The sequence below is a fragment of the Nicotiana tabacum genome, chromosome 17, assembly GCF_000715075.1.
Source record: "Nicotiana tabacum cultivar K326 chromosome 17, ASM71507v2, whole genome shotgun sequence".
NCBI classification, from domain to species: domain Eukaryota; kingdom Viridiplantae; phylum Streptophyta; class Magnoliopsida; order Solanales; family Solanaceae; genus Nicotiana; species Nicotiana tabacum.
In genome coordinates this window covers 100,276,464-100,420,642 of record NC_134096.1, presented here as the reverse complement: position 1 = coordinate 100,420,642, position 144,179 = coordinate 100,276,464, and the positions used below count along the sequence as shown (strand labels likewise).

At 38.3% G+C, this 144,179-nt stretch overlaps 6 protein-coding genes across 7 annotated transcripts; 4 read left to right on the top strand and 2 right to left on the bottom strand.

The window, feature by feature from the left end:
• The first annotated feature begins 3,341 nt into the window (after positions 1 to 3,341).
• On the top strand, positions 3,342 to 5,720 carry LOC107772484 (F-box/kelch-repeat protein At5g15710). The gene has a single exon (XM_016591988.2). The coding sequence runs from the start codon at positions 3,915 to 3,917 to the stop codon at positions 5,229 to 5,231; it is 1,317 nt and encodes a 438-aa protein (XP_016447474.1). The 5' UTR covers positions 3,342 to 3,914; the 3' UTR covers positions 5,232 to 5,720.
• Positions 5,721 to 9,844: 4,124 nt separating this feature from the next.
• LOC107772486 (uncharacterized) lies at positions 9,845 to 11,648 on the top strand. Its single transcript, XM_016591989.2, has 5 exons — positions 9,845 to 9,992; positions 10,076 to 10,140; positions 10,569 to 10,692; positions 11,029 to 11,096; positions 11,506 to 11,648. Exons 1-5 carry the CDS (start codon positions 9,851 to 9,853, stop codon positions 11,629 to 11,631), a joined length of 525 nt encoding a protein of 174 aa, XP_016447475.2. The 5' UTR covers positions 9,845 to 9,850; the 3' UTR covers positions 11,632 to 11,648.
• A 28,138-nt stretch (positions 11,649 to 39,786) lies between these two features.
• LOC107772483 (calcium/calmodulin-regulated receptor-like kinase 2) lies at positions 39,787 to 44,839 on the top strand. The gene is made up of 8 exons (NM_001325136.1): positions 39,787 to 39,933; positions 41,034 to 41,421; positions 41,793 to 41,946; positions 42,843 to 42,969; positions 43,678 to 43,760; positions 43,844 to 43,915; positions 44,072 to 44,275; positions 44,376 to 44,839. Exons 2-8 carry the CDS (start codon positions 41,096 to 41,098, stop codon positions 44,676 to 44,678), a joined length of 1,269 nt encoding a protein of 422 aa, NP_001312065.1. The 5' UTR covers positions 39,787 to 39,933; positions 41,034 to 41,095; the 3' UTR covers positions 44,679 to 44,839.
• Positions 44,840 to 60,664: 15,825 nt separating this feature from the next.
• LOC107772482 (uncharacterized) lies at positions 60,665 to 64,124 on the top strand. The gene is made up of 4 exons (XM_016591986.2): positions 60,665 to 62,264; positions 62,355 to 62,462; positions 63,054 to 63,128; positions 63,476 to 64,124. The coding sequence occupies exons 1-4, from the start codon at positions 62,131 to 62,133 to the stop codon at positions 63,705 to 63,707; spliced, it is 549 nt and encodes a 182-aa protein (XP_016447472.1). The 5' UTR covers positions 60,665 to 62,130; the 3' UTR covers positions 63,708 to 64,124.
• A 1,235-nt stretch (positions 64,125 to 65,359) lies between these two features.
• LOC107802006 (auxin transport protein BIG) lies at positions 65,360 to 86,041 on the bottom strand. Of its 2 annotated transcripts, none has more exons than XM_075234741.1 (14): positions 85,598 to 86,041; positions 85,407 to 85,513; positions 85,139 to 85,304; positions 78,965 to 85,044; positions 76,645 to 77,262; positions 76,363 to 76,543; positions 75,725 to 75,959; positions 71,073 to 75,626; positions 70,764 to 70,986; positions 69,802 to 70,209; positions 69,461 to 69,604; positions 68,162 to 69,187; positions 66,809 to 67,315; positions 65,360 to 66,605 (listed from the first exon to the last, which is right to left on the bottom strand). In XM_075234741.1, the coding sequence occupies exons 1-14, from the start codon at positions 85,836 to 85,838 to the stop codon at positions 65,784 to 65,786; spliced, it is 15,312 nt and encodes a 5,103-aa protein (XP_075090842.1). In that variant the 5' UTR covers positions 85,839 to 86,041; the 3' UTR covers positions 65,360 to 65,783. The 2 variants fall into 2 exon arrangements, with proteins under 2 accessions (XP_075090842.1, XP_075090843.1); XM_075234742.1 differs by having other exon boundaries at positions 69,802 to 70,206.
• A 35,794-nt stretch (positions 86,042 to 121,835) lies between these two features.
• Positions 121,836 to 123,764, bottom strand: LOC107802007 (uncharacterized). Its single transcript, XM_016625442.2, has 2 exons — positions 123,210 to 123,764; positions 121,836 to 123,107 (listed from the first exon to the last, which is right to left on the bottom strand). Exons 1-2 carry the CDS (start codon positions 123,397 to 123,399, stop codon positions 122,086 to 122,088), a joined length of 1,212 nt encoding a protein of 403 aa, XP_016480928.1. The 5' UTR covers positions 123,400 to 123,764; the 3' UTR covers positions 121,836 to 122,085.
• Positions 123,765 to 144,179: the final 20,415 nt, after the last annotated feature.

The following is a 144,179-nucleotide window of genomic DNA, read 5'->3' as shown; positions in this document are numbered from 1 at the left end:
TGAAAGGATAAGTATAAACACTTAGGTACCCTTTCACGTGGGTAGTGATTGCTTTCTCCGGTGCCGGTATCACAACCTCTTTACCCAATTGCAATCTTTCTTCACCAGATCAAGAAGGCTTTTGGATATCGAGCATATATATCTCGATACCGGCTCGCATCGACCAGCAACCGATGAGGGTTTCTCGACCTTAAAGTCGGAATTAATAACACACACCCCGGTAATAAGTTCTTCGAGGCGTTGCTCCACCACTGGTTTCTCGCCGGCCGGTCGAGATGAGGAAGTAGCCTCTTTCTGCGGAATGTTTTTAGATGTTTTGGCCATTTAGTTTTTGTGAACAAAGAAGAATAAAGATTGAAGTATTTGGTGTTTTAGGAAGAACAAGCAAAGAAATTTGAAAACCTGAAAATAGGGAGCTTTGAGAAGGCAAAGAACTATGAAGATTGGAATGAAAAAGATTTGAAAGTAAAAGTTTGAAATGATGAAGAAAGGGGCTATTTATTGGTTTCACAACAACGGTTCAAAACTAGTAGCGGCTGACCATCGACTGCCGCGCATTTAATGCCTTGATAACTGGACCGACGAAATGTTTGTCGCATACGTCACGATCGGGCTCTTCACTAATGTCATTGCCCATCTAGTTGGAGTTCGAAAATTCATATCGTTTCTCGCTATCTTCTTTCCGAGAAACGAGGGGACTATCTGTATACGGTCAAAATCGGGTTTGCCCTTCGAGATTGGAACATGATGGACCAAGGTTCGTCATTGTAATATCGAGCCATGATGCGAAGTTTGGTTGTCGAGCTCTAGCCCCAGAAACCAATCTAGATCGAGATTGGTCAAGATCAAGCTCGAGACATTGAGGTCAAACAAATAGAGATCAGCCAAGATCGAGCTCGAGACATCGAGGTCGAACAAATAGAGATCGGCCAAGATCGAGCTCAAGCCCCAGAAACCAATCATGATCGAGATCGGCCAAGATCAAGATCGAGCCAAGAAATAAAAAAGTCGTTACAGCCGCAATTAGGGGGATAATCTCGGCAGAAATCACGGCTTGAATCAAGAAAAAACTAATTAATTAATTTATCATGGGATGCCCATTATATATTTTTAATTATATCCAAAATGGGATTCCCCCACTATATTAAGAGTTGTTATGATTTGTAGAAGGAGGAGATTCATTTTTGAGATATAGAGAAAAGAGAGCAAATACTATCCTTTTTGGCTTTTGATATTTAGTCATATTGTTTCTTCTACCAATCATTCTTCACTCAATTTGAATGTGATAAAACTTGAAGGCTTAGGCTAACTAGCTCGTTCGGTTTGCATTCATTTCTTTTATAACTAATTTCGATATTCATTTACTTATTCTTTCCCAATTTGTATCAATTTATATTACGTATCCTTAGAACTACGTATAAATTCAACTTTATCCGTTTTTCGGATAAACCGTATTTTTACTACATATGTGAAGACGTAACACATTCAAACAAAATAAGGTTTAACATGGACAAAAACATATAAGCGTTTGTTTGAGGTTTTTCAAAACTTGAGTTTGCAAGCATAATTTTGAGTTCTTTAAGAAAAAATGTTTGTTTTAGCTTCTTTTTCTTCTTCTTTTTTTGTTGTAGAAGTTAAATTTTCGGAAGATTTCCTAAATCAATTCCTTGAATATTACAAAACCCAGAAAATAATAACAATAAAAAACTAGTAACTTTTTCCTAAAAGAACAAGTGAAGGAAATATTTTTTTTTTCGAAAACTCAAAAACTAAACCTCAAATAAATGCCGCTCAAAATATGAAATACTACTAATAATGTACCCAATTTTGATAGTTGACCAGTGAATGCCCAGCTAGCGTTTCTGTGGTGTGTCATCCACCAATAATAGGACAATTGGTCCCTTAATTTTGAATTGGAAGGCACGCAACAAATTAAATCCAGCTCTTTTACTAACGACAAACATAACGGTCTCTCCTAATTTTGCCATTCTTTAAACAGAGTCTTTTTCGTTGATAATTCAAAATTGTTCAATCATTGCAGCAATTAAATTAATTAAAAATATTGGAATTGCTATTAAATTGTATTTTATTTTACTTCAGGCACCCGATCACAAGTTTGCTTTGTTAGAAGAAGGCAAGAAGCTAACCATTTGGATTCTTTGCATGTGAAACCTGAAATTGTTTTGTCTCGTATTGCTTTTTTTATTAGTTAAAGGTTAAGTGTTTGAGAAAATGGTCTAGGGGGAGAAAAATGTTAAGATTTCGGTTTTTCAAAGGGATTTTTTTTCACTTGAATTTGGTTTCACCTTTATTACCACCCTAAATAAAAAACATATTTGAATTTATCACATATATTAAAATGGGTTCGTTGATATGTTAAAATTTCTTTTGGGATTATGACTTTTCCCAATAACATGCTTCCCCGATGGAGAATTTCACTTGAAAACACACGTATATTGTTTTATCGAAATAAAGATAAAATGCATATATATATATATATATATATAAAAGGCGAAGCCGTTCTATCCCTTGACTTGAGCATCCAAACGTTTAGCCACATAACAAAGTGAAACCCTTTGTGAATTAAAAACTTAAAGAAATTTTATTTCAAAAATTTATGTGAAAATATGCACGAGGTCCTCCTTTAGGACATGAGTTGGTTTTGGTTTAAACTTAAGATTTACCGTAAAAAATATATCTCAATATTGAATTTAGGATTCTAGTATAGTGGATGTGAGGTAATGCTTTAACAACTAGTTTATAATTGTAAAGATATATATTATGTATTTATTTGGTTGGTGAAAATATCCGATTCGAAAAGTAAACTCGAAAGCCACTCTAAAATCTCTCTTTCTTTAACATTTGTAACCATGTAAGAAAGAAATTATTTGCTTCGGGGAGTTTCTTTGGAAATAATTACTGTTGAAGAAGTATTTTAAAAAACTAAAATGTACTAATGATTTTCCTGAAAGTTACTGCCCATCCATTTTACATTTTTTTTGCTGAATATGCCATCTTAGTATGTGTTTGGACATAAAAATTGTAATTTTTGGAAAACAATAGTATTTGGAGTTAAATTGGAAAACGGTATTTAGAATTAGAAATTATGTTTGGACATGCATTTCACTTGAAAAATTATGTTTGATTTTTGAAAAAATTCTAAAAACTTGTAAAATTTGATGATTTGATGGACAAATACCTTTATGAATTTTTTTTTTGAAAAAAAAGAATTTTTCTATGGACAAAAGGAGCCCTAGTATTATACAATCCCTTGAGACAGAACTAAATAAAGAATATACTTTTGCGAGTATATGTTTTTCCCCCATAAAATTTACAGTTCAGTATTTCTATATCTGAAAATTTATAGTACCTACTCAAGAGTTCACTACTAGAGACAAAATCACAAAATCCCCCAAACGCAATTGCGAAGCAGACAAGGAGGGAGAGAAGACTAGCAACAGGGTTTGCTTTTCACGGCTTGAATCGCCATTGAGGTAACACTTTTTTCCAACTCTTATCATTTTTATCCTCAAATCCATACTCTCTCAGCAAGAGTCGATCTTTTGTTTTGTTTTCTGCATCCTGGATTGTCCGAATCGGATCTGGTGAAACCCAATTGATAAAAAGATTCGATCCGTAGCTCGATGTACCCTGTTGGAAGTGTATCCATCAACCAGAATTGCGCACTTCTATGGGGAATCTTACAATATAAATGCACGCCAAACTGGACAAGAATTTAAGTTTAGGGTTGAGAATTTTCGAATTTTGCCTTGATTGAAGTCAATTTGGGTTTGGAAAGTGGGAACATCCAGTGTGGTCAGGTGAATGCTGCTCAATTAAAATCGGGTTATCTGGGGTTTAATTGGACCACGTTCATAGGCTTCAGCTAGGTGGGATATCTCGGATTTGATGCAATGGTTGAAATAGCGGAATCTTCGGAATCTGGGTCTGGGTTATTGAATTCAACAGTGGTAAAAATTGGATCTTTGCCTGAAGAGGACAGTATTCACAGGCAAGTTAGCAGCTTTGGAAGTAGTGGTTCCAGGAATACAAGCCCATTAGGGCGTATAGGTTCAAGAAACACAAGTCCTTCAAGGCAGAAAGTGGTTAAGACGAAACCAAGGGGATTGGATGAAGAGACTGTTACCACATTTGCTAAAGCTGTTCAACCGGATGTTCAGATGGAAGATAGTATCTGGGCGATGCTTCCGGAGGATTTGCTGAATGAAATCTTAGCTAGAGTTCCACCATTCATGATATTTCGACTCCGATCTGTTTGTAAAAGGTGGAATTCGATTTTGCAAGATCATAGCTTTTTGAAGTTTCACTCGCAAGTGCCCTCCCATGGACCTTGCCTTCTCACATTTTGGAAGAACTCACAGACCCCTCAGTGTTCGGTATTCAGCTTGCCACTGAAACAGTGGTTTAGAATACCGTTCACCTTCTTACCACAGTGGGCATTTTGGCTAGTTGGTTCTTCGGGCGGTCTCGTTTGTTTCTCAGGATTAGATGGGTTGACGTTCAAAACTTTAGTTTGTAATCCCCTTACACAGACTTGGAGGACATTGCCTAGCATGCATTATAATCAACAGAGGCAGTTGATTATGGTTGTTGATAGAAAGGATAGGTCATTTAAAGTTATTGCCACTAGTGATATTTATGGCGACAAGTCTTTGCCAACGGAGGTGTATAATTCAAAGATCGACAAATGGTCGCTTCACCAGACAATGCCTGCTGTAAATCTTTGCTCCTCCAAGATGGCATTTTGTGATTCAAGGCTCTATTTGGAAACTCTCTCCCCACTTGGTTTGATGATGTATCGGCTGGATACAGGACAGTGGGAACACATCCCTGCTAAGTTTCCACGCTCATTGTTGGATGGGTACCTAGTTGCTGGCACTCACAAACGTCTATTTCTGGTTGGAAGGATAGGCCTTTATAGTACTCTTCAAAGTATGAGGATATGGGAACTAGATCACTCAAAAGTCGTCTGGGTTGAGATAAGCAGGATGCCCCCCAGGTACTTTCGTGCACTTTTAAGACTATCTGCAGAAAGGTTTGAATGCTTTGGACAGGATAACCTAATATGCTTCACATCCTGGAACCAAGGCAAAGGCCTTCTTTATGATGTCGATAAGAAGGTGTGGTCTTGGATTGCTGGGTGTGCTCTTCAATCATATAACAGCCAAGTCTGCTTCTACGAGCCAAGGTTTGATGCTTCAATATACTAAAGTAGTGTTTAACTTAAATATCCAAATTACTTCTTAGGGGGACATGAGCTATCTGGATGATTTAGCAATCTTGTTTCCTTCAATTCCCTTCTGCCTGCTGTTCACCATTGAAATTTCCTTAAGCTAGATTCTCAAGCTTAGATTTACCCACCTTAATCTATCTGGTTAAAAGTTTCGAACTCGTATGCAAATTCCGCTAGTTAACTGAAGTGAGTAATTGGATGAGGTTTCCGCGTGAACATTAATGGCTACAGTGGTATTCAAGGAGGAGGAAGAGGTTAAAATGTTTCCTTGCTTGGACGAGGGATCATGATGGCCTGAGCATTGGGCATCTTCTTGAGATGACCATGCAGATGCACAATTCGGAAGTACAGATGTAAGATAAAGTTTTGTTCCAGCTTATGTACATTGTTTTTCTCTTTGTAATTAATTAGCACATACATGTTGCTTTTCTTAACTGAAGTAACAAAAAAGTGTCTCTTCATCTTACATCTGTGCTCTTTATTATCTCACACTATCAATAGTAAGTCCGTTTGTTACACATTTATGGCGATCAAGCTGTACGGTAGTTAAGGAAAAAGGGGCACTTTCTTAAAGGACTAACTATTGCAGAGAAGGTAGACATTACGTGGTTAATAATTGTTCAAGCACTTTCTTTTGTTTAGAATGGTGCTTATAACGGTTGCTACTGTTTTAATTATGTTACATTTTTTATAGTATTTTGAAGTTGTGACCTTTTTTGTGTTGTTATCTGCATCAGACTACTCAGTATGGTTAACTCACTTATGGTTGTCTTTCTTGCTCTGTTCTTTCCGTGGTTGATGCTTTGTGTTTCCTCATATCCATCCTTAGCTTCAACTTGCATTGCTCAGATGCTTACTGTTAGATATATATGAAATATTTTTGGACCCTCTCAGACATCGGTTTGTGCGTATATTATCCTTATCAATCCCCAATTAAGCTGTCACGTTTCACTTTTTCCTGGGTCAATACTTATTGAGATTGGACGATGGATAAACTCTACCCTTTTAAAATTGAATTTGGAGATTCAGAAACTATCTTAAACGACTTTAAGTGATAAAATCTATATTAAAAAAAGGTAAAAAGTAAAAGAACTTATTCAAATTAGCATGGTTGAATATTAGGTTGCAAAATTTTACATTTTCTCAGGCAGGACTCATTTAATTACATAATCTACTATAAATATCAGAAATAATGTTTTCTGTCCTCATCTGTCGAATTAGATGGTTATTTTCACCCCCACATTGATGAATTTGCTTCACTTCTTTTAGTCATATGTTATATGCTTCCTATTTCCTGCTCAATTGAACATTCTTGCACAAACCATGTTGTTGATCACTTGATATACTGGCTTGGAGCATCTCTTTCAAATAGCTTCGTATCTGTACAGCCCGCTTCCTCTCCTTCCCTTGTTTTTCCTTTCAAGGTTGCATTTGTAGTACTTGGGTAATTAGGCCAAGTATGAACTAAGAGTGAAAAATGATAAACTCTAAGAAATGCGTAATTTTGTCTTGGGGGGGGGGGGGGGTGTAGGGAGGGGGTCACTATACCACCAACAGAAGCAGAGTTAGTATTAGCATCAGTAGTGATCTCATACTAAAGTTGAGGGAGGAGATTTCCAGATCACAAAAATGGGTTGTTCAATGAATTTGGAAATTTTAAGAAGAAAGACTTCACTAATAAGCAACCCAATGGAAATCAGGCTTTTGATGGGCGGGTTTGTTTGTTCCTGAATAATATCCTTATTTCTGGTAGATGATATGTTTTCCTTCCTTAATATATCCTAGCAATTTGCTTGGTAGTTTTCAACCATATGCACTTGAAAAGTAAGTCTAGATCTAAGGACTTGAAGCTATACCACTTTGGCTTTAGGATACGTTCCAAGCACATGGTAAATTTACTACTCTGTTTGACCAATATCATAAAGGATTCTGGTGCATGGATTTTCTTCTTCTTTTAGACAACTTTTACAGGAATCTTCTTCAAAAAAAAAAAAAAAGAATCCTTAAAACCGTCCAAACGCAAAGCCTAACGACTAAACACCATTTTAGTTCATATCAAGTTCTGAAGAAATTGATCCGACATGAACATTGATATCCACTTGGAAGAAAATAAGTTGCACCGTGCACGCATCATATGGTTGTATTTTTCATTTTTTTTTGTATTGATTACGTATCTCTTTAGAGGAAGGTCAAAGTATAACACCTTGACACCTCAAAGTACATCGTTATTGAACATTATAAATTTGTAATCATATCAACATTGTAGTTGCCCAACGCTTAAAATAGGTTCGGTACAATCTTATGTTACCACTCTCTGTTAAAGATATTTATGTTTGTTGGAATCTATTCTGCTCGTCATGGTGGAAAACTGACACATGGTTAAGGTGAAAAAGGGAGACAAGGGCATTGGTACTCGTAGCCCCTTACTCATCCTACACGTGTCTAATCCCTTTTCTTTGGGATTTAACTATCTCCTAATCGGCCTAATTTCGTATCACGAGCAAATACAATTCCTTCTTATGTATTTTGTCATTTCTTGATGTTGTAATATGCCTATGAAGTGTTTTTCCGATGCATTTCGTCGAAACAAAACGTCTTGGTTTCCGTTAAGACCCTGCATTTTGCCAATATGCAGTAAAAGTGAGGTTAAGTGAAACCAGGGGGAAAGAAGACCAAGAAACCGAGTTGGAGCAGGAACAACACAGTTTTCAAGGAATAACCACAAGTATCTATAAGTTGGAGGGCATACCCCTCGTATCATAAAGCTCCTTTCAGTTTCTTCTTTTTGTAATTCCATGCAAAGACCACGGGTTACTGCTAAAAATAATTATTTCAAATTATTTATTATTTTATAAATTCAAGATAAAATTAATTATTTTTTTCTTTTTTTTACCCTTAGTAATAAATATTCTTGAAGATGGAAATAACATATTAATAAAATAAATATTCAATGAAGAGAGATTTTTTTCTTAAAACATAAATAAGAGTAAAATAGTCTAATCCCTTTCCTAATTAATATTTCTTAAGGGACGTGTAAAAGAGAAACACAACAGATAATTTAAAACAGAGGGAGTAAAAAAATATGCCCCCTTTCTTTTTCTTTCTACTCGCTCCATCTCATTTTATGTGATACACTACTCGATACAGAGTTAGAACGAAAGAATTTTTTTTAAGTTTATAGTCTAAATAAGTCATAAAATTTTGTATGATTATAAATCATCGCATTAAGAATACAATGAGAAGTTTAAAATTAAATTTTTTAAAAATATTACTCCTAAAGGATATGAAAAGTGCATCATATAAGTGGGATAGAGGAGTATGCTTTACATCTATTTTGGACAAAAATGAAAAAACTACGTACCCATCCAAAGCATGCCTATTACAGTAGTTTATAGTTCCACACACACTTTTAACTTTACTAAAGCTGGTAATCGAATCTTTGACTCAGGTCTGAGTACATTTGCTGGTAACTCCAACTCCGTTAATTATATACTGATCTGAATGCAGCATTGCAGGTGGAGTGTTTAATTCGTTTTGCTTTGTTTGAATATGGACGCGTAACAGCTCATCATCTTTTATAAATTACTGACAAATTTTGATTAAAAGTAAAAAAGTTTTGACTTGTTCAAAGTTTAGCACGCAGTAATATACAACTGCATATCTGTGCCTAGAAAATCCCACCACGTTTGCTATAGTTCTCAAATATCTACTGCCATTGCACTCGATTAATGTGTCTTTCGCAATTAGTGTATGTACATGAAAATTGAAAAATATATAGGACTCCTGGTTTTCGATAGTATAGTTAAAACCTCTACGATGAGAGAGGATTCTATAGTTGTCAGCAAAAAGAAAGATTCTAATTATAATGAATCCTCTAATTAAATACTTTAGTTGTACATATTAACCTGCATATAGAAGGGAATTAATGTAGAGTATTCATACAAATGACCTCTCATAATTCGGGATTATGACATAGTTGATTAATTGACAGATCAATCAAATCCTCAAACTAGCTAATGCTAGTACTTGTACACAACACAAGACTATATTGATTTCACTTTAAACTTTGTTTCAATCAATTCATAGTCGATTATATACCACTTAGATGATTGAATCAAGTTAGCATCCTTTTTATAACTCCTTTATGTCAAAGGTAAATAACGATTAAAACCAAGACAGATCGAACGTGAAATCTGCCTTTGGCATTCATGTCAGAGACAAATATGTCTAATTGAGATTACCGCACGACAGTCAAATATGTTCAATTTTTTCCACTTTTTTTTGGTACGATTAATCCTTGGGATGAACATGCATTTAATTCAAGCAACCTTAATTTGTGAAGGTATACTGCAAGAAGTCAGTACTGCAAAATTGAAAAATGTCTTTTGAGAGGAGAAAAATAAGATTCCTACAATTTTTTTCATTTAAAACAATTTATGAATTGAGATTTCCGAAGTACTGTAAGATATTACGGTTCATATTAGAATAAGACAGGTGTCGGGACCTCAGCTTTGACTCAAGTTTGATTTTTGAACTCTATAAAAACCGATTCTCCTATATATATTACTGCCTCTCTTTTTTCATGAGGAAATACAAATGTTTCATGCTTTTAACAAAAGAAGAATTTTCTCCTCAGGAATGGCTTCAGTTTTTAGTTTCGTTGTGCTGGTAATACTCCATGTTATGATCATTGCTTTTTTAGTTCTACGACAGTCCTCTTCAGGACATGCTCAGTTACGTAAGTACACTATATATGTATATATTTTGACATTTTTACAGTATTTAATACTAACTGGCCATTTTCCCCCCTTTCTGAATTAGGAGAAAGAAGCAATTTTGTCACCATTTTGTACCCTACAGAGACAGAAGCAGTTCTTCTAAAAGACGTAAGTTTGATTTTTGAAGCTTTCCCCTTTGATTTGACAACGGAAGTATATTTTTTATGTAAGAATATATCATTTTTCAGTGTTTGATTAGTTATCTGCGAGCTAGGAACACATTTTCCATTGAAATGAAGCATTAAAATGAATTCAACTAACATTTGCGCAGATTATTGTTAATTTTTCTTACTTAAAAATTTCATCAAAACTCTCTTCAATATTATTATTATTAATGTTTAATGTTTAATATATACAAATTTTTCACAAAATATTTTCCACTCGTCAACCAGATAATAGAAAATATTTTCCATGGAAAATGATTCTCATTGTGCCAAATACCGTCAATTCTGGATTCTTGATTTTTACTACAATTAATAGTTGGAGTATTTTTTGTACGCTAGCTCATGAGCATCTCTATTGACAAATCTGAACAGGATTCTCCAGACTATATTATCATTACTTCAGCTGCTGGGGGAAGAAAAATGCTAATGGATCAATTTTCAAGTAAGGTAGTGAAGGAAAAGCATATGTCTGACAGAAGAGCTTCAATTGTTTTAGGTACACAACAAGTATATAGCAAGTCATTTTCTAGCCTTTAATTAGGATTTAGTAACTTATATCTACTAACACTGTTACAAAAATTTTACACATTAATTAAATCATGCTATAGAAAGTTATTAATTACCTTGTTTTTCATATTACTAGTTCCACTTGTTATGAATAGTTATCTATAATTACCTTTAAATAATCTTGATTGTGTAAGAAATTTAACATTATCGATTTTAGTTAGGTAATATTGATGTTGGGCAAGGAAATATTTGTATTTTTTGGATTTTCCTCGTTTAATTATTTATTTAATGTTATGGTTATGTTTCGATATATATATGTATATAGGAGATGCTACAAGTGAATCAAAGAAAGCTCCTCCTCAAGTGCAACTACAACATCACATGAGTGCTCAGGTTTTCTTCTCTCTTTTTCACAAACTTCCAAAGGAACAAATTAACAGACACACATCTCAAAAAATTCTATGGTTTTTGCTTAGAAATTAAGTGATACTATATTTTGAAAGAAATTTAAGTGATTATAGAAATGAACAAAATCAGTCTAGTTAGCGTACGTCCCGACCTAAGACAATACTAGATGTCAACTTTTTAGTAAGAGTTTAAATTTTGTGCACTCTTACAATATCAGCTTAAGTTAATCACTTTGAAAACCTGAAAGATAGAGTAAATAACATGTTATAACATATGTTAAACTATACTGATCGTTGATGTAAAATGTTTTATGTTGCCTATGTATAGATATACTCCTATAACTTATATCCCTTTTTTTTATTACTTGCGTTTTGATATACTGAATTTATGATAGGTGGATGGATCAAAGGAGTTTCGTGATGCTGAAAATGAAGTAGCAAAACTTATGAGCAAAGACTACAGCGGAAGAAGTGGACCTCGCCGAAAGCCGCCGATTAATAATCACGAGCCTACAGACTAATTAAATTAAAACATCAGTAAAATCTGACTATACCGTGCTATTTTTATCAGTTAATTAGTAGCCGTATTCACATTTGGGCCTCACAATTTTGAACCATACAAGTGAAGGCCCAAATATATTATACATAAAGAATAGATGATCTGATAGAGCAGTGTATCTTGTAGAATCATGTTTGTTATTGTACATTTGTTTTATTTCTTTCTTTATGTATTGTCAATGTAAGTGTGTGTATACGGTCGAAATCAAGATCGTCTACGACATGGTAGGTCAAGTTCGGAATATGGCAATAAAGGACGGAAGATTGGCCCTAAGTTCCACCGGGCTAGAACCTGGGGTTGGAACGCGCGCCTTCGAGAATATCGAGGCCGTGATCCCGGAATCGATCCTAGCCCCGAACGAGCTCGAAGAAATATTGTTACCATAATAGAAGACCGAGATATCCGTGACCGGTTGGATATTACGGCGGGAATCTCGGCACGCATCAATGAGGAACTGGTAATCGGCAAATCAAGAGATTTTTTTATCTTTTATAGAATTGTACCTAAAGTAGGATTCCTCTCTATATAAAGGGGGTCTGATAATTCATTTAGCGCATTGTAACACGCATTCCAAAGTAATATATTATTATTTTTCTCTTTAAGCTCTTATTTTTCTGTATCGTGATACCGATCAAAGTGCATCTCACTCGAGGGTGGCTAACCTTCCGAGATTGAAACTATCCAATTCGTGTGGTTTGAATTTACTTTATCATTGCTTATTTTAATTGCAACTTAATTTATCACTTTATATCAACTAATTTGCAGATCCTTAAAACCGCTTACAAATTCAATTGTTATCCGATTTTGAGGATAAATAGTTTGGCGACTACCGTGGGGCTAATGATAATAGTGGTTATTTGATACAATTTTTCATAACACACACTTCTCTTTACACTTGTTCTTTGAAGTGTCTCTAATTTCAGGTTAAAGCTTAAAATATCAAACTCTCAATCAGCGCCCCTGCATGTTGACAATGAGTCCGGCCATCATGGTGAAAATAACAACATAGTGCCCAGTGACGAGGTACTGCCCATTAATCCAATCGGAATTCCGGTCGCGGACCCGATTGACGCTAATTCACATGTGGCTATCAACATAAATCTGTCTACCGATCCCGAGAATAACGTCTGTGGTGGAGCCCGATCGGCAACTCAAAATACACAAAATATTGGAGGAGATGGGATCAATTTACGGATGATCTTTGAAATGTTACAGGCTCAACATGCGGCGATAACTCAGTTACAAAACCAAAATCGCGCACCGAGAAGAATTGAACCCGGTCCATCCCGGGAAGTCACCCGCAGGGACGAACCGGTCGCAGAGAGGTCGAATGAAACAAATCGGGGACTAACCCCTAGATCATAAAGATACTCGAGGAACTGACAAAATGTGTAGAATCAAGGGAGAAGAAAATCGAAGCTAATGACAAAAAGGTAGAAACCTACAATTCTAGGGTCGACCAAATCCCAGGAGCACCGCCGATATTGAAAGGCCTCGATTCCAAGAAGTTCGTGCAAAAATCTTTTCCTCCGAGCGCGGCTCCAAAGTCAATCCCTAAGAAGTTTTGCATGCCCGAGATTCCTAAGTACAACGGAACGACCGACCCAAACGAGCATGTTAGCTCCTACACATGTGCCATCAAAGGGAATGACTTGGAGGATGATGAGATCGAGTCTGTCTTGTTGAAAATATTCGGAGAGACCTTGTCAAAAGGAGCTATGATATGGTATCACTACTTACCTCATAATTCTATAGACTCATTTGCTATGCTTGCAGACTCTTTCGTGAAAGCACACGCTGAGGTTATCCAGGTCGAGACCAGGAAGTCCAGCCTTTTTAAAGTAAAACAAAAGGACAATGAAATGCTCAGAGAGTTCGTGTCTCGAGTTCAAATAGAACGGATGGACCTGTCACCGCTCGCTGATGATTGGGCCGTTCAGGCTTTCACCCAATGACTCAACATTCGGAGCTCGTTGGCTTCACATCAGTTAAAACAAAACTTGGTGGAATATCCGGCTGTCACTTGGGCCGATGTCCATAACCGGTATCAATCGAAAATCAGGGTCGAAGATGATGAGCTTGGGGTCCCTTCCGGGTCTGTGTATCCCGTCAGAACCATCGACAGAGTCAAGAGAGACATTGATCGTGAACTGAGATCAAACAGGGATCGGTATGAGCCGTATAATAAGGACTAAAGAAGCAGTGGGTCCGGACAGAACTCTATGAGAAACGAAAGGAGAAGTGATTGAGGTCAGAGCAACCGGGGACTCATTAGCAAAAACAGCTTCGACAGGCCCGTCAGGCCTAAAGAAGCGCCAAGATTATCGGAGTACAACTTTAACGCCGATGCCACCGATATCGTATCTGCCATTGGATGCATCAAAGATACCAAGTGGCCTAGACCTTTACAGTCCGATCCAGCCCAAAGGGATCCCAACCTAATGTGCAAATATCACGACACTCATGGCCACATAACAAAAGACTGACGACAATTAAGGGAAGAGGTGGCTCGACTGTTCAACAACGGGCATCTCCGAGAATTCCTGAGTGATCGGGCTAAGAACTACTTCGAGAACAGGGATTCTGAAAAGCAGACCGGACAGGAAGAGCCTCATCACGTCATTAACATGATCATTGGTGGAGTCGACATTCCCCAGGGCCCGATGCTGAAGCACACCAAAGTATCCATCACATGGGAAAAACGGACTTGGGATTACGTGCTGGAAGGAACCTTGTCTTTCAATGACGAAGACGCTAAAGGAATCGTGCAACCCCCCAACAACGCACTGGTAATATTGGTACTCGTAAATAAATCTTGAATTAAGTGTGTGTTAACTGATCCAGGGTAGTGGAACAACTCGGCCTACAAGATCAGATCGTACATGCGGTCTGAATCCTGAACGGGTTCAACATGGCATGCTAGACCACTACAGGGGAGATAACATTACCAGTGAACGTTGCTGAAACCGTACAGGAATCCAAGTGCTATGTAGTCGAAGAGGATATGATATACAACGCTCTATTCGGGAGACCATGGATTCACAACATGAGGGCAATACCCTCGACACGACACCAGATGCTGAAATTCCCAACACCCGGAGGAGGCAAAACGGTTTATGGGGAACAACCAGCCGCCAAAGAGATGTTCATGGTCGACGAGGTGATCCCGGCATCCACACTCTCAACATCGAAGGATCTGAATCGAACAGTTTGTGTGATGGACTTCACGGGTAGCTGGGATGATCATCTTCCACCTATTGAGTTTGCATATAATAATAGTTATCATTCCACCATTCAGATGGCTCCATACGAAGCTCTTTATGGACCAAAGTGTAGGTCTCTTATATGATGGTTCGAGATTGGGGAAACTAAGTTAGTAGGACCAGAGTTGCTACAACAGGCTGTTGAGAAGATTAAGCTTATAAGGGAAAGGCTATTAGCAGCACAGAGTCATCAGAAGTCCTATACAGATAATCAATGATGAGACTTGGAGTTTCAGGTAGATGACTAGGTATTCCTAAAGGTGTCACCGATGAAAGGCGTTATGAGATTCGGTAAGAAAGGAAAGCTTAGCCCTCGGTACATTAGACCTTATAAGATTATACGCAGAGTAGGCCAAGTAGCATATGAGTTAAACTTGCCTTCCAAATTGGAGTCTGTACATCCAGTATTTCATGTGTCTATGCTCCGTAGGTGTATTGGAGATCCCTCTAAAGTCATTCCAGTTGACGATGTTCCAGGTTACAGAGCAACTATCGTATTGGGAAGCTCCCATTTGCTATACTAGATAGACAAGTTTGGAGATTAAGAACTAAGGATGTAGCTTCACTTAAAGTACTTTGGATTAACAATAATGTGGAGGAGATGACTTGGGAAGCTGAAGAAGAAATGAAGACTAGGTATCCTCACTTGTTTCCACTTCCTGAGAAGTATCAGACTGAGACATCACAGCCTTTAGGTACGTATATGTTACTTGATTCTTATGTTAGATATTGTTATTGGTCGTGTGAGGCCATTGGTGTTATTGATGATTGTGGCCCTGTGTGGATTTGTATTGTTGGGTTTGCTGTGTGACAAGTTGGTAGTAGTACCATTACATAGGAGACTCTACCAAAATTTCTATCGATTTTTGGGAGTTTAACATTCGAGGACGAATGTTTCTATAGGGGGATGATTGTTACAGCCTGTGCGTCCCAAGGTGACGTAATGAATATGAGACTTATTAATCATGATTTAAATGTATTTAAAGTCATAATATGGCTAAATATGATGTTTGGATAGAAAATATGAAGTTTGAAAAAAATCGGATTAAAGTTGCGGAAACACCGACTAAGGATTTGCCATGTAATAGAGCTTTTTGAGAAGTATATTTCGTGTATGATATGAGGTATTTTTGGGATATTATATACCAAATTTAAGGTCTTGGAATTTAGTTTCCAACGCACTTAAAAGTTCATTCATATGACACCCGGATAAAAAGTTATAAGCGTTGGAAAAAGGGCCAATCATAGGGTGCCAAGTAGCACCTTTTTGACTTTTAAAACAATGGGATATTTACATCCCATCTCGTCTCTTTCTCCATTTTTCCAGAGAGCTCGCCCAAATAACACCCCTAACTTTACTCTTAAGCTCTCTATAAGAGCTTCAAATAATATTATCATCCCGGGCACGGAATCAAGAAGTAATAACATTAAAACGATCCTTACGACGTAAGTATCGCTATATCGCCTCTTTTTTTTTTTGTAGTTTGAGTTTTGGAAGGCACTTCATAGTTAAGAAAATGTGTACTTTCTGTATTTAAGTGTTTAAATATCAAGGAATGTTGATAAATTTATTTCCTAATAGTTAGAACTCACGGGAGGGTGATCGAAAACCGTGAGTTCGAGTTATTTGACTTGTAGTAGACTGTTTTGTGGGTTGTTTCGTGTTGCCTTTGGGCTGTATATTTTTCTACTGTTTAATGGAGTTTTAGAGGACAAATGGTATGGAGAAACACTAAATAATGATGGAATGGTGGGTTGGTCGTTCGTCGTTATATTTTTTTAAGTTGTTTAACACTACTTTGGTTGTCGTTTTATGTATAAAGTGATTAGGGTGTGTGGGTTATTTTGTGGTATATTGTGATGGAGATAAGGTTGGAAAATGATGCTTACATTTTGTTATTATTGTGTTTTTGTTATTGTTGGTATATGGTGTTGGAGGAGGGCCTAGTTACAGGGGAGATGCTGCCCAAATTTACGTAAACGAGCTACTAGTTTAAGTTGAGGACTTAGCCTTTACTCAGCACTGATTTTGAATCTCCTAATGGTGTGGTAGATTTAATTGAGCTGTTTGAAGAATTTCTTGGAAGGTATTAAGGATTCAACGGAGTTAAGGTATGTTAAGGCTATCCCTTCTTTCCTTTTGGCATGATCCAAATGATACAAACGAAACGAGCAAAATACGCAACTTTCATAAATGACTCTATTCATAGAAATACTATGAGTGTCTATATTATTGATTACCCATGTGAATTGTTATTATATCCTCTATTCATGGGTCTCAGAAAAATACGTATTTGATAAAGTTTGTCCGAAAGGCATATTGATTTTATGATATTCGAGAAATCTTATTAACGTATTTCTTATATATTTCATGCATTTATACATGTACATTGACCCATGACCAGAAAGCGTTATATACGTGTATATTATATGTATATGGGATATAGAAAAAGGTTATGGCGTTATATACGCACCACCACCTCATCAACTGGTATACATTGATGATTTTGCCCACAGTGGCCGAGATGATATGATGGGATGCCCTCAGAGGCTTGATGATGTTATGAACGCATATACCTATGAATGGTATGACATTTATACGCACATGCATGACATTATAAATTTTCATGATTCACAGAGCTATTCAAAATTTCAGGTTGAGTTCTTTACTCCATGTTTCATTCATATCTTTTATATACTACTGCCATGCCTTACATACTCGGTACATTATTTGTACTGATGTCCCTTTTGCCTAGGGACGCTGCGTTTCATGCCCGCAGGTCCCAATAGACAGGTTGAGAGTTCTCCTAGTAGGCTATCAGCTCAATAGAAGGTGTTTGTGCACTCTACTTGCTCCGGAGTTGCCTATTTGGTCAGTATGATTTGAATATATATTGTTTGGTATGACGAGGCTCTGTCCCGACCTTTATGATATTTATGTACTCTTAGAGGCTTGTAGACAGATGTCATGTATACGGATACTGGTATGGCCTTATAGGCCAGTACGTCATATGTATAAGTCAGTATATCAAGTTGGGTCACCCTATATTGAGTATTTCCTCATATTTTATTCTACTTATCTCACGACAACCTCTCCGGCTCAATTACCTGTGATAATATGATACAAAATATACGTTACGTTGGTACTCGATTGAGTAAGGTACCAGGTGCCCACCGCGGCCCATCGGTTTGGGTCGTGACAAAGACCATCAATGACTATGTCCCAGAGTTCTCTGCCGCCTCTCCAACTCGCTAGAAACACACCCAAATCGGCACGAGTTCACTCGCTCGAGTCCGCTGGTCCCCTCTCATCTCACCACGTCATTGTCGTGCCCCATTTTTTTTTCTTCTCGCGAAAAGCGGGCTTCGACGTTGTGACAACTCCTTTTTAGAATGGGAGATAGAGTGTTAAAGGAGAAGAGTCGTCACCTAACGATTTTTTAAGGTGCATTAGGGCACCTATTCTGCAAATAACTCTGTTTGACTAGTCAACGCCACCAAAGATCGGGTAAGGGCTCATGTTACCTCAAAGAGAAGATGTTAGGCACTCCTCGAGATCCACAACTGTGGGTCCCGGCCGAATTTAAGATTATGCTTAAGCTAGGTGATCAAATAAACAAAGGGAGTTTAGAAGTCACAGAACTTTATTACAACATGATTAATACAGATCTTAGTGCGAACATGGGGATACAATTATTTAGATCTAATAATAACATATAAAGAACAGGGGGGGTCCTAAGTTTTTTAGCCTAAAGGATCACCCCGTGTAACATAAATAATACTTCGTAACTCCCTCAAGATGGGGTATTACTCATAATATTCAGCGGGCACAAACAATCATCTCCTGCTACCCGATTACTATGTTAAAGCTGTTACCTAAAGCGCACTAATTCAATTATAAGTCGTATCTGATGCGTGCACTACCGGTTCCATACCTATGGTCCAGGATTTATTGGACCTCTATTTTGGATAGTTCTAGACCTCACTTAGGCTGCTCAGAAATGTTAAAACTAAGCGACATACAAAAACACATTGGACTTCAAATATGGCAATTTAAGGCTCAAGTTTGCCTCCACCCTTAAACAACAAATGCACGCGAAACAGGTTTTTCATGTTAGGCAATTCAGAATTAAGGATCTTAAATCTCTATAAGCATGATTTCTAGGTGACAGGCATCAAGGCACGCAAGCAGATTCAGGAACCAACGAGATTCATAGACAGGATTGCATAGGTCATTACACACTGGTTATTGAGAAGGCAAATTCCTCAATTACTAGCCCTATAATTGTTGCGCCTAGGTGAGTTATGGGATAGAGGGAGTGAAAATTCAGAATTACTCATACACTTGATAATGGCCTAAGTGAGTGATGAACAGTGTTTAAAGGGCGTCATTACCAGTTATTAAGGCGAGCAGTGGCATCCTATAGGCAGGATTTCTAACGATTAACAATTGAGGAGTCTGATTTTATTGTTAGACCTTATAGGCAGATTCTCTAGGTGAAATATGCAATACCATAACAAATGATATGATTAGAGTCCTATAGGAATGATCTCTAGTAATGCGAATTAACAGGAAATTCAACAATATTTCCTACGGGAAGGTTCTCTAATCAACTTATAGCTACAAAGATATTGAGACACTTAAGTTCAGGCTTTACTAATAAACAAGTAGTGCAAGTGTGTGTGTTTCCCTAATGGCATGCTTTCTACAGTGTACATAGAGAATGAATAACATAAGGCAAAGCATCATTCAATCCTATAGACATGTTTTCTACCCATCAAACGTTAATATTAGAATCTACCCCATCCCTTTTTACTAACACCTCAATCGTTTACACGAAAATTATTATTACAGACCCAAATTAATAATAAAGTAGTAATATTACATGGCAATAGACAGGCCTATAGCAGGCCCAAATAGAATAACTAAATACCTAGCCTTACTGGTCCTTCAAAACTTCTGGCATAGCAGACTTAGACCTTCAACAAAGAACCACACGAATAGGGGAGTTCAGACCCCTTTCAATGAGCCATAACACCAAATATTGCATCACTTGGAGCAACCAACATAGATTACAGTACATGATAGGGAAGTAGAGCATTAGGGATAGTTTGGAGGTTAGGAGGAGTGACTAGGGCCAAGTCCCTAGTGCGTCAGAGTTCACAAGGGCCTCAATTAGACCCTGAGCAGTACTCACACTAGGGAGGCCAACAGAGAACCTAGGTAGCCTTGGCTTTCAGCCGGCTAAGAATAGGAATTCAGAATACCAAAGCAACAAGTAAAGAGAATGGACAGAAATTCCCAGAGTGATCACACAACATAACTGGTCAGGTAGACCAGCAAAATTAAGCAAAGTTCAGTAGCAAAGCATCACATAGACAAACATCATAGGAAAAGGAAAACAAGTTTGCAAACATACCTAGATTGCACTAGTTGACATTTAATGGCCTAAATTAAGTCAAGTCAAACCTAAGGTCATATCAATACTTGAAGATAATGGAGGTATACATATATTGATTATCACAGAAAGGAGAAAGTAGCAAGTGAACCAAGGCATACTGAAAAAGCATGTTCACCTAGGAGCAAGGTCCTAGTCAGTTGAAATAGAATGTTTGCCTTTAGAAAATCAGGGTAGCAAGACACAAGTTTAAAATAGATTTTTGGGCAGTATTACAAAAAGTACACCATCATACACAAGGTGCAGAACTAGTCTTAGAAGATAGGGCATTATCTAAATACAATAGGCAAAAACAATATACAACCACAATATTGAAGTTCAAAATTAACATGTAAAGATGTTACAAGGTACAGAACTAGTCTTAGGAGATAGGGAATTGCAGAGTGAAAATCATAGTGAGTCATGACATGAACAATACACTACTCTCATGCGTCAATTAACACAGAATGACATCAAGTTGAACACCATCATAGTTGAACCAAAATTCAGATACATGTGCAGAAAGAAGGGAAGAAAGTAAACATTATGAGGGTTTAAACACTAACCAGTAGCAGAATCAAAAGAGTGCAAAGTGTAATAGCAAAAACCCAAAATTCCCGATGTTTCAGAGTTCGCAAGAGCCTCAAAAATGAGCTCTGGGCAGTGCTTGCACCAGAGGAGGCTATTCAATAATTTTATAGTGTTTTAGGGTAACAATGAGTGAGTGAGAGAGTAGTGAAAAATAGTAGCCAAAATTAGGGTTCAGAAAATCTCTCCCCTAAGGCGTTTCATGAGAGGGGTTTATATAGTGTAGAAATCAACCAAGTAAACATGGAAAATAAATTATTCAAATACAAATAAGGAAAGATATAGTAGAATCAATTAGAATCGGTTTTTAGGGCGTAAAACAAAGGGGTTCAGTAAATCAACAAGGAATAACAATTATCACACAAATAATACTAAAAATAAAGGAATACATAAGATGAAACAGAGAATAAGGAAAATATCATACCAAAAATCATTTATAGTCAGATTTTGGGCAAAATAAATTAGAAAATAGGGAAACATGGCAGATTAAACAGAAATAAGGAAAAGAATAGTCAAACACGGAAAAGAAAAAGTATCAGTCATGAATCAGTAAGGAACAATGAAAAAATTCAAACTCTAGTTCGAAAGGAAGCATAGATAGTCGAAGATCTCGGTGAATCAGACCATATAGAGTGCATATAGATGAAATATCGTCGAAATCTCATAGATTGAAGGCGGCGGAATCCCGTTTAGGAACTGGTACTTGCCAAAATTGGGGCAAGTACCATATAACATCATAATCTTATAGACAATAACGAGGTAACACATAAAAGGTAAGTAAATCACAGAGGGAGTCCATGATTTACTCGGATGTGGAGAAGATGAGGGAGGCGGCTAGGGTTTCTGAAAGAGGGAGATGGGAGATGCGAGGATATAGAGGCGGCGGGCAAAAGGTGAATGGGGGTTAGGGTTAGAAGTTAGGTTAGTTAAAGGGAGGGTTTAATTGTGGGCTGTTGATCTTGAGAGATCAACAACCAGGATTAAAGAAAAGCTGGGGCGGGTCGTGTAAAGCGGGTACCGACCGGGTTGGGGTTAGTAGGTTATTTGTGTTGGGACTGGGTAAATGGGCTAGGGTCTGGGGTAATTGGGCTGAGGTCTGGGTAGTTGTAGGTCCGAAAATTGGCCTGTTTTGGGCCAACTATTAAATACACAATAATTATTTTAAAAATAATTTATAAAATAACTAATAGATAATAAAATGCTACTTGTGCAATAAAATGACTAAAAATATTAACTTAATATTATAAAAATATAAAAATAATACTTTGGCATAAATAACGTAATAAACGCAATTATTTGAAGAATATAGGTCATTATTGTAAAATTAGATAAATAGCTTTAAAATGCTAATGCAATTTTAAAAAATAGAATAGAAATGTTTGGAACATGTATTATGGATGCAAATAATATTTTTGGATAATTAAGTCATCACAAAATAATTTAAAGGATAATTACTAGATATTTATATAATAAAAATATAAGAAAATTAATTTGAAGCTCTAAAAATTATAGAAAATTATGGGAAAATACTTGTATAGGTTTTTAAACTAAATAATGATGCAAATATGCTATTTTGATATTACATATGTATTTTTAAAAATATGAGGGGAAAATTGGGTATCAACTGTCATCAAAATAACAAACTTCTGACATTTGATTCTCACTCCCTCACGCATGTTTTCTATCTCTTGAACGAATTTGGATAAATGGTAGCCGTAGGATCTGAGAAGTGAAAGATCCTAGGCTTTTATTTGTCTGATTTTGTTTAAAAAGATGGGGAAAATCGATTTTAGGGGGGAGTTCTAGAGATTTCTTGACTTGGTAAAGAAGGTTCGGGAAGGAGTATATATTGGGATAAATGGAGGATTTTCGGAAAAAAATTCAGAGAGAGAAACTTGAAAAATAGCTAGGGTTTTGGTGTTCGTCGAGCTTACTCTCTTTTCTAATTTTCGGATTCTAGTTATTTCAAAAAAAAGATGTTCATGTTTGAGCGCAATTAGTATTTACGTTTCCAGAAACAAAAATTCCAAAAAAGATTTTCCATTTTTCAGTTCTTGGCTTTTCGATTTGTATTCAGAAATTACCAAGTTTGAATTTTGCTCGTGTTTGATTTTTGGTGCGAATTGGTTGACTCGATTCCTATTTCGAGCTCTCTTGGAGTTTCGATAAGGTGCTTGGTTTAGTTTGAAGTTTGCAGTGCCGATTCGAAGTGTCGGTTGAGGTCGAAGTTCGCGGTTCTCGGACGAATTTTGCTATTTCTTATTCAGTCGGATTTTAGGTTCAAGTTTTGTATCGGTCGAATTTCAAACCCGCTCATTGAAGTCCATTTCTATTATTATTCTCTATGTTAAATTTTTGTGGTGAATGAGTTTGAAGTGCGTAGATCTCTAATATGTGTCATCTTGTTTGTGTGCTTATTTTCTTGTTACGTTAAGTAGGTGAATGATTATTTGAAGGCTTTCATTAACTTTTCTGGGACATTGAATATGAAAATTAAGTCATGTATTTGTTTAGAAATTTTTCACTATTATTGGGCTTTATAAATATAGTTGCTAAGTTTCTTTTGAAAAACTATCTCCTTTCATATTTTGGTTGAGTCAATATCTAACTTGTTGGACTAATATCGGCATAGTACTTCCATCAATTAATTTCCAAGAATTGAAAGTGCATTTTCAGGGTTTTCACTTCATTTTAATTAGTAATCTGGTTTGAAATCTCCATGTTTCATTGATTAAAAATAATGTTCACGACTCGTGTTATTTATGATAAAGGCTTTTAACTTTGAATAGTTCTTGTTTGATTTGGAGAGTAAAGTTATTCATGAGGATAACACACTAATTGGTTTGAGAATTTTACTTCGTGTCAGTAGAGTAGGCATGCCCTCGCTTTGAAAGATAGCTTTCGTGTATCTTCGTCCTTGGAAAATTTAAAGAAAGAGAATGGGGTTTGGTTAGGTTCTAAGCTCTTACAATACTCTTTGAATCCAGCACACCTTATTTTCATTTTTCTTTGCGTTGTTTAGTTGTCATAATTTTCTTTCCTTTTATGCGTTTCATGTGTTGACCACTATCTTTGTGTAAATAGATGACTTGAGTGAATTATTTTAACTGATTGTTCTTATGCCGCGGGAGCTAGGTAAAAGATTTAGCCCATTAGTAATTAAGTATTTCTCGCATGCTTTAGGGATCGGGCTTGGTCAAATGCATGAAATGAAAAGTTAAAAGAACATGGCCATGAAGCGAACAATCTTTTTTTATTTATTTTAGTTCTCTTTTACTTATCTTATTTTAGTACATTGTTCGATAGTAGCATATTTTGGCCGACCACACTTGGTTAGGCAAATATTAGGCAACTTATTTATTTTTCTTTTCGAGACTAGAGGTTTTTCCCTTAGTTATTATGATCTTTTCGAGGAAGCATTAGTATAGGCTAGTTTAAGACTTTTATTTCCTTTCTTTTCCTTTTTAGGTAGGGGACAACCTTGAACCTCTTTGTGTTTGTTTTCTTTGTATGTTTTACCTCAATTAGAATATTATTAAAATTCAATTTGATCAAGTATGCAACCGTACTAGTTACGGGACTTGAGGAGTGCCTAACACCTTCTCCCCGAGTCAAATGAACCCCCTTACTTGGATTTCTGGTGAAGACTATGTTTTAGATTCAAAAATGTTTTAAGGAAAAATTGTTATTAAACGGTGACTTGGTACACCGAGATTCATGTCAAGCAGGGGCGGATTTAGGGGGGCGAAAAGGGGTTCACCGAACCCCCTTCGTCGAAACATTACATTGTATATACAAGGCAAAATCTGTTTTTACCTCTGTATATTAAGTTTTGAACCCTCTTAACATAACTCAAAAGTGTAGCTTAGTGGTCAAGGGGGTTCAAAATCTTTGAAAGGTCATAGGTTCAATTTTTACTAGTTACAATCTTTTTTTTTTAACCCCTTTCGCGGAGATCCTGCCTCCGCCACTGATGTCAAGTGGCGACTATGAGAAAATCTCTTATAAACAATCTTTTGTCACTTTCAAATTGAAACCCATTTTGAGCTTTAAAATCTTTTATCTATTTTAAAAGAGGGTTAAGTTTAAAAACGGGGTATGACAGTACTAACCGAACACTTGCCCGATCGAAAGGTAGACCTGGGAAAGGGGTTAAGCCCCGAGGCTAGGAAATAACTCATTCAATTTCTTATAGCTAACGAAGGTTGTTTCGCTTGGTCCCACCTTGATACGACAGGGATCACAAGCTAAGCCTGGACCCGAAGTTCCACCCGGTCAAGAAGAAGAGGAAACCCAGTCCGAGGTCAAACATGCTTTCATCAAGGACGAGGTATCTAAACTCCTTAAAATAGGGTCCATTCGAGAGGTTAAATACCCGGATTGATTAGAAAACGTAGTGGTAGTCCCTAAAAAAGGGAATAAATTAAGAATGTGTGTAGACTATAAGGATTTGAATAAGGCATGTACCAAGGACTCCTTCCCTTTGCCCAACATCGATCGCATGATTGATGCCACGACCGGCCACAAGATCCTCAATTTTCTCAATGCCTGCTCCGGGTACAACCAAATATGGATGAACCCGGGCGATCAGGAAAAAACTTCCTTCATCACTAAGTGCAGAACATACTGCTATAACATGATGCCATTCGGATTAAACAATGTCGGTGCCACTTACCAACACCTAGTAAATCGGATGTTCGAGGAACAAATAGAAAAATCAAATGGAGGTTTACATTGAAGATATGTTGGTTAAGTCCCTGCGAGCAGAGGACCATTTAAAACATTTGCAGGATACCTTCAACATACTGAAGAAATACAATATGAAGCTGAACCTGGAGAAGTGTGCGTTCAGAGTTGGATCAGGTAAATTCCTCGGATTCTTGGTATCCAACCGGGGAATCGAGATCAACCCCGACAAGATCAAAGTCATCGAAGATATCATGGTTGTGGACAACATGAAGGTCATGCAAATATTAATCGGACGCATAGCCGCCCTGGGGCAATTCATCTCGAGGTCTTCCGATAAGAGCCACCAATTCTTCTCACTATTGAAGAAGAATAACTTCACATGGACCCCGGAGTGCCAACGGGCCTTGGAGGAACTCAAGCGGTATCTATCGATCCCGCCTCTACTTCACACGCCGAAGACAGACGAACAACTATACCTATACTTGGCTATATCAGAGATAGCGGTAAGTGGAGTCCTAGTCTGGGAAGTGCAACGTACGAAATTTCCTATTTACTATGTTAGCAGGACTCTAGGTGAGGCCGAAACTAGGTACCCTCAACTAGAAAAATTGGCACTCGCTTTGCTAAGCGCCTCTAGGAAGCTGAAACCATATTTTCAATGCCATCCTATATGTGTCGTGACTACTTACCCATTGCGAAATATAATGCATAAACCTGAGCTCTCGGGACGATTGACCAAATGGGTCGTAGAAATTAGCGGGTACGATATTGAATATCGACCCTGGACCGCAATTAAATCTCAAGTTTTGGCAGACTTCGTGGCCGACTTTACGCCGACCCTAATATCCGAGTTCGAAAGAGAGTTGTTGATGAACTCGAGGACTTCTTCGGGGATCTGGACCCTCTTTACGGATGGTGCCTCGAACGCAAAAGGGTCCGGACTTGGTATCGTATTGAAGCTACCAACATGCAATATAGTTAGACAATCTATTAGGACTGTAAAATTGACTAACAACGAGGCTGAATATGAGGCCATGATTGCAGGTCTCGAACTAGCCAAAAGCTTGGGGGCGGAGGTAATCGAAGCTAAGTGTGACTCCCTCCTTGTGGTGAAGCAAGTTAATGGGACGTTCGAGGTCAGAGAGAACAAATGCAAAGGTACCTGGATAAGTTGCAGGTAACATTACATCGATTCAAGGAGTGGACTCTACAACACGTACCTCGGGATCAAAATAGTGAGGTCGATGCCCTTGCTAACCTAGGTTCAGCGGTCAAGGACGACGAGTTCAACTCGAGGGCGGTAGTACAACTCATGCGATCGGTAGTGGAAGAAGTCCACGCCGAGTTAAACTTAATGATCTTAACTTGTGACTAGAGAAACAAATATATAGAATATTTGAAGACCGGAAAGCTGCCCTCAGATCCAAAAGAATCAAGGGTCGTACGTACGAAAGCATACTGGTTTAGCTTGTTCGAAGATGGAACCATGTTTAGAAGAACATTTGATGGCCCACTCGTGATATGTCTAAGACCAGGAGATACCGAGTACGTTCTGAGGGAAATTCACGAAGGTACCTGTGGAAATCACTCAGGCGCCGAATCATTGGTTCGAAAGGTAATCAGAGCCGGCTACTACTGGATCGACATGGAAAAGGACGCGAAGGAGTTCGTACAAAAATGTGATGAATGTCAGAGACATGCTCCAATGATTCATCAACCCGGGGACCTGCTGCATTCGGTTTTGTCACCATGGTCGTTCATGAAGTGGGGAATGAACATTATTGGCCCCCTTCCATGGGCACCCGGTAAGGCTCAATTTATATTATTTATGACTGACTATTTTTCTAAGTGGGTCGGTGCCTAGGCATACGAGAAGGTCAGGAAAAAGAAAGTCATCGATTTCATCTGGGACCACATCATATGCCGGTTCGGAATGCCGGCCGAGATCGTCTGCGACAACGGGAAATAATTCATCGGCAGCAAAGTAAGTAAGTTTCTCGAAGACCATAAGATCAAAAGGATCCTATCAACACCATACCACCCTAGTGGGAACGGACAAGCATAATCGACCAACAAAACCATACTCCAAAACCTTAAAAAGATGTTAACTGACGCCAAAGGGAAATGGAAGGAAATCCTGCCCGAAGTCCTATGGGCATACCGTATGACATCGAAGTCCAGTACCGGGGCAACCCCGTTCTCGCTGGTTTACGGCGCCAAAGTTATAATACCGGTCGAAGTCGGAGAACCAAGTCTCAGGTTCCGATATGCAACCAAGGAATCAAACGACGAGGCCATGAACATGAAGCTAAAGCTATTAGATAAAAGGCGCGAAGCTGCCCTTGTCCGATTAGCCACCCAAAACCAGCGGATCGAGAGGTATTATAATCGAAGGGCCAACCTTCGACACTTTAATGTCGGGGACCTAGTGTTAAGGAAGGTCATATTAAGCACCCGGAACCCAAACAAAGGGAAGCTGGGGCCGAACTGGGAAGGGCCATATCAAATTATCGAGATCACCGGAAAGGGATCATACAAACTCGGAGCAATGAACGGTGAACGACTACCGAACAATTAGAACATAACTCACTTGAAGCGATACTACTGCTGAGGTACGACCCCATTCATTCCTTTTAATTATTTGCATTTCGAACTAACACTTGCAGGAAACTATCAAAGAACGATACAATTTTTAGGCCTGAAAGCACGAGTTGCACTCTTTTTTTCTTGAACCGGTTTTGTCCCAAATGGGTTTTCCGGCAAGGTTTTTAACGAGGCAACAATAAATCGTGCTAACTTAGAATCGAAGACCGATAATGAACCGGTATCTAAGATCACGACAATAGTATTAGAGGCCTCTCTACGATTGGCCCCGAACACCGGGGGGCATTACCCTCGGATAATGACTTTAGCAAGGAAAGAAACTTTGCGATTGAATGGTCTCGGCTTGATCGATAGGATTTACTTTAAGGGCCAAACAGTCAAATGAACCGTGCCCACATAGACTGCTCGAGCCTTGACATAAAGTTTGTATGCATGTGTAATCGTATATATTATGCACAGAAATAAAAAGAAGTCTCTACCATGCGGATAAACATCTTGTCCCTTAAATTATTTTTTTTCTGAATTTCCTACATTCGATCCCCTAAAGGTATCGAGCCCAAGGGCCACCTTTATCCGGGTTTAAACGATCACTCCCACTCGGGGACTGTCGTCCAGAATCAAACTCGGACGGCCCAGGCTATCAGAGCCAGGGGGCACAAGACCTATTAGGCAGCGCCCGAACCTTAAAGGCTACGGTCATCCCCATTCGGGGACTGTTATCTTAGGCAAGTCCGAATAACTCGAGGTGACAAGCCCACTGGAAAACACCCGAACTAAAAGGCTACGACCATTTTAAAATAGCTCGGAGACATCCGAGACCCGTAACAAAAAATAAGGCCTTGAAAAATTTCTTAACCGGTTCTAAAGGATACCCTCGGCAAACTATAATCTAAAACATTATAAGTACTTTAGGGAAAATTTCTGGTCATACCAAACCCCCACGATAACTTAAACAAAATAATGTCGAAGGCAAGGCCTATTCAAACCTCCGAATATGACCTAACTATTTCATGCTAAGGCATTTCGATCTTTGCAAACATAAACAATAAAACAAAGGAAAACAAAACTCAAAAATTGTCAAAGGGAAAAGGAAGCCTTGTATTATATATACATATAGTCATTATAAAGGCCAAACGACATTGACAAAAAGTACAAAAGTACAAAAATATAAAAAATAAAAAAAAATTACAAGGCACTAAAATGGCCTGGTCTTCACCGGAGCCCGCCTCGTTGCTAGGGTCTTCGGAGTCTACCCCACCCTCAGATCCGCTCGAACCCTCAAAGCCTTCTTCATCCTCGGGATAAGCCAACTTCTTGGCCTCGACTTCTAGCCCCTTAGCACTCTCGATTTCAGCCGACTAGTCAAAACCCCGAACATGAATCTCCTCGAGGGCCTCCCTTTCGGGATTGCGGATTCACATGCTCGACGATATCCTTCGTTCTATCCTGGGCCACCTCGGCATCGTCCTTATAACTGGACACCATCTCGTCGGCGTCGCCTTTAACCACCAAGACCACTGACTTGGTCGTCTCAAGCTCCTTGGCAAGATTTTCTCGATCAGAGACGACCGCACTTAGCTGAGACTAGAGCTCATCAACCTTTTTGGCCTGCACCTCGGCCCTTTCCTTTGTCGCTCGAAGCTGGGTCTTAGCCTAAGTCAGCTGAGCCCGAGCAGTCTCCTTTTCTGAGGCCAGACGGTCCATTCTGCCTCTCCATTCGTCGGTCTCGGCCTTGACAACATCCATCTTAGGTCGAAGTTGTTCGATCCGATCGATTTTATGTTGGACCTGCGGATTTTGACCATTAGTCACCGAGTCTAGCTCATCATCACTAACCTCAAATATTTTTACCTGCTCGACCAGATCGCTATGATCCTTCCGAGCCACCTCCAGCTCAGCTCAGAGGCTCTTAGCCTCCCCTTACGCCACTCGCCGTGAAGTTTGTAAGTATCTCTCTTCTCAGTGAGCCCTCAGACCTCGGCCTAAAGATGGTTCAGTTCATCCCGATATCAGAGAAAAGTCTCATAATGAAGCACCGAGGCCTACACACACAAAGAAAAATGTTATGATAAATTAATCTAAGTAAAAACTAAAAGTCATCAAGAGGTATCTAAAGTTACCTGGTTTAGCGCATGTTGTGCTTCGTTAAATAGGCATGGCGCGTCAACCTCATTCATCTTGGCTTGGTCTTCCTCGGTCACAAGACACCGAAGGTAACTGGCCACCCCTATGGGTGAAGAGAGGACCCGGGCATCCTTTGGATTGGAGATGACGATCAATCGCTTCCGTTCAGGATCCACACTCGGAGCCGGGAACTGGTTGATCAGTTTCGGCTTGAGAAAAGCCTGCTTGTTTCCGAAGATGGACTTTTCTTCGGCACCTCCAAGTCACCCAATCCGGTGACATCCTCTGTGACGGTAGAATTCACGCCATCAAAAAAGCTGCTGAAGGGGTCGTCCACTCCGTGGGCCCCCTCATTGGGATGTTCCTTCACCGTCTGAGCCTCGTTATATATGGAATCGGTGAACGAGGGCGACTCAGTGATGTCTCTCACACCATGTGCTTCCTTTGGGGCATTGCCCATGGCTCGGGAAACATCGGCCACGGCCTCCTCGTTGGCTTCCTTAACTTGAGGCAAATCGGCCTCTCCTCTCTACCGTTCGGAGGCCCCTTGCCCCTCGAGTTGCGATGACACGCAGGCCATCAGATCGAAGGCTTCTCCTTCTTCTTAGGATTTGTCCCTCGATCGATAGAGCGATAGAGTGAATTCGAAGATGATGTTGGAGAGCTTGTGCTTTCTTTGGATTTGCGCACCAACCTTCTCCTTGGTGTTTTCTTCTCCGAGCTTGAAGAACTCGGAGCCCTCTTTCTTTTCTTCTCATCACCCTGTCTCGGAGCAGAGGACTCGGCGGGGAGGTTCTCACCACCTGATAGAGGCCTCAGTGTGACATCCTTGAATAAACCTGCAAAAGGAAATGAAACAGGTGAGAACTTAATGACACGAGAGGAACCCAAATATTACTTACTCAGGAAAGGAATCTCACCATGAGAACGGGCCTCCCACCGGCCCTTCGAAAGTTCGTGCCATGATCGCTCGGAATATGGCCTTTGTAACACGAAGCCCTCGACCCACTCCTTGAGTCGAGGGACTGCATTCGGGACCCGTGCGGCACCTGCACCACCACAATGCACCGATAAGAAGGAAGGAAAAAAAACATAAAATAAGATTGTGAAAACAAAATTTTACGTACGTGATATATTCCACTTCTCGGGAACGTCATGTGACCGGATGTGATCAAGTTTGAGGTCCTCACTCGGACGAAACGGCCTAGCCAGCCTCGATCCTGATCTTCATCGATACTCGAGAACGGGGTTTTACTGGCCCGACGCACGAGCTTGATCAATCCCTCCCGAAAGATTCAAAGATTGTATAGGCGCATAAGGTGGTCGACAGTGAACGGGCATCCATCGATCTTGCTCACGAAGAACCGAAGAAGGACCACGATCCTCCAGAATGAGGGTTGAATTTGACCGAGGCATACCTCGTATCTTTTGCAGAAGTCGATGATGACCGGATCCAATGGGCCCAGTGTAAAGAGATTAGTGTAAACACTGAAGTATCCCTCGACGTGGGTGGTGATGTCTTCATCGGGGCTCGGAAACCACCACGTGCTTGTCAACCCAATTGCAATCCTTTTTAACCGTAGGAAGGACTTCTTCGGTGATCGAGCATATGTATCTCGAGACCTCCTCACATCGGCCTTGTACGGGGGAAGGTTTTTCAACCTTGAAATCGGCGGTTACCGAGCATCCTCCAGGGACGAACATTTTCAATAGGGGTTTCGGTACTGGTTCCTCGATAGCAGTATGCGAAACGGTCTCCTCGATAGCCGGCCGCGAGGTAGAAGATGTTTCTTTTTAGGGAACCGTTTTTGAAGTTTTCGCCATTTCTTTGAAAATGGAGGAAAAAGAGGAAGTTAAAGGAGTACACTTGATGGTTTGAGATGGAAATGAACAAGGGTTCTTGCAAAGGATCTCAAATAACCAAAGTATAACTCCTAGAAGGTATTGAAATTTCGAAGGTACGAGGTAGAAGGTTTGAATGTAAAGTTTGAATGAACAAAGGAAGAGGATTTTATAGTATTTCATTGGAGGTTCACATCCAGTTTTGGCCGACCGGCGGTTGACATGCATTTAATGCCATTAAGACTTGACTGACGAGAGGTTTCGTTTGTTTTGTCGTTTCTGTCGCGGGGTATCGAAGTAAGAACAGAAAGCTCATGTCGTTTCTCGTCGTCTACTCTCCGAAAAACGAGGGGACTATCTATATACGGTCGAAATCAAGATCGCCTGCGACATGGTAGATCAGGTTCGGAACATGGCAATAAAGGGCTGAAGATCGACCCCAAGTTCCACCGGGCTAGAACCCATGGTTGGAATGCCCGCCTTCGAGAATATCGAGGTCGTGATCCCGGAATCGATCCTAACCCCGAACGAGCTCGAAAAAATATTGTTAGCATAACAGAAGACCAAAATATCCGTGACCGGTCGGATATTAAGGCGAGAATCTCGGCACGTATCAATGAGGAACTAGCAATCGGCAAATCAAGAGATTTTTTACCTTTTATAGAATTGTACTTAAAGTATGACTCCTTTACTATATAAAGGGGGTTTGATAATTTATTTAACACATTGTAACACACATTCCAAAGCAAAATATTATTATTTTTCTCTTTAAGCAGAGTTCTTCTGTATCGTGATACCGATCAAAGTGCATCTGGCTCGAGGGTGGCTAACCTTCCAAGATTGAAACTGTCCAATTCGTGTGGTTTGAATTTACTTTATCATTGTTTATTTCAATTGCAACTTAATTTATCACTTTGTATCAAGTTAATCCGCGTATCCTTAAAACCACTTACAAATTCAATTGTTATCCGATTTTGAGGGTAAACAGTGTGATAATAGAGTAATTCGGTTTCTGTTAAACTTACGTCCTAAACTCAATATCAAATTCTGTTTAACTTGTATACTGTAACTGTAAATTAGTCACGCGATGGCATTTTCAATGGCATATATGCTTATGTAAATTATAAAAGATATATAAGCAACTCAATAATACGACGTTGAAAAGGGATCTTACCAACAACTAAAATGGGTTCTTTAATATATCAATTATTACTCCTTTATCGCTACAAATCTCTTTTTTAACTTTCTAATCTCTACTTGGTCCTTAATTTTCTTTGATTCATAAAAATATATACAGCTGCTATGTTGCAAGGCACCAGCTCAGGAATGCAAGCAGATCCAATAGCCCAAGAAATGCATCAAGGATTGCTTGGTTCACTTAAACCTACAAACGCAATATAAACTTTGTTTAGCTTTCTCAAGGCAAGTCATTTTTTATGAATATACAGACACATTATGTTTAATTTGGTGTGATGAAAGTCACTTTTGAAAACGTTATTTTAGAATAAGGAATTTTCTGGTGGTTATTAGAAAAAGTTTTATATCAACTACACGAGGAAAATGACTTTCCTAACTTATGGGCGAAAGTTATTGTTTTTATAACTATATCTTAACTTTTAATTTCATGCATGTATTTGCTCCGCCTAACATTTAAATACTGTTATTAATCTTTAATATTCATAAATTTATCATGATAACACTCTTCGATTTGCCACTATTATAATTAATCTATAATATTTTTTCAGAAAATATCATCTACGTACTCAACAACAAAATATTAAAACATATTTTTCACTAAAATATTTTTCAAAATATTTTCCATGACAAATGATGTCAAAAAGTAGTAAGTGAGAATTGATCCTGGCTCCTTTAAGTGAATAACTGAACATTCAATCAAGTGCATCATTTAGTCTCTTTGTAGCATGGGTGCGAGCATTAGACATGTTAAATAGGTCGACCCGACCCGGGCCCGTTAACTCTTGGCTCGTGGGTCCTTAACCGGGCTGGTCCGATTCACTTTCTTATAGGGACCGGTCCGAATTTGACCCATTAATCAAAATATATTGACCCAACCCGGACCCGTAACCCCTTAAGCCCGCACCCTAAGGTTGTGAGCTGGTCCGGGCCGGTTGACCTGTGGGTCAGCTACCGGTTCGGGTCCGGTCCGGTTCAGTGGGTCAAAATATTATAACCCGACCCAGGGCCCTTAAATTAATGGGTTGGTCCGGTTAGGGTTTAGTGGGTCATGGGCCTGTTAAAGGGTCAATTATAATGGGTTATGTGGGCCGGTCGTGGGTCGACCGACTCATTTGACAGGTCTAGCCAGTATATAATATTAGATCAATTTTAAAAATTATATACATATAATATCTAGTTTGATGTAGAGACCATGAGTTCACGAGTTCCATAAATTAGGCTTAAATCTGCCCGTGACTGCGGGTAAGCTCGTTATAATCTTCAATACATCGTCCGTTGGGGGTCCAATCTTGCGAGTGATGGAATAGAACCAATGGGTCCTAATTCGAATATTACTAGTACCTTTCTTGCTCCTAATTGGCATAACCTCTGCTCATAAAAAATAAAACCCAAATTAACGCAAAATCATAAGTACTAACACAAATGTTTGTAGATGATTCTGCATACACTTTTTTCTTTGGCAAAAAATAAAGAATAATATGAGAAGGGCTTGCCTGAATCAGACATCTTTTTCTTTGATCACAACTTTGTTAATCCCGCCAATATTGCTGTATTTGTAAATAATAATTCTGCAAAATATAAGTTATCGTAATGAAACAGTAATTAATTCGAGCCCACTGAATTCACAGTGTTTCCTTAAGGAATTTAATCACCCCCAAGTACCCAAGGTTATGGATTATTTCCTCCCGGGATAGAACGAATAACACACTGGTGTAGCGGTAGAACAAAGGAATAGAAATTCAGAAAATCGTATGGAAATGATGAGAGGAAGGAGTGCAATGTATAGCCAAAGTTGAGCGTTTTCAGTTTTGTTGATGGAGCATGCACTAGCTTGTTTGTGGAGCAAGCACTTGGCCATGGTGGGAAGAGTATTAGGCGGCTGCTATTGCAGCTGGTGGGCAATTTCCAAATCCAAATCCAAATCCAGTAGCCGAAGCCGAGCCGAGCAACGACGACGACGGCGCGAGGCTTGCTTTATTCTTAACTCTTTAAGAGTTACAAGAAGAGCAATTATATATATACCCATCAAAAATCTTTTCCTCTTCCAATATGGGACAATGTCTCATTGTCAAGAGGGGGAAACTTAAAATTTTACTCAAAAATTTTATTTTCCCTCCATTTCCCATTCACCCTCATTTTAAGACTTTTTCATCTTAAATAACAAAAACCTCAACAAACTTTTCAATTATTTTAATACTTTAATTATAAAAAGTTGTATTTTTAGTACTACTTTCTATCTAGTTTCAAGTTATGTAATTTTTTTAAGAAAAAGATTGACAAATCAAATACATAAGAATGAAGACTTAAAATGAATAATGTAGTGTTAGTGCAGCCTGTGTGGGTAAATTTAATCTTATTATGCTCTCGCATCACCCTCTCCCATGGCCGGAAAAGAAACCTAACTGTAGGTCGCCTTTGCTTTAAGCGACCTAGTTAGAAAATTAAAACCCCCACTCGAACTTATTGTGCCTGTCTAATTTAACATAATTCAATAGTATAAAGTAGGACAAGCGTATGTTGCTCTAGTGGTAAGCACCCTCCACTTTCAACCAAAATGTTGTGAGTTTGAGTCACCCCAAGAGCAAGATGGGGAGTTCTTGGAGGAAGGAAACCGAGTTTCTATTGGAAACAACCTCTCTACGAAGGATGCCACCAAAATCAGATCACGATTGTCGTCCTAAATACAACAAATCCTAATTTGGTTATCCTAAATACTACTTTACTAACTTCTAATTTGTATAACCTCTACTCATTAAAGAAACCCAAATTAAAGCAAAATCATTCTAACACGTGTTTTAAAAGATTCTACGTACACTTTTCTTTTTGGGGGCAAAAAATAAATTAGAATAATGTGAGACGGGCTTGCCTGAAACTGTTGAGCGAGTGTATCAGTGAGAAGTACTTACACAAAGGATTGAGGAGAGTAACGTTTGCTGGAGTCATAAAATTTAGGCTCAAGATAGTTGTTGATATAGTCATAGCTGCCTAAGGAGACGAAAAATAGCGACCTTGACAAGTAAATCATCAAGCTGCTTAGAAAATTCTCGTTCCACCGTTTGCTGGAATAAATCAATTTGCTCAGATAGATGCAGTCACTTTCCCTGCCAACACAAATTAAAAGCTAGCCCATGGTTAATATAATGGCTATAATTCAAATTAGCATTGCCAGTAAGACCCAAAAGTACTTCGCCAAGTCTTTAATTCTATATTGACTGTCAGTCACTATTAGAAGTCAATTTACAGGTAATCGATAATTAAAAGTCTAAAGTTTTATGCATTGACAATGTATACCATTAGGTTAAATTGACTTGCAATAACAGTTAACTAGATACTATAATAAGTATATGATATGATAACATAAAAATAGAGCAATAACATGCTATAGCATATTAAACTGCACTAATAATTTAATTTTTACACTTTCAAATGTATATAATTTAAATCAAACTTCTATATACAAAACCTAAATGAACAAGCAACTGGAAGCTAGGATAAGTTATTGCAATATCTTACAATATCTCTTCCTTTTTCAGCTAAAATGACGCACGATCCAAGGATTGAGCAGATAATGTGCTGGAAGAAAGATTAAGGAGAATTATATATGATCAGATTAAAAGGTGAAAAGGGTGCATCGCATTACCGATAGTAACAGGTATTCTACAGACTGTTAGTAACTTCATCCTATTTTTGACCAAGCTATACGAATTACACGTCTGCTACAGATAAATTGAGACTCAAATGCTTGAGGCAAAGAATAGTAACGTATAGAGGGTGCTTGAACGACACTCTGTAGTTCAACCAATTCTCAAATTAACACAATGTAGTTCTTTTTCTAATAAACTTTATTCCAATGCAGTTGACATCCTTTTGATTTTTTTTGTTTGTTGGTATTTTATGTTTTTTTTACTGGTGGATACAATTATTTCTTTCTCAAATAGACACAAGCAACAGCTAATTTAATTCCCTCAACTTGTTGTAGCCTGTAGGAGTATTAATGTAATATGGGATGATCGATATAGAGAGTAAGCCAATACGCACGTGATCGCTAGCTACCACTAGCAGTATTTATGGAATTTATTTATTTTTGGAGACCAGTTCATGGCACACAAAATCATCTGACCAAACCAACCAAAGGAATATTTTTATATTTTACTTCAGTTTGCAACCTGGTCAGGACCCTTTCTAGGTCACTTCAAACCTAACCAACATTCATCTGCTTTGGGAAGTGGTCTTTATGGACCCACATTGCGCCCAAGTGAAGTAAAACAATTAAAAATATGATATGGATTCTGGTAGTCTAGCAACCCGTATTTTAGTCATATTTTGCACTTTAATCACTGTATTTTACTAGGAGTTGAGCTTAAATAATGGTGATTTGTGCTTATTACATGTTTTATACCTTGCAGGAAATAATTCCGAGCTATTAAGATAGTTTGGAGCTAATTTGAACATGTTGGAGCTTTGAAGTCTAAGTAAAAGCTCAAGAAATTAAGTCAGGATCACGTTCGGAGGCCGAGGACCAAGTATGGATGTCAAAAAATGAGAAAACAAAAATTACTTTGAGAAAATTGCACTACCGCATCGCGCCATGCGTAGCGGGGCGCTAGTGCAAAATTCCTGCAGAGTGTAAAAAGCAACTCTCTGAACTTCTCCACCGCGTGGGGCGGCGCGCCATACGCCGCGCATGTGTAATTTTTACAGAGTATTTCTCCTACTTCGGCTTGGAAAGGATAGTTTCGTCTGGGCCCGTTCCTACATGATATAAATAATCCAAAAACATGATTTTTAGAGAACTTTTGACCTTTTAAGCTTTGGGAGAGCATTGGAGGCTACAAGACACAGGATTTCATCATCTTTCCATCAATTCAATACGGGAGTTTGGATTGTAACGTTAAATTGATGTTTTCTCACTCTTTAATTATATTTGTGATGAATTACTCTATAATTATGGAGTAGTTTACTTTAGAGTTTGACATGATTTGGTTGTTGTTTATGGATTTGAATATTGTTTAATTGCTTGAGTTCATTGGAGGAGCTTTAATAGAGTTGTGATTTTATTCTTTATAGTGTTTAATCGAAAGAGGAGCATCTTATAGAATATCATTGCAGTGTATGCCTTAGTTTATTTTGGCGATTCTTTGAAGTAATCGAGAGAGCTTTTTGAGTTACCGTTTAAATTAGGATTGAGAAATATTCGCAAAAAGTTTCTCTTAGATCATTCCTACCAATAGATTCTTGCAAGTTTCACCGCACTTCACATTAGTTTATTTGAAAGATTTAGATTTAATCGAGAAAGGAGTCTGAATCGAAAGTATAAGCTAATCACCTATTGAATTCGTGAGAATCGATTAAACCTCAAGAGTGAAATATAATAGTATCATATTTAGGATAGCAATCTTGCACATATCATGTCAAAACCCTTATTGTTCGTCTTGATAATAACTCATTGCTTTACTCTCTAGTTTTCTGTGATCAATTATTTCTTGCTTTAATTTTAGTAGTTAATTTTAGTTCATAATTACCCCAACTAAAGTGTTAATCATCTTGAATAGCGTTAAACCAGAAATTACTTAAACATTATTTAAATCAAATTCATGTGAAAACGATAATTAAACTATACTATCTTTGGCTAGCGAGCATCAATTTCGTGTTGTGTTTTGCGCTCGTCAATCAACAGCTTTATGAAAATTCAAACGATATGTTGTAGTAGTACTTAGGTATCCACCATATAGGTTTGACAAAATTTCTTATTTAAGAATATTATTTTGGCCAAAAGTTTATAATGTATAGGAGTAGATGTTTTTTTATTTACCAAAATATACGAGCTAACAATTCATTAAACTATTTTAACTTTGAGTAAAATCCATTCATAACTTTGAAGGATAAACTTTTATGTCATACTCTCATAAATTTTGTATTGTAGTAATTTTTTTTTCAAGTGACTTTATTTTCAGTGTAGTAAATATTTTACGAGAAATCACTTAACTTTTTAAGAGAAGATGATCTCCTGAAACTATTAAAATACTCAATTGCATCACATTAGTGACATTTTTGAAAAAAGAATCTATATTTAAACTTTAATATGATTACATTTATTAAAAAAAAAAAAGGAGATGACCAAAATGGCATCCGGGGTAGGAATAGAGAATTGAAAAATCAACTAAAGACAAACAAGGAAAACCACGCAAATCCAAAGGCGGACTCGTCCAAGTTTTGTCAAACCCCTTACACACGCCCTTTAATGTGTCCTTAGCCACCCAAATCTAGTAATCCATGTTTTTGTACTACTACTAAACCCATTACTAACGTCTGTTCCTTTATAAAGTAAACCGCGTGCATTTGCTTTGGTCTATTATTCTCTGCACCAAAAGCAGCCAATCCAAATTGACACACACCCTTTACAGTTTCTTTGTCATAATTCAGTATTTCCTCATGTCCCGTCTCCAACAACCATCAAACTTGTTGGTTTTGTTGGAATCCCAGTTTCCTCCTTTGACACCTGCTATGTCAGCTCATTAGGTATGCTTTTCTTGATCTTCATTTTCTTTCTTTGTTTTGCTTATTCAGTTACTACATGTATTCTGTTCTTGTGAATTGATGGGGTTTAGGGGAAAAAGATCCTTACTTTCGTATGTTTGCTAGATGCGCGAACTGGGGTTTTAAAGTACTTTGATTTTGTTATGGCACCAGTAGAGGGAGTAGAATGAAAAGAATCGCGTGATCTAGTCTTTTACCGTTATTTTTGGACTGCACGCTCTCTTGAAAACTGAATTTATTGGTTTCTGTCTCATAAAAGAAAGCAAAGAAGACAGTACTGAAATTGTCTCCTATCGAGATAAGAATGAAGGATCATTGTAATTTGTTAGGCTAAGTAGCAGTTCTGAGTCTTTGTTAGCACATTGTCCACATGGAAACTTGAAGGTGCATTTTGGCCCCCGTGTTGGAGCTACAAGGTTTTGTTAAATAGGCTAATGTGATTTTCTATAGCCAAACTAGGGGACTCATTGTGGTCTTACACTGTTAGATGACATCAAATAAATTAGAATTTGACCACCGAGCAATGTATCTGATGCGAAGCCAAATGGGGAATAGGAGACGGATAATTCTTCAGGGGCTGTGGTTTATCTTACCTGATTCTTTTTGTCCTTATTTATTTTCATAGATATGTGTTTTTATTTTAATCTACTTCATAATCCTAAGTGAATGGATTTGCTGAAATTTCCATCCTTTTAGGGGTTTTACCCAAAGCAAAGAGTAGGAAATAGAAGCAACCACAATTCTTGGATCACAGCTAAAAGGGATAGGTGTGTGGAGCAATTTGTCTTCAGCTGATGCTCCCATACGCTTACCCAGTTCAATTGACAATGTGTAATTTTCTTCCTACTGTCAATGTGAACAATATATCAGTGGGGAGGGTACTCTCCTGCTGATGCTCGGTGCTCTCTACTTGCCAAATTTAATTGACAACGCGTAATCTTTCTTCCTTCAGCTAGTATGAATAATATTATATGTTCTGCTAAGTTTAATATTTTTCTTCCTTACTTCAATCTTAATTTGGAGATTGATTGGAGAAGGTGCATTATTCACTTCCGAATGGATACTTACATTTGTTATGACAGCTAATCTCCATCCCAGTCTCGCAACATGGTCAAGTTTCTTGCTTTTGGGAAAAGATTGAAGAATGGTTCATAAAGCTGATTTAGTTATTATTGGCATCTGTGTCGGTGTGGCTTTTGGAATTCTCATTGCATCACTTGTGTTTTTTGGAATTCGGTGGTACAAAAGACGTGCTCGTCTTCAGCGCCAAGCAAATGAGCGATGTATAGCAGCTCTTCCAATACGGACAAATGGACTCAATACAAGCGTTGATTTTAGTGCATCTCTGTCGAGTTCTGTTGCTATTAATACATCAGGATTTCCGGCCACAAATTCACAGCCCAGTTGGTGGAGTCACCCTAGTAAAGTTCACTTTGCTTCAGCATCTGGAATACCAAGATACTCTTACAAGTATGTAATCTACAGCTCTAAAGTTTAACATCTGTAGTGGGGAAATTACCTTGTATGTTCAACAGCTTTTCATGTTATTGTATTCTGAATAGTAACTAACGGAAACTCATCAATCATGGTTCCTCTTCTCAATGTCTATTGATTAGCTACTTGCCTTTTTTTTCCACTAATGAACCTATTGGTTTTCAAACATGATATTAATGTGTTAGGAAATCAGGATGTTGAAGAATATCTTGAATCTGTAATTGGATTTTATTTTTACTTCGCACTGTGAAAATAAACTTATTATTGGTTACATTTGTCTCTATGAATTGCCCATTAAATTCTTAACAACTGCCAACTGCTTGAGCTGGTCTTTTGTGGGACTCCAGGGACATTCAGAAAGCTACCCAAAACTTTACAACCATACTGGGTCAGGGGTCTTTCGGCCCAGTATACAAAGCTACAATGCCTGCTGGTGGAGTGGTTGCTGTGAAAGTTCTTGCTACGGACTCAAAACAAGGAGAAAAGGAGTTCTTTACAGAGGTGTGGATTGCTTGTTAACTTTTTGCCACGAATATACCACTACTGTGGCTTCCATGTTAAAAGTTCCCTTTTATTTTTGAGATTTATTTCCTGCCTTTAACATGCAAATGTTGTTCACATATATCATGAATTTTGTTCGAGGTATACAATATTTCACATTAGATGCATAAGGGTACTGAAAAGTGGTTACTCCACTAATTATGTTAGAACTTTGGGTTGGATACCTAGATTCTCTTACATGCATTGAGCTAGCTAACCGTTTGTAAATCTATTCCTCACGCGTGAATTCAATCGTTTAATTCATGTGTAGACCCTTAAATTGGATTGTATGTACGGGAGGGTATTTTAAAAATGCAATGCCTCACATCAGGTGTTGAAGGACATTCAAGACGGTTATAAAGATTCTGGGTTAATCTACTCATTACCGAACCTACCCATTATCTTAATGTTTTTGATTAGACACTCAATGTAGGTTCGCAAGTGTTGATGAACTATATCAAATTTGTACATTGGTCCTGAAAAATAGGTTTATCTATCTTATTCTATTATCTTGGCCCCTCTAAGAATTTAGTTCTGCATCTGCCACCTTATTTTGGGATAAAAAGTGGTATCTCAATTGAACCTTTTATCTCGTAAGGCAAAGATGATGTGAACTCACTTTAATGTAATGGATTTACTTGGGACATCTTTAGGGGAAGTTCCTATTTACAATAGGTAAGAAAAAGGCCCAAAAAAAAATACCATATAGTTTCTGAAAGTCTTTTAGAGTTTCTTCTAAGCATATTGATTTCCAACTCTCAGATAGTACAATAATGCATCTTTACACTCCTCTATTTGTATTTTTCAAGAATGTGATTGTTCTGGATCAAGTTCTGATTAGATTGGTGTTTGTGCAGGTAACACTTCTAGGTAGGCTTCATCATCGGAATTTGGTAAATTTGGTTGGCTATTGTGTGGATAAAGGACATCGCATGTTAATCTATGAATTCATGAGTAATGGAAGTTTGGCAAACCTTTTATACAGTAAGTGTATTGCTCCTTTTTGTTGATAATATTACTTTTATTGGAGATAACTATTGATCAGAAACTTCTAGATATTTTAATCTTCCTAGTTTCCCGCAGATGTTTATTGTCATACAAGATTGTTTTCCAGGCAGCTAAATTTAGAGGTGTAATTATCATTTAGTGAATAAGAGATATTTTTATTACTGGATAAATCTAAAGGATTCACTTATACTGAACCAAGAAGGTGTTTGCAAAGGTGTGATTTTGATATATAAATCAAGTAAGCAAAAGAAATATAAGAGAACATTGAACCTCGTCAACGAATTCTCATTGCCTTAAAAAATATCCTATTTCTTTCTCTCCCTTCATATTAACCGTAATAAGGGGCAGGCTTTAGAGTTTTTTTTTTTTTTTTTTTCTAGTTCTCATATTACTTAACCTCCAACTTGCCGTCATCTCTGCCGCTACTATCGACAGTTATATCCATCCATGTATATGTTATACAAACTCAAACTTTTTTGCAACTGAACTGCCAATTCCCGTTGAATCATCACTTAAAAGGAAAGGAATCTGGAGTGGATGGTCAGTAAATAGAAAAGAATCTGAATGTTAATTGTCTCTACATTCAATGGAGCTTCTTGTTGTCCTTCTGTGTGGTTTCTCTATTTTTAACCTTTTGTCGACTAAGAAGAGGTGATGAAATTTCTTCATTCTGCACATGTTCAGGTGAGGAACACACCTTGAGTTGGGAAGATCGGTTGCAAATAGCCCTTGATGTTTCACATGGCGTTGAGTATCTTCATGACGGGGTAAGCTTACTAACCAATTTGCTTGTATTTTCCATGGTTACAAAACTAGTTACTTATTCTTTGTTCACATTTCTTCCCAACAGGCGGTTCCCCCAGTGATACATCGTGATTTGAAGTCTGCCAATATATTGCTAGATCATTCTATGAGAGCTAAGGTCAGTGGATCACGTGTTTATATCATGCTAATAGCGAATTAGTTGACAAGTGCAGACATAATTTTGCTGCTATTGATGTCACTAATAAGTTACTTCCTCTGCATATAGGCTGATGTCATTGTCTTTTCGAATATTTACCTCTCACTTTATAACTAGGTTGCTGATTTTGGGCTGTCAAAAGAAGAGGTATATGATGGCCGCAACTCAGGCCTTAAAGGTACATATGGCTACATCGATCCAGTGTATATATCCACAAGCAAGTTTACGACAAGGAGTGACATCTATAGCTTTGGCGTTATCCTTTTTGAACTGATCACCGCTATTCATCCACATCAGAACTTAATGGAATACGTAAATCTTGTAAGTTTCCATATCATCCCAACACAGACACTTACCTTTTATGTTTTCGGATGCAAATTTTACATTCTTATATTTGTTCTTGACTTCTTTATCTACCAAGGCGGCTATGAGCTCAGATGGGGTTGACGAGATCCTTGACAAGAAGCTTGTTGGGACATGCAGTCTAGAGCAAGTAAGGAGTCTTGCTGCAATTGCTCACAAATGCATACACAGGACTCCTAGAAAGCGTCCTTCCATGGGTGAAATTTCGCATGCAATACTGAGAATAAGACAGAGGCGCCTTGTCAAAGAAGATACCATGTCCTTTACAGGATACGACAGTTCAAGAATGGCAAGTAGGATAGAAAATCAGCAGGTTGAATTAAGAAACATGGCCAGCATAAATGAGAGAGAAGCAGAATGAGCACTTTGTCTTTCGTTCCTTGTTTCAACGCTTGAGCTTATTTTTGCAGCTTAAAAGATATAGGAAAGTCATCATGCAGAGTATTGAATCAACAAATTGGCATGGAATTGTGTTTTTGGATATGATTTAAGTTATATACACTAACAATGTAAAGCTTTTTTATACCATTAACTTAATTTTGGATATGATTTAAGTTATATACACTAACAATGTAAAGCTTTTTTATACCATTAACTTAATTTAACAAATCGTAACATGTTTCTTTCTTTCCACATCATTAGTTCATGCTTATTATGATACTAGTTTCTCCGCACGTGTATGTTAAGTTATGTAATACATGATTTTGTAAAATAAAAATAGTATTATTAAACTAAGCTTTGAATAAATAATTATACATAAAAAAAGATAAAGTAAAAATTTCTATGAATGATCAATATTGATCGTCCTGTGATTACTTCTTTGTCGGGGTTTATCCGTTGGATATATAGGTACTAATATTAATAATTATTACTCTATGTCCCTTCAAACATTAGCAATTTTATTTATTGATCATGCCATTTTATCTATACATACATGCCAAGATATGTTTTTACCCCAAGATGGAAATATGTTGAATGGAAATTTGTTGCATTCTATACAAGGAAATTAAACATAGCAAAATCATGACAAACACGTACACAAAAAATCAGGTAAATCGAACAAAGTTATTAGTTATCGATTAATATTGTACTTTTGTCACAATTCGTATACTCATCACATAATAAACTTAAAGGAAATAAATGAAAATTAATTGTAATATTATATGTTACTACTTGATAAAGATGTACATAGTGATAGATCATTCAGATAATGTTATTTATACCTAAAAAATAAAAAGATAACCGACACACATGTACATATAATTATATACATGTGTGTTTACATGCATGTGCATCTATATATATTCATATATATTATATTGGGCAGCCATGTGCACAAGGTAATCCGCGTTCACGCAGGGTCCGGGGAAGGATCGCATCCCAAGAGGTGTAATGTGGACAACCTACTTTTATGCTAGCATTATGACTTATAATACTCTTTATGTAGTTTCCGAAAATATAAATTTTATTTTCAAAAACTTGAAGAATTTATGTCCAAATTCACAGTCAAAATTAAGTACTTTGACTCTCATACTTCAAACTATACTAATCTTTTTGTAACGGAGGGAGTAATAAATTTTACAAAACTCACGATAAATGGAGTTTTATACAGTAAAAACCTGATTTAATTGTTATTTTCTCATCATTTTGATTCTGATGTCATCTTTTTGGCTATACAATGTCAAGACCACAAGTATCTTATATTGGAAGTGACGAAGGAATTTCCACAAGTATCAAACAGGAAAATGCAGTTGTACGTGCAACAAGGCCATATGGAAATTTTTCTCCAACCCTTGACATACTTGAATGCATTTTATATAATTTTTCCTTTGTGCCTCTTTATATATCTTTAATTTTGTTTGCATCTGCCCTGACTTTAATTTGATACTATTTGCTTTGACCATCTTTACAATTTCACACCCGGGCACTCCATCATCAAATCAGAGGCTTTAAATATCACTATTCTCTATATTTATATAAATTTGCTTCCGAGAAAAGTGCACTGTGCAGCCTTTGCCATTTTAAAATGTCATTTCCGCTTGGTGTAGTATTTGCATAACATTAGCAACAAAATCACCACTCTAGTCAGGCATTCATATTATTGACAAAAAATACCACATGCATAGTTTTATTCTTTTCTTTTTCATTTAAAAAAATTGAAAATTTGTTGTATTACCTCAAAAAGAAATTGGTAGTGTCTTACTCATTATCCAAGTCACAGGATCCACTTCTAACTTTGAGTGGAGACCCTTGTTACTCTTTCAATTTCAAAGAGAGACACTCATTTTAACGAAACGGTGTCAACATGCCCAACTGTGAATTTTCCATTTCAAAGAAATTTGGTGCTATATTTCTTTGTATAAATAAAGAAGTAGAGATGGAAGAATCACTATATGTCGTATACAGAATTTCGGTATATCGTGCTCCTGCGATTTCAAAATCAAAAATGCTATACTTTTGAAGAAAATATTTTTCCAAACTTCTGTCTAAGTCACATTGGAAACGGAAGATTTGATTTCGGAAGCAATTATCTATTGCAAAGTCAAACAATTTATGGGGAAGAAAAAATCAACTTAAGATGAAAATATGCAACCTTTCATCTTAAGACACAACTCTTCACTAAAATATTTTATTTATCTATATTTAAAACGTTAATTTTTTATCTATTTAAAAGGGCATTTAAGTCTTTTAACTTTTTTGTTTTGAGTTTTCCACTTTTATAATAATATAGATTTAAAAGGGCATTTAAGTGTTTTAACTTTTTTGTTTTGGGCTTTTCACTTTTATAATAATGCCAGTCTCTATGTACGTGCTTTGCACGTAAATTTTCAGTCAATTATTTACATAGAAGAGCAAAAAATTAAACTTAAGGAAAATTATATACGAGAAATAATTTTATTTGAAGATATAGTCTTTTTTTTAAGAAGTTTGAAGTATCTTCGGTCCATTATTTGCTTTTTAAAATAAATTTTATTTTATATTATATTTTTTAATTTTTAAACAAATTTTTTGAACCAAAAGAAGCAATTTTTGAAGATATGGCCATAAGTCATTTAAACAATTCACCTCAATTTATACGATAAAAATTGAGTAATTACATATACTTATTATAACCTCTAGAGTTTTCATAGAACAATTTAAATACAATAAGATTAAGATAAACTCAATCGTAATAAATAATATCACATTATCAACAAAACTCAAAGACATTAGAAGACAAAAGAAAAAAAAATAATACTCCATGTATAAAAGCCTATCAATATTTTTGCATCGATTCAAAAGAATAAAAAATTAAACACAAAACTTACACTTCATAGAGAAATTAAAAAGCTATACTTTTGTGATATATATATATATATATATATAGAGAGAGAGAGAGAGTCAAATAGTCATGTAAGTTTAAAGTTATACACAATTAATCGAACTTATAATTCAACAAATGTTCTATGTGTTAAATAGCAAACTCTAGGTTCCATGTGAGTGCTTTGCGCTTATATTTCCAATCAATTATTATAAAACGTATTTTAAAAAGATAAATTTTCAATTGCATGTATTCACCAAGTATATAGATAAAAAATAATTAAATATTTCTTGAACCTTCCAAGATGAATGATTAAATTAGATAATTGTTGTACTTGTTCTAGATAAAAAAAATAATTAAATATTTTCTAAGAGGAATGTCCTACCTATAATAGGAAAAGGTGCAGAGGCGCGAGCATGATGTATCTGATAGGCTACCTTGAATCTACGGTGAGAAAGAGAACTGAATTAGAATCACAGGGCAGATGCAGTGGTCATTAACTCTATTTTTTCACGTTATTTTCTTCTAAAATAAGCTACATGTTATCCTACAATAAGCTACATGCTAATCACTACAGATTCCAAAGAAAAAAAGAGGGAAAAAAAAACAAAAAAAAAGAATCTAGGGAGAAAACCTTAGTGTGGTGTAAATCTTAAATATTAGACATAGGCCTACGAAAGATACCAAAAATAGGAGAATCGAACTGATAAATTTATACTTCATTTCAGAGAAGTCTTGTAGTTTAATTCGAAAAGGAATTCCTATCATTGGTTAATTTACAATTAGATCCTTAAATTATATAAATATTTAAGGGCATAAAAGTCGATCAATATTTCGAGGATATTTTAGTCGTTCAAGATTCTGCATAAATTATTCGTGTTTTTATAATAATATAGATAGATAGATAGATAGATATAGATTGTAAGCTTCATTACTGGCATCATTTTGCACTTCCACTAGGATGTACATTGTCGCAGACGAGTTAGCCATCATCATCGCAAGGGGAAGAAATCCTCTGTAATCAGGAAATTAGTTCAGTTTCCTGTTTCTGAATGAACAACCAAAGGATTTTTTTTGGTACCATAGATGTTTGGCTATAAATAAGGAGTATGTTCAGCATTTGCAAATAATGGTTTGGTCATAGATCCTCTCGCAGATATGCAGGGTAAGATTGCGTACAATAGATTCTTGTGGTCCGGCCCTTCCCGGATCCCGCGCATAACGCGAGCTTAGTGCACCGGGCTGCCCTTTTGGTCATCATTATTTGCAAATATTGAACTTCTGTATTTTGAAATACCGGTGAAATAGTGATTAAAAACTTGAGTATTTCAAGTAAGATAATGTTTTTCTGATAGAACTTCAGCCTCTTTTTTCAAGTAAAATTTATGTCCAAAATCTCAACTTTTAAATATCTTTTTTCAACTTAACTTCAAATACTATTTGTTTCAACAGTAACCAAAAGGGAAGGATTCAGTAAAAGTTCAATCTTACAGTTGAAGTTTTGTTACTAGACTGCCACTCAATTATCAATACTTCGCGATCCCTCCATTCTAATTTATGAGGCGATTTTGGGTATATGATCCTCTATAGCCCCTCAAAATTTTAATAGCTCATACTTTTTCTCAGTGACACAAAATGTCCCTCCGGCCCAAACATATTACATCTAACAGCCCGAAATGTCTATTTTGTATATATTTTGTATAGTGACAGCCTATTTTGTATATATTTTGTATAGTGACAGTGTATTTAGTATATTTTTTGCATAGTGACAGTCTATTTTGTATATATTTTGTATAGTGACAGTCTATTTAGTATATATTTTGTATAATGACAGTTTATTTTATATATATTTTGTATATTGACAGTCTATTGTATATAAATTGTATAGTAACACTCTATTTTTTATATAATTTTTGTATAGTGAAAGTCTATTTTGTATAGTGACAATCTATTGTATATAAATTATATAGTGACAGTATATTGTATATAAATTGTATAGTGACAGTCTATTTTGTATATATTTTGTATAGTGAGAGTCTATTTTATATATATTTTGTATAATGACAGTCTATTTTGTATACATTTTGTATAGTGACAGTCTATTGTATATAAATTGTTTACTGGCAGTCTATCTAGTATATATTTCAATGTTATGCATAGTTATCTGTGAAAGAACAATCATAAAATTTCTAAAATTCAAAAAGTGTATCATGTAAAATTATTGTATAAAAAGTGTATCATTTATGTATACTTAATATATAATGTATAAGAAGTACATATTCAGTGAGTTTACATTAAGTATACACTTATTATATAATATACTTAGTCAGTATACACTGAATTATACAGTGTCACCATCCATTCTGATTGTTGTTGTGAAGAAGGAGAAACAATGTGAATTAAACAGAAGAATTGAGTTGTGAAGATTATAGAATTTGTGAAAAAATATATAAATTGAACCAGGGGAATTTTGTAAGGCAAGATGAAATTTTGTATAAAATGAGAATGGAAGTGATGGAATAAAGAAAGTTTTGGAGTTTTGGCCTGAAAAGAAGTGTCGAGAGTTTGTATTATTGATTTTTATTACATTTTTTTGGGTGAATGATTTATTTCCAAGAAAGAAGACAAAATTGACAAAATATAATAGATGTCATTGTTAATGTGTTGTTTATTAACCATTTTCAACAAGACAAGATTGACATAATATAATAGATTAATAAATACTGGAATAGATTCTGGATCAGAATCCTTTTCAAAAAAAAAAAAAAAAAAAAGAGAAAAGATGGTAAGATTGTTTCTATGACAGTTGACTTGATAAATTTAATTTGAAGTAGTTAAATTTATCGTATCTCTATTTTCATCGAGACATAGTTAGTAGTTACCATTCTGGAAACATAACCGAGTATTATAAGGATTTATAGACAAATAAAAAGTATTATGAGAACTTAACCTCTTGTAAATAGTAAAAACGGGAAAAAAGAATGCCGGTTAACATAATTTATTTATTTTTGGCTACATGTTGTAATGTGCAATTGTGGGCTAGCGGTTGTTTATAGTTTTTGCCGAGCGGCTAACTTTGTCAATCTCTCGGAAATTTTTGATTGAATTCAAAATTTTTAAAATTTGTGGTTTAAAACAAGGCACCAATATTTAAAATGGTTAGTTTAATTTTAAATTATTTTTAGATAAGTATAATTCTTTTCTTGATAGGCAAAAAAAAATGTTATGTCACATCAATTGGGACGGAAGGCGCAGTTATTTTACCTTAGCACATCATCACCAAAATAATATTTCAAAAAGAAAAAACAAATTTGGCGCAATTTATGGAGTGTCTCCATAGGCACAAATGAGCAACAAGAAAAATCTAAAGCAGCCACTTAACTGCAGTAGTTTCAATCTTTGCCTAGGGCATCAACTAAGAGCCTGTTTGGGTTAGCTTTGTCTATACATACATATAAATATACGGATCGCCGTCTCTGTGTATTTGTTCCTTCTCGTCGTTCTTGTATGCAGCTGTTACTTTTTCCAAAACGAAAATTGTATTAGTATAAAATTATAGATGTTTGGACTGAATTTTGTTGTGTGGTTTTGGTATAAGAGCGGCTGACACGGTGGAAAATGGTAAGGATTGTGAAGAGTCAACATGAAGTGGACGATTATGAGTTTTCTTCCCGAAACGGTATGTGTATAACTTATACGATACATATGGACATGTATGCATTTGCTCTTGTAATACTGGTTGCAGTGAAAGTAGAAGGGAAGAAGGCAGCAAATGCTGTTCGTTCCAAGCACTCTGATGCTGAGCAACGACGAAGGAGCAAGATTAACGAGAGGCAAGTTTTCTTTTTTTCCTTTTTTGTCTATAAAGAAAAATTTATTTTTATTTTTCTATAAAGGATGTCCTTTTAGCTTCGGTTCCCCCTTCCCCGAATACAGTCGAATAAATTGTTTTGTGAAGTCACTGAAGTATTGTAAGAGGGGAAGTATTTTCATTTTTGCATATGGTAGGGTGGGTGGTTAGCTATTTGTTTCTCAGGCAACTGTTAATTTTATTTCTGCGAGCATTGAGTTATCCTGTTATACCTGAGAAGAACATTTGTCAGGGATTTATGCATTCGTTCTCTGTATGTCATCGAGGACTATATGTTCTCTTCGGGGCAATGCAAGAAATGTTTTTTATTAGCTTACCATTGCTCTCTATATAGCCTCCAGCCGATAATTAAAAATAATTATATAGAAAGCGTGCAGCCATGGTACTTGTAAATGGAATCACTAGGTAGCCATATATAGTAATATAGAAAGTTTGCGTACTTGTAAATGAAATCACTGGGTAGCCGTATATATCTCTGCCCAAGCGAATTAATTTGAATATTTAAGCCATTTGTTGGTTGGCTTCCAATCCAGTAAATATGAGAATTAGCCGCGCTTCAATAAACTTTTAAGCTTCTTTAGACAGCCGTCAATGATTACTGCATGGTAGTATGTGTGAAATATGGACATTGGGCCTAACTCAACCCCAAAAGCTAGCTCATGAGGGGAGCCAGTTTCAAGTGTTAATTCGGTTGTTCAAAATGTCAACTCATGGGTGAGTTGTTTGTCTTCATTCTAATAGGTCCTTACGAAGAATTAATGTTACCATTTTGGTGTCATAGTCTAATGATACTGCTTTACATCTAAAATTTTGATGATAGACCTCAATTATCTCCAAGAGTCTCCTTAAAGTCGATGATTGACTTAACATCAGTTTCACCATTTGAATTGCGTAGATATCCTTGAGTGACTTCCAGATCAGTTTGGCTAATAAATGGCTTTATGAATCAAGTTCCATGGTAATCGATAATGTTGCATTTATTTATGCCTGTAAGCTAAGAAGTGGCTAGGTAAGGGAAACAAAATAAAAAACAGTCAAGCAAATAAAAAGTTTTTCCTTCTTTACTATGAAACCTTTTGGTTATTCTTGCTGAAATGAAGCATTTTTTGTCATTTGTTGGGTGAACAATTTAAGCTTTTGCTTCTAGCCGTCAAGGATAAAAGTATTTTCACATATGCTCTTTCTGTTCTAAGAGGACTCTAGGTTCTCTTATGGAGCTTCTTCAATATTGTCAGTGTCAAAGGCTGAGTTATGCTCAATTCTTTTCAGATTTCAGATTTTGAGAGATCTCATACCAGAAAGTGATCAGAAGAGTGACAAAGCTTCATTCTTGTTGGAGGTGTGACATTTCACTTGCTTGCCTATACTGCTGTTTCTTCAATCTCTTACATTAGGTGATCACAAGGCCCAGCTTCAAGGTTTGGTACGAAATACAGGTTATACAGTATATCCAGTTTTTACAAGAGAAACTACAGATGTATGAAGGAACATACCAGGGATGGAGTGAAGAATCCTCAACGTTTATGCCATGGGTAAGATCTGTGTGATGCTTAATTCACTTACATTTCTATTAATGTGGAGAGCTTGTTGGTTTCAGTGGTTTGCTACTTTGCATACAACTCTCGTCTTTTACTCTTCTCTCATTTACTCAGTTCATTTGTTGGCACATTCCTTTACAGAATTAGTTACATTTCCTTCTGGTTTATATCTGAGCATTAGTACGACATTCTCTCCGTTTCAGTTATTCTGAAATTTGTTTGTTGTTCACGGTTTGTCATTATGACCTACCAGAGTCAAGTCTTGGCACATTCTTGACTCCAAGACATGTTGAAGCCAGAGAAACTTAAGGTGGATTTTCCTTAATAGGATACTGTAGCTGCTCTCTGTATGATGCCCTTCTATGTTGCTAAGATTTTGTGAAGTTGTTCTTGCTTGGTCTGATAGAAATTCTGTTTCGACCGAAAAAAGTTGTAGTTTGAATTTCTTACGGAGCTGGACCTTCTGGAACTAACAGGACTTGCCAAGTGAATGAATAGAGTATAAACTTGCTTAATATGTCATATGGTTTTCAGCCAGTAGGTTACTCATGGGCTGCAGGAATCCTGATATGTCCTAATGTTTGTCACCTGATGCATCAAAATTCAGGTTTTGTTACGTATCTGGTCAATAATAACAAGCATATAAATGTCATGGGTTGCTTTCTATCATCGACCCATGACCCCTTGGACGCGCCCCGTGGCGTCCCGGCAAGCCTCCCAACGCCTAGCGCCACGGTCGGCCCCGTGGTCTCGGCAGCGCCAAGTGACAAGCGAGCATGCGCCTCTGTCGCCCCACCGATAATCAATGCCAGCGCCCAGCGGCTGGCCAATGCCATCAGTGCCGCGCGCACCGACAATGCCGCGCGCACAAATCATCCTGTTGCCATCAGCGCCACACACCCAGACAGTGCCCCGCGCGCAGACCCAATGCCAAGCACCAGCGCCCAGCCGCTGGCAGATCCAAATAGTGTCGCGCGCGCCCACAGCAATGCGCGCGCAGACCCTGCTGCTCAAGACAAAGTTGCTGCCATCGGACTTGCTTCCATAGAAGACTAAGTCATTTTCATTGTAATTATAGAGTAGTTTTACTTCATTCATTTTCAGTGTGCTTCTACAGCTTTCTTAGGTCAACTCATGTAACTTTGATTTATTTTTTTTAAGCATTATTAAGGGGGACCAAAGCATTCAAACATTCAAACATTCAAGCATTCAAATAATTCTCTGTACTGGTGTCTCTCCCCCCGACACCGCATTGTATCTTGTAATAGCTTTCATCATCATCATCAATACAATCATCAGCTTTCATCATCAGTTGCTCATTTTTCGCTGCTCAATTGCTCACGACATTGGTTTTCCCGTACGGCACTGACAATCTAGTCTAGCGTACGGCGAGGACCTCAGTTGGCGCATAACAACCGCACTGACATCGGTTGCTTAGCCTTATGTCGTCCTTCCAAGGAACTTCAGGAAGGCGCCGCGTAACAGTTGGTATCAGAGCCTAGGCTCGACATCGGACGAGGGAACTCATTGCCATCATCATCACCATTTCTGACCATGGTGAATCACGGGGATCGCATCGCGACCCTAGAAGAGACGGTTGACGCATTACGGCCCATCATGGATACGTTGCCTGATCTAAAAACCAGCCTAGTGCAAAGGTTGGACGACCTGGACCGCAAAATGCGGCAGGCCGAAAATGACATAGCAAACATCAGTCAAGACTCTAAGGAAGACCGGCAAACGGCTGCCGTCGAGGCAACCAAAATTCATGGCCAATTCGAGGACCTCCAACAGGAGCGTGCCGAGGATTTAGCCCATCGGGAACTAGAGGCAGACAGACTGACAGTCATGCAGCAAACCATAGACAACTTGACAGGCCAGCTCAATGTTGTCAATGCTGCACTACAAAGCCTGCTCAAAGGAGGCGAAAACCACATCAGGGGTGCCATGAACATTGCCCCCATTCCACAAAAGCTGAAAATTCCGGAGCCCAAGCCATACAACGGAGCCCGGGATGCTAAAGAAGTGGAAAACTTCATCTTCGACATCGAACAATACTTCGATGCCGTTGGACATTTGGAAGAATCCAAAAAGGTAGCAACTGCTTCCATGTATCTTCAAGGCGATGCAAAACTCTGGTGGCGAGTCAAATACGAAGCCATCAGGGCCGGTGAAGATACTCTCCAGACATGGGCAGAACTGAAGGTCGCCATACGCCTGCAGTTCTTCCCCGAAAATGTGGAATACAATGCACGAAGAAAGTTGCGTGAACTCCGCCACACCAGGTCGGTGCGGGACTACGTGCGTGAATTCTCCGCACTCATGCTAAACATACGGGATATGGGGGACAAAGACAAACTATTTGCATTCATAGAAGGTTTGAAACCTCATGCTCGTATGGAGCTGCAAAGACAACGGGTAGATACCCTGCCCAAGGCCATTCAAGCTGCTGAGTGCCCTTGGGGATTACCAGTTGGAAACTCAGAAGGATAGGCCCCAGCCGCCTGTCCGAGGGGGATACAACGGGAGCCAACCTAGCAACGGTGGCCCCAACAGAAACGGAGGAGATCGAGGTGCATCCAAATCCAAGACTCCTTCCTCAAGCAGTAACACTACTGCATCAGTCAACAACCATCAGGGGAGAAAGCCCCCATCAGAATGCCGTCATTGCGGCGGGGAACATTGGAACAATCAATGCCCCAATACACAAGTCAATGCTCAACAAACTGTTGGCGATGACGAGTCAGATGCCGACGACTTAGACGGTACCGATCCAGTAGGTGCCTTCAACGCATTTGTCGGCTCCATTCATGATACCTTGGCGGGAACCAGTACTGGCAACCCCAAGAAGAAGACATTCCCAATCGACAAGAAAGGGAAAGGAAAGGCGAACGAGAGACCTCCCACATCACAAAAGAGGACCTTAATATTCGTTGACATGAAAGTAAATGGCAGACCTATTCGGGCATTGATAGACACGGGTGCTAGCCACAACTACCTGGCCTCAACTCAGGTGCAACGCCTCGGTCTAGCAGTACAAAAATACAAGGGTCGTGTCAAGGCTATCAACTCTCCATCTCAGCAAGTGAGTGGAATAGCCAAAGAAGCGCCAATCCAGCTTGGCCCATACAAGGGAATATTTGACCTACGCATAGCTATCATCGATGACTTCGAACTGATAGTGGGATTGGAATTCCTCAGGCAGACCAACACAATCCCGGTACCATATGCCAACATGCTCCTAATGATGGGAGACAACGAGGCCAAACCCCACACCATACCGTGCATATCCAAGAAGATGGCCGCTGGAAACATCACGGCCATGCAGTTTAAGGAGGGAATCAACAGACCTGAACCCACAGTTCTGGCTGCCCTCAACATCATCAAACAGGCATCACATCATCGGGGTCCAACAGCTCATGGCGCCCCTCATTGTGTGAAGACTTGTCAAGCATTCCCAAAGGACAAGTCAGATCACCCAGCACAAGCAGGACTCTTGGAGCCGCTACCTGTCCCACAGAGACCTTGGGAAAGCATTTCCCTGAATTTCATCACAGGATTACCCAAGGTCGGAAATCATGCAACCATCATGGTGGTAGTAGACCTATTTTCCAAGTATGCTACCTTCATCGCAGCCCCACAGAACATGTCGGCAGAAGAAACAGCTCGACTCTTCTTCTCCCATGTTGTCAAACATTGGGGTATGCCCAGCACCATCATCAGTGACTGCGACCCACGCTTCACTAGCAAGTTTTGGACCCAACTCTTCAGTTGCCTCGGATCCAAATTGAGTTACAACTCAAGCCATCATCATCAGCAAACACATGATCAAACAGACCGGTTCAATGACATGCTGGAGGAATATCTCCGCCAATTTGCTACCGGGTCACAAACACATTGGGTGAAGCTTCTGGATGCTGCTCAACTGTGTTTCAATTCACAAAAGTGCGCCCATACAAACAAAAGCGCTTTTGAAATTGTTACCGGACAGCAACCGCTACTCCCACATAATGTGAATGCACCAAACATACCATCATCTCATCGAGCTGCCAGTTTCTCTATAGAATGGGAACAAACTTTGAAGATAGTGCGGAGCTATCTTGTCAATGCCCAAGACAGGGCAACGAGGCATGCCGAACAAAACTGTCGCTTTGCCCAACATCAAGCAGGGGACAAAGTGATGGTAAGAACCCCGAGGCGAAACTTGTTTGCAAAGAGGACCCAAGATCCTCGCCTATTGCCAAGCTACATCGGGCCTTTTTCCATTGAAAGGCGCATCGGGAAATCCACATACCAGCTGAACACACCAGCCTGGTGGAAAATCCATCCAGTCTTCCATGTCAGCCGCCTCAGGCCATTTCAGAAATGCATGGAAGATCATTCAGAAAGACATCTCACAGCACCGAGGGGAACAGACCTCCCAGTCATCAAGAGCCTGACCAATCATCATCATCCTGCAGGTAAGGCTCCGAGGACGTCGCCAACTCAGGTGGGGGAGAATGTCATGGGCTGCTTTCCATCATCGACCCATGACCCCTTGGACGCGCCCAGTGGCGTCCCGGCAAGCCTCCCAACGCCTAGAGCCACGGTCGGCCCCGTGGTCTCGGCAGCGCCAAGTGACAAGCGAGCATGTGCCTCTGTCGCCCCACCGATAATCAATGCCAGCGCCCAGCGGCTGGCCAATGCCATCAGTGCCGCGCGCACCGACAATGCCGCGCGCACAAATCATCCTGTTGCCATCAGCGCCGCACACCCAGACAGTGCCCCGCGCGCAGACCCAATGCCAAGCACCAGCGCCCAGCCGCTGGCAGATCCAAATAGTGTCGCGCGCGCCCACAGCAATGCGCGCGCAGACCCTGCTGCTCAAGACAAAGTTGCTGCCATCGGACTTGCTTCCATAGAAGACTAAGTCCTTTTCATTGTAATTATAGAGTAGTTTTACTTCATTCATTTTCAGTGTGCTTCTACAGCTTTCTTAGGTCAACTCATGTAACTTTGGTTTATTTTTTTTAAGCATTATTAAGGGGGACCAAAGCATTCAAACATTCAAGCATTCAAACAATTCTCTGTACTGGTGTCTCTCCCCCCCGACACCGCATTGCATCTTGTAATAGCTTTCATCATCATCATCAATACAATCATCAGCTTTCATCATCGGTTGCTCATTTTCCGCTGCTCAATTGCTCACGACATTGGTTTTCCCGTACGGCACTGACAATCTAGTCAAGCGTACGGCGAGGACCTCAGTTGGCGCATAGCAACCGCACTGACATCGGTTGTTTAGCCTTACGTCGCCCTTCCAAGGAACTTCAGGAAGGCGCCGCGTAACAATCTGTATGTTAAATGTTTGAGCCTTACTTTTAACTTGCTCCAGAATTCTCAAAATAATCAAGTGAAGGACTAATTGATGTGTTCCTAGTTTGCTGACAACCTTTGGATTTCGAACAGATTATGGTTAGAAGTCAATAATTCTGAAGTAGTTATTGTTGCTACTTAATTTGGATCCTGTTCCTGTGACATGGGAGATCTCTGTGGTGAGCAGGTTGTTGAATACCTTAAATCAGACACTAGCATCCATGGGAGTGGATATGTCACAGGCCAATCTTAAAGTGCAGCTTGACGTTGGCAAACACACAAATAGCAACATCATTAAGTAGTGGTGAGAATATTGATATTTTTCATAAAAGGCTTAGAACAGAACAAATGTAGTATGGGATTATGCCGGTGTCTAGATTGTTCTGCATCTGATTCTTCCTTATCAGTTCAGTTGTTTAGGTGGGGAGACAGTTGAAGTGGCTGGTGGCTCTGCACGGGATGGTTCATAATCTTCTGAGGCTGCTACTTTTATTTATCACTCCCAAATTTCCCTGTTGGACATAGCTTCCATTTGAATATGAGAAGTTGCTTTCATTTTAAGGCTATTTGATTTAGATGTTACATCTCGGTTAATATTATTTGTAAATACTGCCAGTGGTAATAGAAAAGTTTCCATAGCGCATAATTGTGTACAATCAAGAAGTTGTGTGGCACGAACGAAGGCAATATGTATCAATGCTTTGTACTAGGATAACCTCGAAAAAGAAAATTCAAGTGAATATACTTATAAATATAGAATTTTATATTTCCTATATGAGAGGCGGATCCGGCACGGAGGTGCTGAGGTAGTGAGATGCACGTAAAAGAAGATTATGGCTACATAAATAGAGCATCTTCAGTTGGGAATTATATACCATATTGCAAATTTGATGAATTGAATAGCATTCAATATAAGATGCGCGCAAAAGAAAGTTGTCCTGCTAGGAAAAGTTATCACGAGTATAAGCAGCAAATTATAATGCCATTCAAATGACGAAAAGCTACATAATAAGAGGGAAGAAACACTTTTGGTGGAAGAGGAGGCATGTTAAATCCGAACTGCAATGGTCCTTAATATGGTATATTGTAGGTAGGAATTAATTATACATGAATATTTTTTGCTATATGTTTGGTTCGTGATATTTAAAATTAGTATTATGTAGTACTCATATTTTAAACGAAATAAAAGTTTGTTTGTTAATTATTAGCCAGAAGAGAAAGTATGTTAGAATGGGGGCAAGTATAGTTGTTGTAATTCATGTCTTAGTAGTAACATTCACTTTCTAACTTCATATTTTGTCCCCATAATATATTAGTACTACATAAATTCCGCCATAATCAATGCACAAACTAGTAATGAGGAAAGGAAAAAATAGTAATTAGACATCGTCATAACGTTGTTAGATTTCATATAGAAATCAAATCTCCTAACCCAAACAACAAACGACTTGTTATGTAAAGGTGTTAAATTAAAAGGTCCAATGTTCAAATTCCTTCACAGTGAATTTTTCTTATGCACTACTTATTTGAACCCAACATAAAGTAGGTACTCTATAAAAAAAGCCGGCAAAAAGACACTAGGTAGTCACTTTAAATAATCACAATTTACAATATGTTTAATTATAGTCACAATTGCAGCACCAAAGCAAATTAGCAGATTGATCACCCGAGGAGAAGTAAGGCAGACGTCAGCCCTGACGTTTAGCTCCCGTTTAGCCATTGGTGTTTGGATACTTTTTTTTCAAAATTGTTTGATCAAGGAATATGATCTGTTCCCAAAATCTGGTTTAGGGTAGTTTTTGGTGAAATTTTTTCTTCCACTCACAAAACTTTAAAAAAATTTCATAAAATGCATGTCCAAACATAACTTCAACTTTTAAAAATTACTCCCTCCGGTCCACAATAAGTAATTTTTTGGAGTAAATAATGTTGGAGTATGTGTTAGGGGTAAATAATATTGGAGTATTGCCCTTGCAGTAAATAATGTTGGAGTATGTGTTAGGGGTATTTATGTGAAGAGATAGTAAAGGTTAATATGGTCAATTACATTGCTAATTAATGTAAAAATGTAGATTTCTTAATCTATGTGAAAACATCCAAAAATCACTTATTGTGGACCGGAAAGAGTATTTTTTAACACAACCTCAAAAACTCTTTTTTTTATGTTTCAACCAAATCTACGTCCAAACGCTAGCTTAATTATGAGCAAACTTCAATTATGGACAGCCGCTAGCCACAAAATTTCGGTATGTATTTTATAGCCCAAAACTAATTAAAAGGCTATAACCAAGAATCCTCCCCATCTTCGCCATCCTTGGGTTTCATCTTCGTCTTGGGCCTTGTCGCCACAGTCGCATCCCCTCAATTTGGACCTGGCCCGGTCCCACCCTCATCCAACACAGTTTGGATCTCCTCCGTCCGGCGCAAATACTCGGTAAATTTCTGAGTAATCGCTTCCTTAATCTTAGAGTTTTTCTCGTATTTTAAATGGGTTTTGAAGTACTCCAAAGCGTTAAGAATCAATTTTAAGAAATACAATCACCCACACCAATCAATTTTTTTTTTCACTAGAAAATATGGCAACCATACAAATATACCAAATAAAAGCAAATACTCACCAGTGAAGAAATGAGGGAACTTGACAGGCAAAATAACAGATTCCTGCAAAGCTAGCTTAGCACTTTCCAACCCGGCAATATCATTCCACTTAATATTAGGTTTTTCCCTAACAATCGTGGACGGTGAGCATTTCTTTTGAATATTGGTATTATTACAAAATATATATACAAAATATACTATCGTCATATATAAAAATTATACAAAATAGATTGTCACTATACAATTTATATACAATAGACTATTACTATACAAAATATATACAAAAATAGACTGTCATTATACAAAAAATATACTAAATAAACTGTCACTATATAAAATATATACAAAATAGACTGTCACTATATAATTTATATACAATAGATTGTCACTATACAAAATAGACTGTCACTATACAAAAATATAGAAAGGTAATACCTAAATAGACTCACTATACAAAAATATATACAAAATATACTATCATTATACAAAATAGACTGTCACTATACAACAAATATATAAAAATAGACTATTTCTATACAACAACTAGAGTGGGTTTCTCTAGTGGTGAGCACCCTCCACTTCCAGCCAAGAGTTTATGAGTTCGAGTCACCCCAAGAGCAAGGTGGGGAGTTCTTGAAGGGAGGAATTCGAGAGTCTATCGAAAACAGCCTCTCTACCCCAGGGTAGGGGTAAGGTCTGCGTACACACTACCCTCCCCAGATCTCACTAGTGAGATTATAGTGTGTTGTTGTTTTTGTTGTTGTTTACTGTCTCTATACAAAAAATATACAAAATAAATATTTTTGGCTATTAGATGTAATATGTTTGGGCCGGAGGGACATTTTCTGTCAATGGTCAAAAATATGGTATATTAAAATTTTGAGGGGTTATAAAGGGTAATTTTCTCCTTAATAATTATTGTCGTTTGGAAAAGGGCTATTTGAGAAAAATACTCAAATTAGCCACTAAGCCCATGGACTAGCCTACTAATCTTTATTGACTTGGGCCTTTTTATATTGTTTTCATCGGTCCAACCCGAAACCAACCCATTTTCCAATTCTCTCTCCTTTCTTCTTCTTCTTCTTCTTCTTTCTCATTAGGTTAACCTAATAGTGCCATCGCGAAGCTTTTCCTCTGAATTCGGTCAAAGATGAGGAAGCTAAAAGCTCATGAGCAGAAGCTTCTAAAGAAGGTGGATTTTCTACAATGGAAGAGAGAAGGAGGTCACAGAGAACCTAATGTCATGCGTCGCTACCACGTTACTGGCCGAGACGACTACAAAAAGTATGTCTTTTTATTCTCCTGTTTTCATTTTAGTGGCTTAAAGAGCTATTTCTTTATGTATTTATGTTTTCTTTTGTGTGTGTATGTTAGGTACTCGGGTTTATGCAGAATGGCGCAGAAGCTGGTGAATATACTAAAGCAGATGGACCCGAGAGATCCTTATCGGATTGAGATGACTGATGCCCTTCTGGAAAAGCTGTCAGTGCTTTAGCCTTATGTTATTCTGCTTTGTGTATTAAGTTTCAAATTTGGAGTGCCTGAGAGAGTATTTGCCAAGTGATACTAGTTAGGGATGCGATATCAATTTGTTTGTGTAGGCTAATTGCTTTAGACCTATGATTTTGCTTAGGATATATAGTTAATGTGGCACGCACGATGAGAAGAAAATGTAGCAGGAGTCAAGAAAACCTTAATTTGTTGTAGCTATTTAAAAAAAAATCTCCAACTATTAAATTATTGTTTTCAATAAATAAACGTCAGATACTAGGCAAACATGTTTTTTTTCTGAAACAGTTGAGAACTGTATATCTCGGCCTCTGATCCTCCTTTTGCTTGGTTTCTATGTATTATATCATATGAGCTTAATGGATAGATGGCGATTAGCAGTATAATGTATGCGCACAAACGTGTTTCCCCATCTCCCTTTTTTCTAGTTTGAGAGATGAGTTTTTATTGCTTTTGGTTTTTCTTTTGATAAAGATCTTTTCTCGATCAATTCAGTAATCTGTCTTTATTATTGCCACAGATGTCGTGTGATTACAAATTCTGATAGATGTCTCCTTAATTCAGGTATAACATGGGTGTAATAACTACGAGGAAAAGCTTAGCTGTGTGCGAGAACTTATCAGTTTCATCCTTCTGCCGGTAAGTGAGCTCTATATTCCATATTAAGCAGTTCTATGTGGATCAGAAAATGCTCTAGCCCACATAGCTTCCAAGCATAATCAATCATTCTGCAATTCTTTACGGATTACTGATCTATGTTACTCGGACTCTTCAAAAATGTTGTTGGGTGCGTGTCAAATCCTCCAAATTTAGTGCATTTTTGGAGGATTCGACACGGGTGCGGCAGCACTTTTGGAGAGTCTGAGCAACATAGTTACTGATTGAGACAACATTTCAAGTCACCGTTAGTTGCCCATAAATGGGATCGTGTTATTGCATGATATTGTTATGGGTGCTAAATAGATGGATGTGCTCTTCATTTGCAGGCGTAGGCTCTCCACTATCTTGGTGCGGCTGAAGTTTGCCGAGCACATGAAGGAAGCAGTGACTTATATAGAACAGGGTCATATTCGAGTTGGACCCGATACAGTTACTGATCCAGCATTTCTTGTGACAAGAAATATGGAGGACTTCATCACGTGGGTAGATACATCCAAGATTAGGAGAAAGGTCTTGGAGTACAATGAGAAGTTAGATGACTATGATGCAATGAATTGATGACCGGTCAGCAATTTGTGAAGCATTCCAGAATAGAACGATAGAAAGAGAAAATATTCTTCTTGGCTGGTGTGAGAGTTTGCCTATAAGTTTACCTCATGCTAGATTGTCTTATGCAACCCCTCCATATTTTTGCTCCTGAAGACTGTTGAAGGTTTATGTTGCAGACACATGATATTCAACAGTAAAGTTTAATTGAACGTCGTATTTTTGCAGTTTCTACTGAATGGTAGTATAATAGTAACTTAAATCACTCTACGTCCAGTTGTGGCAGATGTGTCATGATTTTGTTAATCATCCAGATTGGTTATTTGGAGTTCAATTTGTTACCTTAGTACTAGTGTCATCTACACTTGAATTTCAGCCGTCATCTTGTATTGTATTGTGGCTGAGGATGTTTACATTCATATATTGCTGTTAGCTGTGTTTTCCTAGTCTATAATTTCTTTTTTTTACTGGTATTCTCCAGGCTTTTCTTTCTTCTCTTTTATATTTTTTATATCTTTATTTTTGCGAGGGTTGGTTTTGCTAGCAGTTGTTTAGGTACTTTGTAGTGGCTATGGGATCTTATTTGTTTTTCCTAAGTATAGGTACTTTATTTGCTAAAATTGGTGATTTTAAGTTATGCTGCATGTTCTTTGGTTGTCGGTTTTCTTACAAATTCTGTGCTTATGCTCTCTAGTGCGATTATTTTTCTTGTGCAAGGGTCTCCTTATTGCTCGCTTGGCTGCTAGAATACTGCAGTCCATTTACTTAGGATTTTAGGGAGGATCGTATGTACTTTCTCAAGGACATGAAGAACGCTATACTCAAGGTTATCCCATTATAATGCGCTAGGTAGGCAATATTTGGCAACCCAAATAATAGCTAACTTACATTACTAACTCCATCCATTAACACTCCTTCAATGGTAACTTAGTTATGAATCCAGTCCTACTTGGTCAAACTAAAGCCAAAAATCCAAGTTGAAATTGCAGAATATGATAATGGACATGGTGAGGTGAGGCTGTGTACAGTGGAGGGGCATATATTGAACTATTGCACAATATTGCCGAGTGGATACCATTGCCTATGAGGGCAACAGAAGCAGCGCAGGACCTGGGTATAAAGAGTCAACCCATCCTATTTCAATCCCAATATCCATGCTATCATCTAAGAATTGTAATCCGTCTATGTCAATGGTGATAAGTGACTATCGTGGTCCTGATGTTGCTGGCGTTATGGCGGCGTGAGCTGATATGCTGCAAGCTGTTTAACCTTCGTTCAGGAAGCAACTTCTGAAAATGGAAGGATCTGCGATTGGGGTAATTGAATTCCAATATATTGAGGTGGAAGAATCCAACGTCAGAGCTCTCTTGATCAGACTTCATCAAGTCAATTTAACAGTCTATTATACGTTTGGTACACCTATTTCAATGATTTTCACAAATTAGGAGTGCAGGACTCCTGTCATTATTATCTTTATTCACTTCAGCTGCATGACTGAATATAGGACATCCCCATCTGAAGTTAAATTACAAAGCTTCAAATTGCTCTTAAGATAAATAAATTCAACAGACAGTCGAAGCTAGTTGCTCATTTAATACTGTTACTGTCAAGATAACTACAAATATTTACCGTATCAAAATACTAATATGCCGCAACGATGCAAATGACTAATAAACGGTAGGCAACTGTCTAGACGGGTAAATCATTCGCGACATACATCAATAGATTTAGTACACTGATGCAGTAAACAAAAGAACTAATTGAAGATAGCATATTTGCATTGACAATTATTCACAGCATCAAGAATGATGGAAACAAAACTCGGGGGCTCTTTGTGGGTTCACTCGCAAAATCATTCCAATTACTATACGAGCAATCTGTGTATACAGTGGAACAAGAGATGCATCTACAAAAGAATATTTGACACACTCAACTCAACCAAAAATCTTGGGAATACAACATCGAACCAAGAAACAGCCCCCGACAAGTCTGCAGTATTTCCCACATCTGAGTGAAGCATGTACATAACACTCACATTGACTGAACCCAGAAGGCCAGAAAACACATCAACAAGACACTTCTGATAGATCAGTTTTTCCCGCCACTGATTGCAGCATGTACATAATCCTCACATCGACTGAACCCAGAAAGCACATCGCCCAAAACACCAAGAATATCAAATGCCTCCTGGAAGTTCGTCGCCGATGTCATGTCATCAAGCCACGATAATAGTTCCGAGGAGAAATCTGCCATTTCCTTCACATTTAATAGTCTATCTTTCATGACGACCTCCCAGCCTTCTAATTTTCTGCTCTCGTCATCCTCTTCGACATTCTTAGAAGTACCTTGGGTTCTCAAGAGGGTCATACTAGATGATTTCTTGACCTTGAAAAAGCGCTGCAGCTGTTCTATCAAACCAGTGTAGACAAGCATCGGGTGGATAGTTGAGAATAACTCAACTGACCCCCCAGCCTCAGAAGCAGATGCACTTGTACTTCCTGACTCTGGTTTCAAAGCCCCAGACAGATTGCGTGAAGAACGAGGCACAGGCCTACCATGAGTCCGCTGGATATATGCATGGTATATACCTCGTTGTAAAAAGGAAGAGCGATGCTGCAACCACGACTCATAGGATTCTGAAAGAAGTGAGGTAACCATCATGAATTGGACAGTTTCCTCTGTACCAGCAGAAGTCTGAGTTCCAGCAGTAGTGGAGGCTCTGGATTCTGATGCGGGAGAACTTAAATAAGTTGAGATAGACTTAATCATGATATGCCGCTGAGAAGAATCATGATCAAGAAGGTGACGAGCCATTTGCATCATGAAAGGCAAAAATCGAGCATTACTCTCTTTTCCACCACCTCTGCAATCTGCACTAAATAAAGCACCAGTTGCAAATCGAGCAAGCATCTGCAAGTCACCCAAAACAGATTTGTATTTGCATCAACAGTCTATATTTTAAGAACATTCACCTACCTCATTGTCAAAAAAACCCACTAATCCCTCGACCCCGTCCACAAAGAAAGGGAATGATAAAAAAGAAAGGAAAACAGGGAAGGGGGGGGGGGGGGGAATGTAAACATGGAAAGGAATAACGAAAAATGGCAGCTCACCAGAACAATGTCGTAAGTTAACAACCGGAGCCGACTTCCATCAGCACGCCCAAGAGCATTGAGGTAATCCCAGTATTGATCAACATATCGTATATATTGGCCCATTGGTACTGATGGACCTCTCACTGGGAATAGATTATTGCATAGTGTCTCGTTGTTTCTTAGGGCTGCTCCGTCCCATTCTTTTTTAGGATTCCTTAAGGCTGCATCTGCTCGTTTAGCCTCCTGATGGCACTGAAAATGTATGATGTTGAAATGGCTGACTGTTGTGTAAACACAGTCTCCACGAGCATTTCCAGAGCTTCCAATACCAAGGTTAACCCGTTTACTATAAGTGTAAACGCCAAGCAAGTCTGTAGGGCGCAAGCGGTAGCCTTCACGACAAACCATGCAAGCCAATCCTTCCTCCTCCTCGTCCTCAACATCTTCCAAACCTTCCAAGACTGGTTGAGCAACAACAATACGTTCACCACCATCTGAGGACAGTTCTTGCCGCATACCAAGTCCCTGGTATAGAAAACGAGAAAAAGCTCCATAGTTATGATATTGGCAACTGAAACAACTTTAGAGAATCTATATCTCAATTAGATATTAGATGTTGCATCCTGGACAAATCTCTAAGCTTCATTAAACAAAACTCAAGAAACACATGAATGTAAAGAAGCATATCGCCACTAGATCAAAAGATATTTTTACAAGAACCAATTAGATGCTTGACAGAAAACATATCAGAGAGTTAAAAGATCAAGTTGGGGAAAATACCACAGCTGCTACAAAGAAAGTGAAAAATTACCAAATGACATGCTGTGCCACAACTATTCTCTGTTTTAGCATCTGCATATAACAATATGAACTGCCTATGCACGTTGAAGGAGTCCTAGCTTCAACTTCAATTGCTTCCTAAAAGATAGATAATGCTTCTAAGCTTCTCTAATATCTCTGCAGCACCTCAATTGTCTTTCTCAGTTCTTACATAAAATAAACTGAACTTTTATCTTCCAGCTTAAATATATATTTAGTAACATGTTTCAGGTACTTAAATATATTCTAAGTATTACTCCTGTTGTGTCTATTCCCCTCGGGATCTCTAGTGCGGGGAAATGCTTTGATGCCAAAGAGGAGACTATTGATATGCAGTTTTGCTGGAAGACGCTTTCATACCAAAGAGGAGGCTATTGATATGCAAATTTTCTGGGAAGATTTGACCATAAAATATGCTTCAGATGAAAACGGGCAGTCTTTTATCATTACTAAGCAACAGATCAAAAGTATTAAGCCAAGACAAAGATGAAGACGCAAAGGACATTAACAAACAGTATAGTGGAGCGAAGTGCAAGTGGTATGACAAGGAACCTGCAGCAATTCTGTTCTCTTCCTCAATGCTCGTCGCCTCATCTCATCCCGCGTTGCATGACGTAGTTGGTGAACTTTCTCGGCTAAGAACCCATCACCATTTCCCTCCTTATCAGAAAGTGTGTCCAACAAGTTTTCAGCCCTGGCTCCAATCTCATTTTCACCTGAGACACCCTCCAAAGCATGAAGCAATGGCAAGATTCCTCCTTCATCTATGCACTTTTGAGTGGCCAAATGGCCCATGGACAAACCCCTCAGCATGGATAAAATAAGAGGAATAGATGGGAACTTTAAACCCGATGTCCACTCCACAGTTGATTTGAAACCAGCCTGTCCAGTGAAAGCAAAACTTTCTTTTAAATGGCTGACTGCAGCCCCAGTAATCCCCTTTTCCAGTATAATATCCTTCAACCTCTCTCCACAGGAACTTGTCTTGAGCGATTCTGAAACTCTAACAAAATTCTCCAGGGTGTATTTTTGCTTTGAGGCTTGCTGTGCAATTGTTTCATCTTTCATATTGTCTTCGTACAGTTTTTGCAGCCTATCAAATTCGCACCAATTCTGCAAACACGGCTCAAAATGATGCACAAGAGCTTCCATTGCTGCAGGCTCCCCGTAAGTCAAGTAAGGCAATATTCTTGCAACCATCTCAGTGTTCCTCTGCTGCTTATTTGACTTTTTAAGTCCAGATGGATGGGATAATCTTTCAAGGAAAAGTAGTACAATTTTCTTGGCCTGTTCACCAACACCTGCTTCATCACTGGAGACTACATTAACGCCTGAAGTAATGCTGATGTTATCACTCTCATTTGCTTCTAGCGTTAAGCTCTCCACAATCAAAAGAATACCCTCAGCTGGTTCCATGGCATCCACAAAGAAAGCACGCCTAGCTGTCTCAAGAAGTAAGCCTAAAGCACCCAGCTTTAGCAATGCTTTTCGGTTTTCTCTTATCTTGCAACAAAGCATGAGCAAATTAAGCACTGCAACCAACTGCTCTTGATTGGACTTGAAATCATCTTGCAATCGCTGCAAAATAAACCAGTAGAAAGACATGAACAAGGTCATAAACAGAATGTCATTATCCATTCATCACCAGTATGTAATTTGTTTAAGCTACAGAAATGAATATCTTTCCTGGGGAGTTCCTTCAACTCAACAACCCAAATACACTCCAGTTCCAACAAGAGGAAATAAAACTGAAAGAAAAGGGAATACCAGACAACAAAAGAACTACTAGAAGGAAAATGAGCTACATGTATAAAAAGAATAACCTGCTAAAGTTTGGATCAATACTTATACCTGAACCATTCCTAAAAGAATTTCCAGTCCACCACATTCCCGCACTGCGCCAGCTATGGCAAACTCCACCTCTGGATCTTGGGTCTCCTCTCTATCCTCATCAATTTCTTTAATCATGGGCTCAGTAGCTTCACCATCTAATCCCTGAATAGAAGATAGGGGAACTGTTAAGTGTATCAAAGAAGCTATAAGAATGCCGATTACGCATAGACGTAAATCAAAATTTCGAAGGACAGAGAAAAAAAAAACATAACAGAAAGCCATGGGAAGAACCATTTTTTCTTTTAAGGTTTCATCAAGTACATTCTACAATAAAATGGCAGCGAAAAGAACAAGAGAACCTGTAGTCGGTAGGTCACTGTCATTGGGGCACAATCTCTGACTGATACAGCAGCACTGGAAGAAAGTGAAGTTGCCGCGGCAACTACACTTGCAGACTGACTACTGGATTTCTTCCACACTTGCTCAAAGACTTGAGCAATACTCAAATCCAAAGAAATAATATTCCCAGCTACTAGCAATTCCATGCCATAATCATCTTCAATAAGACCTAAGAGATCAAGCTGTTGGCAGATTTTATTTTTGACATCACGCATCAATGGACCAATTTCAGCACTCGAATATGGATTCTTTGTCATCGATCCCCTCATAAATTCTTCCTGTGTATGAGCCTTGTTCAAGATCAAAAGATACACAGGCTCTGGTTTTGAGGGGCTAATCAGATTGCAGAGCTGCTCCAAGATGAACTGCTTGTAAAGACAAAATAGAACAGTGTAAATCCACTGATTAAAATACTATGCACCAAACAGATAGTGGAGGAAGACATCGAAATGATTCCCTATATAACCAAAATATATAGGAACCCAGGCAGTTATCAAGTATACTGCAAAAGGAAAAGTAAGGGCTCCGCTCTGCCTTATAAAATGGGTCCTTCCCAATATCAACTAAAGAGCAAATATTACAGCATTATGCTTTACACTAACAAAAGATGTGAACTGATTCTCATCTGGAGCTGGGAATATCTGATGCAGAACCTTGAGAAGAAAGAAATTCAAGAGATCATGGACAAACTGTTCCATTGGCATTGAAATTACCATCCTTAATTAAGTAGCTTGGCATGTACAATCTGATTCTCCAGCAAAAGAGGAAATCAGATCTCCTACGCACTTTTCTATTGTTGTGCCCAAAATAAACCGAAGAAGAAACAGAAAAGCAATAGTTGGAAATCACTTCAAAGACCAGAACACTTTACTAATATTGCAACTTTTTTCTTTTGGGAAAAATTAAGAAATTCATTACGTACCAAAGAAGTTCGCCCTCTATTCTCATCTCGGTGAATTTGTAGACCAGAGATGCATGCCTGGATGAACTGACGTTTATTTTCATTACTTTCTAGCAAAAGACTATCAAGAAGATCTTTGAGAAGTCTGTTACAGTCATTTATTAGTTTTGTCTTCTGCACAACCAACCCCCTAATCACAATGAGAGCCTCAAGAACCTCGGAAAGCAAATGCTCTCTCATGAATCTACAAGTGAACAGTCAAGAAAGATTGATCAGCAAATATGTCAGCAGTGAATAATTCAATATATTAAGAATGTGAAGACTACTTGCCTGGATCTGATGTTCGGAACCTCCAAAAACTTGCCAAGGAGCTCGATAAGTTTATGAAGAATAAAGCCCTGAGATATGTCAACATGCAGGCTCCTCTCCAACTTTTCAACATTAACCAGTTCCTGAGTGATCAACTTACATATTGTTGTCAAGCAACCACGCACCGTCAAGAAAAGACGAGCATCCTCTGAGTCTATCATTTTAAACAGCAGTTCAAAGTACTCAGCAGCATTTTCTCCAGCAGCAAGAGTTGCCGATAACAAAGACATGAGCAAGTTTAGCAAGCGAAACCGTCGTGATGAACTCTGGCCACAGAGTAAACTAATCAACATACACATCTCTGACCTAATAGACTGCGAACAAGCACTCAGTATGAGTTCTGTAACCCATGAGCCCAGTTCAAATGATGATATCTCATTTCGATCTGTCTTTGAAACACGTCGCTTCCACTTGAGAAGATATTTCAGCGCCAGGTAGTCCTGCCTTTGAAGACGGGATCTTTGACCACTTTTCCCAGCCTGAGAAACCTTATACTGTCGCCTCACAAAATCTAGATAGGAGGCTCCTTTTTCCCACTCTGAATAGCTTAACAGTCGTATATCTTGAGCCTTCTGAGAACCATTCCAACTTTTCTCTGACGACTCTGACATTGACTTACTTCCTCCACTAACAAGGCTGTTAGACCCAGAAACATTTGAACTGTCATCTTTCACTTGCGTGACATGAGAAGATTTTCCTGCTCCTTGCTCTTTGTCAACACCATCAGGCTTTGGAGGAGTACAAGCCTGAGATATGATCCTCAGGCAAGGAAGTATCACATGTTCAGATATTGCAGGATGTTTAGCTCCCACCTTGATAGATGCAAATAACAACTGGAAAACGACCCTTAATCTTGATTCCCAGAATTCATCCGACAATGAGCACACATCAGAAAGCAGGGACAACTCTTCACGTGTAGCCAACGCGATGTCCATGGAGCGGTGATGTTCAAGGCAATACATTACCTTCTTCTGTATTAGACTGTTCAACTCAGCTACCGCATTAGTGTCACCCTCAGAGTAGGCACAAAGAGCTCCTCTAGCTTGGACACGAGCGGTTTTAGGGCCCTGATGGATGTTATTTTCGAACAGCTCAGACAGAACACCAGCAGCAACAAGTTGCTTCTTGGATGCTGGATTTTTTGATAGCACTTGTAATATCTCCAAGCATTGGGTGACAAAAGTGGAAGCACAACCATAGCAACTGTTAGGTACCCTTGAAACAACAAATCTGGAGGCTGGACCAACATTATCTGATTGTTTCTGATGCAAATAATTCATCAAAACTCGCCTCAGACCTTGGAGGGTCTGAACACTCTTACTGACAGAATCAAATGCTGCTTTGCATTTCTCACCATAAAGGACACCAAGAAGAGCAATTTTACGGTTTATCTTGCATGAAGGTCCAGGCAAAGAGACCATCATTTGTTGAACCGAATCCTTCTGCTGAGAATCCATCTCATTTTCACCAACACTAGACACAATCTTCAGCAAAGGTTTTTTGAATCCCAAAAGCTGCTGATATCTACGATGAGCATTTTCCGACTCTGCCTCTATTGCAGCCAATCCCCTCTTCATGTCTTCTTCATTTTCCATGCTATCAAAAGTGAAACTTGGCTTTGCCATAAAATTAAATTCAAAGCGACCATATTTGCTGTATCCACACTCATTGCATAAGAAGGAATCAAGATTTTCATAATTGATGTTCCTGCACTGTCTGCATTGATAAGCATTCTCATGACAATTATTGCAAATACCGTGCTTATCAGTCACAGCCCGACTGCAACGGGGACACTGCAACGGCTCGAGGGACAAAGCTTGAAGATTTTCATAAAATGAATCCAATTCAATCATAAAATTACACGCTGTAATTGGGATGGCAAAATCAACTTTCAGCTCAGTTTGATTAAAAGCAAGATGGCAGCTTTTTGCACGCTTCCAAAGGGACCAATTGTTTTTCAACTCTGACAAGTCAGCCACGGGCCTGTTATTGTAATAAAGGTTCAGAACTTTCACTGACTTGGATTTACGAGCATCATGAACATTCATTGCCACACTCTGAATGGTGTAGCTACCAGTACATTTCACTATGATGCGATTGTCAGTAAACTTCGTTTCTGACTTCAAACTTTCAAGCTTCATCCTACTATACGGAACCTCGGGGGAGCTGCAGGCTACACAAGGCTCACTCTCAAGGTAGTAACCGTCAAATTCCACCAATCCACTCAAAGTGTTGTATATTCGAGAATTTGGATGGTTCGCCAAAAGCTCGTTTTGTGAATGAAGTGTGTCAAATATGCAACTAATCACATTGGCAGTCAAGCATTTGTCAACAACTTCAGCACTCTGTAGCTTCGCACCATGATCAGGGACCTTCCCTAGCAAGAATGTAACAAGTTCTGTATATTCAATGATGTTCTGCCCATACATTGGTAAAGATTTTACCTTCTGCAAAAGTGCAGTTAACAATGTTTCTCTGAATGCCGGGTTCCCGTGATGCCATACACCGAGGAGAACTGATTTGGATTCTGAGCGCACAGCGCTTGAATTCCATTCCAATAAATAGCAGTCAATAAATTGTTTCAACACATCACCACCTTTTCCAATGAAAACATCAACCACTGCTTCCATATCCAACTGAGTTTTCTCAACACCAGATTCATTGTCTTCCCCCTTCTTCTTCTTTTTATATTCAGGGGCTTGTGACCCTAACTTACTCGCAGTTGTTCCAGCTTCCGCTACCTCAGCTTTCTGTGATGAGTGGGTGCTATCTTTCCCAGTATAGAAGGCCAGATTCAGAAGCTTCAATGCCTGAATAACACACTCTTCCCCAAAATAAAATATTCCATTCAGAAGGAAAGGAAGAACATCACCATGCCTTAAACAATACTTTTGCCAATTTCGAGGACGAGCTGCAGCCACTTCAGCCATGGTCGTTAGACACCTTACTATCTTCACATTTCTCTCATACGAGATAGAACTTTGAAATCCACCAGATTTATTTATGTGCTTATAGAGCTTTTTAACTTCAGTTGAGAACTGCCAAGAGTCTCGAACACTGTAGTAGTGTGTCTTACTACCACAGAGATGCAGAAAAAGCCTCCTGGCATACCTTCTAACATAACTGGTGTTAGGATTGTTGATATAGCTGCACAGGACATCCTGATATCCATCTAGCTTCAAATCCTTACCAGAAGTCATCTTGTGGAGCTTCTCTTTCTCCCCAGCCTTGTCGTGCTTTTCTGGTCGTATCAAGCTATAGAGCAGACGGAAAGTGTTCTCCAACAACAGCCTATGGTAGTCCACAAATATGTCTGCACGGTGTGATTTTGCATACGAGTCTGAAAAGAATGGAGAGAAGTTACCCGCAGGCACTTCCCTGCGGATTGTCAACAAAGCACCACAACCAGAAGCCGTGTTCAACCCAGAAGATGGATCAGTGCTAATAGGTGGAGATTTAAAAACTTGAGTTAGCTCCTGTAGAATGTTCATCAGATAATTGACAAATGCTTGCTGCCTAAGATGGCTACAAGCACGAAGTAAATGGGAGATGAAGTCAATTTTCTCTTGACCATCTAAGGTAGGTGAAACAGCAACACAAGTGGAAGGTGAGATATGCAAGGCAGCTTTGTCATGCGCATCAGTCACACCACCAGATTTATTTGCCGAACCATCAGATCCTGGTTGGTGCCAGTTTCGCAGCATTAAGGTAAAGAACATAAGTACCAGGATTGTAACTTCTCCAAACGGGGTACGGCTTCTGGCTACGAAAGGTTTATTCAGATTTATCTCATCCAAAAACCACTTTATCAAATTCTCCAACCCTATGCTTTCAGGTTCTGAACTGTCAGCAAAGGGTCCACCAACCGCTGAAGACAATCTGTAGAAGAGCTGCATGACTGGAATAGCCCCAGTTCCTGAAGTGGTTTCCATCCATCCTTTCAGTTGCTCAAGTAGTTCAGAAAGAAGAAGAGAGTTAACAGCTCTTTTGGATGCAGAAATAGTAACAGGATCAAGTATCGACGGTGAAAACTCTTCCGATTCATTTGGTTCCAACTCGTGGATTGATGGCGCAGAATTTTGCACACCAACATCAGATGCAACTGTCAACAAACCTGGATCACTTAAATCATCAGTAGAGAAATGAATTTCACTTCCCTCACCACCAAATGTTTCCACTTCAATTGGAATAGCTGTCATAGGATGATCTCTAGAATGCGGTGGTGGGAGACGGTCTGCATCTAGCACTTCATAGCATGCCTCACACAAATCGAAATCTGGGCAAACAGTACAGTGCCATCTTCGCCTTAGGATAGGAACAGTAGAGCAACCATCGCAACAGTATTGAACAGATGATGTGATGGAGTCTTCTTCAACCATGACCTGAGTACTTCCACTAGCTCCAGCGGAAGCATCAACTCGCGTAGGAACACAGGATGGGTTCTCCACGTCATCAGTACCTATCATTGTTTGCTTTGGGAACGGAACCTGAAGGAATCTTGAAGATATAGCCAAGCTGGAACCAAAGAATTGAAGATTTGGAGACATAAGTGAATGAAAATGGGAATATCACAGTTATGCTTTCAAAGAAATTGGTTCAAGAGCTATAACAACCTGCTAGAAGTTTGAACAGCCTCATTGGTAGAGAACAACAGTTTCTTAAACAATGAAACAGCAGGTGCAACAGAAGACCTGCCTCCGTCTTTTCCATGCAATGCTAAGCACTCGGCGTAACAGTAAATAAGTTCGACGGACGATACAACAATATTGTTCATAGTCTGTGTGTCAGGTTGCTCTATGTCTAAAATTCCCCAAAGGACGTGCATAAGTCCATCAACCACTTCAGAACCTACATTCAAAAGAATAAATAAGGAATTGCCCACGCAAGGAAGCCCCAAAATTTGTTTTGTGAAGGTAAAATTCGCAATGTCATAATCAATTGCAGCATAAATGTCGGCGAAGGTCAGTAAACCATGCAGAATAAACATAACAATCGCTCACCAGATAGAAGACAACAGTGACAAGAGCGCATGTGAACGTTTATTTTTTATTTTATTTTATTTTTTTTTGGGGGGGGGGGGGAGAAGAGAGAGGGTGCATGAGCACAAGGGAGGGGTTCAAAATTAGTGAAAGAAACAATGCCCTAACTTCATTATTTTGACCCTAGTCAGATGGTACCCCGTCCAAGGGCTTGGAAACACTGGACTCTATTGTAAAGAGTAGCTGTAAACCAAAAGAACAAGAAAAAGTACCATTCATCTCAAGAAAAGAGGCAAGGTTTGAGCGACGATGCAGCGCAATCTTGGAAACCACGCGCATCTGTGCAGTAAATTCCTCAATTATCCACCCAGCAGTGGTCCCATCGACACCAAGTTTTAATGAGAGCATGGCAGTGGATTTCACGACACCAGCCAGGCGCATGGCATCCTTAACCTATTCAGATACAAATTTCTGGTCACATTAAGATATTTAACATAAATAGAGAAAAAGCAAGATTAATTCACTCATTTCACACATATAGTCCGGGCAGTTACTTGGTAATATATCTCCCTCTTTGGGAAGACGGCTTGCAGGACACGATTGGCAGCTGCCTGCAACAAAGGCTCTCTGTCACTTTCAAATATAACTTCTAACAAGGGCTTGCACCTCAATTTGCTCAGCTCCCCCTTAGCTTCCTCAACTTTTGAGCATCCTTGCGGTTTGCACAAAGAGTAGATTCTTGACAAGAGCTTCAATCCAGCAGCCACAACCAGCTCCTGCAGTGGTGCAGACTGTGTTGCACGACACTTCCTCCTAGATCCAGCAGGCCACGAATTACAACCAAGTACACGAGCCTCCATGTCCAGAACAGCATCCATCTTTTCTTTCCACCCAAATTCATCCTTAGCTCGGCCATAAATTTCTAAGGAGTCTATTCGGGGTAAAGCAGCTCCACTGAATGTTGGTCCAACAGAGATTGTAAATTCTTCATCAGCAAGAAGTGATTCGGCGACTGTAAATGCAACATCATACCAAGAACGCATTCCCTCATCTAATTTTATCACTCTCTGAAATACAGTAATCTCAGAAGGTATGTGATTCGCAGATGTGTTACCCACATGCAATCGCAGACCGACCATGACAAGGTCGGGATTCGAATTGGAAACAGCTATCTGGAAAAATGGCACACATTATAAAGCTGAAATATACAGAGCTATGACCCAGATTCCCGAGTAAAGTGCATCAAAAGCTAGAATACTAATTTAAAAGAAAACGACAACGACGACAAAAAATGCAACATTGGGGAAAGTAAAAACCAAAACCAGAGAGCTCACAGGAATATCAAACTGTACAAGTAAGAATAATATTGTATTAAAATGTTAGTATTTCTCTCCTTGAAGATAGTAACCACTCATAAAAAGGTAGAGAAGGCTGAAAAGTGATTCCTAATTGTGTTATCCACATTGCCAAAAGAGCGAAAACTGCTGAATTCATATTCCTGGAATGATCCTTGTCTACTTTTCCCCAAGTTTACCATATTCTCCAAAAGGAAAGGATGAATGCATATTCCTGGAATGATCCTAGACTACTTAGCCCAAGTTTATCTCATATTCTCCAAAAGGGAACAACAAGTTCTTAAAACCAAAGTTCACTAACATCACCAGTTCAACTCACTTCTGAGAATACCAGCTACATATTTATATGTTAATTCAGCTCTCCCCATCAATTATTACTTATATTTTTATCCTAGTTGATAAAATATATAAGAGTTTGCGCACTGCTTCTTGACAAACAGATTTGAAGCAATTACAAAGTGAAATTGAAACAATTGCAATGTCAGAACTGCAAAGATGCACAAAGCATCTGTTAAACAAAAAGCATGGAGAAGGGTAAGTTATACGTGCATGTTACGCTTCTTTTACACCAGAACATTATCAACTTTGTCCAATCACTTGAGTGCAAAACTCAGACCGCTCCCTAAGGAATAGACCCTAGAAGCTAGAAAAAGGTTTACCCTAAGCATTTGTAATAATTGGTTTCATTGCTATCCCTGGTATAGAAAATGGCAATACGGTTATGATTAGTGTTGAACTGGTTTAGCGTACAGTGGATAATGGTGATGCTACACCGTTGGGCCTACGGAAGAAAGACGAGAAGACGCAAAGCATGGGATGTTGCCTGACTAGCTCTTATGTGGGTTTCATGGAAAGAGGAAAGAAGAGCCTTTGATGGTGTGCAGAATGGCTTTGTAGATACAAGGAATAACCTCTTGCTTCTAGTTTCCTTTAGGTGCACCCATGAGGGGTTCCAGTCTGTACAGAAGATAGGTTGCACTCATAAAGAACCATGTTTATGTGTAGGCTCTCTACTTGATATACTTTTTTGTATGGAAAGTTTTTCATATTAATGAAATTATTTTACCTTATCCCAAAGAAAATAGTAAATGCAATCACACAAACAATGATATCCAATTCAATGGATTCGTTTAATCTTAAAGTGAGTCCATATAACTATGCACGTAAGCCTTACTTCTTGGTTTCGTCCAAACTTCACCTGTCTCTTTCCAGTAAATAACTTCAGCTAAAATTTTATCAAAACACTAGCACTTCAACTCACTTAGAATTCAACAGGCAAAAGCAGGGATAACAACCTCATATAATCATGTTCTCATCTCTCCCAAATCTCCTGGTTTGTATAGTCAGACCACCAAACACAAAAGCTAGGACAGGCAAAAATCACTTAACTCCGACTTTGGCATTTTCATATGTGAAAGATTTTCCACTTAAAGAATGAATCTCAAACAATCATGTCTAGAGAGAGGAAAATTTAATGAATTAGGAGACAAATATAACAGAAACAACAAGAAATTAATACCTTGAATCCTCCGGGGGTAGGACTCTCTAAAAATCCATCTTCAGAAGCCAGGGTTTGTTTAGCTAACTCAGAGTCACCATTCCTGATAGCATCACTGCTCAGCTTCACATCTTGCGTTATACACACAGTTTTCTCAAAAAAATCAAGTGGAAATTCTGGTTTTGCACCTCCATAAGCCTTATTATTGAGTATCCCAGGGCCAAGCTTTTTAACCTTATCACTGACAGCACTGACACCAGAGTCTACACCAGCAGGAACATGTGAGTATATCTGAAGGCTTCCATCTTCATGTAAAATAAGACAGTGGATTTTGTCTTTTGACAAAGGCTTATAAGCGGCAACCCCTACAACAGGAGAAGTTGAACCCACTGAATGTCGCAAGTTCTGTACGAGTACTTGACATTCACCAAATGAGACAGCACTTGCGGCATTTGAATTCAAACTTGAGAAGGAAACAAATAAGGCACTGCCACCAAATAAATCTCTCCACCGGTGCAATCCTGCTGACCGAAGTTTACAGTCTGTTTCATTCTCCAATATGGCAGAGACCTCAGTTAAAGAAGTTGCATCTGGATTTACTCGGCCAACCAAGGTGGTCCCATCTTGTAAGGACAGAAAGAGTAACCGATGCATTGATGAAAAATATAAGGAGGAACCTTTCGCATGTCTCTCTTTACCCTCGATTTGCATGATTTCCTTCAATGGCTTGGCCCCAACATTCCCTTTTGTTGACAACTCCAACCTGTACAAGCTACCATGTTCTGAAAGGACAATCAGAAACATCCTACCCTGTGAAGCCACAATGAGTGCAGCATCCATAATCATGCCATCAGGCAAAGTGAAATAGTGCACAGGACTAATGTTGTCAAGGGATAAATCATATATTTTAACAAATTTGTTAGTGACCACCATTAGCTGAACTTGAGATCCAGGGACCCAGTCTACATGTTTGATATAAGCACCTTGTAGAGCGAGTTCAATGGCTAAACGATCACTCACCTCACCTCGATGATTTACTGTGAGAACCTGGCAATCTTCATAGCCAGCCACCGCAAGGTAATTTTCCACAAGTGGATTGAAAATGAGATTTACAATTTCAAAACGGACAACATTCTTAGAAAGAGGCTTCACATTGGTCTTGTCTGCAGTCACAGGAGCAACAGTAGCTTGTCCAATAAGCTGTCCAACATCAAATATGGCTACCTTGTCACCTTCTCCAACAGCAAGCCGACCTCGTGTGCTAACACTGAGCAAAGATTTAACAAGAGAACCACTAGCCAAGTGGGATTTAAGTTCTTTGGCATTTGAATAATCAGCCTTTATCTTCAAATCTAACGATCCACTTTTATATGCCTTCTTCAATTGCAAAAGATCAACACTGTTACAAAGTACTTTCTCATCACCCAGGAAAATTTTCCTCTCTCTCGAAAGGCTAGAATCTCTCCGGCTTGTAATAGAAGGCAACAGTGAAGAGCAAAGTCTCACAACACAACTTTCAAGATCAAGTTCGTCTAATAAGATCGGCATCCCATCTTGAAGGTCCTTTGGAATAGACATCTTGATAGAGTTGTCTGCTTCCACCAAAACATCCTCATCAATATCTGAATCACTGTCAGGAAGTTGATCTCCATTTTCCGTGAAAGGCAGAAAAGACTGGAAGTTACTAGCACCACGACTGGCTGTGTTGTTACTTCCAGCGAATTTTCGAGGTTTCAGACATTGACAATTGCTACCACGAACACCTCCTGCACCACAGTCACAGAAGAAGCGACTGGACCTAGAATAAACCACACGATGACCTCGGTGACAAACTTTTGCACAAACAGAGCAACAGCCTTTGGACACAGTCAGATCACATGTATAGCAGAAGTACCAATGTTGTTCCATAAAATTGCTACCACTAGATGTAAATGTACAAACTTTAGAGGCGAGGGCCCTTTCACTGTTATTATCTTCCTCTTCATCCTTGTCCAGGCTACCGTTCTCGCCATCAGATGTTCCATCATCCTCATCTTCATCAACAGAAGTTGCATCACACTCAATTGCGGACGCACCTTGACTGGAAGAAAGGACCACAGCATCAGCGTTCTTCCTGGAACATACAGATCTAGTAGGTGCAGACCCCACCGCAGAACTACTGCTAGAGATAGACTTTACAAAAGATCGTTCAGTGGCACTTTTGGCAGAGCAGCAATCACTCAAGACACTTGCAAAGAAACCAAAGAGATACTTCAGCCCTTGAAGCAGATTCTCATCATCAGCCAGCTTCTCAGTCAGCAACATCGTCTGCCGCATAAGTTGCTTGATTAAACTTTCAACTCCACAAAGCTGAACAAGAAAATTGAAATAACATTTGGCAACATTGAACTCAAATAGCAGAAAAGCCTTATCAAGTGAAATCAGCATAGATTTCACCAAATGCTTATGTAGTTCCTGCGAAAGGATTCCAGAAGACAGAGACAACAGGCATGTGATGAAATTCATAGTTGATTCTCTTAGAGAAACTGAAGCTCCTGTTGCACATGCAACTCCACTAGATTCTTCAGTCACAGATCCTAAAAGCCTGGTTTCAAGCCACTTTGACAGGTAGACCATGTCCATGTGAAGGAACTTCTTCTGCAACTTCTCTTTGACATGAGCATACATATCTCCAGATAAAAGATCAACAAAAAAGTTAAGAACCCTTATATTGACCTGCTCAGAGTTGCATCTGTCTAGAGCATCAACCAGAACCAACAAATCACCGCGTTGTGAACCATAAAGATCCTTAATCTGTTTGGAGCCGTCCTCAAGAGAGAGAAAGTATTTCAAAACCCCAGTACCAGAAGGCTCTCTTTTTAAGCTTTCAACAATATCAATTACCTTGACAACCAGAACTTCATAAATGCCGCTAATATCGCCACCATCTCTCTCATTGACACACCTTAAAAACTCCTCCATGTCCTTTAATACGAATAAGCTACTGTAGTCAACTCCTCCGGAGCCTTCGGTCAACCGTTGGTAAATAGCATTACATTTTCCATGAAGGTCTTCAAATATACTGTCACACTTGATCCTACAGACCAATTCAAGAATCTGAGAGATGGCCTGTGTCTCCAAGCAAAGAATTCCTCCAGCATCAATGACCTTCATTAGCCCATCTATACAATTTACGACTCCTGCAACATTAAGGATAGACGAAAGCAGAGTTCCACTTGGAGGTTGAAGAAGACAGGGGAATCCATGCAGCAAAGATTCCCATAAGATTTTAGAATGACTTCCTAAAGATAACTTGTCAAGAGCAGTATCCAGCCTTGACAAAGTTCCATAGAGAGGCTTATACTGGCATGGATCAGAACCCATCTTCTCAAGGAGTTCGTCCTGCTTGCATTTGTCAAAACCAGCATGCACAAATGACATTGCAGGTGAAAGTCGGTTGGGCGAAAACTGATCACCGTCGATCGTCATAATTAAAGCTTTCTGATAAACTTGTAGGTATCTCTTCAACAAAGATGACAGTACTCTAATCAACCGCTCAACTTGATTTGTACCAACTAAAGTAGAAATAACACCTTCAGTGAACGCATAAAATTTACCATCTCTTGATGTCTGCTCTGGTAACATGGGAACAGCAGAAGCTAGTGACTTATCCATGCAGTGTCCAATAGTACCAGCAGTAAGCAACGAAAGTGACAGAGATAACCAAGATCCAGACCTTAGAAAATACCATCCGCGTTCTCCCACATCCTCTGATACGTGTAAATCATGCAACCGCTGAATCAAATCCAACAACACAACAGAAAGATGACTATAGTTAATTTTCCCCATTTCACCCGAAAATAATTGGCTAAAGTAAACAAAATGTTCAGCATTTGAGAGTTCAGGAACTTCAGCACTAGTTAGCCAACGCTGCAGATGTTCTGATGTGGATTTCACGACTGGTAGATCCCAACAAAGCACAAAAATGTATCTTTCAAGTATCAGGTCCTCCACTTTTTCAGGTTTTTTACCTTCCCAAAACCTCAGAATCCTGGAAAAAGAGGCACATATGTCATTCCAGGACAAGCCTAGGCATGCTATTGTTGGATCATCTCTACATGCAGATGGAGGAAGAGGAGTGATATCAATCAGATGACTTAGCAAGGCATTGCAGGTAGGTGTTTCTTTAATGAATCCACCCATCACACCTTCAAACAAAATTGAGACCCAAGATGAAGCACGACTGCCACTGACACAAGGCCTCAATCTTGAAAAGGAGGCTTCCCTCAGCTTGGTCCTGAACTCCAAAAGCAGGGATGATGGACAAACAAGGGGATAAAATAGCATGTGACGAAGCATTACTATCAAACGTGAAATTAATAGAGCCCAACATGACAATTGCGTACTATCAAAACCAGCAGACGGGACAGCAACGGCTTTAAGAGCAGAGAATACCACATTAGCCTGAACAGCCTTTTCCTCTGCTGAAGACAGGTGAAAAGCCATTAGCAGTATCTCCACATGAAACAAAGATGGAAGGATCCCCAGAAGCTCGTCCAAGTTAGGACACTTTGAACATATTGTCTTTGCCTTTTCACGCACAAAATCAGCAAATATATTGTACATTTTGGTCCTCAAGCTGCTGCCAGCAGAATCTACCAGACAGACAACAGCATGCGCAAGTAAACCAAGAGTTAGATCATTGTAAAGAAAAGCACCATTTTCAATAACCAGGATTTTCTCGACAAGTGATTCTTCAACTCGATCAGACAAAGCATGACGCGATAGGAGGTTATGGAACAGATCAAGGCAAATTTCACTGAGATGTCGATGACCAAGTTTCATTTGTTCATTTAGAGCTATCCCAGCATCATGACCTGTTGCATCAGCATCACATCCTTCGGAGCTAAGTACAGAAAGCAAAATATCAATGTGGTAGCTTGTGAATTTTCTGCACCCATCTTCATATACAGGACCACACCATTCAGGTGAAAAAATGCAATCATTCAAAAAGCTGAGCAATTCGGTAGCAGCCTGAATGGGCGTGTTGCTTGTATTTGAACTATGTGCAACAGCAGGTTGATCATACCCATCCACAGATCCTGCTGAGCGACCGCCCTCAGAGAAAAGGTCCCCAAAGAGGGCTTCATCTTCATGGCAAGCAGTGTTTTCAGACTCAGAAGTAACAGATGTTTTGGTGACACTGGAACATGACCTCTCCAATTTAGGCTTCAATTTGACACCCTCAGAGTGAAGGAACAAGAGTAGTTGCATCAGATTATCCACCCATTGGACTGATGGTGAGAATATTATTCTCAAAAGTTCCTCCACTGAGTACTTCTTCAGCAGGTTGACCTTAGCTGAGTGAACCTGACATAAAGGAGGCTCCACCAGTTGGCTGGTACTCACACCTTCAACAGCGAGGCCCTTGTACTCGAATAGCTGATATGTTCTATTCCTGACATCTAATATTAGCTTGAGAACATAAACAACCACACGGGGGCAGTAGGCCAAAGGAGGCCTCGGGTTAACAGCACTATTGTACTTCCACACGTCAGGATCCAAATGATCCAATATTGAAGCTGCGATGCATGCTTGGATGTTTTGAAACACATTGGTGTTGCAGAAAATTGCCTGTACAATTTGAATAAACTCTTCCAGCAACAGCATTACTTGACTTTCTAAGCCACTCTCAACTGCAGGATATCCACTTACGAAATCAAAAGCCAGCTTGAACAGGGTGGGCAATACTTCAGTGAATGAAGCAACAGACTGGAATAACTTGGTATCAAAGTGAGTGTATGAGCTATTTTTAGTAAGACTACCCAGTAACTTGAATACTTTCACACAAAATGAAAATCTCTTCCTCAAATTAGGAATGGCAGATTTCTCATCAGATGGAACGGGAAGTCTTAAAAGGTCCTTGCAAATAGTAACAAGACGATGAACACACTCCAAATGTACAACTGCCCAATGCTGAGACACATTGATCAATTTATTACAATCATAAGGAACAGACTGCCCAAGAGTGGTTGTATTCACATTGTCAGGGTGCTTCCATTCAGAAGCTAACGTCATTAGAAGACTATCAGCTGCTTTCTCTTCCTTTGAACATCTCCCCCCTGCAGAAGCAAACCGGAAAAAAAAAGGTAAAAACACACATTAGAGACCATGTGATTCAACATACAAGGCAGCTTAAAATGGATCCAAGAATACCTTGAAGCATGCATCTCGTATCGTCCTGCCATTTACTAATGTTATCTTCAATTACAGCTATTGGCAGCATATCCATGCTAGCATTAGGCGAACATGGCTGCAACAAATCAAGCTCTTTATCCGTTTCATCAACTAGTGCTATTTCCAGTAGCTGCAGGATATAGCTCTAAATATAGAGAGAACACGAACATTAAATACAGCACAAAATATGGTGCATAAACAACAGCCTAACAAACTTAAAGAACAAATTCCACTACAGTTCCAATACCTGCAGCATTGAATCATCACTGTTGCAAATCCATTTTTCCAGATAGCACAACGCAAACTCTACAGAAAGCTGAATAGCCGCCACAATTACAGGTTCAACTCGCTCAACTGTAATAATATTAAATTAAGTCACACGCATAAAATTTCTCGCAATTAAATCCATGAATACACAAATTATAGTTCTAAGAGTACCTGACAAAGATCGAGTGGAGTTGACGAGTGCAAGTGCGAGGGAAGCGACTGCTTGAATCTGCGACTGATCCCAAAATTGAAGCCCTAACTTGTTGCCATCGCCAGCGACGAGTTCTACGGCTTGCCCGAGAATTGAACAGAGTTTCCGGAACCCTAGATTGAGTGATGAATCAGCGCGAAGTCTTTGAGAGAGATCATCGCCGGAAGAGAGAACATCGACGAGCTTGGCGATCTCAGCCATCACTCTGATTATTATCACAGAGAAATCAATCAGTGCATTACAGTATGATTGATCGGAGAGCAGAGAGCTCTCGCGATTAGAGAAGAAATATAGGAAATGAGATTGAAAATATGCACTAACAGTGTAAGATTTTTATTGAAGTGGGAGGGTTTGGAAGTAGTGTTGATAATTTCTTGGGGAAAATGAAGAAAGTTCCTACGTGTAAATTACTGCCTTATTTCCTCCTGGTAAAGTCATGAAAAAAGGAGAATTACTTGTAATGGCGGTTTAAGGCAAGAAATCGAGAGATGACATTTGGGCACTAGTCGACTTTTGGCTTTAGAAAAATGCGACTTTAGAGTAGCCTCCAAGTCATTCTTTGGAATTTCTTTGTCACCTTTTAGGAAAGTGTGCTGCCGACTGCTCGGGTGATTTGTTGTCCAATAATTCAGCATTAAAATTGATTTTCTTTTATTAAACCGACTTAATCAAAGTTATCTCAAACTTAAGCCTCAAGGTGCAAAAATAAAGAAAAACGTCATGCATCGAGAGGAAAAATAAGAAGGCTACAACTCTTTCGTCTGGTGTATGATATTTTTGGTCCGGAATAATTTGGAAATACAATTGTTTACCAATGTTATTTTGTGGCTTGAATTATTTCTTTATATTTTTAAGAAATCCACAATCCCTATAAATTTAGGAAAACTCATATTCCTAGAAAAACTTATAGTCCTTGTCAAATTGGAAAACCTTTATCTTATAGATTTGGGACTATTTGGGATCTATATATAGTAGTTGTAGTTGGGGAGTCTATAGATTGTATTGTGCTTTTTTTCTCATTCATAGTAAAAAATTCTCTTTGTTTCTGCCCCGAGGATTAGGCTTAGCCGAACCTCGTTAAATCCTTGTGTTGATTTTTCTTCTCTATTTGTTTTGTGTGTGATTGTGTGTTAGTTAACCCACGATCTTCCGCAACAATTGGTATCAGAGCAAGGTTCGGGTGTCTACATATAATTTAGGGTTAAGATGTTGTTACATCTCGCGTTTTCGTATGTTAAAGTTTCATTTTCAGTTTATCGACGTAGACTCGGGGATGAGATTATCTTGAGGTTAACGTATTTATGCTATTTATAACAAGCGATAAGTAAGTGCCATGAAAGATAAAGGGTACACGAATTAAAGAAAATGAATTTCATTGGAGGTTGTCGATTTGGGATAAAATACGGTCCGAGCTATAATACCCGTTATTTATGAACTAGTACCATACAAGATACCATATGACCGTGATAGTATGATGTATAAAGTGTATTAAAAATAAGTATAATTTTAAGTAATTTGAGATAATTCTTAATTATATGGGTAATTGATTAATTATCGGGTAGCGGGATATTACCTAATTAATTAATTGATTATAGGATAAGATTAAGACCCCTCTCCCACCCCACGTGGCACCAAGACACTAACCAAACAAATGACTCTTGGTCATTTGTGATTAGGTGGCAACCTAATATATTAATTTCAAGACACTACATTTCTAGGATTTTGAATACAAACAACATTTCATTCTCAACCACTACAATCAGATTCCTACAATTTCTTACACAACACTACAATCAAGAACGTGAGCTTTAGCACATTAGCAACACAATTTCTTACAAATTCCTACAATTCCTACAAAGACAATACAACGTGATTTATTCAACCGAGGAGATTTCTTAGCACAGTAGCAACATGAAATTTTGCGGTTCTAAAGGAGTACGGTGCAACCTTTTTCATGAACACCATACAGATTTTTTCCTATTCCGTCTATGTTAAGGTCATTCCTTCTTTCTTTTTGGCATGATCCAAATGATACAAAAAGAAACGAGCAAACACATAGTTTTCATAAACGACTCTATTCATAGAAATACTAGGGGTCTCTATATTCTTGATTCTCCATGTGACATATTATTATATCTTCTGTTCATGGGTCTCAGAATGATACGTAGTTGATAAAGTTTATCCGAAAGAAATATTGAGATTATTAACATATTTTATGCATTTCATTCATTTATACATGTATATTGACTCAATGACCAGATGTCGTTATATACGCGTATTTATATGTATACATATGTATATGGGATATGTGAAAAGTTAATGCGTTATATATGCACCACCACCTGATCAGTTGGCATATGTTGATGATTTTGCCCACAGTGGCTGAGATGATATGATGGGATGCCCTTAGAGGCTTGATGATGTTATGTATACCTATACCCATGCATGACACGATATTTGTACGCACGTGCATGACATTATAAATGTTTCAGGGTTTACAAGTTATTTAGACTTACAGGCGGAATTCTTTATTTCGTGTTTCATCTATGTCTTTTATGTACTGATTTTCATGCTTTACATACTCAGTGCATTATTCGTACCGACGCCCTATTTCCCGGGGCATGCGTTTCATGCCCGCAGGTGCAGGTAGGCAAGCAGACGGTCCCTCTTCTTAGGATCCTTGATCAGGGAGAGTTGGCGTTCTCTACTTGATCCGGAGCTGCTTTTGATTTTGGTACGATATGCTTGTATACATATATGGGTATGATGTGGCCCAGTCCCGTCCTTGTACAATTGCATTTTCTATTAGAGGTCTGTAGACAGTTATGTATAGTTGGATAGTATGTGGCCTTGTCGGCTTCCACTTTTGGGTATATAGTTGTCTATAGTTGCCGGCTCGCCCACTGTATTCTGCGTGTATATGTACATATGTATTTTGGATAGGTTTCCCTCACATACGTTATTCATGATCATATCTTAAACGCATACTTAAGGATATTCGACATGTAGAATTCGGGCACCCGTCGCGGCCCATCGGTTTGGGTCGTGACAAAAGTGGTATCGGAGCAGTTCTGTCCTAGGGTTGTCTACAGACTGTGTCTAGTAGAGTCTTGTTTATGGGTGTGTCGTGCACCACACTTATAAACATGAGGCTATAGGACATATAGGATGTTATCTTCTCTTCTTATCTTAGATCGTGCGATATAAGAATTCATATTCTTAACGATATGTTATATTTTCAGCGATGCCTCCAAAGACTACAACCACCCAGAAGGGAAACTCCGTGGCTGGTGAGATTACTAGTCGAGCGCCACGAGTTACCAGGGCTCGGGGAGAGTCTCATAGTGAGATTCCATCTCAGACTTCACATACCCTGCCCTCTCCAGGAGAGCTCCGAGGGGCACTAGCTTCAGCGCCCGCCCCTATATGTTCAGTCCACTCAACTAGATGCATCGGGTCAGGAGATGCGAGATGTTATTCAGCTATTAAATCGATTAGTAGCCAGGCAGGCTCGGCGTCAGGAAGTAAGTATTGGTCATGCAGATAGGTCCGTCAGTGCGAGGGTTCGTGATTTCATTAATTTAGACCCTCCGGTATTCACGGGGGCAGATCCAAACGAGGACCCTCAGGTATCTATTGATAGAATGTAGAGGACGTTGAGGGTAATGAAGGCCACTGCGACTGAGTCAGTTGAGACAGCTTCCTATAGACTCCAAGATGTTGCAGTTAATTGGTATGAGTCTTAGGAATTGTCCAGAGGTGAGGATGTCCCTCCAGCAGTATGGAAAGAGTTTACAGAAGCTTTTCTTCGTCATTATCTGACACCAGAGCTTAGACGGGCCAGAGTTGATAGGTTCTTGACCCTTCGACAGGGTAACATGAGTGTTCGGGAGTACAGTCTTCAGTTTGATTCGTTGGTTAGGTATGCTTCCACTATTGTATCTAAGATGGAGGATCGAGTTCAGCGGTTCGTGATGAGGTTAGAGTCGCACTTGCTTTACGATTGTATGTTGGTCTCACTTCAGTCAGACATGGATATTTCTCGTATTCAGGCATATACTCAGAGTGTAGAGGAGTGTAAGCAGAAGCAGAGGGCCGATCGTGAGCATGATAGGGCCCAGAATAATAGAGCGAGGTCTTCGGGTCCTTCTGGTGAGTTTCGAGGTGGTCAGAGACAACAATATCCGAGGTATCGAGCCCAGCCATCGGCTAGCGCACCACCTCAGTTTGGCGGTAAGAGATTTGATCGTTCCCTCATATTCGGGGCATGTTCAGAATTCCAAGGCCTCAATTTCTCAGTATAGGGGTGAGTCAAGTCAGATAAGGCCGCCCTTGCCACGATGTTTCCAGTATGGTAAGCAGCATGCCGGGAAGTGTCGTATGGGGTTGGGTATTTGTTATACTTGTTTTTATCTGGGCCACGTTATGAGGGATTGTCCGACGAGAGGTGATACAAGCATAGCTCAGCCAGCGGGATTTGTAGCTGGTTCGTCATCATCAGTACGCCCCCTTGGCAAGGTTCACAAGCACCAATGAGTCATGGTAGAGGCATAGGCGGAGTATCTAGCTCGAGCGGTCCTCAGAACCGCATTTATGCATTAGCATGATGACAGGATCAAAAATCATCACCCGATGTTGTTACAGGTATATTATGAGTTTTCTCATATGATGTATATGCACTGATTGACCCAGGTTCCACCTTATAATATGTTACTCCGTTGGTTGCTAGTAAGTTTGGAATAAAACTTGAATTGGTTAAACCTTTTGAGGTGTCTACACATGTTGGGGACTCAGTGATAGCTAAGTGAGTATATAGAGGTTGCATAATAGTAGTTCATAGTCGATCTACCGTAGCAGACCTAATCGAGTTAGATATGGTAGAATTTGATGTTATAATGGGTGTGGATTGGTTGGCTTCTTGTCATGCCAACATTGGTTGTAGATCGAAGATAGTCCGATTTCAATTTCCAAGGGAGCCTATTTTGGAATGGAAAGGTAATACGGCATCGCCGAGAGATAAATTTATTTCCTATCTCAAGGCAAGGAAGATGATCAAAAAGGGCTATATTTATCACTTAGTTCGGGTTCGGGATGTGGAAGTAGAGTCACCAACCATTCAGTCTATCCCTGTGGTTAATGAATTTTCCGATATTTTTCCCGATGAGATTCCAGGTCTTCCGCCAAAGCGAGAAATTAAGTTTGCTATTGACCTACTACCAGATACTCATCCAATACCTATTCCTCTCTATAGAATGGCCCCGCAGAGCTGAAAGAGTTGAAGGAACAACTAAAGGACTTGCTTGAAAAAGGCTTTATCAGACCTAGTACATCACTGTGGGGAGCACCTATGTTATTTGTGAGGAAGAAAGATGGTTCCTTACGGATGTGTAGTGATTATAGACAGTTGAATAAGGTGACGATCAAGAATAAGTACCCGCCCGAGGATTGATGATTTATTTGATCAGTTGCAAGGTGCCAAGTGTTTCTCAAAGATAGACTTGAGGTCCGAATACCATCAGGTAAGGGTTAAGGAGAAAGATATTCCGAAGACAACATTCAGGACTAGATACGGGCACTTTGAGTTTCGTGTTATGTCGTTCAGTTTGACCAATTCCCCAGCAGTATTCATGGATTTGATGAACCGTGTGTTCAGAACCTTTTTAGATATGTTCGTAATTGTATTTATTGACGATATATTGGTGTATTCTCTTTCAGAGACTGAGCATGCAGATCATTTATGTATTGTACTCAGAGTTCTACAAAAAAGGAAGTCGTATGCAAAATTCTCTAAATGTGAATTCTGGTTGGACTCTGTAGCTTTCCTTGGGCATATCATTTCGAGTGAAGGTATTTGGGTTGATATACAAAAGATTGAGGAAGTAAGGACTTGGCCTATACCCACAACACCGACGGAGGTTCGTAGCTTTCTCGGTTTGGCAGGTTATTACAGGAGATTTGTAGAGGAATTTTCTTCCATTTCAGTACCTTTGACAAAGTTGACTCAGAAGGGAGCAAAGTTTCTATGGACTGATGCTTGCAAACAGAGTTTTCAGGCATTAAAGGACAAATTAACTTCAGCACCTGTTCTAACGCTCCCAGAAGGACCGATGGTTATGTTATCTATTGTGAAGCTTCGGGTGTTGGATTGGGTTGTGTACTGATGTAACACGGTAAGTTTGTAGCTTATGCTTCTAAACAACTAAGAAAACACGAGAAGAATTACCCAACCCATGATTTAGAGTTAGCCGTAGTGATTCGTGCACTAAAGATGTGGAGGCACTACTTGTATGGAATTCATGTTGATATCTATACGGATCATAAGAGCCTCCAGTATATCTTCAAGCAAAAGGAATTGAATTTACGACAAAGGAGATAGTTGGAGCTACTTAAAGATTATGATATTGATATTTTATACCATATGGGGAAGGCGAACGTAGTAGCCGACGCCCTCAGCAGTAGATCTATGGGTATCCTGACATATTTACAGCCATAAAAGAGAGGAATAGCCTATAAGATTCATCAGTTAGCTAGTCTTGGAGTTCAGTTATTGGACTCAGGTGATATTGGAATTACTATTCAGGATACGACAACATCCTCTTTAGTAACTGAAGTGAAGGAACGTCAGTACGACGATCCTATGTTAATTCATTATAGGGATACCACCCCTCAGAAGGAGAAGACACCATTTGAAATTTTAGGAGATGGGGTCCTCAGATATCGAAGACGATTATGTGTCCCTAATGTTGCAGGGCTGCGTCGGTGGGTTATGGGAGAAATTTACTATTCTCGTTATTCTATCCATCCAGGAGCAACAAAGATGTATTATAATATCAGGGAATTATATTGGTGGGACGGAATGAAAAGGGATATAGCGGAGTTTGTTGCCCTAATTATCAGCAGGATATAGCGGAGTTTGTTGCTCAGTGCCCTAATGAAAAAGGATATTGCAGGCTATGGAGATTCCGGCTTGGAAATGGGAAGTAGTTAATATGGATTTCATCGTAGGCTTACCTCGTACCCAGCGTAAGTTTGATTCAATATGGGTGATTGTTGATAGGCTTACAAAGTCAGCCCATTATCTGCCTGTTAGGACTACATATTTCGTAGAGGATTATGCAAGGCTTTATATTAAGGAGATAGTACGACTGCATGGTGTCCCTGTATCTATTATCTCGGATAGAGGAGCTCAGTTTACATCTAATTTCTGGAGATCCTTCCAAAAAGAATTAGGGACTCAAGTAAGTCTTAGTACAACATTTCATCCCCAGACATACGGACAGACTGAGCGTACTATTCAGACACTTGAGGATATATTACGAGCTTGTGTGATAGACTTCAAAGGTAACTGGGATGATCATCTGCCGCTTATTGAGTTCGCATATAATAATAGCTATCATTCCAGTATTTAGATGGCTTCATACGAACCTCTTTACGGACAGAAGTGTAGGTCGCCTATAGGGTGGTTCAATGTTGGGGAAACTATGTTAGTAGGAACAGAATTAGTACAACAGGCAATCGAGAAAATTAAGCTTATACAGGAAAGGCTATTAGCAGCTCAAAGCCGTCAGAAGTCTTATGCGGATAATCGACGGCGAGACTTAGAGTTTCAGGTTGATGACTAGGGATTCCAAAGTGTTATGAGGTTCGGTAAGAAAGGAAAACTTAGCCCTCGGTACATTGGACCATATAGGATCATACGCAAGGTAGGCCGTGTAACATATGAGTTAGACTTGCCTTCGGACTTGGAGTCTGTACATCCAGTCTTTTATGTGTCTATGCTCCGTAAATATATCGGAGATCCTTCCTGAATCGTGTCAGCTGACGACGTTCAGGTCACAGAGCAGCTATCATATGAAGAAACTCCCATTGCTATATTAGACAGACAGATTCGGAGATTGAGAACTAAAGATGTAGCTTCGGTGAAAGTACTTTCGAGAAACAACAATGTGGAAGAAATGACTTGAGAGGCCGAGGAAGATATGGAGTCTAGATATCCCTACTTGTTTCCTCATCCAGATAAGGGTCTGACTGAGACATCACAACCTTAAGGTACGTGTATGGATCCTTATGTTAGTTATTGATGATTGTGGTCATATGTGGCGTTGAATCATTGAGTTTCTACAGGAAGAGTTGGTAGTAGTATTGTTACAAAGGCGACTCTGCCAAAGTTATATAAATCCCAGGGAGTTAAACATTCGAGGACGAATGTTTCTAAGGGGGAAAGGATGTTACATCTCACGTTTTCGTACGTTAAAGTTTCGTCTTCAGTTAATCGACGTAGACTCGGGGATGAGATTATCTTGAGGTTAACGTATTTATGCTATTTATAACAAGCGATAAGTAAGTGCCATGAAAGATAAAGGGTACACGAATTAAAGAAAATGAGTTTCATTGAAGGTTGTTGATTTGGGATAAAATACGATCAGAGCTATAATACCCGCTATTTATGGACTAGTACCATACAAGATATCATATGACCGTGATAGTACGATGAATAAAGTGTATTAAAAATAAGTATAATTTTATGTAATTTGAGATAATTCTTAATTATGTGGGTAATTGATTAATTATCGGGTAGCAGAATATTATCTAATTAATTAATTGGTTATAGGATAAGATTAAGACCCCCCACCCCACGTGGAAGCAAGACACTAACCAAACAAATGACTCTTGGTCATTTGTGATTAGGTGGCAACCTAATATATTAATTTCAAGATACTTCATTTCTAGGATTTTGAATACAAACAGCATTTCATTCTCAACCACTACAATAAGATTCCTACAATTCCTTACACAACACTATAATCAAGAACGTGAGCTTTAGCACATTAGCAACACAATTTCTTACAAATTCCTACAATTCCTGCAAGTTCCTACAAAGATACTACAACGTGATTTCTTCAGCCAAGGAGATTTCTTAGCACAGTAGCAACATGAAATTTTTTGGTTCTAAAGAAGTACGGTGCAACCTTTTCCAAGAACATCATACAGATTTTTCCCTACTCCATCTATGTTAAGGCCATCCCTTCTTTCTTTTTGACATGATCCAAATGATACAAAAAGAAACGAGCAAACACACAGTTTTCATAAATGACTTTATTCATAGAAATACTAGGGGTCTCTATGTTCTTGATTCCCCATGTGACATATTATTATATCTTCTGTTCATGGGTCTCAGAATGATACGTAGACATATTGATTTTATGACATTCCGAGAAATCTTATTAACTCACTTCTTATGCATTTCATTCATTTATACATGTATATTGACCCATGACCAGATGACGTTATATACGCGTATATTATATGTATATGGGAAAAGGTTACGGCGTTATATACGCACAATATACGCACCACCACCTGATCAATTGGTATATGTTGATGATTTTGCCTACAGTGGCCGAGATGATATGACGGGATGCCCTCAGAGGCTTGATGATGTTATGTATATGTCACGCCCCGAGCCTGGGGCGAGACCGGCACCCGATGCCTTACCTATCCTTGCGTATCACTTACGACTTAGAGGCTCTGAACATGTAATGTCATACTCTGGCCATGGGCCACATTACAAGATAATGTACGAAGCAAAATATAAAACTGAATAGAGGCTAACGCTGACTAAATGTCAACATAAAGCTGGCCCGGCAAGGCCGTCATAACTACTATAACTGACAGGCCAACAAAATATACATACATGGCCTACAAGCCCAACATACTGCACTAACTGACAGGATATGTCTACAAGCCTCTACTGATAGATGTACTGTGATCGGAACAGGGCCCCGACCTACCCTTAACTTATATACATATATATACCGGATGTACACAAAACTCTAAACCCGGCAATTCCGAAGGATGGGGAGCTTACCGATAAAGGTGAACTCGGGCAACACCTACTGAGGAGGTCTACTCATTTGTCTGTCTGAACCTGCACGCATGAAATGCAGCGCCCCCAAAAAGGGACGTTAGTACAAAGTAATGTACCGAGTATGTAAGGCATTATACTGAAAGTTGAAACTGAACTGATAATATAATAACTAAAAGCAGCTGAGGGTCAAAGATAATATGAAGATATGCTCACCTACTGATACTGACTCTATTTTCTCAATATAGTAAGTAAAATAGTTGTCCGGCCTTACGAGGCTATGTATATGTATATAACTGCTCTGCCGTAGTAGGCTCGCTCATAGGCGCTCGGCCATACTAGGCTCTGTATCTCGGCCAACTGGGCTCACTCATAGGCGCTCGGCCACAGTAGGCTCGGTATATAACTTACCATCTGATCAGAGGTTGCCCAATAGGAGCTTGCCCATCGATTATAGCTCGATGGTAATGAAAGTACTGTAATATTGTATATATAGACTTTCTGCTCTCTTGACTGGAAAAAGAAAATACTCAATTGAATATGAAGTCCCGATAGGGAGAATATTGTAACTTACAAGACTAGGAAAATATACGTAAATTTCGGGACATGAATATTTTCTTTATACCTCGTTTATCAAACCTGTGTAATTACGAGATCATGCAAAATGAAGGAAGAGCTTAGCCTTAACATACCTGAAGTAGGGGAAAATCTGTATGATGTTCTTGAAAAAGGTAGCACCGTACTCCCTTAGAATCGCAAAATCTTACGTTGCTAATGTGTAAATAATTCTCGTTGTAATTGTTGAAACTTGTAGGAATCACGTTGCTTAATGTAAGGTTTAGAATCTGATTTGAAGTGTTTGAAAATGAGAAATTGAAAACTTATCATAATGGACAACGTTAGTGTCTTTGATATGGAAAATATTGGAATGATATGAATGTGTAAGGAATTTAGGAATCTGATTGTTGAGAATGAAATGTTACTTGTAGTTAAAATCCTAAATGAAGTGTCTTGAAATTCATACATTAGGTTGCCACTTAATCTCAAATGACCCTTAGTCATTTGTTTGGATAGCTCCTTGTTGCCACGTGGGGTTGGGATTGGGGGTGGGGGTGGGAAATATTAATTTTTATCCACTTATTAGGTAATTAGGTAATGTCCCGTTATTCGATAATTAATTAATTACCCGCACAATTAAGAGTTGTCTCAAATTACTTAAAATTCTATTCATTTTTAATATACTTTATACATCATACTATCACGGTCATATGGTACCTTGTATGGTACTAGTCCATAAATATCAGGTATTATAGCTCGGACCGTATTTTATCCCAAATCGACAACCTTCAACGAAATTCATTTTCTTTAATTCGTGTACCCTTTAATCCTTCACGGCACTTACTTATCGCTTGTTATAAATAGCATAAATATGCTAACCTCAAGATAATCTCATCCCCGAGTCTATGTCAATTAATTGAAGATGAAACTTTAACGTACGAACGCAAGATGTAACGTCCTTCCCCCCTTAGAAACATTTGTCCTCGAATGTTTACTCTTCGATACCTTGGAATTTATTTTTTTTGCCAGAGTCTCCTCCGTACACTAAACTAAAATCACCCTACGCGCAGCCAGAAAATATACTATACATGCCACACTTGGCCTCACATAACTGTCTAATATGAATTCAAAACGTCAAAAACAAGATTTTACTTGAGGACCTACTGGCCTGAATAGGGTTGTGCTGAGGTATCCCATCTCGAGCCATATCCCGGTTTGAAATAGGTGGGGGTATTTAGACCTCATTTCTTCCTCAGCTTCCCACGTCATCTCTTCTATATTCTTGCTTCTCCATAAGACCTTCACGGAGGCTACCTCCTTATTCCGTAGCTTGTGGATTTGTCGGTCTAGGATGGCAACCGGAACTTCCTCGTATGACAAGTCCTTTGTAATCTGTACATCATCCGTGGGCACCACTCGGGTAGGATCGCCAATGCACTTCCGTAACATAGATACGTGAAAAAATAGATGGACAGACTCCAATTTTGAGGGCAATTCTAACTCATAAGCTACTTGGCTCACCCTCCGAATGATCCTATATGGCCCAATATACCGTGGGCTAAGTTTGCCTTCCTTGCCAAACCTCATCACACCCTTCATAGGTGACACCTTTAATAATACCCAGTCATTAATCCCGAACTCTAAATCTCGTCGCCGCACGTCAAAATATGACTTCCGACGACTCTGAGCTGTCAACAGTCGCTCCCGGATAAGCTTTACTTTTTCTATGGCCTGTTGAACTAGGTCCGGCCAATGTAACCCAGATCCTCCAACATCAAACCACCCCATAGAAGATCTGCACCTACACCCATACAAAGTCTCGTACGGAGCCATCTGGATACTGGAGTGGTAACTGTTATTATATGGAAACTAGATAAGAGGTAGATGTTCATCCCAATTTCTTTTAAAATCCAATACACATGTTTGTAACACATTTTCGAGCGTCTGAATTGTGCGCTCGACTTGTCCATCAGTTTGTGGATGAACAACTGTGCTGAGATTCACCTGAGTTCCTAGACCTCCAAAAATGTGCTGTAAACTGGGCCCCATGGTCAAATATAATAGATATTGTGTAATACCCCGAAAAAATTTCGAAGTACTTAAGTGTAAAGCCTGATAAAGTTTGCAAAGAAAATAATGTTTCATGGTGCCGGACTAGGCTTACATGTTTGAGGATTGTAGAAATTCTCCGCGGCGAGCTTGCGAACCGCGACTCAGACTTTTTGGGTTGAACAATGCACCGAAAAGTAAAGAAAAAGTTTTGGCGAAAAAAGTGCATTTCTGCGGTCCATTATGCGACCGCAGAACCACTCTGCGGACCGCATAATGGCCGCTCTGTGAGGCAGATAATTGGGTCAGTTGGAAGCAACTATGTGGTCGACTATGCGACCGCATAACTGTTATGCGGTGCATTATGCGATCGCATAGTGACCGCATGCACAGACAATTCTTTTGGCTATTTTGTAACCACTTATGCGACCGATATGCGATCCGCATATCGGTTATGCGATCGCATACCTTGTTCCGGAGCTCCATTTTTTGGGTTTTTAAAACCCGACCCTATTTCGTTAAATACACTATTTGGGACATTTTTGATACATAATTTGATATTTTAGAGTGAGAGAGAGTGCCCTAGAGTGAGAAGGTGTTCTTCAATTCTTGCTCAAGTTTTGGAAGATTAAGAAGGGAAGCTCACTAGGTCTTCATCCTAGAGGTAAAATTCTACACCCTAAATCTTAATTTCAAAATTTTATAAAAATGGGTAACTAGCAAGATAATTTTTGGGCATGAGAGTTGTTTATTTTACATGCGTGTATTATCAAAGGATATAGGAAGATTGTTGAGCTAAAAATGGTAAAGATTGGGTTGGGGGATGATGAAATCCTTCATAAAAAGGACATTGAAACCTTATGCACACTTAGTGTTTGATAAAATGCTCAAATGAGCTCGAACCATGATCATCTTCCTAATTTTGATTCAATTTGTTATATTTCTACAATAGATTGAAGTTGCTAAGAACTCCGGAACATTTAGAGTGTAAGGAAGCTCAAGTGAGGTATGTTGGCTAAAATCTTCTCTTAGAATTGAATCCCACGATATTCATGTAAATTATGTAAATCCCGAGTGATTCATTATGAAATTGGCTATTCCGAGTAAGATTGGGTTGAAAGATATATGTTCAACAAGCATCCCAAATGCTCTATTCATGTTATGTTACCAATTGAGGATGTGTTAAAATATGGGCTGTGCATTAATAATGTTTCGACTTTAAGTCAAGTTCAAATGAAGGCTATTATGCCAAATTTTGTGAAATATCTCTATGTGCATTAGACTCTAAATTGCTCACATGTGTACTACACACTTTGATTTGAATTGTGTTTATTGTTGATGATGAGGATGATATTTGAAATTGATAATGTGAGCATGAAATACTGAATATGGCCAACGTGCCAAGAATGATCTTATAATTATGGCCACTAGTGCCAATGAAATGAAAAGATGTGAAAGTATTATGAAATGCGATGATTGATATAAAAAGGTTGATGTCTCAAATAAGATGGCCTAGCTGGTCAGGTCGTGATCGGACATCATGTCGCACATATGATGGTGATTGTGCTGGAAATTGTAATTGAAATTGTGATTGTGGTCGATGTCCCTAATGGATAGCCTAGCTGATAGGGTCGTGATCGGACTCCATGTTAAAGACGATGGTATTGATATTGAGAGAAATTGTAGTTGATGTCTCTACTGAGATAGCCTAGCCGATCGGATCGTGATCAGACTCCGTGCTAAGAGTGCGGTGGTACTGGTTTTGTGAATAATGGTATAGTGAATAATGGTATTGGTTTTGTGAATAATGGTATTGGTAAGGTGAATAATGGTACCGGTATTGTGGACAATGGTATATCGATACTAAAATTTCCCAATGTGAGATATGGAAATTAATTTGAACACTGTCTTGATTCTAAATTGAGATTTAATGTTAATTAAGGCTTTCATTGATATTAAAATAATCTTATTTTTATTATTTGTCATTCTATTGAGAGGGTGTTTAGTTATACATACTAGTGCTATTCGACAGTACTAACGTCCCTTTTGCCGGGGGCGCTGCATCTTTCAATGGATGCAGGTGGTTCCACAGCAGGAGATATTGGTCAGTGATAGCAGTGCACCTTCTTCCCAGCTGACTTGGTGAGCCCCATTTCATTCCGGGGTCATGAATCTTTTGTACTTTGTATATTCTGTTTGAGGTATAGCCGGGGCCTTGCTGCCGGCATTATCATTGTACTCTTCTTTATCTATAGAGACTCCGTGGACATAGTGTGAGTTGTGTATTGGTGTTGGGAAAGACAAACTATGCTATGTTGTGGTTGTATTACTTGTCCATTTGAGACTTTAAAAATGGTGAAACTTATGGTAAGAAATTGGTAATTGCAGACATGACCACTTTATTATTTAATTAAGGAAAACATATATTCTCTTTATTCATGAATGAGTTTGGGTAGAAGGAATCTAACTGGCTTGCTCGGTCGGGTTCACTCGGTTGAGCGTCGGTCGCGCTCCTCGATTTTGGGGCGTGACATATTGGTACTCCGTGTAGTCGCACTATCTCCTTAATGTATAATTTGGCATAATCTTTTGCTGTGTATGTAGATATGACCGGTAGGAAATGAGCTGATTTTGTGAGCCTATCGACTATCACCCATGTGGAGTCGAACTTACGATGAGAACAAGGTAAACCCATGATAAAGTCCATGTTTATCGCCTCCCATCCATGTCGGGATCTCTATAGTCTGCATTAGTCCTCCGGGCTTCTGGTGCTCTATCTTCACCTACTGGCAACCAAGACGCTGAGCGAAATACTCAGCAATGTTCTTCTTCATATCATTCCATCAATAAACATCCTTAATGTCATGATACATCTTCGTCGACCCGGGGTGAATGGAGTACCACGAATATTGTGCCTCTGATATAATCCTATCTCATGACCCTGCTACATATGGAACACACAAATAACTCCTGTACCTGAGAACCCCATCTCCCTTGAGTTCAAACAACGGCTTCTTCTGTTGCGAGACTCGCTCTCTCAACTCGACCAACTCTAGGTCCTCGTACTACCTCTCCTTTACTTCAGCTATGAGAAATGTTTTTGCAATATTTTGGAGTACGACTCCACCATCGCCAGAGTCTACTAACCGAATCCCTAAACAAGCCAATTGATGATTCTCTCTAGTTAATTGTCTTTTCTCAGATTCTACATGTACTAAGCTACCCATAGATCGACGACTTAAGGCATCTGCTACCACATTAGCTTTGCCTGGATGGTAGAGAATGTTAACATCATAATTTTTCAATAACTCAAGACATCGCCTTTGTCGCAAATTCAACTCTTCTTGCTTGAAGATATATTGCAAGCTCTTATGATCTGTGAATACATCAACATGAACACCATATAAATAATGCCGCCATACCTTAAGTGCATGGACAACCGCAGCTAACTCAAAGTCGTGGGTCGGATAATTCCGCTTGTGCTTCCTTAATTGCCTTGAAACATATGCAATTACTTTCCCATATTGTATCAGGACACATCCTAACCCAACACCTGAAGCATCACAATACATGGCATAACCATCTGGACCCTCTGGAAGTGCTAAAACTGGCGCTGAAGTCAATCTGTCCTTAAGCTCCTGGAAACTCTGCTTGCAAGCATCAGTCCACTGAAACTTAGCTCTCTTTTGAGTTAACTTACATGGGTATTCTAATTTTTTACAATTCATGAGATTCCCCCCTTTCAAAGGCCCAAACTTCACCCTTCATCTATCACGATTACGCCCTTATTCCACTACCAGGGCAGCATTCTATCTCTTCTAAGTGCTACTAGTCTTAGACTCTTTTGAGTTTATTCAGGCTATACTGAGTCTTCTATAACTTAAAGAAACCATCAGCTCTCTTATGAGCTTAACCCCAAAAACTTATCCATTCTCGTCACCTTTTCACTCATCTTTTCTTATCCTTCCTCTTGTCTTCCTAAAACCTTATCGCTCTACCATACTTTAGCTTGCGACCTACACATATCTATTTATACTTATTCACAACCTTCCTTCCACTTGCTTGCACCATATATTTCTTTATGTTATTCTGGAACATCAAGCGAGACATCACATACCACTCGAGCACTTTTGCCAAAGGTTCTAAAAGAGAAGAAAATTCCTTTACAGGTTTTCTGTAATAACCTGCCAAACGGAGAAAGCTACGAACCTCCGTCGGTGTCGTGGGTCTAGGTCAAGTCTTTATTGCCTCAATATTTTGTGTATTAATCGAATACCTTCACCTGAAATAATATATCCAAGGAAAGCTACAAAATTCAACCAGAATTCACCTTTAGAGAATTTTGCATACAACTTCCCTTTTTGTAAAACTTTGAGCACATTATGCAAATGGTATGCGTGCTCAGTCTCTTAACGAGGTTACACCAATATATTATCAAATAATGCAATCATGAATAGATCTAGAAAGGATCTGAACACTCGGTTCATCAAGTCCATGAATACTGCTGGGGCACTAGTTAAACCGAATGACATAACACGAAACTCGAAGTGCCCATATCTGGTCCTGAATGCTATCTTCGGGATATCTTCCTCCTTAAACCTTACCTGAGGGTACCCAGACCTATGTCTACCTTCGAGAAATACTTGGCACCTTGCAACTGACCAAATAAATCATCAATCCTCGGGAGAGGGGGGTACTTATTCTTGATTGTCACCTTATTCAACTGTCGATAATCAATACGCACCCGCAAGGAACCATCTTTCTTCCTCACAAAATAACATAGGTGCTCCCCATAGTGATGTACTAGGTCAGATAAAGCCTTTTTCAACCAAGCCCCTTAGTTATTCCTTCAACGCTTTTAGCTCTGCGGGTTCCACTATGTAGGGGGAAATAGATATTGGTTGAGTAGCTGGTAGTAGGTTAATAGCAAACTTAATTTCTCGCTCTGGCGGAAGAACTGGAAGCTTATCGAAAACAAAACATCGGGAAACTCATTAACCATAGGGATAGATTGAACAGTTGGTGACTCTACTTCCACAGTCTTTACCCGAACTAAGTGATAACCATAACCTTTTCTGATCATCCTCCTTGCCTTAAGATAGGAAATAAATCTACCTCTCGGCGATGCCGTATTACCTTTCTACTCCAAAAACAAGCCCTCTTGGAAATTGGAATCGAACCACATTTGATCTTCAATCAATGTTAGCATAACAAGAAGCCAACCAATCCATACCCATTATAACATCAAATTCTACCTAACCAAGCGCCACGTACCTTATCCTTATTTTTTTATCAAACTTATCACGGGTCATTACAAGCACGCCACGTACCTTATCCTTATTTGTTATCAAACTTATCACAGGCCATTACGAGCACATCTACATATATATATATGTAACAATATTAGGACTTAACTCGTAGAACTCCTTCAAGAAAAAAAAACATTTACACGGAAGATAAATAAGGGCCGACAAGGCCGTAGATATGTCATACCAAAAACTATATACAAGATACTATCTGCAAAACCTCTAAGAAAACATAACCATGATATATACAAGTCGGGACAGGGCCCCCTACGTCCTCCTAAAACAACCTAACATATTCAGAACCCTGACTTGGTAATACTCCAAGAGGAGGTGGAGCTCACCAACCAGCTGACATCTGGAGGAAGTCTATAGTAGAGTGTCCTTGCCTCGTCCTATGTGAGAGCCTCGATCAGACACACTTCGAAGCGGAATCTCCATATCCTTATCAATTACCTTCCTCATCTTGGCCTGAATACTATCCTCTTCCTCTATATATTTCATAACATACACAGATGAACCTTGATTGACGGACTCCCAAGACTGTGGACTATCTGGAACCTCAGAAGAGCTGGTGTCCGCAAATACCATGACATAGTTTTGAGCCTTAGGGGAACCCGGTTGTGCCAATCCATGCACCACTCCCCTCCTACCCAAATCAATGGGCTATGATAATGAAACTAAGGGCCTTGGTGAGGTCGGAACTCCTCTCACCCCATCTACTGCCGGAGTGATTGAAACAACTCGAACGGATGAATCATATGGATCCTCCTCAAAAGAACCCATGATCTCCGATGGGTCTGACTCCATAGTGTAACTTATATCTCCTTCTTATACTTTTGTAGCCTAATGACCCATGCTAGCGGCTCGCGCCTGTCGTCTAGTAGTAATAGGCATCACTAAAACATAAATAAGGTAAAGATTAGGAGTGGGTACTTATGACTCAGTTCTATCGCACCATCTGGATTAGAAAGAAAAGTAACCATCCTAAATATCCGGTAGTCTCCTATTTATAAGTGTGGTGCATAACACACCCATAAATAAGACTCTACGAGATACGACTTGTAGACTCCCTAGGACAGAATTGCTCTGATACCACTTTTGTCATGCCCCGAGCATGGGGGAGAGACCGGCACCCGGTGCCTTACCTATCCTTGTGTACCACTTACGACTCAGAGGCTCTGAACATCTAATGTCATACTATGGCCATGGGCCACATTACAAGATAATGTACGAAGCAAAATATAAAACTGAATAGAGGCTAACACTGACTAAATGTCAACATAAAGCTGACCCGGGAAGGCCGTCATAACTACTATAACTGACAAGCCAACAAAATATACATACAGGGCCTACAAGCCCAACATACTGCACTAACTGACAGGATATGTGTACAAGCCTCTACTAATAGATGTACAGTGATCGGAACAGGGCCCCGACCTACCCTTAACCAATATACATATATATACCGGATGTACACAAAACTCTAGATCCGGCAACTCCGAAGGACGGGGAGCTTACCGATAAAGGTGAACTCGGGCAACACCTACTGAGGAGATCTACTCGTTTGTCTGTCTGAACCTACACACATGAAATGCAGCGCCCCCGGAAAGGGACGTCAGTACGAAGTAATGTACCGAGTATGTAAGGCATTATACTGAAAGTTAAAACTGAACTGATAGTATAATAACTAAAAGCAGCTGAGGGTCAAAGATAATCTGAAGATATGCTCACCTACTGATACTGACTCTATTTTCTCAATATTAAGTAAAATAGTTATCCGGCCTTACGAGGCTATGTATATGTATATAACTGCTCTGTCGTAGTAGGCTCGCTCATAGGCGCTCGGTCATACTAGGCTCTGTATCTCGGCCAACTGGGCTCGCTCATAGGCGCTCGGCCATAGTAGGCTCGGTATATAACTTACCATCTGATCAGAGGTTGCCCAATAGGGGCTTGCCCATCGATTATAGCTCGATGGTAATGAAAATACTGTAATATTGTATATATAGATTTTCTGCTCTCTTGACTGAAAAAAAAATACTCAATTGAATATGAAGTCCCAATAGGGAGAATATTGTAACTTACAAGACTAGAAAAATATACGTAAATTTCGGGACATGAATATTTTCTTTATACCTCGTTTATCAAACCTGTGTAATTACGAGATCATGCAAAATGAAGGAAGAGCTTAGCCTTAACATACCTGGAGTAGGAGAAAATCCGTATGATGTTCTTGAAAAAGGTAGCACCGTACTCCCTTAGAATCGTAAAATCTTACGTTGCTAATGTGTAAATAATTCTCGTTGGAATTGTTGAAACTTGTAGGAATCACGTTGCTTAATGTAAGGTTTAGAATCTGATTTGAAGTGTTTGAAAATGAGAAATTGAAAACTTATCATAATGGACAACGTTAGTGTCTTTGATATGGAAAATATTGGAATGATATGAATGTGTAAGGAATTTAGGAATCTGATTGTTGAGAATGAAATGTTACTTGTAGTTAAAATCCTAAATGAAGTGTCTTGAAATTCATACATTAGGTTGCCACTTAATCTCAAATGACCCTTAGTCATTTGTTTGGATAGCTCCTTGTTGCCACGTGGGGTTGGGATTGGGGTTGGGGGTGGGGGTGGGGGTGGGAAATATTAATTTTTATCCACTTATTAGGTAATTAGGTAATGTCCCATTATCCGATAATTAATTAATTACCCGCACAATTAAGAGTTGTCTCAAATTACTTAAAATTCTATTCATTTTTAATATACTTTATACATCATACTATCATGGTCATATGGTACCTTGTATGGTACTAGTCCATAAATATCGGGTATTATAGCTCAGACCATATTTTATCCCAAATCGACAACCTTCAACAAAATTTAATTTCTTTAATTCGTGTGCCCTTTTATCCTTAATGGCACTTACTTATTGCTTGTTATAAATAGCATAAATATGCTAACCTCAACATAATTTCATCCCCGAGTCTATGTCAATTAATTAAAGACGAAATTTTAACGTACGAGAAACGCGAGATGTAACGGTATACCTATACCCATGCATGACACAACATTTGTACGCACGTGCATGACATTATAAATGTTTTAGGATTTACAAGTTATTTAGACTTACATGCAGAATTCTTTATTCCGTGTTTCATCTATGTCTTCTATGTAATGATTTTCATGCCTTACATACTCAGTATATTATTCGTACTGACGCTCTATTTCCCGGGGCCTGCGTTTCATACCCGCAGGTGTAGGTTGGCAAGCAGACGGCCCCCCTTCTTAGGATCCTTGATCAGCGAGAGTTGGCGTGCTCCACTTGATCCGTAGATGCTTTTGATTTTTGGTACGATATGCTTGTATACATATATGGGTATTGTTACACCCTGTACATTCCAATGTAACGTATAATGAATATGAGACTTATTAATCATAATTTAAATGATTTTAAAATCATAATATGACTATATATAATGTTTGTATAAAACACATAAAGTTTGAAAAAAATCGGATTAAAGTTACGGAAAAACCGACTAAGAATTTGCTCCTATAATAGAGCTTTTTGAGAAATAAATTTCGTGTACTATATGAGGTCTTTTTCAGATATATTATATACCAAATTGAAGGTCTTGAAATGCAGTTTCCAACGCTCTTAACTGTTCATTCATATGACATCCAGATAAAAAGATATAAGCGTCGAAAAATGGGCGAATGAGAGAGTGCCAAGCTAGCACCTTTTGACTTTTCAAAAGTTTGATAAATATGTTTTAACTTGTCTCTCTCTCTCTCTTCATTTTACTTAGAATCTGACCAGAGGCACCATAAAAGACGGTCCTTGAGCTCTCTAATAGCTTCAAATAATACTAACATCCCGGGTACGAAATCGAGAAGCGATAACATCAGAACGATCCCTACAACGTAAGTATCACTATATCGCCTCTCTTTTTCTTTGTAGTTTGAGTTTTGGAATGTATTTAATAGTTAATAAAATTCCTAATTTCTGTATTTAAGCTTTAAAATATCAAGAAAAGTTGATAAATTTGTTTCCTAATAGTTAGACCTTACGAGACGGTGATCGGAAGCCATGAGTTCGAGTTATTTGACTTGTAGTGGACTGTTTTGTGGGATGTTTTGTGTTTCTTTTGGGCTGTCTATTGTGCTACTAATTTATGAAGTTTGGAAGGATAAAAATGGCGTGGAGAAACGCCACATGTGGTAGAGAAGTAGGTTGGTCACTCGTCGTTGTAGTTGCAGGCTAATTGATAACTTGTTGATTGAGTGTATTATGGTATATTTGGGGTTTTTGTTGTATTGAAGGTCCCCGATTGTAATTAGGTTGGTTTTGAATTGCTGATTATATTATGTTTGTATCTCGCCTATAGTAGGCTTGAGGGAGCAGTAAAATCAGGGGAAATGCTGCCAGTTTTATTTTAGAATCGAGTTATCGTTTGAGATACGTAATATACTACCGCCATCTAAATTGTACACGTATTTCTTTGTTATAGGGTTGGCGCGCTAGTTGTCATAAGCTTGTAGGGATTTCCAAGAGAATCGGCTCAGGTATGTTAAGGCTATCCCTTCTTTCTTTTTGGCATGATCCAAATGATACAAATGAAACGAGCAAAATACGCAACTTTCATAAATGACTCTATTCATAGAAATACTAGGGGTGTCTATATTCTTGATTCCCTATGTGAATTATTATTATATCCTCTATTCATGGATCTCGGAAAAATATGTATTTGATAAAGTTTGTCCGAAAGGCATATTGATTTTATGATATTCGAGAAATCTTATTAACATATTTCTTATGTATTTCATGCATTTATACATGTACATTGACCCATGACCAGAAGGCGTTATATACGCACATATTATATGTATATGGGATATGGAAAAAGGTTAAGGTGTTATATACGCACCACCACCTGATCAACTGGTATACGTTAATGATTTGCCCACAGTGGCCGAGATGATATAATGGGATGCCCTCAGAGGCTTGATGATGTTATGTACACCTATACCTATGCATGATATGGCATTTACACGCACGTGCATGATATTATAAATATTTCAGGATTCACAAAGTTATTTAGACTCACCTGTGGAATTCTTTACCCCATGTTTCATCTATGTCTTTTATGTACTGATTTTCATGCTTTACATACTCAGTACATCATTCGTATTGACGTCCCTTTTTGCCTGGGGACGCTACGTTTCATACCCGCAGGTGCAGGTAGGCAGGCTGATGGTCCCCCTTCTTAGGATCCTTGATCAGAGAGTTGGTGTGCTCTATTTGATCCGAAGCTACTTTGAGTTTTGGTATGATGTGTTTACATACATATATGGGTACGACGGGGCCCAGTGCCGTCTTTTATATAGTTGTACACTCTAATAGAGGTATGTAGATAGTCATGTATGATTAGATAGTATGTGGCCTTGTCGGCTAGCCCTACCGTATTCCATATACACATACACACACATACACTATGTCTTTTGGGCATGTTTTCTCATGTAGGTTGTTCATATGAATTAGTAGTTTATTTCCAGACTTTATGCATGACCTACACTTATTTCATGTTTATATCTTAGACGAATGCTTAGGGGTGTTCGATAGGTAGAACTTGGGCACTCGTCACGGCCCATCGGTTTGGGTCGTGACAAAAGTGGTATCAGAGCAGTTCTGTCCTTGTACAGTTGTATTTTTTATTAGAGGTCTGTAGACAGTTATGTATAGTTGGATAGTATGTGGCCTTGTTGGCTTCCAGTTTTGGGTATATAGTTATCTATAGCAGCCTTGCCGGCTCGCCCACTGTATTCCGCATGTATATGTACATATGTCTTTTGGATAGACTTCCCTCACGTACGTTATTCATGATTATATCTTAAACGCATGCTTAAGGATATTCAACATGTAGAATTCGGGCACCCGTCGTGGCCCATCGGTTTGGGTCGTGACAGATGTCTTTGTCATCTTCAACAAAGTACGAAGTAGAGAAATTTGACGGGGGTTCTAGCTTTCACTCTATGGAAGATTAGGATGAAATCGTCTCTAGTGTTACAAGGGTTATGGAAGGCAATTGATGAGGATTTTCCTGAAGAGATGATAGAGACAAATAAGGCAGACCTAAAAGAGAGGGCTTTGAGTGCGATTTTCATGAGCGTTACAGATAGCGTTCTTCGAGAAATTACTGAAGAAACTTCTACAACAATAACATGGAAGAAGCTGGAAGATCTGTATTATAAGAAATCGCTAACAAACCGCCTCTACTTAAAAAAGAAGTTATATAATCTCCGTATGAACGAAGGCACACATGTTAAAACTCACCTTGATGAGTTTAATTCAATTATAATGGACCTGAAGAACATGGATATCAAAATTGAGAGTGAGGATCGGGCCTTGATTGTGTTACGTTCTTTACCACCGTCTTATGATACTTTTGCCGCTACGCTGCTATATGGGAAAGACAACATTTCACTGGAAGATGTTAGTAATGCAATAAAATCTAAAGAGTTAAAAAAGAGCTTTCCAAAAAACAGAATTGAGGGCGAGGGTCTTGTGATTAGAGGAAGAACACAACTAAGGGACTTTGATAGGAAAAAGTCAACCGCCAGATCAAAGTCTATAGCAAGGAAGCAAAACTGTTATGAGTGCGGGGAGCAAGGTCACTACAAGAGAGATTGTCCTAAGCCGAAGGAGAAAAGATGGAAGCAGAAAATAGATAATTCAGCAAATATTGTTGACACTAACAATAAATCTGATGATAGTGACTATGCAGGGGAAGTCTGTGTTGTGAGTTCTAGTCATGGGCAGAATTCTTGGGTTCTTAATTATGGTGCTACTTTCCACATGTGTCCACATAAGAATTGGTTTGCAACTTACAAGCAAATGAGTGGGACTATCTACATGGGAGATGATAATCCATTATCAGTAGAGGGGATTGGTAACATCAAATTGAGAATGTTCGATGGAATTATCAGAAACATTGAGTGTTGGCATGTTCCTCGGATAAAGAGAAATTTGGTTTCTCTTTCGACTTTGGATGTGTAAGGCCCCGAATTTTTTTACATAAAACCCGGGTTTCGTGGTGGCGAAGTAGGCTTATGCGTTGTCGGTTGTAGAGATGGTTCGAACTTTTTGGGTTAAACAGTGCGTTGGGGAGTTAAAGAAATTTTTTGAAAGTGCAAGGCATTTCTACGGTCGCAGAATTGATATGCAGGCCTGATGTGTGGCTATAATTTATATTTTAGTACATTATTTACCTTACATTTTATGTGCTTTAACGTTAAACTACACTTTATTTGCGCGTAATTTAGTTTATTTTATGTGTAGGTACATTGGAGATGAAAGTAGAGCAAAAGAAGTATTTAAAGTCTAAAGCGTGCTCGAAAATAGTTGAGAAGAAGAAAGAAAGAAGTGAGCAACGGAAAAATAAGGAAGCTGGCGAAGCGAGCTATTAAGCAGTCGGAGGCCGCTGGAACTAGTAGAGTCACAGAGCTGCATGAACTTGACGAGTTCACTTACCATGCTTTTGAGAGTACAAGGTTATATAAGGAAAGAATGAAACTGGTGCACGACAAAAACATTCTTGAGCGAATTTTTAAGTCGGGAGACGTGGTATTATTATTTAATTCGAGATTGAGGTTGTTTCCGGGTAAATTGAAGTCAAGATGGTCAGGACCATTTTGTGTGCTAGAGATTCATCCCACCGGAGTCATTGAGATTGCTTCAGAAGACGGTTCTCGCAAGTTTAGAGTCAATGGTCACATGTTAAAACATTATTTGGGCATGGATGAGACGAAATTAGTATCAGTGACTTATTTGCTAGAGCCAACAATGTTGAGCGAGCCTTAAGTCGATTTCATGTGCCGTGCCGCGACGTTAAATCAGGCACTTCATGGGAGGCAACCCATTGTTATGTTGTATTCGTCATGTCGTGACGTTAACTAAGGCGCTCATTGGGAGGCAACCCAATTCGTAGTTGATTTTTAGCGTAATTAGAATTTTTCTTTTCGTTTGTAGGAACTAACATGTTTGCAGGCAATTTCGGCGGATCGTGCACTGGACCTCGCATCGCTAGGTCCCTAACGAGCTAGGCCAGGTAGAAAGCCTCGCGTTGCCAACGTTATTTCTCGCGTGGGAGCTCGCCTCGCATGGGTTACAGTGAGGTAAAACGCGCGTACTGTCTCGTGCCGCACGCCCCACATCTCGCGTTGGAGCTCGCTTTGCACGGGGTATAGCGCGCCATTAGCCTCGCGTCGCCAGGTAAGTATTTTTTCTGATTTTCTTTTAATCCGTTTGTTTTGTTCCTTTTAAAACCCCTCCCTTAAAACATAAACTAAACGCCTCAAACATCACTCATAACAATCTCACACACTCGTGACTCAAGAACCCTCCCTCACAAACCCTTTGAAGACATGCATTCTTTGCTCTTTCCTTCACCTGCAACATCAATTCAAGGGCAATACTTCCTCTTAAACATCTAAGGCATGATTTCTATATCCATTCTTTGGCAATTTCGAATTGGGTGAATGCATGTCATAGGATACAATTGTTTGGGGTTGTTCTTCATTGTAACAATGTGTTTGTGTGTCCCAACCCCATGAACCCCATAGGAATGGTGTTGTTATTGTGTGAACAAGTGATAGCACGAAATTCCCAAGCCGATTTGGGAGGGTGAGGCAATCCCTCATCCCATACAAGCACTCCCATGGCACTAGTGCATGCTAAGTGTTTGTCATAATGCCTAAAAGGCATTCTTTGTCCCCATTGGAGCCCGAGTCTCCGGGATTGTGAGACTAGTGCTATGTAGTCGTGCAACACTTTAAAAATTTAAGTGTGGGGTGGCTCACTGGTAGCCCGATGCTTCAAATTTGGAAGAAGCACCCATGTGTCATTTCTTGATTCTAATACTAAGAAAAGATGAGGTGAAGTCTTAGTAACCTCGAAAATTATGGAAAATCATGTATTGAACCCTTAAGTGTGGGGTCGCAATATCATGTTTTGAATGTTGCAATGCATCCTAAATTGATTAATGCTCACTTCTGTAGATACAAACATGCCTCCAAGGAAGGACACCGGTAAAGGCAAGGCCACATCCATTGCTCCGTCTAAGGCTAAGGCTTACTCCGCACCTCTACAGAAGAAGAGAAAAGGGGTGTGAAGCCACTTCAAGTCAAGTTGAAGGACTGCAAGTAGTGGCACCTATAACAGCCACTCGCCCACAATCTTAAGAACAAAGGGAGTTTGGACTCAAGAGCATACCTCCACATGTTAAGGATTGGTACAAACGTTGTAGGCCAAGACATATACATCCGAAATCTGTTATTCATGAGCGTCTCCTACAAGCCAAGTACCAAGCAATATGGAGAGGTATTAATGAGTTGGGGCTGAGTTATGTGTTTAAAAATACCGGGGATATCAATGTCAATCTAGTTCGAGAATTTTATGCCGGGTTTGATCCAAAGGATCCTGAGCAACTGGTGCCGGTTCGGGGAAGGTTGATAGATTTTTCAGCCTCAACAATATGCAAATTCTTAGGTGTTCCAGATGTTCCTGAGGAACCCTTGGACAATTTCATCACCCGTCCTACATATCGAGAACTGATACACACTCTTTGTGGTGTCAATTCTGTGGCGGCGTGGGTTCGGGATAAGAAAACTAATCGTCATAGGAAATTCCCCAAGAAGAAGATGATGGCAGAGGCTTAAGTATGGTTGAAATTGATTAATACACGGCTCCTACCTTGCAATCATGACACTCTTATTAGCCGTGAGAGGACGTGTGTGCTATATTTCCTCATGACTGGCCAGAGGGTGAATGTGCGTCATTTGATCTGCGACCAGACGACTCAAGTGAGAACTAGTAAGAGAATTGATCGAATACCCTTTGCAAACACGTTAACACAATATTTGAAACAGGAAGAGGTGGATGAGAAGAAAGCTTTCGATCACATCATTGATCAACCCCTACGACTAATGGACATTACAAGCGTCCGGGTTAAGGAGGAGACTGTTATGCCATCAATGACAGGTGCCGAGTGCAATGCTCGCGATGACAGCTTTATGGCCCATTTTTATGGGATGATGGACTTGCAGCTTCGGATTGGGGGACATTTGGCCACTACAGAGGAGATGGCCATATTTGAGGAACATTTCCCGCTCAATGCTCATGCTCAGCAGCTGGTTGGGCTTGGTGATGGCTACAGACTCCCAGAGGATGAGGATGTCAACACACCTGAGCAGTCCGAGGCCGAGCCGGAGCAGTCAGATAATGGTGGTGATGGTGATGATGATGATGATGATGATGAGGAAGCAGAAGATGAGGAATGAGCAGCCTTCGAGGATGAAGGCGATGACGAGGCTTGATCAGGGAGTTTTCATACACCCTACTCATTGTTTTCTTATTTTGTCAGTTTGTGTATGCACTGAGGACATTGCATGAAAAATAAGTGTGGGGTGGTAACTTGTAAATATTAGTCTTGTTTTAGTATTTTTTTTTTAGTTAGTGTTGTCTTAGTTTTTTTTAATAAAAAAAATAATAAAAAAATAAAAAGAGTAGAAAAATTGGACTCTTCCCGACGATGGATCTCCTAGACAGTTTTCTTGAGAGAATTAAGTCTAAAGAAAAAAACCAAAAAGATTTTCTTGTAAGTAGTGTAGTAATTCCTCATTGGTTTTTCTTTGTACCGCGGTTCTTTTCTAAGGGTTTTAGTTGAACCGGGTATAGTTAGTTTTAATTTTTAGGAGTAGAAACCACTGGGCTATAAATTGAATTGCAGCAATATCTCTTAACTTTGTTATGCCTTGCGAATAGTGAGTACTTTGGTTGTGACGCTTAGGCTCAATGTTTGACTTTAGTATAAATATCTTAAATCGTAGATTCTTAAATTTGCTTAACTGCTTTGACTAGAGTGTCGTGATAAAACCAGTCTTGAGTGAGTTATGTGCCATGTCTGTGTGAGGTTTGCATGTATTCTGTGCATTGAAGTTGATGTCTAGAACTTGTCCCGTGTGTGTGCGAAGCGAAATAGTAGTCTTGTTCAGTCTGGGAAGTGATAAAGGCATTTTTTCGTTGAGCCAGATGTTTATAGTTTACCGGTCTAAATGTCATATAACGTAGTTAACCCCTTTGAGCCTGTAATCCCGTTTCTTTGGTAACCACATTACAAGCCTTACCCTTTGTTTGAATTGACCATATATTTGAACCGTGTCACCTCTCATGAGCACTTGAATTGTGATGAATTATGTAAAAGTTAAAGTGTGGGGTGGTGGTTTGGCTTTTGAGTGGAACAAATGGAATAAGAAGAAAGGTGCACCATTTTGAAAAAAAAATATATATCAATAAAAGCCACTTGGATTGAAAGAAAAATAAAAAAAAAATACATATAGTTGTATTGTATGAAAAATAATTCTTGATGGTGGCGGCTAGTGTTATAATTGTGCTTAAAGAAGTATGAGGTAATATACATTGAAGTAAATGTAGAGTTTTGGTTTGACATAAGTATGAGCTTGAGTGTTAAAGTATATGTATTAAAGTGCTTAAAGAAAGCGTAGTCACTCATATCCAAATGTATCCTACCCGACCCGCAGCCTACATTACAACCAATTAAAGTCCTACTTGATCCTAGACTGAATGAGCTCGATTAGTAGAGTATTACACTACGGGCAAGCCTATGGTGCATTATTTGTGGCATATGAATGTTATTTCTGAGAGCGAGTGAATTCGTCCTATCTTGAGTTCCTACAGTCTTAAAATTTATTGTGTGTGGAACTAATCTCTTTTGTTGTGTGAGGGCACGTGATTCATGACGGGAAGGTAATGTCATTTACCTCCATGTTAGAGTAAGTAAGTGAATTGTGAATAATGCATGGTATTTATTAGTCAAATCTTGATGTGAGGATGTTACACCTTTGTGCTTAGTATATTTTAAAGATTCTTGGTGTGACGAGTTAAGGGAATTGTTTAAAAAGGCCGTGCCTATAAGTGTAGTTTGATTACTCGAGGACGAGCAATGTTAAAGTATGGGGTATTGATGTGTGGCTATAATTCCATATTTTAGTACATTATTTACCTTACATTTTATGTGCTTTAATGTTAAACTACACTTTATTTGCGCGTAATGGAGTCTATTTTATGTGTAGGTACATTGGAGATGAAAGTAGAGAAAAAGGAATATTTAAAGTCTAAAGCGTGCTCTAAAACAGTTGAAAAGAAGAAAGAAAGAAGTGAGCAGCGAAAAAATGAGGAAGCTGGCGAAGCGAGCTATTGAGCTCGCGTTAGAGCTGGCGAGGCGAGCCTTTGAGCTCGCGTGGGATCAGGCAACGCGAGGGATAAGGCAAGGCTGAGCTCGCGTGGAGGCAGACGTCGTATGGTCTGGGGCGAGGTTCATCTCGCATTTTACCTCGCGAGGCACGGTCTGAGGCGAGCCTGATCCGGATTTTGAAGTCTTAGTTTGTCTCCCCATTTGACTAGGACTAGGGCTATGTCGTTTAGGTCTTTTCCTACATGTATAAATAGACATTAAACACCACTTTTGAAGGAGTTTTTCGACCGGAGGCAAGAATAGCTCGTGGAACACCCGTTGAGGGATAAAATCATCGATTTCTACATTCTTTCATCTTTACTTTGTAAGTTATTTATGCAAAATACTTGGGATATTGTTACTATGAGTATGAGTAGCTAAACTTATAATCTAGGGTTTTTATGGAACCTATTGGAGGATGATTTTCCTGTTACGTTAATATAGATTTGCCGTAGTTTTTCTCTATTTGTTCAACTACGTTTATATTGTGGTTGGTTGAAGAGCTCTTAATCGACTGTGCCCATTTAGTGTGTATTACTTTGAAGAGAGTGCATATTTAGGTAGTTGTTGAACAACATCACTCCTAATATATATGAGGGATCAATACAGAGGGTTTAAAGGTGATATTAGGAATAACGAAATCTTGGTGCGATCCGAGTGAGCCGTAACTTAGTGCCAGCTAGCGTAATTTGGAAGAATATATCTAGTAAATTCTGGTAGTTACTCGGGAGAGAATTACAACACTCTGAGAGCTCATGATCGGTAGAGAAAACTTAGGAAAATTTATAGGAAACGTAGCTGAAAAGATTCTAATAATAGGGGAAATCAGAACCTTAGACCATTCCAATTCTTGTCTACAACCTGTTCGTAGTTAGTTATTAATTACTGCATTTCCATTACGTGATATTTAGTTAGTAAACATCCAAATTGTTATTTAAATATTTCTGAATATTGATTGCGTGAATTTGTGCGAGACTAGTAGCTGTGCTTAATAGGTTAATTCCCTGTGGGGTTCGACTCCGGACTTGTTAACCGGAATATATTTGCAACGACTGCTTAGTCCTTTTTATAAGGCATAGTTGGGCGTGATCAGTGCCCAGTTTCGGAGGGCCATTATGCGGACCGCAGATCTATGTCGGGGCTTTATTTTTCTAATTTTTTTTACCGACCCTATTTTGATTAAAATCCCTTGGGACTCGTTTTGAAAGAGAAAATATGATATTTTAGAGAGAATGAAGAGTGTTCTAGATAGAGAAGAGGAAACCTTAGACTAATTTTTCATCAATTCTTGCTCAAGACTTGGAGAATTCATAAGGAAAACTCACAAGGTCTTCATCCAAGAGGTAAGGTTCTAACCCTAGTCTTCAATTTCGAGTTTAGGTAAAAGAAGGGTAATTGGGAGTATGATTCTTGGGTATGAGAGTTGTTATTTATGCATGCATGTAGCTATGAGGATGGTGGGGAGGTAATTGAACTAGTATGAGTAAACTCTTGGTATTGAATTAGTTGTGGAGTGAAGGAAATCTTGTGAAAAAACCTTGTAATCAAATTCGCATACCTAGTGTTTGATAAAATGCTCAAATAAGCTGAAACCATGAATATCTTCCTACTTTGTGTTCAATTTTGCTATGTCTCTAATTAGATCGAAGTTGCTAGGATTTTCGGAACTGTGTAGTGAATTAAGGAAAGCTAAAAGCGAAGTATGAAGGCTGAACTCTTCTTCTAGTATCGGAATTCCCTAATCCTTGTAAAATTCTATCATGTGTAGTCGAACTTAAAACCCTATTGATGTGGGGTATTCAGACTAGTAAAAATTAATTTTCGATTGGCATAACGTGTTAGAACCCTCGTGTTAATGATTCTCTATTTTTGACTTAATTATGTTATACCCCTTTTGGGAAGAAAATCTTGTATGAAATCAATGTGATTACACACTCATTTCTCATATGATGAAACCTTACGAACTTACACTTGCTAAGGTCAACGGTTCCAAATGGTTGATTTAAAATGAAACTCTTTTGTACAAGCTATTATTGTTTTGGGAATCCGAAATGTGGCATTGTGAATACACCTCCACCTGCATACATCGGGGGTGAGGCGGCAGGACCGCTTTGTGTAGAGTTTTGGCATTGTGAATACACCTCCACCTGCATACATCGGGGTGAGGTGACATGACCGCTTTGTGTAGAGTTGTAGCATTGTGAATACACCTCCACCCCCATACATTGGGGTGAGGCGGCAAGGCCGCTTTGTGTAGAAGTTATGGTATTGTGAATACACTTCCACTCGCATACATTGAGGTGAGGCGGCAGGGCAGCTTTGTGTAGAGTTTTTAGTATTGTGATTGCACCTCTACCTGCATACGTTGGTGTGAGGCGGCAAGGCCGCTTTGTGTAAAGGTAGTTGTAGAGGATCCCCGACTTATGAATTTATAAATGTTGTTGAAAGCTCTTAATAAATTTGCTATGGCTTTAACGGCTAACTAGGCCTTTTATTTTTACCATGATTCATCATATTCATGTTGTATTTCCAAGTCCTTGTATAGGTGTTTGGTTTTCGTACTAGTACTATTCGACATATACTAACGTCCCTTTTGCCGAGGGCGCTGCATATTTAATGGATGCAGGTGGTTCCATAGTAGGTGGTATTGATCAGTGATAGCAACACACCCTCTCATCAGCTGACTTGGTGAGCCCCACTTCATTCTGGGTTCATGTATCTCTTGTTCAATGTACATAGTATTTTGAGGTATAGCCAGGGCCTTGTTTCCAGCACTGTCGTAGTAATCTTTTGTTTTTTTTAGAGACTCCATAGACATAGTGTGGTTTGTATCATGTTATGGGAAGGTTGAACTAAACTTGTTGAAATTGTATCATCTGTCCCGCTTTAACTACGAATGTATAGTGTACTGTTTTGGGGACTTGTTAATGATGTAATGGAAGTGAACTGGTGTTATTCACATGACCTCTTAATGTTTAATTAATGATATAAATTCATCTTCTTTTTTTTTTATTCATGGGTAAGTTGGGTAGAAGGTATTGTAAAGGCTTGCTCGGCCGGGGTATCTCGATTGAGCGCCGATCGCGCTCCCCGAGGTCGGGGCATGACAATGATCAAGGGTATAAATTTTACTCCGATAATGGAATACTTAAAGTGTGTAAAGGCTCCATGGTACTCATGAAGGGTAAACTGCATTCTAAATTGTATCATCTTCAAGCCAGTATAATGGAAGAGGAAGCTGTTGTAGCTTCTGGGAAAAGTGATATGAATCAGTCTCAATTGTGCACTTGCGACTTGGTCATATGAGTGGTAAGAGATTGTCTTTGTTGAGTAAGCAGAATTTGCTGAATAGGTACAAAAATCAAGTTTTGAATTTTTATGAGCATTGTGTGTTTGGTAAACAGACAAGGGTAAAGTTGAGCAAGAAGGCCGAACACAAGACTAGAGACAAGTTAGATCATATACATTCAGACTTGTTGGGTCCAAACATCCCTCCAAGAGTGGTGCAGGTATTTTATGACTTTGATTGATGATTACTCAATAATGGTGTGAGTGTATTTTCTGAAAACAAAAGATGAGGTATTTCCGACATTTAATAGACGATGGTTGAGAGGTAGACGGAAAGAAAAGTTAAGCGTCTTCGAATTGACAATGGGTTGGAATTTTGCAATTCCGAGTTCGATAATTTCTGCATCATAGAGGGCATAGTGAGACACCGCACTTGTGTCGGAACACCACAACAAAATGGTATTGCAGAACGTATGAACAAAATACTTTGTGATAAGGCACAAAACATGCTTTCACACTCATGTGTTAGTAAGGATTTTTGGGCTGAAGCAATTAATACAACTTGTTGTTTGGTCAACAGACCTCCATCCGCAACTATTGAGTTCAAAACTCTTTTTGAGGTATGGTCCGGTTCGCCTGCTGATTATTCAAATTTAAGGATATTTGTTTGTCCTGTTTATGCTCATGTGAGGGATGAGAAACTTGAGCCGAGGGCAAAGAAGTGCATATTTCTAGGGTATGCAACTAGAGTGAAAGGTTATAGGTTGTGGTGCACAGATCAAAAGACTCGAGGGCTAATTATCAGTAGGGATGTAACATTCAATGAATCTACCTCACTGGACAGTCAGAGAGAGAAGGCAATAGCAGAAACAGATCATGGTGTCAGTGACCGCATAAAGCTAGAAATTAAATCTCCACTAGCTCAGCCAGTAGTTCTAAAGTAGATGAAGTGAAGCAGGTGCAAAATATTGATCAAGATGATAATATTAATGCACCTATGCAACATCAACCATATAACATTGCAACAGCCAGAGAGAAGAGAGTGATCAACCGACCGCAAAGGTTTGCAAACGTGGTTGATGTGAATCTTCTTGGATACACGTATCCCGCGAGATTTGCTTTGGCAGTTGCAGAGACTGTTGATGAGTTTGAGTGTTATAACTATCCAAAAGCTATTTCGAGTACAGAACTAAATCGACGGATTAGTGTTATGGCTAAATAGATTTAGTCTCTTAACAAGTTTAGGCGTTGCCAGACTGGGTTGATGTGTGCTTCAATGGGTAGAGCCCTTGCGAGGGTTGAGGGCAAGGTAGAGAGACGTTGTTCCTGTTGAAGAAGAGAATTAAAGCCAAGGGGAAGATTTGTTATTTTGTGGCTTGAATTATTTCTTTGTATTTTTAGGAAACCCATAATCCCTATAGGTTTAGGAAAACTCATTGTCCTAATAGATTTGGGAAAGGAAAACCTATAGTCTTTGTCAAATTAGAAAACCTTTCTCTTATAGGTTTGGGACTACTTGAGATCTATATATATATATGAGTTGTAGTTGGAGATTCTATAGATTGTATTGCGCTTTTCTTCTCATTCATTGTGGAAAACTCTCTCTGCTTCTGCCCCGAGGATTAGGCTTAGCCGAACGTCGTTAAATACTTGTATTGATTTTTCTTCTCTATTTGTTTTGTGTGTAATTGTGTGCTAGTTAAATGACATCTTCCGCAACAATCAAGTTAATACTTTCTAGACTCATTTAAATTCCAAAGTGCACCATAAAAACTTATCATATCATTCTTTTAATTCAAAAAGTGAGCAACTCGAAATTGCACCATAATACCGATCATTCCATTTTTTTCAGCTCAAGAAATGAGCAACTCTTATCGCATTCAAACTTGAAGTGCACTATGAATATCTATCGTTCCGTTGTTTTAGTTCAAGAAATGAGCTTTTAATACAAATAGCCTCTCTTAATTTTAAAAATATATTACACATATGTTTGAGCTTGAGTGACCTAAATCGCGAGTCGTATATAGTAGTATGTTATGTTTATACACTGGCAAAGTAAATCTCCTCTTATTTTAGTACTAGCGGGGAGCTAACTTGAGTGTTTAACGTAATGCCCTTTTTGTGCTCAATTTGGAGAGAAAAAATTGTACACTTGAATGAAGTTTATCTGATTGTTAATGGAGATTTACTCATCCTAGAGGGGTCTGTCCGATTATGCATTGGTTAAATTGATGGCTCCATTAGGCTCATTGTGGCTCAGTCGAAGAAAGAGTTTGATTCAAATTTCCAACGTCAAACTATTTTAAATTGAGTTTCATCAGAGCTTTACTTGATGTTCTTTCTTTTTTATTTTACTCTTCTCTTGTCTCTTATTTATTTAATTTTTTTCCTGCTGGCATGTTAGCTTATTTTTTTTATAATCTTTGCCTAACAGCTAGAGGAGGGTTGAAACACGAATTGTATAAGAAATTAGTAGAAAGACTATTAACAATGTGTTCTCAATGAAATCGTTTTATAATATAATGCCAAAAGGTTGGTAAGCCGCTGAAATTGCTAGATTCTTTTTGGCTAATTGTTTTAATTTGTATGAGGTAGGCTATAAGATTCATGAAATAAGAAGAATTTCAGGAATAGTAACAACTCTCTGATTTGTCCACCAGCTACACTAGTTGTAAGTGCAAAGTTTTGAGCACTTGTTCATCTAAGTATTAACTCAATTCAGCTCTAGTGTTGAGCAGGAGTTTAGAATCGAGATTCAGGCTTTTGGTTCCTGAAGTGTATATATATATGCACTAGCAATAGCCATTATTTGCTGTATGCTACAGTTACCAATAAGTTTTTAAGTAGCTTTTATTGAAGTAGTATTACATATCATACAATCACCTTCATTTCCTATCTAATATGTCTAACAAAACAGGACGAAACTGAGCACAAGAAAATTACAAAGGTAAACAGAAAGTGAAAAAGAAGGTAGTAAAACAAAATGGAGTAGGTTTATTTGAGAATTACACACACAGCGTAATGAAAATGTAGTAGCTAGCTATATCGCAGGTGTTTGTGTAATTGTATTTTGGACTAAGGAGAGGTGTTCTTCTTCTGCTGAGATGAAGTGGTGGCAGCTGGAGGAACTCCGGGAAAGCCAGGTGTGGGTTGGAATGGAAAAGGAGGGAAGAGTGAGCGGGGCGGTGGTGGAGACGGCGTTAAACCAGGTATCAATGGTGGGAAGAGTGGAGGGATCACAGGTGGGAAAAGTGAAGGTGGCGGTGGTGGTGGAGACGGAGTTAAACCAGGTATGAGTGGTGGGATAAGTGGAGGAAATAGTGAATGTGGAGGGCTTGGAGGTGAAGGGATAATTGGAGGAATTATTGAAGGTGGAGGAGAAGGGAATAAGGGAGGAAATATTGAAGGAGGAGGGGAGGGGATAATTGGAGGAATAATAGAAGGTGGAGGTAAAAATGGGTTAGGAGGTAGAATTGAAGGTGGTGGAAGAAGTGGATTTGGAGGCAAAGGAAGTCCTCCTCCTATTGGATTGAAAAATCTTGGCTGAGCTGCGGCTTCAGATTGAGAGTAGTGTTTGTTAGAATCTTTAGAAACTGGTGGTATTGGAAGTCCTAATCCTGGAAGATTTGGCAAAGGAGGTAGTAGTGGTAAAGGAGGTAGCCTAGGAAGAGGTGGAAGTAAAGTACTTGGCGCTGGTGGATCTTGAATTGGTGGGTAAAATGTAGGATCATTAGGATTTGAAATTGCAGACTTTTGAGGATCTGTTAATTTCTTTTTGGAACTTTGGATGCTTGGCTTTTGGCTACAAAGATCTGGTTGGTTGAGAGGTTTGAATGTGAAGAAACCAGCAGAGAAGATGTGAGTCCCTTGTTTTCTTGACTTGAGATGAAGAGAAGATGAAGTTGCTGTCGACGCCACAGAGCAATACGGCTCGCTGCTCTTAATCAGCTTCACAGAACATCCCTTGATTTTCTTGACATGTTTGCTTACAGAGATAGGTAGGTCTACACTGAATTTTCCATGCTCATTTGTTTTCACTTCTTTGTAAAAACTTGATCTTTTGACCGACTCTGCACATTCTACTGCAACAGTGGCACCTGAAAGCAGAGATTTGAATGCACATTAATAAAATGAAATTAAAGCTAAGATGAGACGCGAGAAAGATTATATAGTTAGAAATCTTGACAAGAATGATGAACCTGAAATGAAGTGACTAGCCCCCGAGAATTGCTGCTGGAAGCAAGTATCACAGAAAACAGTTCCCTCAACTACTGCAGTTAGGTGATGCCTATGCCTAGTAGTTCTTGCTTGTGAAGTCGAAAGATTATGGAATGTGACACCAAGAAATAGAATTACAATCCAAACCCAAGATATTCTGCTTTTCATCATGTTTTGGATTGTATAAAGTTTTCAGTTTTCAAGATCAGAAAAAACCATATGAATTCTGAGTTTGTAAATAGAGAATTTCTTGGCTTTGTAGTTAGAAAGGTTGATAGTGTATTGTGGGATGTTGAGACAGGAAAATGAGGAGTCTTTGACACATTAATATATAAGGGAAGTGGCTAAGCCCTCTTTATTTCATTCATGCTGAGACCAGTGAACTGCAAACTAGCAACAGTAATTTCACTCGTTTCCTTACTATGACCAAACAGAGACGAGAAAACGAGAAAGTTTTTTTGACAGATAAGCAGAAAGAGTATTAATTGGAAAGGTTGCTGACTTCCTTGTCTTTTTTTTTTCTCTCTTTTGAACATAAGGGGGTTTGTTTTTTAGTTGGTAAGAAATGAAAAATACAATGAAGAGGCAGTTGGGGTCCCAGTTGGTTCACGAGACCTCTGTAGCAGCCACAAAATCTGGACACCTTGTGAACTTGTGAACAAAAAGAGTTGTCCATTGTCTTTGCCAAATAGTAGTAGTTATAGAATAGGAACAAGAGGGAGGGACATGCATTTGTATGATATTGAGCTTTTGCTTATCCACACTTTTAGGTTGGTCATGACCACGAGATTGATGCCTATTTCGAGTTTTACAGGTAGGAAATTGACTCTGCCTTCTAACCGACAATGGAATTTCAGAAAGTCTCTGCTGTCATATGAAACTTTTATTACCTTATCCTCCATTTTCACTGTTCCACCCGACATGTAGAGACGGATAATACCTTTTTTATATATATATATATATCAGTAAAATTTCAACAAATATGAATCTCTTAAACATAGGTGAGATTAATAACCAAATACATGCATGACTTCGTTGGGGTTTGGCACTGGTTGATATCAGTGAAGTAATCTTTCACAGGAAAAAACAAAGTAAAATAACTGGCACAAGAGGTTTCCCTAGTAACACTGCGTAACGCAATAATGATTTTGTAATTTGGGGTGCAATAATTTCAATGACAGTGACATGATTATTCTCTTTACGATATATACACTTAATTAGGAGCTGAAATTGATGCTTTTGTCGCACGTGATCTTTCTCTTTCTCTTTCTCTTCACGGGTTGTAATAAGAAAATCGAGGTCGTCAATCTTTTTGGCAGAAGCCAGAAGGTATACTATTCTTCCTATTTGTCTTCTGGCCAAGAGCCCGTAATACCGTATTCAGAAAAAACAAATGGATGCCTCTGATTCCATCAAAGCAATTCAAAACTTTGGAATTAATTGGATGGAGCAGGTAATAGAATTCATCATTATTTTTTTGAGAAAAAAACAAATCTCAATAATAAAGGAAAGATCGTTGTGGATTAAGTTATGAGTCCTAATTTAACTACTATTGTTGTTCTCAAATAATGATTCATATATACATTTATCATTTAATCATAGTTAACTAATATGTAAACTCACTTTAATTTGTACTGGTGTGACCGCGTCAATACTCACGATTTGGCTGGTTTTGTGTTTGCTTATGAACGTCAAAGTTGCATAGCGAACTTATTAAAAATGAAATGAAATTAAAAGAGAACACATGTATTAAGGTAATAATCATGCTGAGGGAGGTTAACTTGACCTTGAATTAAGGTAGCAAATTCCCTTTATTCTCCTTTGTAGTTTAAGCATTTTGTTCATGTACGTATAACCAAGTGTGATTGTATGCTTGTTAGGAAAGTGCTCCCTTCACTCAACTCTTTGGGCTTCATATAACCGAACACTTAATATCAAGTAAAAATTGCATATGGCGCCCTATTTGGTCGTCTATTTTTAACTTATACTCGTTTTATTTTTCCATTTGCATCTGTATTTATTTTTTTGTTAAAAACGTTTTAAAAAGACGATTTTGCCCTTCTTTAATAAAAGACTATTGACAAAACTGTAGACTGCATGGCAAAATTTCAGCATGTTTTGGTATGAAATTTTAGCAAATGAACTAAATAACTTCAGCATGCATTAGAAAAAACTAATTAGAAAATTACATACTGGAAGACAAAAACTTAAGCATGTTTAGTCTGAAATTTTAGCAAATGAACTAAAAAACTTCAGCTTGTTTAGACTGAAGGTTTGGATAAAACTATAGATTGCATGACAAAACTTCAGCATGTTTTGGTATAAAGTTTTAGCAAATGAACTAAATAATTTCAGCATGCATTAGCAAAAACTCATTAGAAATTACATACTGCAAGACAAAAACTTAAGCATGTTTAGTGTGAAGTTTTAACAAATTAACTAAAAAACTTAAGCATGTTTAGTCTGAAATTTTAGCAAATAAACTAAACAACTTAAGCATATTTAGTCTGAAATTTTAGCAAATGAACTAAAAAACTTAAGCATGTTTAGTCTGAAGTTTTAGCAAATGAACTAAAAAACTTAAGCATGTTTAGTCTGAAATTTTAGCAAATGAACTAAATAACTTCAATATGTTTAGACTGAAGTTTCGGATAAAACTCATGACAAAATTGTAGACTGCTGGATAAATAACTTCAGCATGCATTAGCATGAAGTTTTAGCTTCAATGTGAAATAATTTCATGCTATATTAGCATGGAATTTTAACTTCAACATGGAACAACTTCATGCTTCATTAGCATGAAGTTTTAGCTTCAAGGTGAAACAACTTCATGCAAGTGTGAATTTGAAGATGAATCTGGACAAGTTTCTGATTTTTTGATAAAGTTGTTGAGAGGAGAAGATGAGATATTTTTTCACGACTGAGGTTGCAGATCATGCGATTAATGCATGATGCAGGTTTTATATCTTTTGTCAGGGGTGTAATTGTCATATTATTACGGATTTTTTGTGAGATGGCTACCAAATCAATAATTTTTAAAAATAGGGTACATGTGAAAATGTGGCACAAATATAGAGTACGACTGCAAAACCCCCCAATATCACGTGGGAATGACACTATGTAGTACTTTTAAGCATGATGTTTAAGATATATCAACAATTTATAATGTATTTAAAGATTAGCCAATTCGCTAAAATTTTAGGACACGACGTCCTGAAGTTTAAATCTCAAAGTTCAAACTTGAGGATATTGTGTCCTAAAGTTCGAAAATTATGTCCAGAAGTTCGAATCTTTTGTCCTGAATTTTAAATTAGCGGCTTAGTTAGCAGCTCAAAAATTCAGGATTCTAAGTGCTGAATTCCGAATTCAAGATACTTAATCCTAAAGTTTGGGTGAATTGAGTAATATTTAAATATATTATAAATTATGGATATATTTTAAGCAACAGACTAAAAAATGTTATAATTCTGTACTGCTGTAATAAACAATTAAACTTTCTGGAAAAACAAAATAGAAAGTTAGTAATACTTGTTTAACGAAATAGATTCTGAAAAACAAAAACAGTATAGGAATAAATCGAGCCCACTGAATACACAGTGTGTCCTTAAGAAAATTATTCTCCTCAAGTACCCGAGGTGCTGGAATATATCCTCCCAGGATAGAACGATTTAACTCACCAGAGTGTTGGTACTAAACGCCGGTGAACAGCAAGCCACTCGAAGGCTGTAAAACACACTGAATTTTTTGTGCAGAAGAAGAAGAAGAAGAAGCTCAAAAAATTTCGTAAGGAAAGATTCTGGGATTCAAACTCTATTTATAGAGTTGCTGGCATTGTTTCTGAAAAGGTTTGCAACTTTTAAGAAACAGTCATGGCTGTTGAAAAGGGGCGACCCGAGTCAGGAGTTATTCCGAATTAAATTTTTCGTTAATTATTTAATTAATTAATTAATTAATTGAAAGGAATTTTGTCCAAAAAGATTAATCAATCAATCTTTGACCAAATCCAAATCCAAATCCAAATCCAAATCTGAAGCCGAGTCGAGCGAGCGACAACGACGACGGCGCGAGGCTTGCCTTTTTCTTAACTCTTTAAGAGCTAGAAGAAGAGCAATTATATATATACCCATCAAAAGACTTTTCTTCCTCCGATATGGGACAATGTCCCTTTCCCAAGGGAAACTCAAATATTTTATTTTCTCTCCATTTCTCATTCACCCTCTTTAAGCTACACAAGCTTAAAATCCCAACAATCCTTCACATGAATGGGGAATGGCTATAAAATAAAGGAATGCACGGACGCGTGTGTGTTTTACATGCAAGAATTAATTGCATCTGGATAAGTAGGTTTCCCTTTGAACTTTTGCGTAGTGAACTTATATCGGATATACTCGGTCAATCGGTAGATTTGATATCTTTGAACCATCGAGCTTTGTTGTATACCTAGACAACATAAGTCACACAATCAATCCTTAACCATCTATGATTCTCACGGTTGTGTTCGTTTCAGCCATGAACACCGCCTGGTTTCATGAGTGCTTAGAGAATGGGCCTTTACTTTCATTCCCCTTGAAGCGGCTTACACTTCACACTCACATAGGTAATTTCTAAACGTATAATCCTATAGACACACTATCTGGTCATATCCTGTCAGACTTAGTAAATCATTAAAAAACCTTTAAATTTTGTTGACTCATCAAAAAGCCTTAATGCTTTACCTCGATTTCTGAATATTGTCTTCATCACGAGAATGGGTTGAGTTATTTGACAATGTTGAACCGTCATTCATAAGTTTGTTTGATCTTTTTGAACCTAGCTCTTGGGATCTCCAGTCTGCTAGGTAGAGTTACCGTCATGATGACTTGTCCTAGACCTTAACCCCATTCCCTTTGATGATCTTTCAACTGTCTCTCTAGATAGGCCTTTTGTAAGTGGATCCGACACGTTATCTCTTGACTTTATGTAGTCAATTATGATAACACCACTAGAGAGTAGTTGTCTAACGGTATTGTGTCTCCATCGTATATGACAAGATTTTTCATTATACATAACGCTCCCTGCCCTGCCTATTGCCGCTTGACTATCACAATGTATACAAATAGGTGCCAAAGGTTTGGGCCAAAATAGAATATCTTCCAAGAAATTCCTGAGCCATTCAGCTTCTTCACCGGCCTTATCTAAAGCTATGAATTCAGATTCCATTGTAGAACGGGCGATGCACGTTTGTTTGGATGATTTCCAAGACACTGCTCCACCCCCAATTGTGAAAACATATCCACTCGTGGATTTAACTTAAGATGATCCAGTGATCCAATTTGCATCACTATATCCCTCGATCACGGAGGGATATTTGTTATAATGTAAAGCATAATTTTGGGTATGTTTGAGATACCCCAAAACTCGTTTCATTGCCATCCAATGTATGTGATTGGGATTACTTGTAAACCGACTCAGTTTACTAATAGCACATGCTATATCTGGTCGTGTACAATTCATGATATACATCAAGCTTCCCAATACTCTTGCATAATCCAGTTGTGAGTCACTTTCACTTTCATTCTTTTGAAGTGTATAACTCACGTCAATTGGACTCTTGGCAATTTTGAAGTCCAAATACTTGAACTTGTTAAGTACCTTTTCAATATAGTGAGACTGTGATAATGCTAGACCTTGTGGAGTCTTGTGAATTCTGATTCCTAAGATCACATCAGCAACTCCTAAGTCTTTCATATCGAATTTTCTAGCCAACATGCGCTTAGTAGCATTTATATCTGCCATGTTTTTGCTCATTATCAACATGTCATCAACATATAAACAAACAATGACTTCATGACCTGGAGTATTTTTAATGTAAATACATTTATCGCACTCGTTGATTTTAAACCCACTTGCCAACATTGTTTGGTCAAATTTGGCATGCCATTGTTTGGGTGCTTGTTTAAGTCCATAAAGCGACTTAACAAGTTTGCACACTTTCTTTTCTTTACCAGTTATCACAAAACCCTCAGGTTGTTCCATGTAAATCTCTTCCTCTAATTCTCCATTTAAGAAAGCTGTTTTAACATCCATTTGATGGATTTCAAGACCATATACGGCCTCTAGTGCCACTAACACCCTAATAGATGTTATCCTCATTACTGGCGAGTAAGTGTCAAAGTAATCAAGACCTTCCTTTTGTCTATAACCTTTGACAACAAGTCTTGCTTTATATTTGTCAATAGTGCCATCAGCTTTCACTTTCTGTTTAAAGATCAATTTCGAACCTAAAGGCTTATTTCCCGGAGGAAGATCTACCAATTCCCATGTATGGTTATCCAAAATTGATTGAATCTCACTATTGACTGCCTCTTTCCAAAACGCTGAATCAGAAGATGACATAGCTGCTTTAAAAGTTTGAGGCTCATTTTCAAGCAAGAATGTCACAAAATCTGGTCCAAATAAAGTAGATGTTCTTTGACTTTTGCTACGCCTTGGATCTTCTATACTTGGAGTATTTTCCTTTGGTTCTTCCTGAGGTCGTTTAGGTCTTTCATTTAACGACTCACATTCAGTTTTATACGGATAGATGCTTTCAAAGAATTCAGCATTATCTGATTCCATTACCGTATTAACGTGAATTTCGGGATTATCGGATTTATGAACCAAAAACTGACATGCTTTACTGTTTGTAGCATATCCAATGAAAACGCAATCAACAGTTTTTGGTTCGATTTTAACCCTTTTAGGTAAAGGAACTTGTACCTTTGCTAGACACCCCCACACTTTGAAATATTTCAAGTTGAGTTTTCTTCCTTTCCATTTTTCATATGGAATAGATTGCGTTTTGCTGTGGGGTACTCTGTTGAGTATTCGGTTAGCTGTAAGGATAGCTTCGCCCCACAAACTCTGCGGTAATCCGAAACTTATTAATAAAGAATTCATCATTTCCTTTAATGTCCGATTTTTCTTTTTCGCAATTCCATTGGATTGAGGTGTGTAAGGTGCAGTAGTTTGATGGATAATTCCATATTCCGAATATATTTCTGCAAATGAAAATTCATATTCTCTACCCCTATCACTTCTAATCATTTTGATCTTTTTATTCAATTGATTCTCCACTTCATTCTTGTATTGCTTAAATGCTTCAATTGCTTCATCCTTACTATTAAGCAAATAAACATAACAATATCGAGTGCAGTCGTCAATAAAAGTAATAAAATACTTTTTTCCACCTCGAGATGGTGTCGACTTCATATCACAAATGTCAGTATGAATTAAGTCTAAAGGATTTGAATTCCTTTCAATAGACTTATAAGGATGTTTTACAAACTTAGACTCAACACATATTTGACATTTTAATTTATTACACTTGAATTTAGGCAACACTTCTAAATTAATTAACTTCCGCAAGGTTTTGTAATTGACATGTCCTAAACGAATATGCCATAAATCATTTGACTCCAATAAATAAGAATAAGCTACAATTTTATTCATACTGTCAACAACCATTACATTTAGTTTGAAGAGGCCCTCTGTGAGGTAGCCCTTTCCAACATACATTTCATTCTTGCTTACAACAACTTTATCAGAAACAAATATACATTTGAATCCATTCTTAACAAGCAAAGAAGTAGAAACTAAATTCTTCCTAATAGTAGGAACATGAAGAACGTTGTTGAGCGTTAACACCTTGTCGGAAGTCATCTTCAGGAATATCTTCCCATAACCTTCAATCTTGGATGTTGCAGTATTTCCCATGGAAAGCTCTTCTTCGGGACCAGCAGTAGAGTAAGTCACAAATGCTTCCTTGACAGCACAGATATGTCGAGTGGCTCCAGAGTCAATCCACCACTCCTTCGGATTTCCAACTAGGTTGCATTCCGAAAGCATTGCACACAGATCATCAATGTCATCATTCTTCTCCACTATGTTGGCCTGTCCCTCCTTCTTATACTTTTTCGGGAGACGACAATCACGGGCTTTGTGACCGGTTTTTCCACAATTGTAGTAGCTGCCCTTGAATTTCTTTTTGTTCTGCTCCTTAGTCTGTCCAGAAGACCTCTTTCTCTTCTTACTTTTCGGAGCAATCTCCTCAACGATATTGGCTCCCATGATCGTTGAATTTCCACGAGACTTCTTCTCGGCGGTTTTATTGTCTTCTTCAATCTTGAGACGAATCACAAGATCTTCCAACTTCATTTCTTTGCGCTTGTGCTTAAGATAGTTCTTGAAATCTCTCCACGAAGGAGGAAATTTTTCAATCATTGCAGCCACTTGAAATGCTTCATTCACGACCATACCTTCAGCAATAAGGTCATGAAAAATAAGTTGAACCTCCTGAACTTGGGTTTCAACAGTTTTACTGTCTATCATTTTATAGTCTAGAAACTTGGCAACCACGAACTTCTTCAAGCATGCATCTTCAGTCTTGTACTTCTTCTCAAGTGCGTCCCATAATTCTTTCGAAGTATTCATCGCACTGTACACATTGTACAAGTCATCCTCTAAAGCGCTTAAGATATAGCCTTTGCAAAGAAAATCTGCCTGCTTCCACGCCTCAACATTCATGAATTTTTCGTTGTCCGGCATATCCGCAGCAGGCACTGGAGGTTCTTCACCAGTGAATTTCTGCATACCAAGTGTGGTAAGCCAGAAGAACACCCTTTGCTGCCATCCTTTGAAGTTGGCTCCAGAAAATTTTCCCGGTTTCTCGGCTGGTGGAATAATAGTTCGGCTTGACGAGGCTATCGTCGTTGCCACAACAGTCGCAGAAGAATTTCCGTTAACAATTGCCATTTCTCACTATAAACAACAGAAGAGTTCAATTAATGATAAAATCAGAACAGTAAACAATACTGTTATTAACAAAAACAATATGTATAATAAATAAAACCGAAGTTTTTATATACTGTTTCACAGAAAAACGATGAAGTTTTTATGTTCTTCAAATCGTTTTACGAATTTCAATACTCTGATGAAGTTTTTATATCTTCAAATCAGAATAGTAAAATTCAGAAGGAGTAAAAAACCACACAGGTTTTAATCTCCACAAACAAAATACAGAATATAAAAAATTAATTTCCTTAAGAATGTTATAATTCTGTACTGCTGTAATAAACAATTAAACTTTCTGGAAAAATAAAACAGAAAGTTAGTAATACTTGTTTAACGAAATAGATTCTGAAAAACAAAAACAGTATAGGAATAAATCGAGCCCACTGAATACAAAGTGTGTCCTTAAGAAAATTATTTCCCTCAAGTACCCGAGGTGCTTGAATATATCCTCCCAGGATAGAACGATTTAACTCACCGGAGTGTTGGTACCAAAACACCGGTGAACAGCGAGCCACTCGAAGGCTGTAAAACACACTGGAATTTCTTGTGTAGAAGAAGAACAAGAAGAAGCTCAGAAAATTAATTTTTCGTTAATTATTTAATTAATTAATTAAATAACTGAAAGGAATTTTGTCCAAAAAGATTAATCAATCAATCTTTGACCAAATCCAAATCCGAAGCCGAGTGAGCGACGACGACGACGGCGCGAGGCTTGCCTTCTTCTTAACTCTTTAAGAGCTAAAAGAATAACAATTATATATATACCCATCAAAAGCCCTTTCTTCCTCCGATATGGGACAATGTCCCTTTCCCAAGGGAAACTCAAATATTTTATTTTTCCTACATTTCTCATTCACCCTTTTTAAGGTACACAAGCTTAAAATCCCAACAAAAAATGGCTACTGGTGCACTTCTCCCCAATATCACAACAAATGAGCCCTAAGCCTAAATTGGAGCAGCCCGATTTCTTCTAGAAGGGAAATATCAATCCCTTTTTGAATCACCATTTTTAATTTCTCTCGTAACTGATATAACTTTTAGACCATGATATAAAGATACATTTTGAGCAAATTGAAAATTTTATGAAAAAACATAAGATCACAATTTAAAATTTTATAAGTTATTGCAATCGTTAAATCATAATCTATTATTCTATGAGCAAACTGAAAATTATATGAACAAATAAAAGACCCGCATCTAACGTTATCCAGGAGGAATAATTTTTTAGGGGGCTATATTTGCACAATTTTTCAAAATAAGAATAAATCTAAACAATGACCTAAAAAAGAATATTAACATAAAACAATCCAAGTCACAACTCACGCGCAGATTATCAAAATACGTCTGGAAGTAAGTTTGGTAAGATAAAAAGCACCCAAAAAGAAAGAGGAGGAAGACTCATTTGACACAATTTATCAATATATAAGTCATTAAATTAATATTTTAGTAAAGTAGAATGGCAAACATAGTAAAATATTCAGTTCTCATATACGCTCTTGAAAAGTGCATTGGTCTTTAAGTGTAATTGTATATCTTTGTGTTTGATTCTGGATTTGTTTGGATAGTGAAAGCAAAGCACTTGTGAGCACAAGAGATTAATTTTACTATCTTTTAATTTTACTAAAGTTACTCGACTAATTTTTGCCATTTAAAAATTATTTTGGCTCAAACCACTACTATAAATATGATATGGCATAAAATGTAATGAAAACAATCCAAAAATAAATACTACATAAGCTTAAATGGACCATACCCACTTTAGATCGATTTTTTCCTTAATGTGATTTGACCCATAACCCAAATGGTTTCGATAAAAAAAAAATTAAATTCCACATTAGTTTAAAATAATTATCATACATTACAAAATTCTTGCCTTTTCTGTTACATAATGCCCATTTATAAATATTCTATACTAAAAAATTCTTCTCTTGTTTGTATGCCCCATCCAAATCGTTTTATAACTCTACTGAAGTTAAAATACTACTGTATCTAACTCACATGACATATTTATAATTTTCTAGTGAAGTGAAAATAGTGTTGTAACCATCTCACACAACATATTAATGTATCATAAGCATACAAGAATAATAAGGCTAATAAGAATCTATTTTTGCAAACTACCATTCTATTAATTTTAAAATGTTGCTTATTAAGCAACACCAACATACAAATAACCTACTTAGTAATCAACACATGTAATTAAAGTGCATAAGGAAAATTGTCAATAGACATGTAATTACATACAACCTATTGCAATTGTTTAGACAAAAGAAAGATTGTATCTATACGATCAACCCCCCTCCAAAAAAAAAAAAAAAACACAAGCCTTATTTTATCAAGGGTGTATGTTTTTCCCCTTATTGAAACCCATTTAGGTTATGGGTCAAATCACATTAAGGAAAAAATAGATTTAGTGGGTATGACCCATTTAAGCTTATGTGGTATTTATTTTAGTTTTTTCTCATTAAATTTTATGTCATGTCATATTTATGATAGGGTTTGAGCCAAAATGACTTTTAAGTAACAATGATAAAGTTTAGTTACTTTTAAATGATAAAATAGTTAAATAACTTCAGTAAAATTAAAAGATAATTGAATAACCATCAGTGAAATTAAACCTTGGCACAAATTACAAAGGAATAGTGATTGATTGGTCTGTAAAATCAACTCCTCGTGTACTTGTAGCGGAGGGGCGTCCATAATATATCGACTGATGTGTTTAACATATATAGTTTTGGGTAGATGCTCTGAATTTACTGATAATTTTAATTAGAGTTGTTTATCGAGCGGATCGGATGGATAATTATACTTAACGGTTCAATTTAACGGTTATCGGATTATAAATATAGTAATCTGCTAGCTATCCAATAAGACAATGTGCGGATTTGTATCGGATTAATAATTATCGGGCCGCTTATCGGCTAAACCAAATAATTTATTTTTGAACAACCATTCAATCAATACCAAACAGTTTCAAATCAATATCAAAATTTTAATACCATCTAAGATCTAATCAAACAATATTTTTTAATTGAAGAGTCTTCAAGACTACTCATACTGTCATACATGTATTAACTAATTTTTTAATACCATCAAGACTACTCATACAGACATACACGTATTAATCATTGAGATTTCGATTTTTCGACTTCCCAGTTTTCAGTTCAAGAGAGAGACGAAACTGACGACTTCTCTGTCTCTGGTGGTTGTAGACAATTGAGAATTAGAAAATAGAAATTAGGGATTTAGCCATTTAGGGTTTCAATAGTACTTTATATACATATGGGTAAAAGTGTAAATAAAAAAAAATTAACGGGTTAACGGTTTACCCGATAAGAAAATTGAGTAATTCGCTCTCAAACTGTTAAGCCGTTAATTATAAAATCCCAATCATTTCACCATCCATTACCCCAATAGTCCGATACCAATAAACCAATAAGCTATCGATTCAGTTAACGGTTTCGGTTCGATTTTTAACATCCCTAATTTTAATTGATAGTTTTGTGTGTATTATGCAATTATAGGTAGAAAGGTCATTTTAATTTAAGCTTTTAAAGGAGTACACAGCGCAGAACTTGCTTAACTTAGAGGTTCCATTGCTATACTATCAGGTATGGGGCAAAACTTTGATGACAGTTGTACAAAAGACGGTGTGACCCGAAAGGGTACATAGGGGAGTTTTTCAATTTTATCATATATGTTTCTTCATTGTAAATTTGGATTTCATTTTTACAGTTTAGTTTCCAGCAGTCAAATATGGCTAAATTCTCTTATGAATTGCCAAACGTACAATGTGTTTAAGATGTCAACAACAAAATACATATTTATAACCAACTATAAATACTTTAGTCGCTTTGCAAATAACTGTCATTTCTGCATCTGCATCTGCTTTCTTGCTAGATCCAGTAAAAAGGGGAGGACAGAAGTACAGTTTCACTTTTGATGAATTTAATTTTGGTCATATACAGGATAAAAATAATATGGAATTAATGATATAAGAAAAATCAAATTAGGGTGGATATCTACATTCCTCCATGATCTTCCTCTCAAATGCTTAATGACATATTTAATGATACATTTCTTTATTTTTCATGTCTATATAAAGACATTGTAATAGATGGAAAGAACACATAATTGAAGAAGAAATAAAATCTCTTCCTTCTCTCTATCTCCATTTCTTGTTCATGTTTTACTAAATTACTTTTATTTCATAACACGTTATCAGCACAAGACTCTACCGTCTCAAGAAACTCTTTGAGAAGACTAAGGTATGATTTTTCTCCTCTTTTAATTATGACTGATATTATGAAAAGAAAGTTTGTTGCCCTTGAAATTTCGGGCAAGAACTATATAACATGTGTGTTGGATGCTGAAATCCATTTAGATGCAATGAGTCTTGGAGACGTCATTAAAGATAGAAATAAAGCATCTACCCAGATTGTGCTAAGGCTTTGATTTACTTGCGTCATCACCTTGATGAAGGGTTGAAAATATAATATCTCACAGTCAAAGATCCACTTATTTTGTAGAATGACTTAAAGGAAAGATATAACAACTTAAAGTTGGTCACTCTTCCACAAGCACGATATGATTGAGCTCATCTGAGGCTCCAAGACTTTAAATCTGTTTTTGAATATAATTCTGCGATATTCAGAATTACTTCTAAATTAAAACTCTGTGGAGATAGTATCAATGACTATGATATGTTTGAAAAAACGTTCACAACGTTTCATGCCTCCAATGTGGTCTTGCAACAACAATACCAAGAGAAATGTTTCAAGAAGTACTCTGAGTTGATTTCTCTTCTCCTTGTGGCTGAACGAAATAACGACTTGCTTATGAGAAATCACGAAAATCGATACACTGGGTCTACACCATTTCCTAAAGTGGATGAGGTATATTCCCATTATACTAAGCGTGGAAAAGGTCGTAGCCCTGTTCGTGGCCGTTGGCAAGGAAGAAATTTTCCTAGAGTTAATCATTCCCAAAGAAAAATAACTTCCAAAAGTGGAAAGGGAAAGATGAGAAGCCAAAGACAAATGGTTGAGAAACTGAATGTTATCGTTGCGGTGGAAAAAGACATTGGGCAAATATTTGTCGCATACCAAAACATTTGGTTGAGCTTTATCAAGCATCTCTAAAGAATAAAGGCCCTGAAACTATTTTTGTTTATGACAATGAATTTGACATCACCCACCTGGATGTGACAGACTTCTTTGAGCACTCTGATGAAAAAATAGACCACTTGATCGTGATGGATCCGTGGTTAAAGATGATTGAGTAGTTTGATTAATTTTTTTTTATACATATTCGTAGTAACTAGTGAATAAACATCATGTATTCACACTTCTTTACATGAGTAGTAGTCATTAGTATCAATTAATACTATATATTTTATGAAATAATGTTAGTTCGTTTTAATTAAATATAGTTATAGTATTCTATAACAGATTTGTACGCACTTATAATATTTGTGTTCAAGGTTTGTCAGCATATAATATTTGTGTTCAAGCAAATGATTTTTCTAAAACATACTTGTTGGTAAAATTATTTGACACTGTTTTGTTATTTTCTTAAACGTCAATTTTTAAAGCAAATGAATAGAAATGACTTGCGTCATATTTATAGCTTGCATCATTGATTCACGTAATTAGCTATTTCTCTCTGCACATATATTTAATTCTCAATATATATCCCTTAATTATTTCAACCAACTTATAACTTATATGCCTTTGAGTATTTATACTGGTTGGAGAGTTTGACTTAGTATTTGTCTGAGTTTGCTCGAAATTGCATTAAAATGTCATTATTGAATAATTAGTTTAATTTTTTTTCTTTTTCTTTGAAATACTAATATTTATTCATATACTTCTTTTTGTATGTCAAACCATGAGAATCAAATATAGATATCTTTCAAAGCAAACTTGGATCAAAGTTCAATTGTAAAAATATTTGCTTAATTGATTCATGTACGACGCATACAATATTGAAAGAGAAAAAATATTTCTCTCATTTAAGTATGTGTAAGGCAAATGTTACTACAATTTCTAGTAGTAGTAATCTAATTGAAGGCTCTGGAAGAGCTACTATAACTCTGCCTAATGGAACAATACTTATCATAGAGAATGTAATGTTCTCCTCCAAGTCCAATAGGAACTTGTTGAGTTTTAAAGATATCCGTCGAAATGAATTTCATATTGAGACAATAGATGAGAATAATCTCGAATATCTCATCATTACCAAGAATGTCTCTGGCCGGAAAAGGGTTATTGAGAAGTTCTCATCTTTATCTTGTGTCATGTATTGGACAAGAGTTAGTGCAATTGAGGCACATTCTAAAATAAATTAAAATGTTACTGATTCCAATACTTTTGTACTTTGGCTTGATCGATTGGGACATCTTGAATCAATTATGATGAGACGAATTATAGAAAACTCAAATGGGCATCCATTAAAGAATTTAAAGATTCTTTTAAATAATACATTTTCTTGCACTTCTTGTTATCAAGGCAAGCTAATTATTAGACCATCACTAACAAAGGTTGGGATTGAGTCCCCTACGTTCTTGGAACGTGTACAAGGGGATATTTGTGGACCTATTCACCCACCTAGTAGGTCGTTTAGATATTTTATGGTCTTAATAGATGCATCTTCTAGATGGTCTCATGTGTGTCTATTGTCATCTGGCAACCTGGCATTTGCAAAATTAATGGCACAAATAATTCGATTACGAGCACAGTTTTCCGATAATCCAATTAAGTCTATTCGACTTGATAATGCTGCTGAGTTTTCATCACAAGCATTTAATGATTATTGGTTATCAATTGGAATAAAAGTGGAATATCATATAGCTCATGTTCACACTCAAAATGGCTTTGCAGAGTCTTTGATTAAACATCGGCAATTGATAGCAAGATCGTTACTCATGAAAACGAGATTACCCACTTATGTTTGGGGTCATGCCATTTTGCAGGCATCAGTGATAGTTCGTCTTAGACCGACAAATTATCATAAATATTCTCCGTTGCAATTAGTTTTGGGTTATGAACCTAATATATCCCATTTAAAAATTTTTGGGTGCGCAGTATATGTGCCTATAGCACAGCCATATCACACCAAGATGGATCCCCAAAGAAGTTTAGGAATATATGTTGGGTTTGAATCGCCCTCCATTATTCGCTACCTCAAAATATTAAAGGGAGATTTGTTCACTGCTCGATTTATAGATTGTCAATTTGATGAAGCATTTTTTTCATAATTAGGGGGAGAAATTGATGAAATCAAACGGAAAATTTTGTGGGAAAATCGATCATTGTCTCATCTTGATCCACGTGCCTCTATTTGTGAAAAAGAGGTGCAAAAGATTATTCTTTTGCAGAAAATAGCAAATCAAATGCCAGACGTATTGTTACACCCCATATTTTCGCATGTAAAAGTACGCCATAAGTAAATTGATGAAATATCGGAAATAAGATATTACATCCCACATTTTCGTACGTTAAAGTTTCGTCATAAGGTAATCGACGTAAGTTCGGGAATGTGATTATTTTGAGATTATAAGCATTATGCTATTTCAAATAAGTGACGAGTAAATTCGTGACGGTGAGAGGATAAGCGAATCGAAGAAAATGAGTTCCGTCGAAATTTGACAATTTGGGATAAAATACGGCCCGAGCTATATTATCCGGTATTTATGGACTAGTACCATACAAGGTACCACGTGGCCATGATAGTAATGTGTACAAGGTATGTTAAAAGTGAATAGTATTTTAAGTAAGTTGAGATAATTCTTAATTATTGGGTAATGGGATATTACATAATTAATTATGAAAATTTTGTGAATAATTAACTATGACTATGGATAAGCTTAAGGAGCCTAAACGTGGCAGCAAAGGCCATTATGTAAGTGTGACTCTTAAGGTCATATAATAAGGCGGCAAATTTTGAAGACTTTGTGGCCAAATCATCCCTTAAAGTGGGGCCCACTCAATAGCATAAAAATCAATCTCCCTAATTCATTAAAGGGAGATGGGTTAGAGATTTAACAAAGTAACATATGGAAATTCTCAAACAAGAATTCTTATGAACCACTACAATGTTATAGCAACATGACTTGCAAATCTAAAGGATCCAGGTACAATCTTTCTCAAGAATATCATACGGATTTTCCCCTACTTTGATCCACCATTACGTGTGTGTCACAATTGACGTGTGTTAGAGAGATTGTCAAGAGAATCAGGTCAAGTATGTTAATACTATCCCTTCTTTCCTTTTGGCGTGATCCATACGATATAAACGAAACGAGTAAACGCACAATTTTCATAAATGACTCTATTCATAGATGTACTAGGGGTGTCTATATTATTGATTCCCCATGTGAATTATTATTATATCTTCTGTTCATGGGTCTCAGAAAAATACGTATTTGATGACATTAATTAAGGGCATAATGGCCCTATTACGTTCCGAGAGATTTTATTAACGTATTTCATATGCATTTCATTCATTTATACATGTACATTGACCCATGACCAGATGGCGTTATATACGCGTATATTATATGTATATGGTATATGGGACAAGGTTACGGTGTTATATACGCACCACCACCTGATCAGCTGGTATACGTTGATGATTTGTCCACAGTGGCCGAAATGATATGATGGGATGCCCTCAGAGGCTTGATGATGTTATGAACGAATATACCTATGCATGGTATGACATTTATACGCATATGCATGACATTATAAAAATGAAATGATTCACAAAGCTATGCAAACGTACATGTCGAGTCTTTTACTCCATATTTCTGTCATGTCTATTATTTACTGGTTTTTATTCCTTACATAGTCAGTACATTATTTGTACTGAATTCCCTTTTTCCTGGGGACGCTGCGTTTCTTGACCGCAGGTCTCGATAGACAGGTCGAGAGTCCTCCAAGTAGGCGATTATCTCAGCGGAAGATGTCGGTGCACTCCATTTGCTTCGAACTTGCTTGTTTGGTCACTATGATTTAAATATGTATTGTTTGGCATGGCGGGGCTCTGTCTCTCCCTTTATGACAATTATGTATTCTTATAGGCTTGTAGGCAGATGTCATGTATACGAAAGATTGTATGTCCTTGTCGGCCTATGTTCAGTGTACGAGTGATCGTTTTGGTCTTATAGGCTAGTATGTTAGATGTATAAATTTTTATATCAGATTGGGTCGTCTTATATTGAGTATTCCCTTATGTTTATTCTGGTTAGCCCATGATGGCCCGTTTGGCCCATTTACCAATGACAGTACGATAAGAATGATACATTATGTTGGTACTCGGTTGAGTAAGGTACCGGGTTTCCGTCGCGGCCCATCGATTTGGGTCGTGACAAAAGTGGTATCAGAGTAGTTCCGTCCTAGGGAGTTTACAAGCCTTGTCTAGTAGAGTCTTGTTTATGGGTGTGTTGTGCACCACACTTATAAGCATGAGGCTACATGGAATTTAGGACTGCCACTCTTTCTTCTTACTCTAGATCGTGTGGTAGAGCTCAGTTGTAAAAACTAAATTTCCTAAACTCTATCTTATTGATAATACGACGATGCCTACATCCAGAAAGACGGTTGATAAGAGATATAGTTGTGGAAGAGTTGAGTTAGACAAACTCGATTTTGCATAATTCTTGTGATGAGTAAATGTGAGGTCTTCAGTAAATCATGCGTGTACTAAAATGTGTAAGGTTCTTGATAAGGAGCTTTAAGGCAAGAATATTTATCTACTCTTACGGTAGAAAGGAATAAGAGGATCAGAAGCTAGATACAAGCTTCAACAAGTAAAAAGAGCAAGATTATAAGGGTACGAGGTACTCAGTTAATGAAGATTATCGGTATTTTCAACTCCGGTAGAAAAATATAAGCATTGTGACTTACCTTCTACAGTAACAGATGTATGTAGAATTGGCCACACTCATCTCAGTTATACCCTATTTGGGGCTAACATGTGTAGTTTAAGAAAATGACAGGCTATTAGGATCCGGCTGGGGTTAGAGTAACCCAGAATGGTAAATGGATTATTTATGTTAGTTGATATTTCCGAAGGATATTGCAAATGTACTAATGGATCTCCTTGTGAGGCGCTCAGATGGTGCACTCTAGAATAATACAGCCAGATATGAATACTAGAATGTTCAAAGATAGGCACTGGAATCTTGGAAGGAATAAATATTATCTTAGTATGGCTCCCGTCCCTAATAGAGAAAGAATGTTAGGCAACCCGAAGAGCCAATGGATGGAGCAAGGGGCGCTAAAAGCAAAAGAATGTCTTGTTCGAGTTTTCAGAATAAAGTGATAGACATAAATGTTAGCGAGAAATAAGAAGAGAATTAATGAAGCATTATGAGTAAGATATGATACATGGATGATAACGGTAGATCAAAAAGATGACAGTATTACTGAGTCTATAGCCAAGTGAGGGAAGAGATGAGAGGTGACATGCCTTAAGACAACAAAAGAGTATAGGCCATAAAGTCATATCCTCATTTCAAGAAATAAGTTCGTGAATCCAACGCGACTACTGGAAGGAAAAGTTAGACCCCATAACAATAGAAATCAGTATGGGCTAGTGAATAAGATAAACTAAACATGCATTAGGGACTGAGTGATTGGATAATAGTCAGCATCATGAGAATTTCAGATTTTGTTCCGGCGATAATAGAGTGGACAACAGAAGAAGATTCATGAGAAATTTAGAGAATGGTCATTCAAGAAGACGCTTACTTAAAGCAAGCAATGTGAGTAAAGTTAAGCTTAAGAGACTGTGTGTGCCAGTTACACTAAGTGTCACCCTCGCAAGTGAGGAATTTCGTTATCCTTGGTAAAGAAGGATTACCGCGAGGAGAGTAAGGATCATCGATAATGTGAAAAGATGCCAAAGATGAAGAGGTAAAATATCTATAGGTAGATCCTCGTGGATCCAACTCCTAGTATTCCCCTAAAGGGGGAAATGTGAAATGATGTGGCATTAAGTCAGAATTAAGTGGTTCTAGTAACTATGGATTAATAAAGGAAAAATGTGATAAGAATAAGAAAGGGATAAGATTGCACTTACTCAAATCCTACAGATATGCTACGATTCCAGAACATTATGCAAACACGACGTCAAGGAGAGGAGGTAAGGGTTCCTGCCTGAGATGTTATTGATAGATAAGGAGTCAGTGTAGGACGTAAGTTAAGATAAAGAAAATGACACATGAAAGATTACGCAGAATATTGATATGAGAATGAGCCAATGAGTAGTTGATTCAGAAAGAGCCTAATTATGGCTAGACAAGAGGATACAGACAAATCAACATATCGTGCAAGATAAACATAGTGAACCCCAACATAGGGAATTCAGTCTCGTAGATATGACATTGTAATACTTGAGAAATATTCAGATATGAGTCAAGGTAGTTAAAGATACCGTATGAATGTTATGGAAATAAAAGATAGTCTCACTGGGAATACAGTCAAAACTTCAGTTCAGAAGCAACCCTACAAGCACAAGGGCGTGGAAATAAGTAACTACGAATAATTATAGGCGAGGAAGAACATCAAAAATTCCGTCAAGTATACGATGTGATAAGCTTGTAACTTTACAAGAGCCAGAAGGTCTCCCTAAATACTACAACGAAAGACTAGCTAGGGAAATAAGGAAGAAGGCTTCAAGCTAAGCACAGTGACCTAAAGAGGAAATGGTCATGTAAAAAAAACAGTACAACATTGTATGCACTCTATGAGAAAGTGGCACTTACCGTGGCTAAGGAATGGGAAGAAAAATCAAAAGTAATATTCGATATCATATGAGTTGCACAAAAATTTTGGCATGAGTGGGAACTAAGATAAGCTAAGTATGCATGCAACAAGTGGCCAAACGACCAGGAAAAGTAATTGCTTACATTTTTAAAAAAAGTTGAGAAGGAACGAAAAGAATTATTCGATTAATGACCCAAAGTACGTTATGAACGCACTTAAGAGTTCGGGGTTTTATACATGCATCATATATGTTGACAATCATACAGACATAGAAGACTCCGGTATAAGTTAAAAGAAAGAATTGAGTCCAGGGCATAGCCAAATGATTGAGTTATTAGAAGATTGTATCATGGATATTCTATAACTCCC

Excerpts from the sequence above, each read along its gene's own strand:
- LOC107802007 (XM_016625442.2), bottom strand. The coding sequence starts at position 123,399 with ATGATGAAAAGCAGAATATCTTGGGTTTGGATTGTAATTCTATTTCTT. Across the intron at positions 123,108-123,209 it reads GGCTAGTCACTTCATTTCAG|GTGCCACTGTTGCAGTAGAA; the intron begins GTTCATCATTCT and ends CTCTGCTTTCAG.
- LOC107772484 (XM_016591988.2), top strand. The coding sequence starts at position 3,915 with ATGGTTGAAATAGCGGAATCTTCGGAATCTGGGTCTGGGTTATTGAAT.
- LOC107772482 (XM_016591986.2), top strand. The coding sequence starts at position 62,131 with ATGAGGAAGCTAAAAGCTCATGAGCAGAAGCTTCTAAAGAAGGTGGAT. Across the intron at positions 62,265-62,354 it reads GGCCGAGACGACTACAAAAA|GTACTCGGGTTTATGCAGAA; the intron begins GTATGTCTTTTT and ends TGTGTATGTTAG. Across the intron at positions 62,463-63,053 it reads GATGCCCTTCTGGAAAAGCT|GTATAACATGGGTGTAATAA; the intron begins GTCAGTGCTTTA and ends TCCTTAATTCAG.
- LOC107802006 (XM_075234741.1), bottom strand. The coding sequence starts at position 85,838 with ATGGCTGAGATCGCCAAGCTCGTCGATGTTCTCTCTTCCGGCGATGAT. Across the intron at positions 85,305-85,406 it reads GTGATGATTCAATGCTGCAG|AGCTATATCCTGCAGCTACT; the intron begins GTATTGGAACTG and ends CTCTATATTTAG. Across the intron at positions 77,263-78,964 it reads CTACCCCCGGAGGATTCAAG|ATAGCTGTTTCCAATTCGAA; the intron begins GTATTAATTTCT and ends CCATTTTTCCAG.
- LOC107772483 (NM_001325136.1), top strand. The coding sequence starts at position 41,096 with ATGGTTCATAAAGCTGATTTAGTTATTATTGGCATCTGTGTCGGTGTG. Across the intron at positions 41,947-42,842 it reads AAAAGGAGTTCTTTACAGAG|GTAACACTTCTAGGTAGGCT; the intron begins GTGTGGATTGCT and ends GTGTTTGTGCAG. Across the intron at positions 43,761-43,843 it reads TTGAGTATCTTCATGACGGG|GCGGTTCCCCCAGTGATACA; the intron begins GTAAGCTTACTA and ends TCTTCCCAACAG.
- LOC107772486 (XM_016591989.2), top strand. The coding sequence starts at position 9,851 with ATGTTTCATGCTTTTAACAAAAGAAGAATTTTCTCCTCAGGAATGGCT. Across the intron at positions 10,141-10,568 it reads AAGCAGTTCTTCTAAAAGAC|GATTCTCCAGACTATATTAT; the intron begins GTAAGTTTGATT and ends AAATCTGAACAG. Across the intron at positions 11,097-11,505 it reads AACATCACATGAGTGCTCAG|GTGGATGGATCAAAGGAGTT; the intron begins GTTTTCTTCTCT and ends AATTTATGATAG.